Here is a 144,179-nt window from a genome sequence, read left to right as displayed (position 1 = left end):
AGTTTTATGGCAACACTTACAGTTGTCGGGTTCTAAATAACAGGGTAAAAACGGACAGACAACTATAAAAGCTAAAACCAAGTTTATTCACCAAATGGGTCAGACCGCTGAAGACACAAAGACATGTTCCCACCAGCGTGTGCGTACAGTTGAAGTCGGACGTTTACATAGGTTGGAGTCATTAAAACTCGTTTTGCAACCACTCCACAAATTTCTTGTTAACAAACTATAGTTTTGGCAAGTCGGTTAGGACATCTACTTTGTGCATGACACAAGTAATTTTTCAACAATTGTTTACAGACAAATTATTTCACTTATAATTCACTGTATCACAATTCCGGGGAGTCAGAAGTTTACATACATTAAGTTGACTCTGCCTTTAAAAAGCTTGGAAAATTCCAGAAAATGATGTCATGGCTTTAGAAGCTTCTGATAGGCTAATTGACATAATTTGAGTCAATTGGAGGTGTACCTGTGGATGTATTTCAAGGCCTACCTTCAAACTCAGTGTCTCTTTGATTGACATCATGGGAAAATCAAAAGAAATCAGCCAAGACCTCAGAAAAGACATTGGAGACCTCCACAAGTATGGTTCATCCTTAGGAGCAATTTCCAAATGCCTGAAGGTACCACATTCATCTGTAAAAACAATAGTACGCAAGTATAAACACCATGGGACCACGCAGCTGTCATATCACTCAGGAAGGAGACGCGTTCTGTATCCTAGAGATGAATGTACTTTGGTGCAAAAAGTGCAAATCAATCCCAGAACAACAGCAAAGGACCTTGTGAAGATGCTGGAGGAAACGGGTACAAAAGTATCTATATCCACAGTAAAACGAGTCCTATATCGACATAGCCTGAAAGGCCACTCAGCAAGGAAGAAGCCACTGCTCCAAAACCTCCATAAAAAAGCCAGACTACGGTTTGCAACTGCACATGGGGACAAAAGATTGTACTTTTTGGAGAAATGTCCTCTGGTCTGATGAAACAAAAATAGAACTGTTTGGCCATAATGACCATTGTAATGTTAGGAGGAAAAAGGGGGAGGCTTGCAAGCCGAAGAACACCATCCCAACCGTGAAGCACGAGGGTGGCAGCATCATGTTGTGGGGGTGCTTTGCTGCAGGAGGGACTGGTGCATTTCACAAAATCGATGGCGTCATGAGGCAGGAAAATTGTGGATATATTGAAGCAACATCTCAAGACATCAGTAAGGAAGTTAAAGCTTCGACGCAAATGGGTCTTCCAAATGGACAATGACCCCAAGCATACTTCCAAAGTTGTGGCAAAATGGCTTAAGGACAACAAAGTCAAGGTATTGGAGTGGCCATCACAAAGCCCTGACCTCAATCCCATAGACAATTTGTGGGCAGAACTGAAAAAGCGTGTGTGAGCAAGGAGGCCTAGCAACCTGACTCAGTTCCACCAGCTCTGTCAGGAGGAATGGGCCAAAATTCACCCAACTTATTGTGTGAAGCTTGTGGGAAGCTACCTGAAACATTTGACCCAAGTTAAACAATTTAAAGGCCAAATACTAATTGAGAGTGTGTAAACTTCTGACCCACTGGGAATGTGAAAGAAATAAAAGCTGAAATAAATCATTTTCTCTACTATTATTCTGACATTTCACATTCTTAAAATAAAGTGGTGATCCTAACTGACCTAAGACAGGGAATTTTTAGTAGGATTAAATGTCAGGAATTGTGAAAAACTGAGTTTAAATACATTTGGCTATGGTGTATAATCTTCCACCCACCCCAATTTGGGTTAAGTCTCCTCCTTCCCTTTAAACATTAACTTCCTGCCTAGCAATAAAGATGTAAGTGATGCGGGTAATAAACTGTTCCTTCTCCTTTAATGTGACCTGACCTCGGCCCCCATTCCACACTAATCCACAGCTCTCCACCCTTATCAGTGACCACAACCATATACATTCCTCCTACAGATAATCATTAACTTCTGGTGTAGAAACCAGACTGTTGCCCTTCTCCTTTCCATAGGATACCTGATGATTAACAATATTTCAAGTTTAGAAGTCAGAACCTATCACAGTCCCTTCGAAGTATTCACACTCCTTGACTTTTTCTACATTTTCTCATGTTACAGCCTGAAATTTAAAATTGATTAAATTGAGATTTTTGTCGCTGGCCTACATACTACCCCATAATGTAAAAGTGGAATTATATTTTCATAAATTATTACAAATTAATTAAAAATGAAAAGCTAAAATGAGTCATTACGTATTCAAACCCTTTGTTATGACAAGCCTAATTAAGTTCAGGAGTACAACTTTGCTTAACAAGTCAGATAAATAGCAAGGACTCAATAATAGTGTTTGTCATTACATTTTTTTTAATGTTAATGTCGGCAGACTTTGAACATCCCTTTGAGTATGGTGAAGTTATTAATTACACTTTGGATGGTATATCAATACACCCAGTCACTACAAAGATACAGGCGTCCTTTCTAACTCAATTGCCGGAGAGGAAGGAAACCACTCTGGGATTTCACCATGATGCCAATGGTGACTTTAAAACAGTTAAGAGTTTAATGGCTGTGTTAGGACAAAACTGAGGATAGATCAAGAATATTGTAGTTAAACTACAAAACTAACCTAATTGACAGAGTGAAAAGAAGGAAGCCTTTACAGAATAAACATATTCCAAAACATGCATCCTATTTGCAACAAGGTGTGAAACTATTGCTGCAAAAAATGTGTCCAAGCAAATAACTTTTTGTTCTGAATACAAAGTGTTATGTTTGGGGCAAATCCAATACAACACATTACTGAGTACCACTCTCTATTTTCAAGCATAGTGGTGGCTGCATCATGTTATGGCTATGCTTGTAATTGTTACGGACTGGGGAGTCCGGATAAAAAGTAAACTGATTGGAGCTAAGCACAGGCAAAATCCTAGAGGAAAACCTGGTTCAGTTTGCTTTCCACCAGACACTGGGAGATGAATCTTTCAGCAGGACAATAACCTAAAACACAAGGCCTAATCTACACTGGAGTTGATTACCAAGAACACGGTGAATGTTCCTGTGTGGCTTAGTTCGATTTTCAAGGGGATTTAAGTTAAAACTATGGCAATACCTGAAAATACCAATTTGACAGAGCTTGAAGAATTTTGAAAAGAATAATGGGCAAATGTTGCACAATCCAGGTGTGGAAAGCTTATAAAGACTCACAACTGTAATCGCTGCCAAAGGTGATTCTAACTTGTATTGACCCTGGTGTGAGATTTCATTTTCAATACATTTGCAAACATTTCTAAAAACATGTCTTTACTTTGGCATTATGTGGTATTGTGTGTAGTAGGTTGAGGAAAAATAAAACAATTTTTGAATTCAGGCTGTAACACAACAAAATGTGGAATAAGTCGAGGGCTATGAATACTTTCATACCCCTTAAGATTAGTTTGCTAAAGCACATACAGCTCTGGCCATCCGAATGCATTTTACTTTACATAATCATTCTATTGTAATGTATTTTCCCTAACCATCTTAGGTAATCCACTTTTTCAGTTGCTCTATCCCTCCTTTTATGAGGAATTCTACAGTCATATACTCCAAGTAATGTTTTCTTAAGTCTTAGGTGCAGAATGGCATTGCCCTGTATACCACATGGACAACCATCGCCACTCTGATCAACTTCACCCTGGTGTTGGACCTCTCTGGAGTGGCAAAGAGCACTGCAGCCACCGTGTCTCTCTGTATCCTACTGGTGCTGGTGATCGGATGGTAAGCACAGTTTAACAAAGTCTGTCTTATGAGAATCAGGCTCATCGTCTTTTGATTACATTTTTGGGCATTTGATCCAATCTCACTCGATGCATATATTTTATTTGTTAATTATATAGAAGTTACCAATGTAAATTAGACTCTCAGCGCATTTGGGCACACAGCCACACACTTTCAATGTAATCGTAATGTGTTTATTGTAGGTTTGGAATTGAGAACTTCCTGCTGGATCAGCATGTGAGGTATATCCTGACTATTTACCCTGTGGTAATAATTGCTCTGGTTGGGAATGTGTTCAAGCACTATGACCCTGCAGCACCAAGCGCAAACGCTATCTTCATGGGTGAGTAGGCCTCATCTCTCAGACTAGAGATCTATTACCAAGTGCAACATCAACCCTTACCTCCTAAACCTGAAAACATATTGTAGATCTGAAGGGTTTGGATGGGGGTTAGCAATAGCTCCACGAGATGTGATAGGCTAAATGGAGTTCCCACCATATTGCTTAGACCCAACAGATTCTTTCAGATCTACAAGAAATGTCTAGCTGCATTTTGGACTGGGCTCAAATCTCTTCATGTGAAACACTTAAACGTTTTAGAACCTCCCTCTCTATTCTCTGTAAATCATATTAGAAACTAATATACATGTTAGAGTAAAATTATCCTATTTATCTTTGTCTTCTATCACTTCCAGTTGTACTCTTGGTGGTTTCCTGTGTGCTCCTGGTGGTGCGAGTCGCCTTGGTGTTCAGGAGAAATCGGAACCAGCCCCTGTACGCTGGCATGAGCCTGGAAGCTCTGATCTCGCCCAGCAGCCTGAACAAGAAGCAGAATAAGATATTCATGTAGAAGACTGGTGCACACCACAATAACATATTTTCACGAAGTGTCAAACCTTAATAACCTATAACATAACACATCTGCCTATATTCAACTATACACATTCATTATTCAGTTTGGACAAGAAGCAGATGAAGATATTCATGTAGAAGACTGGTAGTCTTCTACATAGTACGATCTGTATACGATACGAAGTGTCAAAGCCTATGCTGCCTATAAAACATATAATCCTGTATTACGCACACTCAGTATTCAAGTATCAAAATACCTGTATTCATCCAATCATAACACTACACTGTAATGCATAACACTTTCGATGTTTATAATACATGTAATAAGAAATGATTGTACACAAATCAATGCACTGAATAATCATACAATTCCAGTGTAAATAACACTTTTTTTACTTGGTTCTTATTGTTTTGTATCGATCTGATACATAAAAACATATTTTGCCTATCCTGTATTGATAATGATATTTTCAGTTGAAACTATTAGTCGACACACTGAGTATGAGTAGAAATATGGAATGCTAAAATAACATGGGATGTTAGTGTTTTATTATATGGTTTATGTGGGGCTAGGACATTTTTTCCTATGATTACATACAGTTGATGTCGGAAGTTTACATACACCTTAGCCAAATACATTTTAAACTCAGTTTTTCACAATTCCTGACATTTAATCCTAGTAAAAATTCCCTGTTTTAGGTCAGTTAGGATCACCACTTTATTTTAAAAATGTGAAATGTCAGAATAATAGTAGAGAGAATGATTTCAGCTTTTATTTCTGTCATCACATTCCCAGTGGGACAGAAGTTTACATACACTCAATTAGTATTTGGTAGCATTGCCTTTAAATTGTTTAACTTGGGTCAAACGTGTCGGGTAGCCTTCCACAAGCTTCCCACAAGTTGGGTGAATTTTGGCCCATTCCTCGTGACAGAGCTGGTGTAACTGAGTCAGGTTTGTAGGCCTCCTTGCTCGCACACGCTTTTTCAGTTCTGCCCACAAATAGTCTATGGGATTGAGGTCAGGGCTTTGTGATGGCCACTCCAATACCTTGACTTTGTTGTCCTTAAGCCATTTTGCCACAACTTTGGAAGTATGCTTGGGGTCATTGTCCATTTGGAAGACCCATTTGCGACCAAGCTTTAACTTCCTGACTGATGTCTTGAGATTTTGCTTCAGTATATCCACAATTTTCCATCCTCATGAAGCCATCTATTTTGTGAAGTGCACCAGTCCCTCCTGCAGCAAAGCACCCCCACAACATGATGCTGCCACCCCCGTGCTTCACGGTTGGGATAGTGTTCTTCGGCTTGCAAGCCTCCCCCTTTTTCCTCCAAACATAACAATGGTCATTATGGCCAAATAGTTATATTTTTGTTTCATCAGACCAGAGGACATTTCTCCAAAAAGTACGATCATTGTCCCCATGTGCAATTGCAAACCGTAGTCTGGCTTTTTTATGGCGGTTTTGGAGCAGTGGCTTCTTCCTTGCTGAGCGGCCTTTCAGGTTATGTCGATATAGGAGTTTTTTTGCTGTGGATATAGATACTTTTGTACCTGTAAACTCCAGCATCTTCACAAGGTCCTTTGCTGTTCTGGGATTGATTTGCACTTTTTGCACCAAAGTACGTTCATCTCTAGGAGACAGAACGCGTCTCCTTCCTGAGCGGTATGACGGCTGCGTGGTCCCATGGTGTTTATACTTGCGTACTATTGTTTGTACAGATGAAGCGTTTGGAAATTGCTCCCAAGGATGAACCAGACTTGTGGAGGTCTACAATATTTTTTTTCTGAGTGTTTGGCTGATTTCTTTTGATTTTCCCATGATGTCAAGCAGAGGCACTGAGTTTGAAGGTAGGCCTTGAAATACATCCACAGGTACACCTCCAATTGACTCAAATTATGTCAATTAGCCTATCAGAAGCTTCTAAATCCATGACATTATTTTGCATTTTCCAAGCTGTTTAAAGGCACAGTCAGTGGACTTCTGGTCCACTGGAATTGTGATACAGTGAATAATAAGTGAAATATTCTGTCCGTAAAAAATAGTTGGAAAATTACTTGTCATGCACAAGGTAGATGTCCTAACCGACTTGCCAAAACTATAGTTTAACAAGACATTTGTGGAGTGGTTGAAAACCTAGTTTTTTAATGACTCCAACCTAAGTGTATGTAAACTTACGACTTCAACTGTACATCTTTATCAGATAATGACACAGGGCTCGTTTGAGTGGTGAGGCTGAAACAACCGACTGGAGACAAAAGTCGAGGAGAGAAGTCAGTGGGAGGTGCATCTGCGACAGGCGAAAGTCAGACACTGATGTGGTTTTCCAACAGCAAGGCTCAGTGCAACATGGCAGTGTTGCAGTTGTTTATTCAAGTTTTTCTTTGTAATGTCGAAAAACTCTTCAACCCCCATATCACACACTGACATACTAAAATATGTGTTCAATGTACAGTCAATGAGACAGCCTCAAATAACATTAATTTGTATGTATCCACTATACATGAATCTCTGCAAAGTTTGTTTCAGTCATATCTTTGGTTACGTTTTGGTGTCAAACAAAAACACCCTAATGATTGGTTGACAATAGAGCCTCCCACAATTCAGTCAATGGCTGCAGGATGACGTTGATGCAGTTGACATGTAGGTGGAAGTCGGGACAATTTCTATTCCCATAATGCAACACATTTTGAAAGGAGGTGACTGCCTTGACAAAAGTGATCCGTTCCAATGTGCCCACAGATATGAGTCAAATTGGAAATTCTCTTGTAGTGTGAAATGAGCTGCAGAAAATAATACATATATACCACATGATTAAATAGAAAACAGTAATGTTAGAGCGGATCACTTTTGTCAATTTGGTGACAATCAGTGGTCAAAGAATGTTATGTGGATAAAAATTGTCCGACTTGCGCTTACATGAAGACTGCATGAAATTGACAAAAACCATGCGATCAAATGTCATTCAGTTTTGACTGTAGTGGACTGCACATTTCTGCAGTTGCTCTTCACCAACTTCATCCTGCAGCCATCACCTGCATTGTGGGAAGCTGGATTGTCAACTAATCAGTAGGGTGTTTTTGTTTGACCCATGCGAACGTTACCAAAGACGTTACCGAAGATTCAATCAGGAATCAAGGGGATATGTACAATTGAACGTAATATTTGAGGCTCTCTCTCACTAATTGATACTACAGTATACACCGGTGGAGGCTGCTGAGGGGAGGACGGCTCATAATAATGGCCGGAATGGAGTATCATGGAGTGAATGTAATGGTATCAAACATGGTTTTCATGTGTTTGATACCATTACATTAACTCCATTATACTCCATTCCAGCCATTATTATGAGCTGTCCTGCCCTCAGCAGTCTCCGTTGATACACACACATATATTTTCAGTTTGTGAGTGTGTGATATGGGGGTTGGAGACTTGTTTATTTCGACATTATAAAGAATATTTTTTAGAAACAATGGCAACACTGCCATGTTGGAAAACTATCTCCCCGACTTCACACCTTGGATTTCGTCTACAGTCACATCTTCTCGGACTGCTTTCCACCTTACTACTCCATCGAGAACGGTCTTTATAGCGCCTGAACTCTATTGAGTTCTGCAGTGCAGTCATGTATCCTACATGTTACCTAACACACGTCCTCTTCATGTAGAAGCAGCGCAATCCTGTTCGCGATTTTATCTTGTATCATTTCTTATTTAATGAATTATATTGCAACATTTGGTGTTTCAGTCGAATGGTGCTCTGTAATAAGACCACATAATGTTGCCAAACAGGTAAGATTTGTATTGCACCTGTCTACAAGAAAGTATGATAATAGAGGTTTCTTATATTCGTAAATGTACGGTAGTCGGTTTAAAGGTTGATGCAAAATTGATACGCCCCCCTGCTCAGATGCCAAGCCTATTCTTCAATACAGGAAAAATACCGATACTTTGTATTTTTGCAAATTACATGAAAGCAACTTTTCACGATGCGTTGAGTATTTAAAGTTGGGTGTAACAGGTGCATAACTTTTTATTTTTGATAGTTTGTAAGCTACGCATAATGCTTCAACATATTTTTGTGTACAGTTTTCGCATCTTGCGGATTCAAGCTTTGTGGTTGTCTGCTTGGTCCTTATACTTTAGTGAGTGGCCGACTGAGACTGGACACGGTAGATCGAGTATTTAATAGCCTGGTTGGCCTTTTAAGCGACTGAATTCTGGACCTTATCCAGAATGAGTTATGATTTAAATATGGATACTCATGCGCTGCACAATTTCAAGTGGGCGTTTGTTGACAGTGCGTGTTGGTGATGCGCGCATTGTGGACGCGAGAAGCCGTGGGATACATGCAGTGAACAACTGAAAAGGATTCAAAATTAGGTCTGCCGAATTTAGTTGATAATGGACCGAATTTAAACTGGGCCATTGGCTAGCTACATGGTTTCCAATTCTGAATAAAAGGCTGCCTGCCAATTGCGTCAAGTGACAGATCCACTTATAAGAACTTCACCTTTGTAGTGACTATTATCACATTCCAAATGCATTGATCTTTAAGAACTGGATCCAGTTGTCCAATTTCAACTACACCATTCAGCTGTCACAACGTGTCAACAATATTATGTTAGAAACTGCAATAGGCTGCTAAAATGTAACTATTTTTAGACAGCTGAAATATGTTGTTGATGGCTGGTGACATATTACATTTTTTTTCAACAGGAGGTTCTCGGAAAAAGAAAATCCATATCATCATCCCCTGTACAGTAAAGGACGACTTATATAGGCAAAGTCAAAATGTCCCTCCAGGCAAAACAAGTCAGAGTCCTGGTCCTCAACGATATGGAACAGCTGGGAAGGACACTCTTCCGCCTGGACCAAGGTACCTGGACATGACTTCCCTTTTTATGCATGCCTTAGGCTACCATGGTATTGATTCATTGAGAATAAGAATAAGGTGACAGTTAAGGTGGTATTTAAACATGAGACCTGTAGAAATATTTGCTAGTGTGCTGTTTCTATAGATAGCCCATTGGGACTGGGGAGTGTGGTTGCAGGCAGACACAGGCATGTCCCTCCCTGTATTGTTGTTTTTGAACATTTTGTTCTTTTGTAGTTTTTTTTGTTGTTGTTCTTGTGAGGTGAGAGTGTTGCCTTTTTAGTTTAATATAGACCAAATTATTGCATGAACTCAGACATCTGTTGGTCATCCAAGATTTCCAGTATACAAATGCATCAACGTTTTCTAGATAACACTCACGTTATACATGATCAGTAATAGCCATTATTAATTTTAATTCAATGATATCTGGTAACATGATACTATTATGAGACAAAGCCAACATAGGTTGCTTCCTTAAGAAGAGATTCTGGTTTAGATGAATCGAATAATCTTGTTCATTGTCTAAATTATATTCATAAACCACAACTACAGTTGCACAGCAACAACAGGAAATAGTGGAGATCCAGTATACTTCTCCAGTTGAGCAACTGCAGCGTTGCAGTCTCAACCATACTTGATAAGGCAGCTGCTGCTGAGCTTATCAGCAGAATCTATTTTCAGAGATCAGACAACTCATTGTTATTCCTATATCTATCAATAACTTATAGTCTAGGGCAGGGATGGGCAACTTTAAAGGGGTGGGGACCACAAAAAATCTGAACTCATCGCGGGAGGGGGCCACAGTGGCTCTCGGGTGTGCGTACCTACCCACATTCATACCCACACATGCAGTCAGAGCCGGCCCTAGCCTTTTGGGGGCCCTAAGTGAAGTATTTTGTTGCCCCCCCCCCCCCCCCTTGACAGTGGAGAGAACTACTTTAAGTTTTAGAGTTCATTTCTGCGATGTACATAGTTTGCCATGGGACAGAGCGATTTTGAAATGTTCTAACTAATATCATGGAATTCTACTCGTTTTGCCATGGTGGCGGAGAGAAGAATATGCCGCCCATCCCTGGTCTATGGCAACTAGACTTTAAGGGGTGGTTTCGCAGATTAATGACAACAAAGTCAAGGTATTGGAGTGGCCATCACAAAGCCCTGACCTCAATCCCATAGAAAATTTGTGAGCAGAACTGAAAAAGCGTGTGCGAGCAAGAAGGCCTACAAACCTGACTCAGTTACACCAGCTCTGTCAGGAGGAATGGGCCAAAATTCACCCAATTTATTGTGGAAAGCCTGTGGAAGGCTATCCGAAACGTTTGACCCAAGTTAATCAATTTAGAGGCAATGCTACCAAATACTAATTGAGTGCACGTAAACTTCTGACCCACTGGGACTTCCAATCATTGCGCTAATATTAGTTAGCAACTTCCTTCAAACTGCACAGGGACAGTTCATCTGACTCTGGGGAAGTACTGTAGATAAATCTTGCAGTATACCTTTAACCCTAACCTTAACCACACTGCTGACCTTATGCCTAATCCTAACCTTAAATTAAGACCAAAAAGCAAATATTTGTTTTCATGAATTTTTACAATATAATCCAATTTGACTTTATGGCTATAGAATTTACTGGAAACCGGTCCACTCCAGTCAAAACCTGTCCACGTGGGAATACAGCGATTCTGCTTCAAGGGACAATCTGCAAATGAAACAATAACAAAAGCGTACTCCCCGCCACTGTTTCGATAAAAGGCTGAGGGATTTTTTTTTTACACTCGGTGTACATCATTCATTTATTTATAAGTACAAATATTGATGTAGCAACTGCAGATTGCCCCTTTAAGCTGACCGATAAGCAGACTGCCTGCCTTTCCTGCCTTTGGAACAACGTCTTCCATTTTTAGGCAGAGACAAAAACCCTATCGTCATTATATACAATGGGCTCATTTGAGTAGTAAGGTGTAAGCAACAGACTGTAGACGAAAGTCGAGGAGTGAAGTCGGCGAAGGTGCATCTGCGACATCCAAATGTCGGACACTGTAGTGGTTTTCCAACAGCATGGCCAAAATCAACATAATAGTGTCAACATATTTTTATTTTCATTTTATTTAAGGGGTGGTTTCCACAGATTAAGCCAAGTACTAGACTGAAAAGCAAGCTCAATGGAGAGTTGAAGATTATTTTTTAGTCCGGGACTAGACAAAATATGTGTCTGGGAAACTGGTCCCAAATTTGTAGCTGGTTCATTAATAGCGATGTGCAAAATCTCCTTTCTCACGTTTTTGGAGAATGAGTAGCAAATATTAGTTGAAACGGGTTGTAATCAGTTAGTGGTGCGTTCAAAAGCATGGCGAAAGGGGGGACGTAACTTGATCCATGTGCCTTGCAGCATACAATCATAGAAATGTATTGTAAGCTCAGGCCTGTTTGTACTATATGTTTCATCTAAGGCTTTGAGCTCCAGTTCCGTCTGGGCCCTACTCTCCAGGGGAAACATGTGCATGTGCACACTAACTACCCTGCCCCGGGCAAACACTTTGACCGTCACACCTTCCAGGCCCTGGACTGGCACAACCCCATGGGAAGAGAGGACGACTCTGACAAGTTTTGCACCCTAGACCTACAGATCGCTGGATCATACCAATACTACTTTGGTCACGGGTGAGAGTTAAGCACTATTGTAATAGAGACCAGTATTCATATTGCATTTCTACATGAGCCACAACATCACTGAGCAACTATAGCTTCATGTTGTATGTTCAAGTTGGAATATTGTCCCGATTGTCTTCATATAATAATTTATTGTCCTTATATAATGCTTGATATCACCACTATAAGTAAATATTCTACATGTTTTCACCCCCCAGCCATGAGGAGAAGTCAGGCGGTGGCTACATAGTGGTGGACCCAGTGCTGCGTGCCGGGGCTGACAACCACCACGTCCATCTGGACTGTATCACCATCCAGACCTACCTGTCCAAATGCCTGGGACACCTGGATGACTGGCCAGCCAGACTGAGGGTGGCCAAGGAGTCTGGTGAGAGAGAATGGTGACGTCTTTATGCCAGCCTGCCTGGCTGTCTAGTCTGTGTAGGGCTTTAATTGTTCCAACCCAGGACTAGAATACCTGATTCAAATGATCAACTAGTCATCAACTAAATTAGATGTACAGTGTTAGGTGTGTTATGCCTGCAGTTTTCCTGGATCAAGAGCAAAGAATTGTCTTGTAAGTCCATCATCTCACCAGGAAGTTTGGATCCCATTTAACAGGTTTGACAGAATTTGTTTTAGGTCACCTACGGACACCAGTTTAGTTCATGGTCCCAAGTCAATGTTTACACTACATTTTCACCTTGTCATTTTGCAATATCCCAGGCTTGTCCTCACTTGACAATAGAAAGAGGGTTAGTTTAATCATTAACAAGCTGGCTCCAAAACGCATACTGTATGTAGTACTAATAAACGTACATGCATTAAAGTGAAATGGAAAGCATAGATATCATGCCATGCGAGGATGCCATTCCCTGAGTTTTTCGTATGAAACTTAATCAACTAAGTAAACTGAGAACATTTAGCTCCAATGCTTGGATATTAACAAATGCATTTTGTTTGTTTCACAGGCTACAACATGATCCACTTCACCCCACTCCAGACGCTAGGGATATCCAGGTCCTGCTACTCCCTAGCTGACCAACTAAGCCTGAACCCAGAGTTTTCACCACCGGGAAAGAACTACACCTGGACAGAAGTGGGAGAGTTGGTGCAGAAGCTGAAGAAAGAGTGGAATATGATCTGTATCACTGACGTGGTCTACAATCACACAGGTGTGCGTGTGTAGGTGGGACGTGGGGTGAACGTGTGCCTATGCGAGTGTGTGTCTCCCTCTGTTTGGTTGAAGGATCATTTCAACAGCTGTGTATTAGGTTAGAGATGTTGCGTCGCAGTCAGTAACTGTGAGGCCATACCTAAGCAGTTCCTCTCAAAGTCCAGAGAAAAAGTACCAGCATTGTCAAAGAGCCAGGCAGGTCTCACAATTCATAGTTTAGCAGTCTTATATCCTTAAATAACTTCTACAACATTTTTAAAGTCCCACTCTAGCCAATGTTTGCATACTGCATGTCTCTTACTGAATGTAGACTAGGGAAAGGTCACTAGGAAAAGGCCACACTCTCTAAAATAATGCCGAGTCATGGTCCTCGAGTCTAGAGCGAGCTTTAAAGATGAGTGGCGTGTTAAAAATACCCTCCCTAGATAATTCTGCACCACTTGGTCATGGCTGCTGGTGAACCCAGTCTGTGTGTGTGCAGCCCTGCAGCCAAGCTGTTGCAAAGCAGAATCTATGTGACTAGCATGCTAAGCTAAAAGAGAGAATGCTTTCGCTGACTCAAGCTCCTATTGATTAGATGTGTTTTGAATAGAACCTGCGTCAAAGTGTCTCCTTGCCATTGGTTCAGCTGTGGTTTCTTTTGTCTTCAGTGTTTGAGTGTGGTGTTTGCATGGAGGTAGTTGAGTTGTTTTTCTATTGTCTACTAGTTTCTATTCAGGGCAGTTGTATCCTTTATGGTTTGCAAGTGTCTGTAATAAGGTTCAGTGTATTGTAGGTAGCCTGCTTCAGAAACCTAGGTAAGGCTTGGAGAGGAGGAGGTCTTGAGAGCAGCACTCTATGGCCAAGACCCAGTATTGTGAAAGGTCAGATGGTCAGAGAAACCTTATCTCCATGGCAGCTTAAAGGCCATGTGCTGACTGAGGTCCAGAAACCTGCTGAACTCTATGGTCTGTGGTCAGTGCGGCTTACAATGATGTACCAATGGGTCTGCGCTGCTGTGATATGATGTAACACTCTGAAATGGTTACCAATGTTAGAGTTCCCCTTTTCTGTCATATGTGCTCATATTATAAACAGGCGCACACTATGGTTAGAATGTGTATTATCTGAGAAATAACCTAGATCAAAAGTGAACATTTTCAGTGTTTACATAAAAACAAAATATCTTTCATGCAAAAAAACAAAATGTCTCTAGGGTTTATTTGAGTGAAGAGATACCGCTGCCATTTTGGTCATGTGCCCAACGATTATCCTACCACTGATAGTTCTCAGGGAGTGTCTGCATAGAATCAATGAACCTCTATTCCCCTCTGTAATATTCCTTGACAAAGGCCTCAATGTCCTCCATTACATTTACATTTACATTTTAGTCATTTAGCAGACGCTCTTATCCAGAGCGACTTACAGTAGTGAATGCATACATTTTATACATTTAATTTCAATTCTTGCATTTTTTTTGTACTGGCCCCCTGTGGGAATCGAACCCACAACCCTGGCGTTGCACACACCACGCTGGCGTTGCACACACCATGCTCTACCAACTGATCCACAGGGAAGACATAACTGAGGATTTCAGTGTGGTAACTGTTGCTTTGTGCCCTTCCCCTGCCTGTGCAGCCGCCAACAGCCCGTGGATCAAGGAGCATCCTGAGTGTGGCTACAACCTGGTCAACTCCCCCCACCTGAGGTCAGCCTGGGTCCTGGACCGGGCCATATGGCACATGACCTGCAACATGGCTGACGCTAAGTACGCTGCTATGGGCCTCCCCGCCCAGGTCCAAAACGAGGGGCACCTCAATGTGAGTGTCTGAGGTTTACTTTCTCAGCTAGGATTGTGAAATTCCAACCTTCCCAAAATTCCCATGTTTTTTTTTTTATCCCAGTTGGAGGATTCTTGGAATCAGGAGGGAATAAGCAGGAGGGAATCCTCAAACCGGGAACTTAAAGGCCCAGTGCAGTCAAAAATGAGATATTTCTGTGTTTTATATACATTTCCACACTGAGGTTGGAATAAAATTGTGAAAAAGATGATAATCCCCTTTTAGTGTAAGAGCTGTTTGAAGAGACTGCCTGGAATTTCAGCCTGTTTTGGTCACCAGGCAATAAAATTGTCAATAGACCAATAAGAAAGAGTTACAAATCTCTCTACCAATAACATATCGTTTTCAGTTTTCCCCTCTCCACTCAGACCACTCCCAGACAGTCCTAGCAAAATTCTTACTTGAGAAATTGATATTTTCTAACAAGGTATTCTTTTATTTTTTTACCATTTTAATGAAAACAACCACAGTAAGGTGCTTAATTGTAATCCAGAAATGATTTGATATTGAGATAAACATGGCTGCATTGGGACCTTTAAGGAAAGCTTACTTAATTGTTTTACCCTGGCAACTGCACTATAATGGTGGTCTAGAGGTTTTCCTGGTCATGTCGGATGTGGTCAGGAAAAACCACAGGGCCTTATACATAACACCTCGTTCGGTTTGTCTTAATGAAATTGTGAAGACCTAAACCTTTATTTTTGTGTTTTACCTCTCTAAGGCGATCCGCAATGTTTTGTGGGAGCAGGTGTTCCCCAAGGTCAAGCTGTGGGAATTCTTCCAGGTCAAAATCGAGAGCACTGTGGAGGAGTTCAGGACCCTGCTCACAGAAGGTGAGAGCATTCAACTGAGCACTGTACAGCACTGTTTTTATCTTTCTGTTCATGACATCTGCTGTGTCATTATAATAACTGGTGTGTATTCACAAGGAACCAAAAAGGAAGCAAGCAGGCCAAAACGTGGAGAGACCTTCCTAATTACCTGAACTTGTCCAATAAGAAACTCTCGTTTTCGTTGCGAAATGTTTAATACGGTTTGCTATGGTGTCCACTGAGTACACCTTTTATTTATAAACACCTTATGTCAGAGGGTTGTTCAAAAGAGTAACCATCTCCTCTTCTCATGAGCTCCACCTGTCCAGACAGTGACCGTGTATGGATTCGCATGAGAAGTAGAGCCAAGTCAGTCAAACAGGCACCTACCTCCACCGCAGTGGGAGTTTGTCCATGTCTGATGTGAAACAAATGACTCCATGGAAACAGAAACATCATATAAAGGAGGATAAATTGCAAAAGTGTTGTTGATTTAGTGTTGTTGATTTATCATTATCCAATGTTCCTTTTTTGGCAGCTATAATTTCTCAGTCAGAGAAATTGTGTTTTGGTATTGAGGATATGCTTGAATGTGTTGGTATTGATGAAGTCATTTATATGTTGTGGTATTATGTGATTGGACTCAGGAGCGAAACCAGACCAGAAGAAGACTGGGGGTAAACAGGGACTTAAGATCATCCAGGACCCCAAGTTCAGACGGTTCGGAAATAAAGTGGACATGGACTCCGCTCTGGAGACCTTTGTGCCTCACAGGTGTGTGTGTGTGTGTGTGTGTGTGTGTGTGTGTGTGTGTGTGTGTGTGTGTGTGTGTGTGTGTGTGTGTGTGTGTGTGTGTGTGATCATGATGAACCGATGATCATGACTTAACATCAGTTCATTGGGTAGATTCTCTTGAATGAATCGATCCCCAAATCTAAAGCCAAGTCTCATCCTGCACATTGTCGATTCTTTGTCCCTGTCCAGCCGCAGTCCTCAAGCCATTCTGGAGGCCTGTAACTGGCTGTGGGGGAGATTGGAGGAGATCAATAAAGAGCAGTACCAGCAGATGTTACACCACCAGGAGCAGGTAGGGCACACTCCCGCCACCCCCAGCAGTAGCTCTGGTATGTTCCATACGTGTTTCTGGGTAATGTAGTCCATCCATTTTACAATTCTTTGTTCTGCTTTTTTTTTTGCCACACAGGCTGCTAACTGCATCGTGGGAAATGTAGTTTATGAGCGCCTGGCTGACCACGGGCCCAAGCTGGGCCCCGTCACCAGGAAAGACCCTATTGTTACCAGGTATGCTGTGTGTGCAGACTGTATGTAGATTTTAAAAGGCTTGATTAATTAGTTTACTTCACTCACATTAATATAAAAACAGATTTAGAAACAAGGTCTACAGTATTATGACTGTAACGTCAAAAAAGGAGATTCACTTTATTTCCTGGCATTGAAAAAACGGGGAGTTCCATCCGTGACATCAGCGATTATATCATGCTAAGCTTATTTAAAAAGGACTGCCTTCCTTAGAGCTGAAGCAATCATGCCCATCTAAATACAATTTGGATCATTTGTTTACACATGTCATTCTGGATCCAAATAAATAAATGCGTTTGTATGTTGACAGATACTTCACCTTCCCGTTCGAGGAGAAAAGCCTGGAGGATGACCTGCCAATGATGGACCAGCCAGACAAGGCCCGTCACTTCCTGGCTCACAACGGCTGGGTGATGGGAGACGACCCTCTTAGGAACTTTGCTGAGCCAGGTCCACACTTTTTATTTTACATTAATTTATTCCTGCCCATTGTGCCGGCTGGCGCTTAGGCAGCAACAAAATAATCTTCACTTCTGATGATCTTCGGCTCTTTCTCCACTGTGCCCCAGCTCTGGGGATGTTGGAGCTTCGTCAGTTGTTTTAAAATATAATAGTTCAAACGTGTGCTTTTATCTAGAACAACTTACAATAAGCGCATTCAGCTAAGGAAGATAAAACTTTACGCTCACTTTTTTCTTCAGGGGAAAGACCAGTGTCTCTCTATGGGTCAATGACACGCAAACAGTGTAGAGATGTGTGATCAAGTCACTCTGATTAAGAACAACTGCTATCTTACCAAAAACATTTAGCATAAGTGATATAGATGAATGTAAAGATGAATTTTTAGTTCAGACTTTAGAAACAAAAAGCTGGTAATAGTGATGCTGGTGCTGTGGTAATCTGATCATTCCACAAGGGGGAGCCAGTGAGATGTAAATATAATTCCCAGTGTTACTAAAGGCCAAGTCTGAGAATTTAAAGAAAACAAATGCCTCTCCATCTTTCCAGGCTCCAATGTGTACATCAGGAGAGAGCTGATCTGCTGGGGCGACAGTGTCAAACTTCGCTACGGCAACAAGCCCGAGGACTGTCCCTATCTGTGGGCCCACATGCAGAAGTACACAGAGATCACGGCCAAGCACTTCGCTGGGGTCCGCCTGGACAACTGTCACTCCACCCCTCTACATGTGGCTGAGGTACTGTACACAATTCCATTCAGTCTGAGCCATTGATTTTGTTATTACACTCCATATAGGCCATACTATCTATGAAACCCATAACGTTACTGTATGGCCAATTAATACGATTCAGGTATCTTCCAAGATAATTGATACAGTTGATGTATGAGTAAAGTTAGTGATAATTCGCTGTAAAGTGACAAAACAATGTCATTAATGAAACCACTCTCCTTCCGTAGCACATGCTGTCTGCAGCCAGGGCGATCAGGCCCAACCTGTATGTAATCGCTGAGCTCTTTACGGGCAGCGAGCTGATTGACAATGTGTTTGTTAACCGCCTGGGGATAACCAGTCTTGTCAGAGGTACCGGACGTTGACATGTAGTAGATACAGTGCTGGAGTGGTGGGGGTTAAATCCCAGGTTACACTTTATTTCACGTATCTGGTGTTTACTAGACATTCAATTGAAAATGTTTATTTAAATGACGTAATAATTGCGTTTTGGTGTCTTTGAGATGAATTGAAAAACAGATATATTTGTAGCATCTGGTACCAGTTTCTTCAAAGCATGTACCAGAAAGTATCATTGGTTACAACATCATTTTTGAGTAAACACCAAATACCATCTTAGGACTGTAAAATAAAGTGTTACCAAAAACCTTTTGTTTTGGCATGACACTAAATCTAGTCTCTGTTTTTGTCTCTTTCTGTGTGTCTCTCTCGTCTCTCTAATGTCTCCCATTTACAACCCTCATTTCATCATTCCTATACCTCACTTTACATACTATCTTGCTCTCTGCTAAACATTTTTGCATTAAACATATCACCTTTCGTTTACTTCCTGGTCTGAATACCTCATTGACCTTTATCATTGGCGTCCTCCTCACCCCTTTATCGGTTCCCTTGTCATATTTCTGTCTCTTTGTTTGGTTTGTGTTTGGTGTTTGGCATGTTTTCTTTTGAATCTTGAAACCCCCATGACCCCTCTTCCATACTAACTTGCTTTCCTGCTTAGCTTTGCCGTATCTCCCTACATTTGGACTTCTTCTCCCTCTCCTTCCTCTACCCTCTACCCCCTCCTTCCCCTCCCTCCACCCTCTCTCTGTGCTTTAACCCACCGTTGACTGACCTGTGGATGTGGACATGTAGTACATGTTGGACGTGGCTCGTGTGTTGAGGCCCAGTCTGTACGTGGTGGCTGAGCTGTTCACGGGCAGCGAGGACCTGGACAATGTCTTTGTGACTAAGCTAGGCATTACCTCGCTCATCAGAGGTAGGATTGCACACCACTAGCTTGGTCCCAGAATGGTTTGTGCCGTCTTGCCAACTCCTATGGTTCTTGTCATTAATGACCATAGGAGTTGGTAAGACACCACAAACAGATCTGAGACCAGGTTAACGCATCACTGCATCTGTGAATGAAACATTGTACCAACGGGCGTTCTCAACTCCTGCATGTTGACACCATTGTGCATGTTGACACCATTGTGCATGTTGACACCATTGTGCATGTTGACACCATTGTATGTGATTGAAAAGCCTACAAGCTAATACGGTGGTGTAACTGTGAACCTCTCCCTCCCTTCTTGCCCCCTCCAGAGGCAATGAGTGCAGGGGACAGTCACGAGGAGGGCAGGCTGGTGTACAGGTACGGAGGGGAGCCCGTCGGGGCCTTCGTCCAGCCCAGCCTCCGCCCCCTGGTGCCCAGCATTGCCCACGCCATGTTCCTGGATGTCACCCACGACAACGAGTGCCCCATCCAGGTACTTTATTCTTAGCCTATCCTTGAGTTCTGCTATTCAGGTACATCACAGTGTTATAGTGGCCATTGCTATTTCATTGCAGTAAATAAAATATCTAGGCACTATTTCAATATGCACAATAGCTGGGATACTACCGCTTAGAGTGAAGCAATTATATTGGGCATGCATTCTAAATGGTATGCTATTGTGTGCATTGCAGGAAAGTTCTCCTGCAACAAGGTGATCTGTAGGGGCTTCACACTGTTGAGAGCCTGGTTGATTTCAGTATGAACTTTAGGTTTAATTCCGGTACTATATGAAACTCCAGTGAGGCGTGTGTGCTGTCTCCATGTTCACTCTCTGGAAACATTTTCCCCTTGTTCCAGCTCCGCTCTGCGTATGACTCGCTCCCCAGTTCTGCCATCGTCTCAATGGCCTGCTGTTGCTCTGGCAGCACCAGGGGATATGATGAGATGGTTCCTCACCAGGTAACTCTCACACCTTTTCATGGTCATAACAGTATAATGACTTTTAGACAGATATACAAATATCTTAAATGCATATATACACTATAGCGTCACAATATCTTCAATCACTTTAAGTATAAAGCCAAGGAGTTTAGAATGATGGTAGCTAGTTACCCCTGGTATCATATGTAGAATTTCAGGAAAGGAGATTTATAACTGCAACATTTCTCTCCGGCCCATAGCAACATTTATAGAATTGCAGGAAATTATGTTTAAAACTGCAAAATGTTCTCTATGCCAATAAGAGGAGTGTGAATAGTTGTATTTAAAAAATGTATTTATTTAACTAGGCAAGTCAGTTAAGAACAAATTCTTATTTACAATGACGACCTAGGAACAGTGGGTTAACTGCCTTGTTCAGGGGCAGAACGACAGATTTTTACCTTGTCAGCTCGGGGATTCGATCTTACACCTTTCGGTTACTAGTCCAACGCTCTAACCACTAGGCTACCTGCCGTGGGGGTTTGTTACTATGCCGATAAATGACAATATCCATCCGGACCTTTGCCATCTAGGAAATTTGTGTGACTGGACCTTCTAAAATAGTTCTTGAGTACCGCTGCCTGGACTAGACTCTTTAGTGACCACCTCTCCTGCCTGGACTAGACTCTTTAGTGACCATCTCTCCTGCCTGGACTAGACTCTTTAGTGACCATCTCTCCTACCTGGACTAGACTCTTTAGTGACCATCTCTCCTACCTGGACTAGACTCTTTAGTGACCATCTCTCCTGCCTGGACTAGACTCTTTAGTGACCATCTCTCCTACCTGGACTAGACTCTTTAGTGACCATCTCTCCTGCCTGGACTAGACTCTTTAGTGACCATCTCTCCTACCTGGACTAGACTCTTTAGTGACCATCTCTCCTGCCTGGACTAGACTCTTTAGTGACCATCTCTCCTGCCTGGACTAGACTCTTTAGTGACCATCTCTCCTGCCTGGACTAGACTCTTTAGTGACCATCTCTCCTGCCTGGACTAGACTCTTTAGTGACCATCTCTCCTGCCTGGACTAGACTCTTTAGTGACCATCTCTCCTGCCTGGACTAGACTCTTTAGTGACCATCTCTCCTGCCTGGACTAGACTCTTTAGTGACCATCTCTCCTGCCTGGACTAGACTCTTTAGTGACCATCTCTCCTGCCTGGACTAGACTCTTTAGTGACCATCTCTCCTGCCTGGACTAGACTCTTTAGTGACCATCTCTCCTGCCTGGACTAGACTCTTTAGTGACCATCTCTCCTACCTGGACTAGACTCTTTAGTGACCATCTCTCCTACCTGGACTAGACTCTTTAGTGACCATCTCTCCTACCTGGACTAGACTCTTTAGTGACCATCTCTCCTGCCTGGACTAGACTCTTTAGTGACCATCTCTCCTGCCTGGACTAGACTCTTTAGTGACCATCTCTCCTGCCTGGACTAGACTCTTTAGTGACCATCTCTCCTGCCTGGACTAGACTCTTTAGTGACCATCTCTCCTGCCTGGACTAGACTCTTTAGTGACCATCTCTCCTACCTGGACTAGACTCTTTAGTGACCATCTCTCCTACCTGGACTAGACTCTTTAGTGACCATCTCTCCTGCCTGGACTAGACTCTTTAGTGACCATCTCTCCTGCCTGGACTAGACTCTTTAGTGACCATCTCTCCTGCCTGGACTAGACTCTTTAGTGACCATCTCTCCTGCCTGGACTAGACTCTTTAGTGACCATCTCTCCTACCTGGACTAGACTCTTTAGTGACCATCTCTCCTGCCTGTCTGCCTGTAGATCTCAGTGGTCAAGGAGGAGCGTTTCTACCCCAAGTGGAACCCTGAAGCCAAGGCCTCGTCACCCGGGGAGGTCAACCTGAAGACGGGTATTATCGCTGGCAAGCTGGCCCTCAACAAAATGCACCAGGAACTGGCTTCCAAGGGCTTCAACCAGGTGGGTGTGTGGGGGAATGGGTGTTCGTTTGACTCAATCCAAACCAATTCCTTGCCCAGATCCATAGGCCTTTGAATGGGTTTTGGCAATATGGTGAATGGTAATTGTAGACTATTAGTAGGCTGGATTAAATAGATATGACATAGCAGTTACTCCTATTTAGTCCTTTGAGATGTGAAGAAGAGTCGATAATAACCAAAGGATCATTTTGGCATTGGCCCTACAGTATTCATGTCAGTATGTGTGTGAATGTGGAAATATATTTGCCTGATAAAAGTTGTTTGTAACACTGCTTGTCCCCTGGCCCTCTCCTAGGTGTACGTTGACCAGGTGGACGAGGACATTGTGGCGGTGACGCGTCACTGTCCCAGCACCCACCAGTCTGTGGTGGCCGTGTGTCGCACTGCCTTCCACAACCCCAAACACCACCAGTACAGGACGGAGGTTCCACCCATGTTTATCCCTGGTGTGATGCTTCACTTTTACCATAAACAGAATGGACCATCTATACAATTATACTTGAGTGGCCTATGTCATTAATCTTCAGAACTCTAGAATGTGCTGATAATGGCAGCCATCTTAGTCAGGGATCATTTAAAACCTGTATAATTGGAGAAGAAAGGAGAACACTACTGACCTGGATGCACCTACTATTTTAACACAATCCCCTTCATCTCTCTCCATCTCCAGGGAAAATTGAGGAGGTCATTCTGGAGGCGCGTATCATCGACCGGCAAGCCGGCACCTACAAGAAATGCGAGAAGTACATCAACGGCATGCCGGAGTACACCGTGGAGATTAAGGAGCACATCCAGGTAATGTGACGCTGGGAACGTGGGTAATAATTAGTTGTTTAGGCCTGTCACAATGGGCTTGAGCAGTAAAGATCGCCTTGTGACAAATATTTCCTCTCAAACCAAACAAATCCATTTTCAGACTGGGTCTTGAAAAACAAGAAGCTTCAGTGGCATGTGGTTACATTTCACAAGCTGGTATTGTGTCTGTATTCTGTCTGGAATGTTTGTCAGTTTCTATTGAATGCCATTTAGTTTACAGTGCACTTTGGAAAATATTCAGCCCCCTTGACTTTTTCCACATTTTGTTACGTTACAGCCTTATTCTAAAATGTATGAAAAATAAAATCCTCCTCAATCTACACACAACATTTAGTTATGGTGTGTGTATAGACCAGCAAAAGCCGATTCTCAATCGCCCATTGTGGCCCTTCATACTGTTTTATGTGGTAGTGAAACATTATTCACACCTGGTCTTCTGTGTCCCCTGTCACCCCAGCTGAAAGATAGTGGCGTTGTAAAGCACGCAGGCGTGACGTCTAAGGGCAGCAGTGAGTTTGTCCAGGAGATCATCTTCGAGCGCCTCACCCCTGGCAGCGTCATCGCCTTCAGGTCAGAGGTCATGATGAGCAGACCAATATATACACCCATTAAATAGAATTTCACTGTATAGTCTACTGTAACACACACACCAATGTGAGTGAGGGATATTCTCTGGCCAGTTTGGCCCCCTATTGTACACTGTTGTTTAGCCCCTATTGTCCACTCACAACTCACAGATAATACTGTTGACTGCACCCCTTCGATAGCTCAGTTAGTGGAGCGGAGGACTGTAGGTTAAATAACAGTGGTCCTTAGGTCGCTGGTTCAAATCCGGCTCGAAGGAGGAAACCTTTCCCTCTAGCTTTTGGCTGACTTTTCATGGCAGAAATCCAGGAATCTCTCCTGCCCTGAAGAGCCTGTACAGTATGTCTCCTAGCCTGGTCCCAAATCGGTTAGGTTGGGGGATTGTGGACGCCAGGTCATCTGATGCAGCACTCATCACTCTCCTTGGTAAAATAGCCATTACACAGTTTGGAGGTATGTTGGGTCATTGTCCTGTGGAAAAACAAATGATAGTCCCACTAAGCCCAAACCAGATGGGATGGCATATCACTGCAGAATGCTATGGTAGCCATGCTGGTTAAGTGTGCCTTGAATTCTAAATAAATCACAGACCGTGTCACCAGCAAAGCACCCCACACCATAACACATCGTCCACCATGCTCCACAGTGGGAAATACACATTCAGAGATCATCCATTCACCCACACAGCATCTCACAAAGACATTGCGGTTGAAACCAAAAATCTCCAATTTGGACTCTAGACCAAAGGACAAATTTCCACCGGTCTAATGTCCATTTCTTGTGTTTGTTGGCCCAAGCAATTCTCTTCTTATTATTGGTGTCCTTTAGTAGTAGTTTCAATGCAGCAATTCGACCATGAAGGCCTGATCACCGCAGTTTCCTCTGAACAGTTGATGTTGAGATGTGTCTGTTACTTCAACTCTGTGAAGCATTTATTTGGTACTGCAATTTCTGTGCCTGGTAACTCTAATGAACTAATCCTCTGCAGCAGAGGTAACTCTGGGTCTTCCATTCCTGTGGCAGTCCTCATGAGAGCCAGTATCATCATAGCGCTTGATGGTTTTTGCGACTGCACCTGAAGAAACTTTCAAAGTTCTTTGTGTACCGTATTGACTGGCTTTCATGTCTTAAAGTAATGATGGACTGCCATTTCTCTTCGCTTATTTGAGCTGTTCTTGCCATAGTATGAACTTGGTCTTTTACCAATTAGGGATATCTTATGTATACCCCCCCTACCTTGTCACAACACAACTTATTGGCTCAAACACATTAAGAAGGAAAGAAATTCCAAAATTAACTTTTAAGAAGGCACACCTGTTAATTGAAATGCATTCCAGGTGATTACCTCATGAAGCTGGTTGAGAGAATGCCAAGAGTGTGCAAAGTTGTCATCAAGGCAAAGGGTGGCTATTTGGAGAATCTCAAATATAAAATATTTTTTGATTTGTGTAACACTTTTTTGGTTACTACATGATTCCATATGTGTTATTTCATAGATTTGATGTCTTCACTATTAAAGAAAAACCCTTGAATGAGTAGGTGTTCTAAAACTTTTGACTGGTAGTGTATATGTGTTTCCCTCACCAGGGTGAGTCTGGACCCTAAGGCCCAGGAGCTGGTGGGAGTCATCAGACATCACCTGATCCAATTCAGCCCCAAGTACAAGCCTGGCAGTCTGCCTGACCAGCACACACCAACCATACTGGAGACACCACTGGCACAGTGAGTATACATCACACAAAAACACGCAACTGTACCGTTATACACACACACACTGCATTGCAAACACATACAGTGCATTCGGGAAAGTTATCAGGGTCCTTCACATTTTCCACATTTTGTTACATTACAGCCTTATTCTAAAATGGATTAAACCATTTTTTTTCTACATCAATCTACACACTACCCCATAATGACAGCGAAAACAGAGTAAATATGACATTTACATAAGTATTCAGACCCTTTGCTATGAGACTCGAAATTGAGCTCAGGTGCATCGTGTGTCTGTTGATCATCCTTGATGTTTCTAGAACTTGATTGGCGTCCACCTGTGGTACATTCAATTGATTGGACATGATTTGGAAAGGCACACACCTGTCTATGTAAGGTCCCACAGTTGACAGCGCATGTCAAAGCAGAAACCAAGCCATGAGGTCGAAGAATTTGTCCGTGGAGATCCAAGACAGGATTATGTAGAATCACAGATCTGGGGAAAGGTACCAAAAAAGTTCTGCAGCATTGAAGGTCCCCAAGAACACTGTGGCCTCCATCATTCTTAAATGGAAGAAGTTTGGAGACTCTTCCTAGAGCTGGCTGCCTGGCCAAACTGAGCAATCTGGGGAGAAGGGCCTTGGTTAGGGAGGTGACCAAGAACCTGATGGTGACTCTGACAGAGTTCCTCATGTGGAGATGAAAGAAACTTCCAGAAGGACAATCATCTCTGTAGCACTCCACCAATCAGGCCTTTATGGTCAGACAGAAGCCACTCCTCAGTAAAAGGCACATGACAGCCCACTTGGAGTTTGCCAAATGAAACCTAAATGACTCTCAGACCATCAGAAACAAGATTCTCTGGTTTGATGAAACCAAGATTTGAAACCTTTGGCCTGAATGCCAAGCGTCCCATCTGGAGGAAACCTGGCACCGCTGTTTTTCAGCGGCAGTGACTGGGAGACTAGTCAGGATCAAGGGAAAGATGAAGGGAGCAAAGTACAGAGAGATGAAAACCTGCTCCAGAGCACTCAGGACCTCAGACTGGGGGCGAAGGTTCACCTTCCAATAGGACAACAAAAATGGCTGTGCAGCGACTCTCCCCATCCAACCTTACAGAGCTTGAGAGGATCTGCAGAGAAGAATGGGAGAAACTTCTCAAATACAGATGTGCCGAGCTTGTAGTGTAATACCCAAGAAGACTCGAGGTTGTAATCGCTGCCAAAGGTGCTTCAACAAAGTATTTTTTTTTATACATTTTTTATTTCACCTTTTATTTAACCAGGTAGGCCGGTTGAGAACAAGTTCTCATTTACAACTGCAACCTGGCATGGGTATAGGGTCTGAATACTTATGTAAATGTGATATTTCAGGTATTCAAAATCTGTTTTTGCTTTGTTATTATGGTATTGTGTGTAGATCGATGAGGGGGAAAAACAATTCAATTTTAGAATAAGGCTTTAACATAACAAAATGTGGAAAAACTGAAGGTCTGAATACTTTCCAAATTCACTCACCAAGTGTATTGGAAAAGCATTACGCTTACAATGGCTCGAAAGGTATAGTATGTTTAGTTTTTCCTGGTGGCTATATATTTGTATAGTAATGAATTGTGTCCATTCAGTATGTGTTGAAGTACTGATCAGCAGGGCTCTGTAGTCTCCAGTTGTGCTCTCAGGTGGTGTGTTCTAATGTTATGTGACTCCATCTTCTATCCCCATTCAGGATCATGTCTAAGCTGACTCTGGGAGACATGAACATGCTGCTGTTCCGCTGTGACTCTGAGGAACAGGAGGACGGAGGAGGCTGCTACAACATCCCTTCCTGGACCAGCTTCAAGTACGGTGGCCTGCAAGGTACAGTAAAAAGAAAAATGTATTTAACCTTTATTTAACTAGGCAAGTCAGTTAAGAACAAATTCTTATTTACAATGATGTCCTACTGTACACCGGCCAAACCCGGACGATGCTGGGCCAAATGTGCCCCGCCCTATGGGACTCCCAATCACGGCTGGTTGTGATACAGCCTGGATTCGAACCAGGGTGTCTGTAGTGACGCCTCAAACACTGAGATGCAGTGCCTTAGACTGCTGCGCCACTCGGGAGCCCAATTTTGCCCCAGTGCACAGTGAGGTGGTCCAGTCAGCACCAGGATTGGGGTCAATTTCAATTCGGTCAATTCATAGTAAATTGAAATTGGAATTTTACAGTTTACTTCCTGAATTGACTGAATTGATCCTAACCCTGGTCAGCACACATTGTGGAAGTTGCCCCTAACCACTGATACAGGGTCAGATATTTTTCCATCCCCCACAATGGTTAAGGTTAGGATTTGAGTTGGTTAGCTCATCGTTGAGCTGTGTCTATAAACAGCTGTACTGTACACATATTGTTGAATGAAACTGGACTTAGACATTGAAAACGGGTTTCATTGTTTTCATACAGGTCTTCTGTCAGTGATGGCGGACATTCGTCCCAAGAACGACCTGGGCCACCCGGTGTGTGACAACCTGAGACAGGGGGACTGGATGATCGACTACGTCAGTAACAGGCTGGTGTGCCACAGTGGCGCTCTAGGAGAGGTGAGCGATTTGAGTGACAGTAATTCAAACTGAATGAATGAATCCCTTTTAGATTTTTTTATAGGCCTTATGATGGTAAGAAGTAGACAAACAAGACGGTCTGAACTTGACAATGATTATTGTAAATAGAAGTTAATCCTACAACTCAGCCCAGCTAAGGTCTAAGACCTGAGTTTTAAATCAACCACTGTGGTAGCAGTATGGTAATAGGAAGATGATTATCATCGTCACCATTTTCCGTTGTCATAATTTTAGAGTTTGGCGTTATCCAGATAACATGTGTTGTTTCCAGGTGGGGAAGTGGCTCAAGGCGATGTTCCATTATCTGAAGCACATCCCTCGCTATCTCATCCCCTGCTACTTTGATGCTATTTTAGTGGGAGCCTACACCACGGCTCTTGACACCACCTTCAACAAGATGTCCAGGTACAAATTTAGGATCTTAATTTGATCACCCTGTTGCAGGAAATGTCCTGCACAGCAGGAAATGCAAACATCTAGTGTATTCGAGGTTTAAAAAGACTTCTAAAGTTTGTAATTTACACTTAAACATTTCATACTTGATTTGCTCCAATTATGTAACAACCCCTACAAAAATCTCAATTAATTATAAGCCACACAATAATTCAGATTTCCTGAAGCTGCAGGATTATTTTCCTCCTGTGAGAAACTGGTCAAATTAAAATCTTACACCTGGATGTCTCACATAAACAACCCTATAACGTTTCTCTCATACCCAACATGCATTGAGGAAATTATGCAATAGAAGAATGGAATATTATTAAATGATTAGATTTAGTGAGAATATTTGTATTAAAAAAGGCCCTGCACCTTTAAGGGTATTTGTGCCGAAACCCAGAACCATACCATTAAATGTTTTTGACAACATCTTTTAACCTCTATCCATTTTTACAACATATTTGTTTTCTTGTGGTGTCTTCAGTTTTGTCCAGTAATGGTGCACAATATTTATGTAAAACCATGTTTTTCTTCTGGTTTCTGTCTCTTTCAGTTTCGTCCAGAACGGCTCGACCTTTGTCAAACTGCTTGCACTGGGCTCGGTCCAGATGGGTGGTGTGGGCAGTTTCCCGGCTCTGCCCCCCTTATCCCCGGAACTACCCGATGTCCCCTACCGCCTCAACAAGGACACTGGCAAGAAGGAGCAGTGCTGCGTCTCCCTGGCCGCAGGTCTGCCTAGCAACAACCAATTTCTATTATGTATTCTATTCTACTTCTGTAAACAGAAATCGGATGCCAACCTAATGACCATGTCTTCTCTGTTGATATTCACAAAACCAATAAGTGGTGTTTAAGTCTATTGTTGATCAGCAAAATTGTCTATTCTAGTCAGTCGCTTGGTATTTTTAAGCTGATACAATTCTACAACCTTCAGTTCATGACCAATCCAGTTGCTGTCAGCTGACAGTCCTATTTGTATCTCCTTACCATTTTGAGAATTGGTGTTAGAATTTCAGGTGCATTTGAATGTCTTCTTCCTTTATTCATCTCTACCTTCCTGATTCACAGGTCTGCCTCACTTCTCCTCTGGAATCTTCCGCAGCTGGGGCCGAGACACCTTCATTGCTCTGCGTGGACTCATGCTGGTCACTGGTCGTCACCTGGAGGCTAGGTGTGTATTCTCTCTGTACTGTAGTAGTATCCAAATGGAACTTCTTAGCTATTAGAAAAGATATAACCAGTGGTGTAAAGCATTTAAGTGAAAATACTTTAGAGTACTACTTAAGTAGTTTTGAGGGTATCTGTACTTTACTATCTATGTTTTTGACAACTTTTACTTTTATTTCACTACATTCTTCAAGAAAAGAATGTACTTTTTCCTCCATATATTTTCTCTGACACCCAAAAATACTCATTCCATTTTGAATGCTTAGGACAGGAAAATTGTGAAATTCACACACTTATCAAGAGAATATCCCTTGTCATCCCTACTGCATCTGATCTGACGGACTCACTAAACACACATGCTTTGTTTGTAAATTGTGTCTGTGCCCATGGCTATCAGTAAATAAAATAACAAATAAAAAATAAAATGATGGCGTCTGGTTTGCTTAAATATAACGAATTTAAAATGATTTATACTTTTAATTTTAAAACTTAAGTATATTTTAGCAATTACATTTACTTTTAATACTTAAGTATATTTAAAACCAAATACTTAGACTTTTACTAAAGTAGTATTTTACTGGGTGATTTTCACGAGTCAATTTCTATTAAGGTGTCTTTACTTTTTTTTAGGACAATTGGGTCCTTTTTCTACCACTGGATATAACACTGGACTACAGTTGATATATTAATTGAATGTCTCTTTTTCCTACAGAAACATCATCCTGGCATTTGCTGGCACCCTGAGACACGGTCTTATCCCCAACCTGTTGGGCGAGGGCATCTGTGCCCGCTTCAACTGCCGTGATGCCGTGTGGTGGTGGCTGCAGTGCATCCAGGACTACTGTACATTGGTGCCCGAGGGCATTGCCATCCTCCGCTGCCCTGTGGTCAGGATGTACCCCCATGACGACTCTGAGCCCCACGCCCCTGGCACTCCGGTAGGTCATATCCATACACACACATTATGCATACTCACACACTTTCGTTTCATCCCTCTCTCTCACACACACACACCCACATGTACACATATAGACACGAACACACATGCATACACACACACACTCTCCATCTCCATCTCTCTCTCACACCCACACTCTCACATTCACAAATATACACACATATCCATAAACACATACATACACACACTCTCCATCTCTCTTTCCCACCCACACACTCTCACATGCACAAATATAGACACACATACAGGTCCACACACACACATACAGTGCCATCAGAAAGTAGTCTTACCCCTTGACTTATTCCACATTTTCTTGTTACTGCCTGAATTCAAAATTGATTAAAATATTTTTTTTTTCTCTCAGCCATCTGCACATATTACCTCATAATGACAAAGTGAAAACATGTTTTTAGAAATTGTAGCTAATTTATTGAAAATGAAATATAGAAATATCTAATTTACATAAGTATTCACACCCCTGAGTCAATACATTTTTTTGGGGGGGGTAGACCAGCTTTAATATTGCAAATAGATTGATAGAAGTCACAATGTAATTATCTGCATCATTTTTTGTTAAATATGTATTTTCCTTTTTTTATTATTTTCCCCTAACCCTACCATCCCTCCCCTAATTGGAGTAAATTAATGGACAATACTAAGGCTTCTACTTCCAGCTTATACATACTATATGCATGTTACACACACAGTATATTTTACATTCCTTTTTTTTTCAGCTCCCCTCAACCCCTCCCATCTATCTCTTTAACATCATACAGTTTTATTTGCTATATACAGTATTTTTCAACTGTGCTATGATGTTTCGCAAAGGTTCTGAACCTTTCTATTCTCATAGATTCTACAGATTGCAAATTAAAGATCAAATGTTTTGCTTAGAGTATTATTATATTATTGATCGATTGACTAGGAGTTTTCATATCACCCAGTAGTGCTATTTGCAGAATTGGCTCCAGATAAATGTTGTAATTCTTCAGCCATTCCTGAACCTGTGACTGAAAACAAGCTATATATGGGCAGTACCAAAACAAGTGATCTAATGATTCTGTCTCTTCGCACCAAAATCTAATGGAAAAACTCTACGTTTTTTTGTGTATCAGTTCATAAACCATGTGCCATGGAATCGGTACATTGAAAATCTCTTTCCAACTGTTTTGCAAACTGTATGGCACAGCTGTAATTTTTTGGGTCCTTCAATTAAACTTGTATACTTCTTTATTTATCACAATTTTCTTTAACCAGTTTTTTGTTTTTTAATGTAGGGCCGACAGACAAGTTCCTTACCTTCTCCCCTTTCCACTTGCCTCTTCCATTTTTGCGGAAATGCTGCAATTATATACTGAACAAAAATATAAACGCAACATGGTCCGATGCTGAAATAAAAGGTCCCTGAAATGTTCAATATGCACAAGGAGCTTATTTCTCTCAAATTTTGTGCACAAATTTCTTTACATCCCTGTCAGTGAACAAGTAAATGTATTTCTTTCGGGATATGAATACCTATTATGTCCACTTCACCGTCAGACCATTTTATTGGTAAACTACATGGTAGTAAAATGTATTTTTTTTGTTGTGATCCAATACGTAATATAGTACACTTAATTAGGTTGTAATCCAGAGGTTAGGAAAATGATTTAGATCCTCTGAGGCTGTGGACTGATCCAAATTGTGTATTTAAAAGAAAATAACATGAATCATCAGTGTACAATGACACATTTTGTATAAGCACCTTTGGCAGCGATTACGGCTTTGGGTCTTTCTGGGTAAGTCTCTAAGCGCTTTCCGGCCTCCCGAGTGTCGCAGTGGTCTAAGACACTGCATCACAGTGCTAGCTGTGCCACTAGAGATTCTGGGTTCGAGTCCAGGCTCTGTCGCAGCCGGCTGCGACCGGGAGACCCATGGGGCGGCACACAATTGGCCCAGGTTAGGGCAGGGTTTGGTCGGCAGGGATGTCCTTGTCCCATCGCGCACTAGCGACTCCTGTGGCGGGCCGGGCGCAGTGCACACTGACACTGTGGCCAGGTGCACGGTGTTTCCTCCGACACATTGGTGCGGCTGGCTTCCTGGTTAAGTGGGCATTGTGTCAAGAAGCAGTGCGGCTTGGTTGGGTTGTGTTTCGGAGGATGCATGGCTCTCGACATTCGCCTCTCCCGAGTCCGTACGGGAGTTGCATCGATGAGACAAGACTAACTTCCAATTGGATACCATGAAATTGTGGAGAAAAAGGGGTAAAAATAAATAAATAAAAAGTCTCGAGCTTTCCTCACCTAGATTGTGCAACATTTGCCCATTATTCTTTTCAAAATTCTTCAAGCTCTGTCAAATTGGTTGTTGATCATTGCTAGACAACCATTTTCAGGTCTTGCCATAGTTTTCATGTAGATTTAAGTCAAAACTGTAACTCGGACATTCAGGAATATTCAACTTCTTCTTGGTAAGCATCTCTAGTGTAGATTTTGCCTTGTGTTTTATGTTATTGTCCTGCTGAAAGGTGAATTCATCTCCCAGTGTCTGTGGGAAAGCCAGGTTTTCCTGGTGAACCAGGTTTTCCTCTAGGATTTTGCCTGTGCTTAGCTCCATTCCGTTTCTTTCTTATCCTGAAAAACTCCCCAGTCCTTAACGATTACAAACATACATATAACATGATGCATCCACCACTGTGCTTGAAAATATGGAGAGTGGTACTCAGTCATGTGTTGTGTTGGATTTGCCGTAGATATAACACTTTGTATTCAGGACAAAAAGTTAATTGCTTTGCCACATTTTTTGCAGTATTACTTGCCTTGTTGCAAATAGGATGCATGTTTTGGAATATGTTTATTCTGTAAAGGCTTCCTTCTTTTCACTCGGTTGATTAGGTTAGTATTGTGGAGTAACTACAATGTTGAACCATACTCAGTTTTCTCCTAACACAGCCATTAAACTCTGTAACTGTTTTAAAGTCACCATTGGCATGGTGAAATCCCTGAGCGGTTTCCTTCCTCTCCGGCAACTGAGTTGGGAAGGAAGCTTGTATCATGTGAATGGGTGTATTAATACACCATCCAAAGTGTAATTAAAGGTTCGATAAAAATAAACAATGAATTAATAACTACACCATGCTCAACGGGATATATTTTTAATGTATGCTTTTTTATTTTTACTCATCTACCAATAGGTGCCGTTGTTTTCAAGGCACTGGAAAACCTCCCTGGTCTTTGTGGTTGACTCTGTTTTGAAATTCGACTGAGGGACCAGTGGGGTACAGGGATGAGGTAGTCATTCAAACATGTCCATGCAACTTATGTGATTTGTTAAGCAAATGTTTACTCTTCAACTTATTTAGGCTTGCCATAACAAAGGGGTTGAATACTTATTGACAAAATTTGTATTAATTTGCAAACATTTCCACATTGACACTATGGGGTATTGTGTGTAGGCCAGTGTCACAAAATTTCAATTTAATCAATTTCAAATTCAGGCTGTAACACAACAAAATGTGGAAAAGTCAATGGGTGTGAATAATTACGCACAGGTACAGTCTAACGTGATCCTTGTGTGTTTCAGTCCCTGCTCACACAACCCTTGTGTGATGTCATCCACGAGGCCATGACACGTCACATGCAGGGTATCGACTTCAGAGAGCGCAACGCAGGACCGAAGATCGACATGCACATGAAGGACGAGGGTGAGTTTTCCAGTCTGGTCACCTCTCGTTTCGGTCACACTTTGAGTTAATAAGGAGTACCAGGAGTTTTTACTGACCAAGTTACCTGACGAGGAAAAACTCTGGGCCACCTGTTATTCCCTACAAGTGGCTCTTGTTGGTTTTTAAGGTTTTTGTTATGAGGTGCACATTGTCTTGTCTTGCTTCAGCAAATATGGTATATTGTTATTATTCTCCTTGCTACCAGGCTTCAACATTGTGGCCAAAGTGCACCGTGATACTGGCTTTGTTTACGGTGGCAACCGCTTCAACTGCGGAACATGGATGGACAAAATGGGAGAGAGCGACAAAGCTCGCAACAAGGGCATGCCTGCAACACCCAGGTAAGACCCTATCCACTTTACCCCTCTTTCTTAAAGGTCCAATTCAGCCGTTTTAATCTCAATATCAAATCATTTCTGGGTAACCTTTAATCACCATAATGTGATTGTTTTCAATTAAAATGGTCAAAATTAAACTAAAAATAGCTTCTTAGCAAAGAGTAATTTCTCAAACAAGAATTTTGCTAGGACTGTCTGGGAGTTGTCTGAGTAGGGAGGGGACAACTGAAAACGTCACCAGGCAGGCCAAAATTCCATCCCACCAAAACAGGCTGAAATTTCAGCCGATCTTTTCAAACAGTTCTTACACTAAAAGGGCATTACCATAATTTTCACAATTTCACAGTATTAGTCCAACCTCATTGTGTGGAAATGTAGTATATAAAATACAGGAAAATCAAGCTTTTGACTGCTCTGGGCCTTTAAACCTACAAAACAATACAATTAAACCAAACTAGTGAAAAGGGAAAAGCCAATTTATGTTTAGTTGGGTGTCTTTCCTGCTTCTCCTGAAGTTTGTAAAGATGTAATAATACATATTAAATTGATTTGATGTGACTTGTCTCCCTGGTTGTGTGTCTCCAGAGATGGGTCAGCGGTGGAGATTGTGGGCCTCAGTAAGTCTGCGGTGCGCTGGCTGGTGGAGCTCCATAAGAAGGGCCTGTTCCCCCACAGCTCCATGAAAATACACCGGGACGGTGAGTGCTGCCTGGACACACACACACACACACACACACACGCATGCACCAGCAGTGCTGGCATACACACACATTGACATGTATGCAAACATACATGCGCAATGTCCCTCGGAAACAATTGTTTCACTAATAAGACATAATGAAACATTTTTAATTATGTTATTGTTTTCCCTTGCAGGTAAGGAGGTGAAGGTTTCCTATGAGGAGTGGAACCATAAGATCCTGGCCAACTTTGAGAAGAACTTCTATGTGTCCCACGACGAGAAGGACCCCAATGAGAAGCACCCCGACCTGGTCCACAAGAGAGGCATCTACAAGGACAGCCATGGAGCTTCCAGCCCATGGTGTGACTACCAGCTCAGGCCCAACTTTTGCATTGCCATGGTGGTGGTGAGTTGCCATCAGAGTGGCATCAGCCCATGCCCCGTTCCTTCAATCCTTTGCATGTTTTTTCTCATAGAGAAGCATTGGAATTTCAGTTTACTTCCAGCATTGACTGAATTGAAATGGAATTGACACCAACCCTGGTCCTTAGCCCATTTTCTTGGCTACTCCTTGGATGTAAATTTGAGCTAAAGCTCTGGGTCAGTGGAAGATGTATAGCACAACACAATGGGGTTAGAGTTTGAGGTATTAAAACCACCTAATGTCAATGTCCGCGCCCCTGCGGAATTCGAATTAGCATAATAAAAAAATCCCCATATAAATCTGTCAGTTTAAGCTAGAGATACCAGTTGTTTTGCATCTGGGGTGAAAGCTGACAGAGCTAGAGCGGTGTTTGTCAGACCTTGAGACATCCCGAAAATCGTCTGTACCAAACGGTTTGGCCTACAAACTATAGTCCCTCTATGGAATGATGAGTCTCTCTTTGTTTTTTCGCTCTATGAGCCCCACAAGCGTCTTGGGACTCGTCTGAAGTTGGTACAGCCGATCTGCCAACTTCTGTCTTTAGAGTCTGGACAGTTAGGCTAGACACTATGACCCCTCTGTGGAAAGGTGGCTCTCACAAACATGTCAGTTGTTTTGATCTAGGATGCCCACAGGCCTCAAAAAACTCATCTGAAGGTCCCCTGGTACCAGTTTAAAAAAATGATGGGAGTATATATGGAGACTGGTTAGTGAAATACATGTAAATAAATATATATTCAAAAGTTTTGGGTCACTTAGAAATGTCCTTGTTTTTGAAAGAAAACATTTTTCAGTGTAGACATTGTTAATGTTGTAAATGACTATTGTAGCTGTAAACGGCAGATTTGTTATGGAATATCTACATAGGCGTACAGAGGCCCATTTATCAGCAACCATCACTGCTAGGCAGAGTTGCAAAGAAAAAGCCATAGCTCAGACTGGCCAATAAAAAGAAAAGATTAAAATGGGCAAAAAAACACAGACACTGGACAGAGGAACTCTGCCTAGAAGGCCAGCATCCTGGAGTCGCCTCTTCACTGTTGACATTGAGACAGGTGTTTTGTGGGTACTATTTAATGAAGCTGCTAATTGAGAAGGCGTCTGTTTCTTAAACTAGACACTCTCTAATGTACTTGTCCCCTTGCTCAGTTGTGCATTGGGGCCTCCCACTCCTCTTTCTATTCTGGTTAGAGCCAGTTTGTGCTGTTCTGTGAAGGGAGTAGTACACAACGTTGTACGAGATCTTCAGTTTCTTGGTAATTTCTCTCATGGAATAGCCTTCATTTCACAGAACAAGAATAGACTGATGAGTTTCAGAAGAAAGGTCTTTGTTTCTGGCCATTTTGAGCCTGTAATCGAACCCACAAATGCTGATGCTCCAGATACTCAACTTTTCTAAAGAAGGCCAGCTTTATTGCTTCTTTAATCAGTACAATAGTTTTCAGCTGTGTTAACATAAATGCAAACGGGTAATGGGCTGATAATGGGCCTCTGTACGCCTATGTAGATATTCCATTAAAAATCTGCCGTTTCCAGCTACAATAGTCATTTACAACATGAACAATGTCTACACTGTATTTATGATCAATTTGGAATTGATCCCCCCTTTGCTGCTATAATAGCCTCCACTCTTCTGGGAAGGCTTTTCACTAGATGTTGGAACATTGCTGCGAGGACTTACTTCCATTCAGCCACAAGAGCATTAATGAGATTGGGCATTCCAATTCATTCCAAAGGTGTTCGATGGGGTTCAGATCAGGGCTCTGTGCAGGCCAGTCAAGTTCTTCCACACTGATCTCGACAAATCATTTCCGTATGGACCTCCCTTTGTGCACGGTGCCATTGTCATGCTGAAACAGGAAAGAGCCTTACACAAAGTTGGAAGCACAGAATCGTCTAGAATGTCATTGGTAGTCTGTCGGACTGCCAGATGGTGAAGCTTGATTCATCACTCCAGAGAACGCGTTTCCACTGCTCCAGAGTCCAATGGCGGCAAAGCTTGTGTGCAGCTACTCGGCCATGGAAACCCATTTCATGAAGCTCTCGATGAACAGTTCTTGTGCTTACGTTGCTTCCAGAGGCAGTTTGGAACTTAGTAGTGAGTGTTGCAACTGAGGACAGATGATTTTCACGCGCTATCTGCTTCAGCACTCGGCGGTCTTGTTTCTGTGAACTTCTGTGGCCTACCACTTCCCGGCTGAGCTGTTGTTGCTTCTAGACGTTTCCACTTCACAATAACTCTTATGGGTTAATGAGTTGACCTGAATGGTGTTCTCTATTCTGTCCCTGAGGCTCCGGAGTTGTTCACTGTGGAGAGAGCCTGGAAGGCCCTGGGAATGGCTGAGAAGAAGCTGCTAGGACCTCTGGGAATGAAGACGTTGGACCCAGAGTAAGAGACCTCATTATCACTCATCACCATATGACCTGACCAGGAGAACCTAGGGCCCTGAGTTTTTCTTATTCAGGTCATATGTTCAGGAAAAACTCCTGGCCCCACTCATACTTGTTCATTAACTGATTAATTTTCAATACTTATTTTCTTGGCACATATACTGACATCAAGTTAATTTCTCCCCTAGTGATATGGTGTACTGTGGTGTCTATGACAACGCCCTGGACAACGATAACTACAACGTGGCCAGAGGCTTCAACTACCACCAAGGACCGGTGAGTGTGCCTTACTGAGGAATTGAGTTGTACTACACCTTGAATTAGGAGTTATTGTTAACTTTATTATGTCAATGCTCCCGAGGGTATAAATAAAGTTGTATTAAATTGATCTGATTGGTTTAATTACTTTTTGTTTGTTTTTAGGAGTGGCTATGGCCAATTGGGTACTTCCTGCGAGCAAAGCTCTATTTTGCCAAGAAGCTTGGGAAGGAGACCTATGAACAGACAGTGTACCTGGTGAAGAGCATTCTCTCTCAGCATTATGTCCACCTGGAGAGGTAAATACACACACTAACACACACATTTGCACATGCACACACACACACTCTTTGAACTTTCATCCATGTCTCTTCAAACACTCTAAGGTCTAGCTGGAAGGGTCTACCAGAGCTGACGAATGAGAATGGCCAGTACTGCCCCTTCAGCTGCGAATCACAGGCCTGGTCCATCTCCACGGTGCTGGAAGTCCTCCACGACATATAGCACCTCACTTCCTGTGGGCGGAGACTCACCCCATGATCTAATGTCCTCTTGTAGTCCGGCACTGTTTTAATTCACCTTCATAGTGTGGTGTTTGTTGTCTTGTTTTGGACCACGTGTACACCCTATGCACTAAACCTACTGGGCTCGCAAGTATACAGTAATGCCTTGTGAACACCAGCAATTATCGTGGTTGTGGACGGCATTGGGAAATTTTAGCTCACGGCCTCATTTGACGGCTGACTTAGTGTTGTCAAGGTATGATCCCTATGTTACAGTAGATACATGAGCTAATGTTAAAGCACTTAATGATAAAGTATAGGAAGTGTTTGGAAGACCGACTCTTTTAAACCAGCTAACCTCATAGGCAGTTGAACTTTAACCGTGTGTCGCCTGCGCTGCTACCCGGTCCATGGAGATCCTTTTAAAGATGGTATGAAAATGTACTGTACTATGAAATGAGTCAAGTGACAACCCATTGCTGTGTGCTTCCATGCCTTTTTATTAGTTTAGATCCATAAAAATAATAAACCTCTGTGGAAAGCATCACTGTGACAGAAGAACTTGTTGAGTAAATGTTCTATCCATAACCCAGCCATAACCCACCCTAAATGTGACGCATCTCTCCTTGTGAATCTGGTGCCACTTTTTATTGGTCAGCATGCTCACAGTTTATAGTGTGATTGATTAGTGTGTCTGTCTACATAGTGTTGTCACAACACGTAGTGGTATATAAACAGTCTGCAACATGAGACATTCTGTGTCTTTGACTTGATGTTTGTGTTGAGGTGAAGAAAACCATAATAGGGTTAGCCTGTTCACCATCTTCCAGTTTGCTCTCTGGATTGTTAGACACAGCACAAAATAAATGGTTTTTATACAGTACCAGTCAAAATGTTGGACACACCTACTCGATCAGCTCCTTTGTCTCACAACAACCTCTCCCTCAATATGAGCAAGACAAAGGAGCTGATTGTGTACTATAGGAAAAGGAGGGCCGAACAGTCCCCAATTAACATTGACAGGGCTGGAGTGGATCGAGAGTTTCAAGTTCCTTGGTGTCCACATCACCAACGAACCATTATGGTCCAAACACACCAAGACTGTTATGAAGAGGGCACGACAAAAACCTTTCCCCCCTCAGGAGACTGAAAAGATTTGGCATGGGTCCTCAGATCCTCAAAGTTCTACAGCTGCACCATCGAGAGCATCCTGACCGGTTGCATCACCGCCTGGTATGGCAACTGCTCGGCATCTGACCGTAAGCCGCTACAGAGGGTAGTACATCACTGGGGCCAAGCTTCCTGACATCCAGGACCTATATACTAGGCAGTGTCAGAGGAAAGCCCCAAAAATTGTTAGACTCCAGTCACCCAAGTCATAGACTTTCTCTGCTACCGCACGGCAAGCAGTACCGGATCACCAAGCCTAGGATCAAAATGCTCCTTAACAGCTTCTACCCCCAAGCCCCAAGACTGCTGAACAATTAATCAAAAGCCCACCCGGACGATTTAAATTGCCACCCCCACACACTCGCTGTTTATTTGTAAATTGACTCGGTACCCTCTGTACATAGCCTCGTTATTGTTATGTAACTTTGTTGTGTTACTTTTTTATTATTATTCATTTTATTTAGTAAATATTTTCTTAAACCAACAATGCAGTTAAGGGCTTGTAAGTAAGCATTTCACAGTAAAGTTTTGACCTCTTGTATTCGGCGCATGTGACAAATAACATTAAATTTGAACAGTTTGGGGAAGGCCCTTTCCTGTTTCAACATGACAATGCCCCCGAGTGCAAAGCGAGGTCCATACAGAAATGGTTTGTCAAGATCAGTGTGGAAGAATTTGATTGGCCTGAACAGAGCCCAGAGATCAACCCCCATCGAACACCTTTGGGATGAATTGGAACGCCAGCTGCGAGCCAGGCCTAATTACCCAACGTCAGTGCCCAACCTCACTAATGCTCTTGTGGCTGAATGGAAGCAAGTCCCCGCAGCAATGTTCCAACATCTAGTGGAAAGGATTCCCAGAAGAGGCTGTTATAGCAGCAAAGGGGGGACCAACTCCATATTAATGTCCCAGGATTTTGGAATGAGATGTTTGACAACCAGGTGTCCACATACTTTTGGTCATGTAGTGTACATGAACCATGACTGCATTGGTTTGATCTCTACAATATGCTGTGTCATGTCTGACCTACCTTGGACCTGAGGACCTTCGCATGCACAGAGCATTCCCACATTAACATACCTTGACACTGTTGCAGTCCAGCGCTCGGGACACGTTGGGATTTTTGGAAGTGAAGCGCCCCCACTGCAACTTGTCCTCCCCTGTAACAGGAAACCCTTGAATTCTGAGGAATTCCCGACAGTCTCCAGAGTCACTGTGGGGAAGAGGTGAGGAGCGGAGGTGATGTGGGCCGTTTCAAACAGGGGTCATGCTTAATCCTAAACAATTGACCTTTGACCTTGTTACACAAGACAGGCATTGACATTATGTACTAACTATAAGACAGATCTTCCATGATCAAAAACACAATAGTAATTATTACTATCAACTGCATTACCTTAACTCCCATGTGTGGTTTAGCGCAACTTCATATAAACTCATAGAGATAGATAGAGGACTGTATCTGTCTCTGAGTTTTTAGCATGGACATTGACATTGAGGGATTACACCATTTTAAAGTAGTCAACTTGTTAGGGATTCCAATGGGAAAAATCATGGATACAAAGATGAGTCCTCTACGTACCTCTATGATCTTAACTATCCTTTAAAACTGATGCTTGGCTGCATATCCTTCTCCCCTATCCATTGACAGTAAAATGTTATCCCTGTTTTCCCATCCCCTCTGACCTGAGATTGTAGCCCCTGGGCTGTAGGTGTAGTTACTGGCTGAGAAGCTGTACGGGACCACAGTGGCCATGGGGCCGAAGGTAGTGCAGTGGCCACGCTCCCACAGGAGGGGACCACAGAGCCATTGGGGAATGACAGAGATCTCTCCATAGAGAAGGCAGACATCAGGCTGAGGGTTAGAAAGCATCTGAAAAGCAGCCACCAAAAGGAAACTATCACTGTCATACAACAGACAATAGGCAGTATTTCTCCTGTACAAAATGCTGTGAAAAATGTTGATTTACCATACACACTGTAAACAAGGTGTCACCAAACCGTTTGTTTACAGTACAACATGCAAAACAAGACTACTGCAATGACACATGCCTGTGACGTACACTAAGAATGATTTAGAAAGTATTGTTATGTAATTGGCCCTACTTTATCATTATGTCAATCATTCTTATGATTTTTTTTTTCTATCTACCTAGGTAATTCAAAACAAATTGTTCAATTTAAATACAGTCTAATTGAACAGAAAATGTACAGACAGAAACGTACAGTTAACACTGAAATAACCCACAGGTGTCATAGGTCAGCGGTGATGTATTCAAGTGCTATACCAAAACTGAGTTTCAGTGATGATCGAGGGAGGGATCTCTTTTTAAACCAAATGACTGAATTTCAGGTGGGGGTGTAATAAGGAAGAGAATGGGTTAACCTCACACTGAACTCTTGCTCCTCACTTACTAACATTGTCCTCAAAGTGGAGTTAAACTGGATTAAACTGGAGCTCAGATTACTTATGACATGATAAAACAAGTGATGACCAGTTATGGCAAGTACACAGGACTGGTGTTTCATGGTTTTCCCAGCATCTCAAACTCAACACAAAAGTTTAAAAAAAGGAAATGGTTGTCTATTATAATAAGGGCTCTATTCAATCTGTAGTGCTGAAGATTTGCTTTATAGCGCGATTGACAATTAAAGGCAATGTTCCCGCGGTCACGGAGACTGTATTCACAGTAAATACTGCATATATTGCCCCAATCGGGAATTAACTTTACATTTTTACACGGATCATCCACGATACGGATTTAATCCAGCCCTAATTTATTGTGACATCTAAAAAAACATTGTAATTTCAGTCTGTGCTTAAAAGACTAAACAATGCATCATTTGAAGTCACTTTTTCTTGAAGGTCTTCCAGGTTCTGTAGTTCCTTCTGTGGCACCTACATTTATTGTATTATCTGTAACCATGCTCTATAACTGTTGTTGAAAAGTCCAAGGAAATTACTATAGTAGCCTGGTAAAGCAGGCTCAAAAACAACAACAGTGGGCAGTGGAACTTCCAAACCAGCTTGGCTTTTATGTTGGACTTCCTACAACAGCTACAGACATACAGTACACATTTAGAACATCAACTTTGTACAAGTATAAAAAAAGAGCTAATCGAGAGAGCAGGGCTTCTACAGCTGAGGAGGTGGAGAAACTGGGAACTGAGGGGTCGAGCCATGGCCGGACTGTCGGACCCTGAGTCGCTGCGGTTGGTCTCCTGACCGTGGATCCAGCTCGATCTGTAGTCACATAACAGGAGCTGCCTTTGGAGGGCTGAAATGTTACTGAGTGGATTGCGCCCGACACCCAGGGTATTATAGCACATTTGGTGGGAGTTGGTCTGGCTCACAGGGTTGTGCTTTAGGGAACCCCTCTCTGCAAAGTTTTGTTTCTTGTAGCTATGGCATGAAAACAGGTCACAGTCACAAGAGTTTGCTTCAGCCCACTTCTGGAACCAGGCTATAGGACAAGTCTACAATCTAAAGGAAAAGAGTCTGGGGCAAAGTGCAGTGTGTCCTGTATGGGGATTGTCTTCACATTCTGTCGGGGGGCCATTGTGAGTGCAGGCCCCTGGTCTGTGTGGCCCGTGGGCCTTGCTCTTACAGGACTGGCAGCAGGCCTTCCTGTAGTACCAGTGTGTACACAGCCTCACCTTCAGTACCAGGGCACAGATGGCCGTCACCTTGTCCTGACATACCTCTTCAACTTGGGGAGAAGAAGGGGGACACTATTACAGTGGCCATTTTGACAGAGGGGCAGGCAGACAAACAGGCTGGCAAACAGACAGACAGACAGCTCTCCTCGGGTTTGAGGGTGGAGTCACACGTCTGCTCTGGGAACTCTTTGAACATGCAGTCCTCCAGGCCTGAACACACAACCTGCTGCGTTTTCACCCCTCGCCCACAGGTGGCGTTACACTGTTGGTACACAGGGAGAGAGGAGAGGAAGACTATTACCGCAGAGGTTTCAAACCCAGAGGAACAACATCGCGATACTTCCGGGGACGCGTCGCAAAACAGACTCGACAGACCAGACCGGGGTTTGGCAAGTCAATGAGAGAAGGGAAAAATGTGTCCCTAGTTGTTAATTTTCTCGAATTCTAAAGGCAAAACCTAGATTTGAGACAATGTCCTAAGTAGCTCAACCTGTCATTACTCCAGCCTTGTGAAAGTGACAAACTGCCACGTTTTCATTTATGTCAAAAACAACATATCGAAGCAATGCCATTCATTTGAAGGCCTGCACATGTGCGAGACCTGTTGACATGCTTCTGTGCATGAGGCTAGCAAGCCAACGTCGCCACGACATCGCCTACAAGTGTGATCAGGGATTTCTATTGGAGAAGTGGTTTTTGCATATCTTCATACTGCACTGTCTTTGCTGTTACACCTACAGCCAGAGAGTTCTCCATCATCTTAAAAGTAGTTCCTTGGTGAATCCTTCATTTCACACAATGGTACATGTAGGGAAGAGAGGAAGACTTACTGCCAAAGCCAGTCATCAGTTGTCCCTCGCAATTTTCTTTTTACATGAAATAAAAATAAAATGTATGAAATGTTGTCCTTGCTGGGTCTGGACTTGTTTGTTGCGTTATCACTATGACAATGTTTGTTCACGCTACTATGACAATGTTTGACAATGTATGTTAAGTGTATTGAATTAAGTTGAATGAAATAGAATAGCTAACATTGACTGAGAGGCTGTTGTGAATACCCTGCTAAGCACTCTTTCTTCTCCATAAAGCTACAGTACACACCTGTTCCACCCAGTGCACAGGGCAGTTATTGTCCCCACAGGGCTACACAGCCAGGGGCTTGAGGTCCAGATCACACTGGCCGTCTGAGATGACGTTGCTGCGCGTCATCCTGCCCTCGCCACAGGCTCAGAGAGAGAGAGAGAGAGAGAGACGGAGAGAGAGAGAGTATTGACTGACCATGTCTGAAAGTAGTGATGGACTGTCTGGCTCGCATGAGGACCGCCACAGGAAAGGAAGTGTTAGGTGTGCCTAGGCTGAACTTAATGTGGTTCTTACTGTTACTCAGAGCACATATTTCTATCTTAAAGATTTCTGGTCAGATACACAATAAAAACAAATACACACAACGTACCTTGGACCAGTCAGAGACCTCCCACTGCGGCCTGCAGCCTTTGCAGCCACACACAGCTCGTCATACAATTAGCTGTGAAGCCTGGAGCCATCATCTTCCAGCAGCGCACTGTACGGAACTGGTAGCCCTCGCCGCACGTCCTCGAACACTTACCTCCACCGACTGGTCTCCCACCTACAACACATGGAGAACAAGCCCGCCCAAGTGTAATGGCTAGCTTATTAAGGCCTTACCTCAGCGGGCTTACGCAGTCTTATGGCATGCAGGATAACTAGGTTAAAACTCATGTGGGTCACAATAGTACAAGAGAAAAGTTATTCTTTGTGGGAAGATAATGGCAGACACTATCAAGGAGTCAAAGGAGCTACAAACCCAGTATTATTGATTCACACTAGGGCTGTGGCAGTCATGAAAATATGTCAGCCGATGATTGCAAATAACTGCCGGTCACATGGTAATTGACCGTTAATTAACATAAACACATTTGGCATCTCCTGGCTTCCACGCATAGCCTACAAGTCACTGATGCAGACCTTTGGAACATATACATTTTAATAAATCCATGTAATATAGCCTACACCATCACAATAAAATCATTATTTGTTTTCTATTACAGCATTATTGGATGACTCATTCATATTCCATTTACCCAGTTCAAAGTCACAGCGATAGGTCAAGGCTACTACATGATACTCAAATTTTGTCCTATACCCATCATGAGGTTGCGACAACCTAGCCTATGAATGAAAGTTTTCAACGTAAGTGCACACAGGTCGAGAGACAAATTTGAGGTGACAGATAGTGACATTCAATACCGCCTTGCACACTGTTGCCTGCATCTAGCTGATATAGGGTGTAATCATTATCCCAACAGTTTCTATTAGACAAATTCGGGTATGTTTTTCCCCATTTTGTTCCGTCTGCTTTCTGTTTTTCATCAGAATCGGCGGAATGAATACGACTAGGTAAACGCTTGAGAAAGAACGGAAGAGGGAGAAATAGAGGCTGCGTCCCAATGGCAGATTAGCTGACAACGTTACGAAAACAATGTGCACTCTTCAATGACTGTCACATCTATGCTAATATAGCTCAAATTCGCTAGCTAGCTAACCAACAACTGCAAATATGTATTTGAGAGAACCAATTCTCATTGTGCAAATGTCTTTAAGTTTTCAATAAATATTAGAGACGAAATATAGTTTACATACTGTCAACAATCTAAGCCTAACCCATCTGTTTTGCCCCAAAGTGTAACTTTTGTTGCTAAACAAATCTCCTTTCTCCTGAAGTGTACACTCGTTCACTACTTCCCACAAATATAAAAACATTGGATTGGTGGAGGCAAGGCCTAGCGGGAGTTTCCAATATATTTCTTATACCAGTAATTTCCTTTCAAATCAGTGAAAAGAAGTGAACAAGTGCACACTGTGGGAGAAAGGAGAGATAATTGGGAAATAGTCAGAGACAAAAAATAAACATGACAATGCCATGACTAATTCATTGCTTACCAGAATAGAAAGGCACCCACTCATAGTGTCTCCTACCAAAGGCTTTGGCATTAAACTGGGAGCACTGCTGCTGCTTGAAGCTGACACTGGTACTAAGGCAGGGCTGGGGAGAAAGAGGAGAACAGCATTGACTCTGTTGATACACATGACCAAAAGTTTGTGGCCACCTGCTAATCGAACATCTCATTCCAAAATCATGGGCAATAATATGGAGTTGGTCCCCCCTTTGCTGCTTTAACAGCCTCCACTCTTCTGGGAAGGCTTTACACTAGATGTTGGAACATTGCTGCAGGGACTTGCTTCCATTCAGCCACAAGCGTATCAGTGAGGTCGGGCACTGATGTTGGGTGATTAGGCCTGGCTCGCAGTTGGTGTTCCAATTCATCCCAAAGGTGTTCGATGGGGTTGAGGTCAGGGCTCTGTGCAGGCCAGTTCTTCCACACCGATCTCGACAAACCATTTCTGTATGGACCTCGCTTTGTGCACGGGGGCATTGTCATGCTGAAACAGGAAAGGGTCTTCCTCAAACTGTTGCCACAAAGTTGGAAGCACAGAATCGTCTAGAATGTCATTGTATGCTGTAGCCTTAAGATTTCCCTTCACTGGAACTAAGGGGCCTGAACCTTGAAAAACAGCCCCAGACCATTATTCCTCCTCCACCAAACTTTACAGTTGGCACTATGCATTGGAGAAGGTAGCATTCTCCTGGCATCCACCAAACCCAGATTCGTCCGTCGGACTCCCAGATGGTGGAGTGTGATTCATCACTCCAGAAAATGCATTTCCACTGCTCCGGAGTCCAATGGCGGCGAGCTTTACATCACTCCAGCCGACGCTTGGCATTGCTTAGGCTTGTGTGCGGCTGCTCGGCCATGGAAACCCATTTCATGAAGGTGCCGACGAACCAGAGGCAGTTTGGAACTCGGTAGTGAGTGTTGCAACCGAGAACAGATGATTTTTACACACTACATGCTTCAGCACTCGTTCTGTGAGCACTCGTTCTTCAGCACCTGTTCTGTGAGCTTGTGTGGCCTACCACTTTGAGGCTGAGCTGTTGTTGCTCCTAGACGTTTCCACTTCACAATAACAGCACTTACAGTTAACCTGGGGCTGCTCTAACAGGGCAGAAATTTGACAAACTGACTTGTGGAAAGGTGGCATCCCATGACGGTGCCACGTTGAAAGTCACTGAGCTCTTCAGTAAGACCATTCTACTGCCACTGTGGAGATTTCATGGCTGTGTGCTCAATTTTATACATGGCTGAAATAGCCAAATCTACTAATTTGAAGGGGTGTCCACATACTTATGTATATATAGTGTACTTCTGAAATGAGAGGACAAAATTCATTTCATGGTGTTAGTCTAAATGCATACCTGAAATGAACACAGCTGATACTGAGATCACACACAGAATGAGCTGTTGATGTTTTGTGTGGCGGTGAATCTGGAGAGAAAGGGTTAAACATATGAGCTTATCTTGCATGAGTAGATGAAATGTGATTACACTAAATGTGACATTACAGTATACCTCAGTTTAAACACTGTTATTGGTCTCACTGTATACTCCTTAACATTTGTAAGGTTGATATGAACTCAAAAGTTCTCTCACAGTTCACGATAAGTTCAGGTTATATGGTCACCTCTAGTTGCTCCACTGTGAAGGAGTCAGACCTTTATGTTTAGCCTGCCTTCCACAGGACTAACACGAGATAGAGTCCGACAGCTTGATGTGTCTAAACCCCAATTCCCACCTAGACTCCAGATGCTGAACTTTCCCAGGCTTTTTCCCAGCTTTTCCCAACACCTCTTCCACTCCTCCCCTGCAGATGTGTCTCCTCTTCTCTCTCTCTCTCTTTCTCTCTTTCTTTCTCTTGTTCTCTCTTTTCCCCTCTCCCTATCTCTCTCTCTCCTTTCCCCTCACTCTCTCTTCACCCACATCTCTCTTTTTACCTTTTTCACCCAACCCCACAGGGGGAGTGCCAATGGGCATCAGCTGGTGCTTATCTGTTGGGTGAATCTCCCCCTAAATGGCCCACCGCCTGGCTAAAAGCCTTTTATGAATATGGCTGACACTCCGGCCAGACCGGCTCGCGTCATGTGGAACCTCTGACCACAGGGATTGGGAAACGTCTCTTTTTCATGCTCTCTCTCCTCTCTCTCTCTCTCTCTGTCTTTTACTCTCTTGTTTACTTTCTTTCTTTCTGTCTCTTTCTATTTCTTTCTTTCGTTCTCTCTCTATTTTTCTACCTCCTATTCTCTCCAAGGAAAACTTCTGGGGTCAGAACCTGTACTTTCATCTAAACCATTGAAATGTGAGGTTCTGTATTGTCTCCAGAAATTGTTAATACACATAACTGTCAACTTAATGAAACCGCCTATCCACCTTCCGAAACACAAACAAATACCTCAGAATTATTACTTGATTATCCAAAAACAAAACATATATGTTACAATATGTTATACACTGAATCTACAAAACATTAAGGACACCTTCCTATTATTGAGTTGCTCTTTTGCCCTCAGAACAGCCTCAATTTGTCGGGCCATGGACTCTACAAGGTGTCGGAAGCATTCCACAGGGATGCTGTCCCATGTTGACTCCAATGCTTCCCACAGTTGTGTGAAGTTGTCTGGATGTCCTTTGGGTGGTGGACCATTCTTGATACACACGGGAAACTGTTGAATGTGAAAAACCCAGCAGCGTTGCAGTTCTTGACACAAACCGGTGTGCCTGCCACCTACTACCATAACTCGTTCAAAGGCACTTCAATCTTTTGTCTTGCCCATTCACCTTTTGAATGGCACACACAATCCATGTCTCAATTGTCTAAAGGCTTAAAAATCCTACTTTAACCTGTCTCCTCCCCTTCATCTACACTGACTGAGGTGGATTTAACAAGTGATCATAGCTTTCACCTGGATTCTCCTGGTCAGTTGATGTCACGGAAAGATAATAATGTTTTGTACACTCAGTGTATGTTACACACACACGCAGGGGCCGTCAGGCAGAGTTGAACAAGGACACTTCACACCAGAAGTCATTGAGCCCCCAATTCCAGCCGCTTAAATGAACTCTGGAGTCGAACTCGCTGATGAGGACTGACACCCCCCAGTATGAGGAGTGGGTTCAGTTCAGGGTCAAACTGTACGTGTGGTGTGTGTGCGTGTGGTGTGTGTGCGTGTGTGCTAACAGCACTGCAGCCTGTCAGGCCTCATCAGCCATAGGCTAGGAGACATTTCCGTAAAACTTGGAAGTGTGTGTTGTAACAACTACATCAGGCTGTCATAAGTGTAATGGTAACAGGTGGTGACAGCGAGCAACTGGAAGCGTTTTATAAGTCTTGATTGGTTGAGTGTGTGATGGTTCAACCTCTATTTCCAGGCTTCCTGAATATGACTTGGGAGTATGGTAGGATCGAATTGGAGTTCATTATAGTAGCTGTTATCATAGCTGGCATGTTGTGGGAAATATTGTCACTCTTACAGAAACCTCATACTGTGTGTTCTAACCTTAATACAAAATCTAAATGTTGAGTCTAATTTTCCAATTTCACAAACAGCATTAATGAGTTGGCAATCTAACTTTTGACACATTTCTGTAACCAATTTGCGTAGCCATAATGATTAACAGCCTCACTCCTTGGTCCCACTGGCCTAGTTAATTCTAGCATTGGGTTGGCTTTCTACCTGCCTATAGGCAATAGCAGACAGTGGCAGGCTGAGCAGTGGCAGCTTTAGAGAGGTGATGGTTAGTTAAGGTCCTGAGTTTATCCTGTATGTTCTGACCAGGAAAAACTCCTGGCCAATGATGGTGTAGAAATAATGTATGGCCTGCACACACGATTTCTCCACTGCATATCTTTTCGTTAGGCAACATTTCAATCCAAGAGTGTATCTTCATCAGGTCAGTGATGGTGTATTTGTACCTCTGCTGCAGACAGTGTCGTTCCTGAGACCGCACCCCTCCACCACAGGTCCTGGAGCAGGTGGACCAGCTGCTCCACTCCCCCCACCACTGGGCCACCTCGTCGGGCTGCTGCACTCCTGGTGCTTCTGGCTGTGCTGGCTCTGCCGATCGACCTCCTCACTCCCATCACTACTGTCCTGGCAGAGCTAGAGTATTTTACATGTGTATTACACTGTATGTACAGTATGCATATGTGTGTCTTTTTCTTATTCTCTCTCTGCCATTAGGATGGCATAAGGGAGAGTTGTGTTGGGAAAAGCCATGTAGCCCTAACAGTAGGGTTGCTGTGCAGACTGCAACTGGCAGCAGCAGCTGGCTGGACTGTTCCATTAAACCCGAGGGGGTACGGAAAACTAAAAGACCGAAAATCACTTTAGGTGGCATTTGCACAAGATTTCCCACTGTAAGTATTCTGTCTGTGTGTGTGTAAGAGGCAGCAGCAAGCAACCCAGTGACATGATTGACTTTGCTATGTTGCCTCTATTCCTGAAGTGTTTCCTCCCTACATGAACAAGCACACAGTGGGGAGTGTTTCCCTAAACACATTATCACCACTAATGGTGCTGAGGCTCACTTTCCACCCGACGAATCTGTTAACACGTGTTTATCACTGACTGAAACAGAGTCCAAAAATGGCTGCTGCTACCTCCTGGGGTGTACCTTAAAACCTATAGACTTTCAGGGTTTACGCCAATTAATGAACAATGGACAATATATGGAGGTGTCATACGTACTGGCAATGTTTACTTGTGTGGCTACAGCACAATGAATCCATTTGGGCTAAATATGGCAATGTAAGTTGGTAGCTATCCCCCTACTAATTGTTGTTTCATTTTGTGTTTCTTTTCTGCTACTGGCAAGGAGAGATGGCCAGTCCCATATGGGCTACCACTACACAATGTCTTCCTGTTGATTCCTGTTCTCCTCTGTTTAGGCTACTCCCAGGGAGGACTTGCCCTACAGGCAATGATGAGTTATTATATAAGATTAGGCTTGCATATCTTCTTTTTGATTTCATTTTCTTTCTTTTTTCCTCATTACCCTTACTCATCAAGTCTGATAACTTCATTGTAAAGGTCTGGATTGGTTACTTATTTTGTTTTACTTTATTAGTATAATTTTGTTAATATATTTTTTAAATATTTTAAATATTTACCCATTTTGAATGTTCTATAGTTTTTTTTCAGACCAGGTAGCAACTTCTCTCTCCATGGTAATCGACCCAGTCGTCAACTGGCTAACAAGCTTCGCAGTAATGATCAATTGGTGGATATCGCAACTATTGAATCTGAATCAGGTGAATTACTATCAGAACCCAAATTAATCAGCCAAAGATTCTCCCGTTTCTATGAAGAATTGTACACCTCGGATTGTAAATCCACACCAAGGCTGATTGAGTCCTTTTAAAAAGATAGAAGAACTCAACTTCCTTTAACTGAGGAAGTCGCCTTGCTGGTAGCCCACATCTCTCTCTCTCTCAATTAACTCAAACGGACATTGGATCACAGGAATAAAGGCAAATCACCTGGTCGGGACAGTATTCCTCCTGAGGTCTATTTAAAATTTTGGAACCAATGTTACTGATACTTGAAATGATTAACACATACGCTCACAAAGGTTCATTTGGAAGGGATGTAAATACAGCACAAATGTAGGTTTTATTTAAAAAAAATTAAGGACGCCACCCCAGTGTACTCACTATCACCCCCTATCTTTGATAAACATCGATTTTAAACTATTTTATAAAATTCTGTCGTTCTGTCTAGAAACTTACCCAAACAGGTACATCTGGACCAAAGCGGGTTTGTTAAAAAACAATTATCCTCAGATAACGTCCGTCGTCTGTTACATATCTTACATGCTTCATCAGAAACCAAAGCTCCCTGGGCAGCTACATCTCCTTGGCCAGCATCCCGGAGTCGCCTCTTCACTGTTGACATTGAGACTGGTGTTTTGCGGCTACTATTTAATGAAGCTGCCAGTTGAGGACTTGTGAGTCATCTGTTTCTCAAACTAGACACTCTAATCTACTTGTCATCTTGCTCAGTTGTGCACCGGGGCCTCCCACTCCTCTTTCTATTCTGGTTAGAGACAGTTTGCGCTGTTCTATGAAGGGAGCAGATCTTCAGTTTCTTGGCAATTTCTCGCATGAAATAACCTTCATTTCTCAGAACAAGAATAGACTGACGAGTTTCAGAAGACAGTGCTTTGTTTCTGGCCATTTTGAGCCTGTAATCGAACCCACAAATGCTGATGCTCCAGATACTCAACTAGTCTAAAGAAGGACAGTTTTATTGTTTCTTTAATCAGAACAACAGTTTTCAGCTGTGCTAACATAATTGAAAAAGGGTTTTCTAATGATCAATTAGCCTTTTAAAATGATAAACTTGGATTAGCTAACAGAACGTGCCATTGGAACACAGGAGTGATGGTTGCTGATAATGGACCTCTGTACGCCTATGTAGATATTACATTAAAAATCAGCCGTTTCCAGCTTCAATAGTCATTTACAAAGTTAACAATGTCTACAATGTATTTCTGATCAATTTGATGTTATTTTAATGGACAAAAACATTTGCTTTTCTTTCAAAAACAAGGACATTTCTAAGTTACCCCAAACTTTTGAACGGTAGTGTATATGGCAAGGTAAGTGATCACAGATAAAATTAACAAACTTACAAAGAGGGAAAGACGTAGGAGGACTATCTGTACCAAACTTTAAATTGTATTTCCAGGCACTAGCATTTCATCCCATTCTAAATTGGTTTAGACATGATTATTCTGCCCCCTGGCTGAGTATAGAGAGAAATATGGTGAATCCTATTGCCCTGGAAAAGGTGGTCTTCACTGATATATCCCTTAAACAGTGTAAGCTACGCTTTGGTCCTATTATTGCTCCCACAATCTCTATTATGCACAAAATGTAAGATTTTTTTTTTTAACTGGGAATCAAAATAGCATGCCCATACTCCAATATTTCACAATAATGCCTTGTGATCTGGAGGGCGGCCTTTTGCATCCCGCCAATTGTCTATATGTGGAATCCATACCCTTACCGATATCATGGACAGTAATGGTTTGAGATCACATACACATGGAAGACACATACACATTACCAGGCAACTCCTTTTTTCTATATTTACAATGTAGGTCAGCTTGGGAAACCCAACTAACAAACCATCCTATGATGGGATTCATAAATAAATTATCTAGGCTCCCGAAAGGACTGATCTCTATAATACATATAAACAACTTTTGGAAACCTTTAACTGGAACAGAAAATAAAATGTTTTGGCCTTGGTCATCCCATAACCCGAACCATCAACGTTTACATTTTAAGATGGTTCATAGATAGTAGTTAAGATGAAGGAAATGTGTTACGATTAAATTGACCCCAACTCCTAAATCAGGTAAGTACATTCCTTCATATGATGTGTGAGTGTACAGCAGTTAAATGCTTCTGGGACAAAGATAAAAAATAAATTTTGAAGTGCATGAATGTAAATATTCACTGCTTTGCATCTACTATGTTACTTAACGATGATAGCTCCTTGAATCTCTCAGTAAATCAGAGACGATAACTGCTGGCACTACTGAAAAAAATAGGTTTCTCTTAGATGGCAATCACCTCACTCGCTCCCAATTCGCCAGTGTATGAAGTTACTATTAGAAGTAATAACAGTAGAATTATCGGGAAACAATTGAGGCCTGGTCAAATACACCTGACTCTGTAAAGAATAATCTCAGCTAAAGCCCAACACATACAAATAAACAATCTATAAAGCCTAAACATACAAACAATATACAGTACCAGTCAAAAGTTTGGATACAACTACTCATTCAAGGGTTTTTCTTTATTTTTACTATTTTCTACATTGTAGAATAATAGTGAAAACATCAAAACTATGAAATAACATATATGGAATCATGTAGTAACCAAAAAAGTGTTAAACAAATCAAAATTATTTTATATTTGAGATTCTTCAAAGTAGCCACCCTTTGCCTTGATGACAGCTTTGCACACTCTTGGCATTTTATCAACCAACTTAATGAGTAGTCACCTGGAATGCATTTCAATTAACAGGTTTGCCTTGTTGAAAGTTAATTTGTGGAATTTCTTTCCTTCTTAATGTGTTCTTAATTACTTTAAGAGATGAAGGTCATTCAACGCAGAAAATGTCAAGAACTTTGAACGTTTCTTCAAGTACAGTCGCAAAAACCATCAAGCGCTATGATGAAACTGGCTCTCATGAGGACCGCCACAGAAAAGGAAGACCCAGAGTTACCTCTACCTGCTGCAGAGGATAAGTTCATTAGAGTTACCAGCCTCAGAAATTGCAGCCCAAATAAATGCTTCACAGACACATCTCAACATCATCTGTTCAGAGGAGACAGCGTGTATCAGGCCTTCATGGTCGATTTGCTGCACTGAAATCACTACTAAAGGACACCAATAAGAAGAAGAGACTTGCTTGGGCCAAGAAACACAAGCAATGGACATTAGACTGGTGGAAATCTGTCCTTTAGCTTGATGAGTCCAAATTTTTGATTTTTGGTTCCAAACACCGTGTTTTTGTGAGATGCAAAGTAGGTGAACGGATGATCTCCGCATATGTATTTTCCCACCTTGAAGTATGGAGGAGGAGGAGTGATGGTGTGGGGGTGCTTTGCTGGTGACACTGTCAGTGTTTGATTTAGAATTCAAGGCACACTTAACCACCATGGCTTCCACAGCATTCTGCTATGATACGCCATCCCATCTGGTTTGCGCTTAGTGGGACTATCATTTGTTTTTCAACAGGACAATGACCCAATACACCTCCAGGCTGTGTAAGGGCTATTTGACCAAGAAGGAGAGTGATGGAGTGCTGCATCAGATGACCTGGCTTCCACAATCACCTGACCTCAACCCAATTGAGATGGTTTGGGATTAGTTGGACCGCAGAATGAAGGAAAGGCATACAAGTGCTCTGCATATGTGGGAACTCCTTCAAGACTCCTTCAAGAAAAGCATTCCAGGTGAAGCTGGTTGAGAGAATGCCAAGCGTGTGCAAAGCTGTCATCAAGGCAAATGGTGGCTACTTGGAAGAATGTCAAATATAAAATATATTATGATTTGTTTAAAACTTTTTTTGCTTACTACATGATTGCATATGTGTTATTTTATTGTTTGATGTCTGCACTATTATTCTACAATGGAAAAATGGAAAAAAATTACGAAAAACCCTTGAATGAGTAGGTGTGTCCAAACTTTTGACTGCATATATATAAACTGTACGTACCTATTTAAAAATATATATTTATTTTCAGGCCCACTGGGAAGGAGTGAAAGTTCTTTTTTTTGGGGGGGGGTTGATGTGGGATGAGGGGGACTGACACGCAACCCTAGTTCCAACCCTAGTTGCTAGGTGGGGTGGGAAACACGGAGGGAAACACGTACCTTTTTAAAATGTTTGTTCTTCTTTTTGAGTGGCAGCCCACGGGTGGATGCGAGCAAACTATTCAATTATATGAATTTGTGTCTTGTGCATGTAGCACCCCCCCAACAAGAAAATATACATTAAAAGTTGGTCTAAAATGATCTTTAGAGTTTCAGGGTTTATTCTAAGCGGTGAAAGATGCAGGGGTAAAACTGTCTACTTCTGGGACTTAAAGGAAGCAGAGACCTAACCAAAACCTGTAACACATTTAGAAGAGAGAGAGAGAGAGATTAAAATTCAAAACAGAGTTGGTGGTTGGCTATGAATCTCTTTTCTTAACAGAGAGGTAAGAGGTAGACTTAAGATCATTACTGTGCTTTTTCTGAGTTAGAGGGGTGATGAGGGACTGGCAGGAGTAGGAGGGAGGGATGGAAGGAAGGACGGAGGAATGGAGACAAAACGAGGATTGAGGGGCTCTAAAACGAGTGCTAAATGAAAGGGCCAGTGACTGTCTGTGAGTAACTGAAGCTGACTCCTGTGGTCTAGACATCAGGTTAATCGTAGCCCATTAAACCTGACCATTACAGTGCATTAACAGCACACAGACACTGCCATGGCTGGACACGCTGTTGCAGAGCCTATGATTTCCCCCCAATGATTTAGGTTTCACTCTCAATAGTTCTCAAGAGTAAAAACTGTGATTACAGATGCTGTATTTATCTGAAAATGTTGAATGATTTGCAGCTATTTGTTTGAGGTATTTTAGGTTGGCTAATGCCAATAATTTTGGGAAGACTTGTGTTTGCATGTTTTTCTGTCGGAAGTTTACATACACTTAGGTTGGAGTCAATAAAACTCATTTTTCAACCACTCCACAAATTTCTTGTTAACAAACTATAGTTTTGGCAAGTCGGTTAGGAAATCTACTGTAACAACTGTCGTAGAGAGGGGATCAAGATGCAGTGTGGCACGTGTTCATGATCCTTTATTTGAATCAAACAAACCCTCGAACAAAAATAGCAAAGGGAAAATGAAAGCGCACAGTTCTGTCAGGTACAGAAAACTAAACAGAAAACAACTACCCACAAACACAGGAGGGAAAAGGCTGCCTAAGTATGATTCCTAATCAGAGACAACGATAGACAGCTGCCTCTGATTAGGAACCATACTCGGCCCAAAACAAAGAAATACAAAACATAGAATGCCCACCCCACACCCTGACCTAACAAAATAGAGAAATAAACCGTCTCTCTCAGGTCAGGGCGTGACAGTACCCCCCCCAAAGGTGCGGACTCCCAGCCGCAAACCTGAACCTATAGTCGAGGGTCCTGGTGGGTATCTATTCTTTGGTTCGGGGGGTAGCCCCCACTCCGCCCGCTGATCCCCCCCGGTTCTATGTCGCCGGAGGAACCAGACCGTGGATCATCACCGGAGGCTCTGAACTGCCAACCGCCGCTGAAGACTCTGGGCTGCAGGCCGTCTCAGGAGGTTCCGGGCTGCAGGCCGTCTCAGGAGGTTCCGGGCTGCAGGCCGTCTCAGGAGGTTCCGGACTGCAGGCCGTCTCAGGAGGTTCCGGACTGCAGGCCGTCGCTGTAGGTTCCGGACTGGGGACCGTCGCTGTAGGTTCCGGACTGGGGACCGTCGCTGTAGGTTCCAGACTGGGGACCGTCGCTGCAGGCTCCGTGCCATGGATCGTCACTACAGGCTCCGCGCCATGGATCATCACTGGAGGCTTTGTGCCATGGATCATCACTGGAGGCTCCCGGCCATGGATTATAACTGGAGGCTTCGTTCCATGAATCATCTCTACAGGCTCCGAGCCATGGATCATCCCTACAGGCTTCTTGCCATGGATTATCCCTACAGGCTCCGGGCCATGGATTATCACTGGAGGCTTTGTGCCATGTATTATCCCTACAGGCTCCGGGCCATGGATCATCACTGGAGGCTTCGGACCATAGATCATCACTGGAGGCTTCTTTCGTGGATCTGGAACAGGTCTCACCGGACTGGGGAGACGCACTGGAGACCGGTTGCGCAGAGCTGGCACAGGGTATACTGGGCCGTGGAGGCGCACTGGAGGGAAAGTGCGAGGAGCAGGCACATGCTCACCACGATAAGCACGGGGAGTTGGCTCAGGTCTCAACCCTGATTCTGCCAATCTACCTGTATGCCCCCGCCCAAAAAAATTCTGTATCTCTCCAATACTTGCCCCCAAGTCCAGTCTATCCTCTCTCACAACTCCTCCAGAGACCAGGAATCCATCTCCTCCCGGGCACGCTGCTTGATCCAGTTGTGGTGGGTAGTTCTGTAACGACTGTCGTGGAGAGGGGACCAAGATGCAGCATGGCACGTGTTCATGATCTTTTATTTGAATCAAACAAACACTTGAACAAAAATAACAAAGGGAAAACGAAAGTGCACAGTTCTGTCAGGTACAGAAAACTAAACAGAAAACAACTACCCACAAACACAGGTGGGAAAAGGTTGCCTAAGTATGATTCCTAATCAGAGACAACGATAGACAACTGCCTCTGATTAGGAACCATACTCGGCCCAAAACAAAGAAATACAAAACATAGAATGCCCACCCCACACCCTGACCTAACAAGGGCGTGACATCTACTTTGTGTAAGGCCTACCTTCAAACTCAGTGCCTCTTTGCTTGACGTCATGGGACGTCATGGGAAAATCAAAAGAAATCAGCCAAGACCTCAGAAAAAAATTGTAGACCTCCACAAGTCTGGTTCATCCTTGGGAGCAAATTCCAAACGTCTGAAGGTACCACGTTCATCTGTAAAAACAATAGTACGCAAGTATAAACAACATAGGACCACACAGCCGTCATACCGCTCTGGAAATAGATGCGTTCTGTCTCCTAGAGATGAACGTACTATGGTGCGAAAAGTGCAAATCAATCCCAGAACAACAGATGCTGGAGGAAACAGGTACAAAAGTATTTATATCTATATCCACAGTAAAACGAGTCCTATATCGACATAACCTGAAAGGCCACTCAGCAAGGAAGAAACCACTGCTCCAAAACTGCCATAAAATAGACAGACTGCGGTTTGCAACTACACATGGGGACAAAGATCGTACTTTTTGGAGAAATGTCCTCTGGTCTGATGAAACAAAAATACAACTGTTTGGCCATAATGACCATCGTTATGTTTGGAGGAAAAAGGGGGAGGCTTGCAAGCCGAAGAACACCATCCCAACTGGGAAGCATGGGGGTGGCAGCATCATGTTGTGGGGGTGCATTGCTGCAGGAGGGACTGGTGGACTTCAAAAAATAGATGGCATCATGAGGGAGAAAAATTATGTGGATATTTTGAAACAACATCTCAAGACATCAGCCAGGAAGTTAAAGCTTGGTCGCAAATGGGTCTTCCAAATGGGCAATGACCCCAAGCATACTTCCAAAGTTGTGGCAAAATGGTTTAAGGACAACAAAGTAAAGGTATGGGAGTGGCCATCACAAAGCCCTGACCTCAATACTATAGAAAATGTGTGGGCAGAACTGAAAAATCGTGTGCGAGCAAGGAGGCCTGCAAACCTGACTCAGTTACACCAGCTCAGTCAGGAGGAATGGGCCAAAATTCACCCAACTTATTGTGGGAAGCTTATGGAAGGCTACCTGAAATATTTGACCCAAGTTAAACAATTTAAAGGCAATGCTACCAAATACTAATTGAATGTATGTAAACTTCTGACCCACCGTTAGTTCACCTAACCACCAACGTAAATTCTCCCCATAATTAGGGGTTCAAGTAGCGAAGCTGTATAAAACCCTTTTATATTTGTTGCAGTTCATTATTATTCTCGTGCCGATGATTTGGTGATAAAATACAAATTCCCGTGAGATGGTAAGGCTTAGGAGGGTGCAAACTTGCATGTTGGTAAAGCACCAAGGGCCACACCCTCTCATGCAATGCCATGCCAAAGGCCACGTGGTGGCGCTATAACACGTGATTGAAAATGCAAACTTTGAAAGGTCAGGCCCCTTACCCCGTGTGACCTAGTCATTAAATTCAGTACATATGACCCTCTCCTCACAAGGAACAAATTTGCCTCAAGGATCCATAAGGTCCACCATGATGGATTTTCCGCGATTTAGAATTTTGTGAAAAACACATAAAACGCTATTCCTCTAGCACCAAATAATCGGTCTGCACGAAACTTGATACATGGCATCAATGGACCAAGGTCTCTCAACGCATGTTTTTACAGACTAGTATGTCGAAAGATATGTCCGATACTGGCCAATAAAGACTCAAGTGGACGTGACCTGGCACATAAATGCATATAATCCAGACAGAGACATTTGTATTGTAATAAAACTTGATAAACATGTTCCAAACACTGTCAAGACTCAACATATGGAAGCACATTCAGATCGACCACACGGTGGCACTGTTACGGGCACGTATTCATATCCCTTGATCTGTTTGACTCAGAGTGGTTACATTTTACACACATGCTCGGGGATGTGATTCTAACTAACCTGTAGAGAACGGTTGAGTTTCGCCGCATGTTAGTGCTGTTGGACAAGAAAAAACATGAATGCAGCTCATTGGCTTATAGGGGCCGTGTTGTTTTAGCTAGACTCTTGGAAAATGTTGAGTTTAAAGATGGGCGTCCATAGATGCTATTGCCGCCTGTCCCTTTTAAGAGCCAAGCATCAGCACACAATTCACCAAATAAACGGCTGTTTCAAATAAACGATGGGTCTAAATGAATTGTTAATGAGTGAACTACAGTGACTACCAAAATAATATTGGGCAAAAGAAGATAAAGGAGAGCAACATCATTGCCATGGATGAGATAGCACTGTGGTTTGACATGGTCATGGTAAGGTATTCAGAAGTAGCTCATCCTAGGGCGATGTGTCCTGATGGTGGTGCTGTGGGACCATAGCTTGACCCCCGGCTATATTTCTTCTTTGTTGTTAGGATGTACCAAGCAACCTGGTCTCAGATAAAGATGTATAGTACTATACGTACTCCAAGATGTATTATAAATTACATCATCTGTAGCGACGTGCTTGGACAGTTTTGTGTGCTTGTGTTCTGACGTTCTGTTGTTGTGTGGTTATCAGGGAGAGTTTACCAGTTACTCAGAGTTTTGTGGGGTACAGCATGCCAGTCCCCCTGCTGTCTGCTAGGCATCCTTGTGGTTGCTGGAACAGCGGGGGGCTGGGCACCACAGGTTGTGTTATATTGTCATGCTTGATTATTCTCTCTCTAACGTCCTGGATCAGTGAGATAGCTATCAGAGTTAGTGATTTATGTATAACGATTTATTGGCGTAGGCTACGGACATACAGTAGCGTGTTCGAGTTGTATAATAAACTGTTTGATTCGAGAAAGCGATCCACTGTCCTGGATATTATTTTACTAATGATCTATCAAGGTCATTACAATATGACAATATACGTCCTCTAATTCGTATGATATTGCACGACCGCTATTCCATTCATAATGTAACCTAACTTAATGTAACATATGATACTAAAGGGAGAGTCACAGATTTACATACAGAATAATACGAATTCCCTGAGACCATGTTGCCAATTGGACATTGTCCAGTTTCACTTCAAAGTCACTGGAGTTGAGCAGGTCTGGTGCCGGTCAGGTGGAGGCCATGTAGATGATTCAAGAGGCTTGAGTACTCAATAATAGAAATGAACCCTTGGAATTGGAAAACCATATGTCACAAAACAGCTGTTTTGACGCATCTAAAAGGCTTGAAGTATGTCTGTAAAAAAAAGTTGGGGAAAAGGTTCAAATAACTCTTTTTTTCAGAAGCTGTTTTATAACGGTTCCCCTGACGTTGGTTAGATGTAGACTAGCCTAGACTGTTTTGTTAACGCATTAGTGCATCTTCCCATGTCAGACGTCTACAGACTACCTTCCTTCAATTAGACCTAAAGTAGAACCCTGTACCGTATCCATGTCTCCCGCCCAGCCTCATTAATTTTGGTCCAGTGGACCACAAAGTTCTCTAATAATATGCAGCCACTTCAACTGCTTAGGAAATACCAGGCAGAAATGAAGACTCCAGCTGGGGCTTTGATATTGAAGCATAGAGTCCAGAAAAAGTGGGGGGGCAAAACCTAAACTTGGCTAATACAGTCCCTAATGGATTGAAACTGTTGCGGGCAAGCATGAGTTAGTAGTCTAGAAACAGAGTATCCTCTTGCCATTTGAAGGCTTTAGTTTCAGACAAGCACCGGGATACATGCACGCGCAGACATTTGAGTTGAGAACAAGGATGTTTGAAGTGCACAGCTTTCTGTACAAGACGGATTAAGATTTTAAATAACTTTTATGAATGAAAAGTATGCGATTTACCCTAATGTTGCTGGTGGATGCTCTCTCAAAGGTTCCGATTAGCAAGACAGCGCTGTGAATAAGAATAATACCGAATCTTGCGCTCCAAACACAGTACATGGTTCATTTAGGAACAAGGAGACCTCGCCCCCCCCAACCTTAACCACAGCTTGAAAGGAAGGGTTGCACTAACAGGCCTATTGGTAAGAAAATCCTAGATGCTTTAATGGCTTTACAACCTGCAGGCCTGGAGGAAAAGGAGGGTTGGTCAAGCCAGCTTTGATTGACATTGTAGACTTGCAGAACCTTGTACTCTAAAACCCACGTCTGGCTCTTTCAATAGTGACTGCCTGCAGGGGTAGAAGGGTAGTTCTCCTCTCCTGTGTGTGTGTGCGTGCGTGCATGTGTGGTGTGTGACAGAGAGACGCAAATAGACAGACATTCAGACAGAACATGTGTGTGTGTGTGTGTGTGTGTGTGTGTGTGTGTGTGTGTGTGTGTGGGTGTGTGTGTGTGTGTGTGTGTGTGTGTGTGTGTGTGTGTGGGGGGGGAGGGAGGGAGGGAGGGAGGGAGGGAGTGAGTGAGTGAGTGAGTGAGTGAGTGAGTGAGTGAGTGAGTGAGTGAGTGAGTGAGTGAGTGAGTGAGTGAGTGAGTGAGTGAGTGAGTGAGTGAGTGAGTGAGTGAGTGAGTGAGTGAGTGAGTGAGAGAGAGATAGTAAAAAAAATCGCATCGATTGCCTATATTTATATGGTGTAAGAGAAACAATTATTTCTTGTATTAAAAGGGGAAAAAACAAGACCTATGGTATTATGATGTAACAAGACCAATGGTATTATGATGTAACAGAAGGGGAGGTGGGGTAGTTTCACTAAAATCTCATGTCCTGCTTATGCATAACAGTGACTGACTTTCCATGAGAGCATATCCTCTTTGTCCTGGTCTTCAAGAAAGGAATATCTCACAAATCCTATGAACACAGACACAATGGTCCTGGCTGTGAGTGAACAATGCATAGGCTATACTGTACAAAACCAACATTTCTAATATGGGCCCCAGTCTATCAAGTGGTTAGAGTTCCACAGCTAAGGCAAAATATCCAGCCAGGTCGTTCAAGATTGATGTTGAAATTGGACGTCTATCCGTGCCCTGACGTCCTCGAGTAATGCCTTCCAAACCGGCCACTAGGGGCAACAGTGAGCGATATTGCCATCAAGTGGGCATGAGATTTGCTAGGGCATTGTGGATGGGGGTGGTGGTGGATCAGAAGGTTGTGTGTTCAATCCCAGTCGTGCACACTGGTTTTTATTGGAGAAATATGGAATGATACAGAGCAGGAGCAACTTCAAAATTTGACGTTTGGAGAACGTGGCTGAACGTCTAATTCTGCAGTAAGACTGTGAAAGCTTGTTGAAATATCATTCTTCCCATGCTGCTAGAAAGCAAGTTGGAATAAATACGCCGGCGTAAAGTTTATTTTGTTTCATACCGGTCATACTGTTAACATTATTTTATTGACTACACAAACCCAAGCTTGCATTCATTCTCTCAGTGCTGGAAGAATGTTGCTTTTCTATACCCCAGGAAACATGGTTACAGACTTTACAGACACCAACAACTGTTCCACTTAAAGCCGAAAATCTATGAAACCTGTATATTCTATTAAATAGGCTTATGGAAGTCAAACCCAGCCCCAACCACAGGAATAATGCCTGTAGCTGTTTCACTTGGTTTTCTGGCCAAATGTCTCCATATTTCCATCAATGTGTAAGCTGTTCCATATGGAACGATGTAAAAAGAGGGAGTAAAAAAGGCCAAAGCCCAGGGGGAGGTGTATGTTTTGTAGCAGTTCTTGTTACTACAAAACATTTCCAGCTCCCCCACAGAAGATCTTACATAGAGGCCAATGAATGTAATATTTATGGAGGACTTTGATGGGGTCTCTTTAATGAACAGATTGCAGGAGATTTCCCAGTTATGTAATCTGCTGAATATATTTCCTGTGGTCGGTTGCACCAACTCATGTGAACTCCAACCAGACAATAGTATATCACCTTGGATAATGCAAGCTTGTTCTTGTGTTACTGTGAATATAGAGGTTTGACTGAAGAGGCATGTTCAGACGTTTCACCCAAAATAACTTTGCTGTCAGAGTCCCTCTTTTAGGAATTCACTATCTTTGTGGTTCACTGAACACATCATATGGAATACTTAAAAAGTAATCTATAACCTTCAAAGTTCTTTGGGGAGGAAAGGAAACTGTATCAAATGTAAAACAGTCCTAAACCAACCAAGTGTTTGACCATGCTGACCATAACATTACTTTTTTATTACTTCTAAAAAGAAAGAGGTAAATCAATGAGACATTATACCCAACAAACAACTCTGACCTCCTACGCTGACAAATACACAAAGGATCTGTGATTTCACTCACACATTGTACCCATTAAAGAGGACCTCTAGTGGCTGTGGCATAGTTGTAGGTTTCTGTCAAAGCAACAACTTCAACCTCCCGAGCTGCCACACACTGCTACTGCTGGAGGGCTCTGTACCTACACAATAGACTGTAGGTCTAACAGCTTTGAATGAGGGATGCCAAGCTAAACGGATCTGCACCTCTCACCCTTACTGGCATATACACATTCCATAGCACAGGGAATTATTAATCAAGTATTACTCAACCAGGAGAACTATCCTTCAGAGGGTGAGGAGGTTATTGTAACTGGTTTGAGTGACTTGTGAGAGATGTTAATAAGAGCACAGGCTGTTGAACCTTTCTATTCTCTTTTTAAGAGAACCTTTCAGAACTACCTACCGAACACAGAATAAAGTGTCTAAGTTGGAGCAAAGGTGAGATTAAATTATTTGAAAATACACATTTGACTGTTTCTGGCCCCCGATGTTATATTTGGGAAACAAGTTCATTAGCCCCAAACAAGATAATCAAAAGTAAGTTGCAAGTAAAACATACAATATGGGCATTTGTGTTCATACTTTAGGGATTTGAGTTCAATATTCTGCATTAGAAAAATTCACTTATAGGCCACCTACTGATCTAAGGAACAATTGCAAGACCTGTGGCTTGTGTATCAAGACCAGTATACCAGTAAAAAACTGCTGAACAGTTATGACAGGATCCACTCTGTGAGGGAAATGCACATTATTATGAAATACACTATGTATCATGGCTGTTCACTCTAAATAATATATAACGGATAATACTCACTTATCTTGATTCCCACATTGCTGGAATGGTGGAAGAACAATGTCCATCACATAAACAGACGATGGCAGAAATAAACCCCTAGATGGCGCTATCGGGTAGGTTTGGGTCTCACATTTTCTCTTAATTTCAACCACAAATAGCCTATTCTAAAATTGTGTCAGATTTATGAGCTTCATTCTGCAGTCCATCAAATAATATCACCTATAATAATACCCTACTAGCCAGGAAATTTATAGCAAACATTTCCCAATGGCCAGAAGAGGCATTTATACAACTATACAGTTAAGAAGAAAGAACATTAATTATCAAATATTATGTTTGAAAACTATTGTTTAATCTCTTGTAACATTGTTTCACATCCAATCTGTGAGACAGACTGCACCCTGTATCCAATAATGATAAAGTCCGTCCCACCTATCCATAACCAACCATTAGAACGTTCACTTGCCTGTTCATTCACCTCCAACCATCAACAGGGGTCATACCTTACAGCGAGGGTTTACCCGAGGACTCTAAATACATCTCGGATTAACTTCCATTGCGAGATCACTTTATTTTTTATTTTTATCATGAACATCTTCTTATTATAACGTTTGAATATTTCTTATTATAACATTTGAATATTTCAAACTACTTTATTCTTTTTTAAATTCGCTGCAGAGTTTCAAAGACATCATTTTTTTATTAGCAATTTATCAATTGTGCACCTGGTAATTTAGGAGATGATGTCTAGGTTGCAGATATTGCTCTTGTTGTGGGGTGCGGTCTCAATCACTTGGGCACGAGTTGCACTCAGCGACGTAATGGATAATGGAATTAAAGAGGAACTAGAACAGACCGACGAACCACTGCTGGATGATGAGATGGACAACCAGGAGAACGTTTTAACTCAGGTATTTACGACCTTCCTCGGGATTTGTAACAGGATTGATTAGATAGGTATAGGCTGTGCGTAAAATTAGGCTATCTAAAGCCAAGTGCGACAGTTAATGAGAATAACTAAGAGGAAGAATAATGAGGAAGAATAATGAGAGGAAGAATAATGTAATTTTCCCAAGCATTATAATTCCGTTTAGTTTAGGATATTAATAATTGATACTTCATGGTCTATGAATACTAGCCTTGGAAAAGTTGTCCTATTACCTTGAGAACTTATCATGCTTACTTACGCATGCACAATGAGCGTTGTCATTTTAGTATACAGTTACTTTCGTTTTAAAATGTTCTCCTAAATGTGAAATATGTTCGTAAGACCAAAATATTTTTCATACCCATATAAAGGGTTAAAAATCTGTATTTTTTTTTCTACATTAGTCGATTCTTAGTCGTTAAACCATTTTCAATGTGCAATGTGCATAGAATATTTGGTATCAGAGAGATGAGATGATAGTTTTTCCTATGTAGTGATAAATGTATACATTCTCATTAATATGTTATGTTGATCCATCCTATAAGTAACTGCACCAGAGGAGGCTGGTGGGAAGAGTTATATGAGGACGGGCTCATTGTAGTGGCTGGAATGGAACTGGAACAAAGAGAATTTATCAAACACATCAAAACAACTCTGTTCCATTTATTCCATCCCAGCCATTACAAGGAAAGGGGGATACCTAGTCAGTACCTGAATGCCTTCAACTGAAATGTGTCTTCCGCTTTAACCTCTGAATCAGAGAGGTGCAGGGGCTGCCTTAATCAACATCCACGGCGCCCAGGAAACAGTGGGTTAACTGCCTTGCTCAGGGGCAGAAGGACAGATTTTTACATTGTCAGCTCGGGGATTCGATCCAGCAACTGGCCCAACGCTCTAACCACTAGGCTGTCCTCCTACATCTCCTTCCACCAGCCTCCACTGAACTGCACCAATGCATGTGTCATTGCCTTGTGTCTGTGTGAATTGTGAAATGCTGTGCTCCTCATTGGTGGACTACCCATTCTCAACCCATCTCTTCTCAATTATAGCTGCTGGGAGATTATGACAAAGTGAAAACGCTGTCGGAAGGCTCTGACTGTCGCTGTAAATGTGTTGTCAGACCGCTGAGCAGAAGTGCCTGCCGGCGGATAGAGGAGGGCGCCGCCAGGGCCGAAGACTTTTACACAGTGGAGACTGTGACATCGGGGCCCAATTGTAAAAAGTGTGTGTGTATAGCCCCACCCTCTGCTCTGAATCCCTGCGAGGGAGATTACAGGTTCAAGAAGCTGCAGGAGGCAGGGAAAGATGACATCAAGGTAAAACACAAGCGCCTACCTCTAAGGACAAAAAACACTACACTGGTCCATCATAAAATAACCCATAGTCTTTGTAAAACAAGGAGTTAGCCTGGTCCCTTTGCAATGGAATATTTCCTCAAACGTTATTTGATCTGAATGAAATGTCCACATCATCTGTGATTGAATACAGCGTGAGACAGGACTACACCATGTACATGTATGTTATCTAAAATGTACTGCAATGATTCTGATCTCTTACAGCTCTCAACAGTAATGGAGTTACTGGAGGGAGCGTTTTACGGGATGGATCTATTAAAGTTGCACTCAGTTACAACCAAACTCCTCAACCGGGTTGACAATATAGAAAAGGTTTGTATACTGACACTCATAGGCATTTCAGAATGGGCAGTCATAGCTTGCATAGCTTACAGCAGGGTTCCCTAACTGCCGGCCCGCGGAAGATTTTATTTTGGGGGGGGGGCATAAAAGACTGTAAAAACACCAGCAAATCAGCACCAAGTGATTTTCATTTTGGAAATCTGTTCCAAAGCATTCACACACATGATAGCGAGATATATTTGATCGTATACAAATGTAAGCAAGGTTTGAAATGATTATGTTTTAGTCAAATATTATAGCTGTTGCTGCTCCTTGTGATCAATTTGCAGTCTACAAGTGATTTGTAATGATGTTCCAGCCCCCTGACAATCCGCTCAAGAATATAATCTGCCCCGGTTGGGTCTAGTCGATGATCCCTGCCTTAAAGTCTATGGTTATGGTACTGGCTTCTCACCATTTTGCTTTGTCTCTGTGGGAGTCCAGACCTTTTCTTGTAACCACACGGAGAAGGATAAAGTGAGTGTGAGGAGCCCCTCTAGTGAGGAAAAGGAGAGAAGAGCCCAGCAGAGGATGGAAAAGAGAAAACGTCTGACTGAGCTGGAGCCGTCCCTGCAGAAGGATACAGCTGCAGCTTATGCTAACACAGAGGTAAGACACACACACATACACACACAAAGTCTATGCTAACCAAGGCAGTCAGTCTCTTTGGACATGTAGTGGAAACGTTGGCAAGACATTAAGGTAGCCAGTAGCCTGGCACCGTCTTTAATACAGTGTGGCGGGATCAAAACTAGTCTGCTTTCTGGACTACAACAGTTTCCAGATGTCTCAGAAAACAATACATTTTCTTCAGACTTCAGAGTATTTGACAATAAATTACTTTCTTACTTTGAACCTCGACTGCATACGTTTTCAGAAAAACAATATGTTCAAAACCATAGCGTTTGTTTCTGTAGCCTAGTATTACAATTTAAAATCAGAAACAGAAAACTTTACTGCCATGCGACAAATGGTTGCTAAGAACTTATTGTAACTAAAAATCAACAGGTACAGTATGTAGTACAGTTGTCTCACTAAAAGCTTTACGATAACACAATGGTAACATTTGGTCCTTTGTGATTGGATCCTCCTATAGAAGAAGTATGAGGAGCGCTACATTGGGGCCAAGGGCCAGGGGTCCACCAGGCCCATGCTGAAGAGGAGCCAGCCGCAAAACAGGGAGGAGCTCCAGGGGCCCCTGAAAGGCAAGGTGGGACTCAACGGCATGGTCATCAGAGGAGTGACTTTCTACAAGGCCAACACGGTGGACGATAGAGCCGCTGGGGAGCTCAGTAAGTCCATTAAAATACAGGACATATACTAACATAGCAGTAGTCTATCCAGTTCAGAACATACAGCACATCATCCCAGAGATTTTAGTGTTGTCGATGGCTTCTTTTTGGGGGTCTCTATATTGGGGCTGTGCCTATAGACAGGTTTTGTTCTGGGGTTTAATATGAGATTGGATTGGCTTCTTGAGTATATTGGTGTACTGTAGATGATGCTTGTGCTGCTCATTCACCAGCAGCAGACGAAGCCCTGAGCGGTGATGGTTCCATGGACTTGCTCATCGATGACCAGCTCCTGAGACCCACCCAGCCCAGACCTGTAGCAGGCACCCCGACACCAACATCGCAAGACAGGAAGTGGAACCCAGACAACCAGGCCACTCGTGCCTCCAAAACAGCCCCTAGTCCCCAAGGGAATCCCACCACATCTGCCCTTAGAGCTACCGAGACACCATCAACCACTCTGTTCATCCCGACCACAACCATTCCAACCACAACTACGACCCCAGCAACCACCACTACAATGGTTGCGACAAGCGCAAGCACCACTCAACCAGCGGCCACTAGGAAACCTGAAACCTTGTCTGTTTTGACGTCTCCAAACGCTGCAGTGCGACAGGTCAACAGCACCACAGCCCCACCCAGCAAGGTGATGGGTGCGCCCAAACCCAAGCATCGCATCAGCTGGACAGAGGGCCCCTCGGCGACCCCTAAAGTCCCTGGTAAAAAATATCTTTGGTTGATCAGATTTTTGATTTTCCAAAGTGAAATTCAAATTTGATGCTGAAAAAGGCATGATTTGTATTATACACCACATTGATCTTTTTGGGAGGGAAATAGTGTTATTTGTTTGCTCTTTAAATACTAGAGGGGAGTATAGATTATCTTTATCTCTGTATGTTTACTTACAGGCATGTGCAAAGACACTCTGGCCTCCATCTCGGACCCAGTGACCCATAACACCTACGGCCGGAAGGAAGGAGCCTGGATGAAGGACCCAAAGGGCAACGGAAATGTCATATATGTCACCAACTACAACTATGGTAACCACCTACTGGAATTCCACGACATGGACAACTTCAAACAAGGTATTTTCACAATAGAATAGTCTCAAAACCAAGTAACTGCTTTGGTTCTGGATGCCATGATTACGAGACAGACATGGCAATAGATTCATGTAATGGTGCTATTTGATTTGTGCAATGTGTGCTGCTCAGTATTGAGTACTCTATTATTTCTCTGGTCTGTTTCCTGTCAGGACACGTCACCCATTCCTACAAGCTACCGTACAACTGGATTGGCACAGGCCACGTGGTGTACAACGGAGCTTTCTATTACAACCGCGCCTTCTCCCGTGACATCATCAAGTTCGACCTGCATCTGCTCTACGTGGCGGCCTGGACGACGCTGCACGATGCCGTGTTAGAGGAGGACGCCTCCTGGAGGTGGCGAGGACACTTGGATATCGACTTTGCGGTGGATGAGAGCGGCCTGTGGTTAGTGTACCCTGCTCTGGATGAGGAGGGCTTCCATCAGGAAGTAATCATCCTAAGCCGTGTGAACCCGACCGACCTCAGCCTCCAGAGTACGTTCAGAACGGGCCTGAGGAGACACTTCTACGGAAACTCCTTTGTCATTTGTGGTGTCCTGTATGCGGTGGACAACTACGAACACACCCATGCCAATATATCCTACGCCTTCGATACGCACACACACACCCAGATGATCCCCAGAATACCGTTCACAAACAACTACACATACACGACGCAAATCGACTACAACCCCAAGGACAAAAAGCTGTACGCATGGGACAACGGTCACCAGGTGACCTACAATGTTATATTTGCATATTAAAAGCAAACGAGTAGTGATATATATATAATAAAGGGACGAGCACTTTTTTGTATAAAAGATCCTAAATATATACACTACCGATCAAAAGTTTAAGAACACCTACCCTTTCAAGGGTTTTTCTTCATTTTTATTATTTTCAACATTGTAGAATAATAAGCGAAGACATCAAAACTATGAAATAACACAAAAAAGTGTTACACAAATCAAAATTTGAAGAGTGTGCAAAGCTGTCATCAAGGCCAAAGGGTGGCTATTTGAAGAATCTCAAATATAAAATATATTTTGATTTGTTTAACACTTTTTTTTGGTTACTACATGTCTTATTTCATAGTTTTGATGGCTTCACTATTATTCTACAATGTAGAAAATATAAAAAATAAAGCAAAACCCTTGAATGAGTAGGTGTTCTCAAACTGTTGACCGGTAGTGTACATTTAATGTCTTAGTGGATTGTAGATCAGTCTACAGGGCCATTGTGTTTTGCACTTTATAATCTCTGTTGCTCGGTTTGTGTTTTATTTCTCAAAATGTCTCCCATTTTGTCCCAACGCATATAGTTGTATTTTTATATTTAATGGTCACCGTTTTTAACTGCCCAAATGGCAGCAGGCAAGATCATTCAGCAAAGCAAGAGAGTTATTTCTTACTGCTTGTTAGAAGTTTAAAGTGTATGTTGTGTATATACTGTAATTTAAAATGAAGCTTTTAATAAAATAAATGCCTTCAAACATGAATGCTGACACACACTAGTCATCAATATTAGAACATGTTACTGTCCATGGTTTTATTTCTGAAAACCATTAAGCAACTCAAACAAAACAAATTCTTTATTACACCCCTAATGGCCACATCATAACTTCGATCATGTTTGTGTGATACTGCACATACTAAGGAGTAAAAAAATGAAATAAATTAAACTGAACCACACTTGCACTTGACCACCCACCCCTTGCTAGCTCTGACTTTCCTGATAACTACTTTGAGGAAAGCATACTTACTATGCCTCTGATAGGTGGTTGTCCCACCTAGCTATCTTAAGATGAATGCACAAACTGTACGTTGCTCTGGATAAGATCATCTGCTAAATGACAAAAATGTAAATGTATTGCTTACATTGTTTGTTCACTCAACATGGCTTTATAAAAAGTAAGAATCATAACTCCACCAGATATGTCTATTAACAACTTTAATATATGTGAAAATGATCTTGTTAACATGGCTTGGTTCCATCAATAGGGTCCAGAATCAATTACTGTTTTGTATAAAGGTATTAGGTTACATTTGGTAAAATTATGGCTCAATTAAATAGCTGTAGGGTCAAGACAGTGAAGGAATTTTTTGAAGGGGTTCCACAGGGTTCAACATTAAGTCCCATATTTATCCTAACAAATGACCTAGATGCCTGCATTGGCAGCCTGTCAATTTAACATAAACCAGACGCTCTAAACCAAGCAATATGGAGGCAAACAGTTGCTGGACAACTTCTTTATAAGTCTTGATAGATTTGTAACATCAGAGGTATAAGGACTTGTGAAATAAGACAGAGGATGTACGAAATTGATGCAGAACATTTCCAGAGAGGATACAACAAGGCAAAAATTGTTGTCACAGTTTATCAATATATCAAAATGTTGCCTAAATTATAGGCTTTCAGATTGCCAGGTATTCTGGTTGAAGTGAAGTTCAGGCAGAGTCTGATAGAACACCAACCGATGCTGCAGCCTGGAAGTCAGTGGTGTTGGCACGTAGGAACTCTGGGATGCTGGAGGTTTTGATGTGGAGGATCTTGGTGTCCATGACCTCACAGTCAATCTGCATCATCACCTCAAATGTGTCATCCTTGATGACAGAGTCTGTAATGAAATACAATGAGTAAAAAAATATGGTTATAATCAAAATCTAAACAATATTCAGTCATCTTGGGTCATGATATCCAATGAGGATCTCTTGAGGGGATCCCCTCAGTGTCTCTCTGTGAGGATCCAATCCCAAAGTCCGTCCTCTTAGCACTAGAGCCCAAATGCAATAGTCATTATTTGGTTCACTGCCTTCTCCTGTCTGGTGTCAGGTGGCTGAGGAGCCTGCAGGACGGCTGGAGGCTGAACACCAGCTCCTGGAAGAACACTGGCTGAAGCCATCAGCCACAACACCACCAGACTGGCCAGAAAGGCCAGGTCCATGTGGCTTAGCCAGCGGGAGGAATTTACTGGCACATGTAGGAATCAGGCTCTGGATCTAAAGGTGATTAATGCATATGGAAATTAAATTGAAAGGGTTATGCAACCGATCACATTTTGTGAACACATGGATGTTCAAAGTATGTGTGTTTCTACTGTATGTTTGATGAAAACTAATATGATAAGCGCATAGTACCTGAATACACTACTGTAGATATACTATACAAAAATATTACCCACTAAAGATAAAAGGAATTTAACACTTTTGTTACTGTTCTTTTTTATTAGAGCTGAATCCGCCAGTATATATGTGCAAGGAATCTGAGTTTTAGCTGCCAGTTGTACACCTGCATTGTCTCGAGATTGCAGTTTTAAGGCTTGGAACTTGAAGGTGTTGAGTTGTTTGGAAGACAGACACACAGCTTATTTCATAGCTAATTCCAAATGGAACACTTGTGTATTTATACAGACCATACCTTATTCCAAATGGCACAGACTTTACCTGAGCATAGCTAATTCCAAATGGCACAGACCTTACCTGAGCATAACTAATTCCAAATGGTGGAAGTCTTTGCGTCAGACCAACCATAAACTAAACTATGTGAACATGAGAAAATATGTTGACCTGTCAATACAACACAGTGAAATGGCTTATTTCAAATCATGAGAACCAAAATACTCAATTGCCCTTGATTATCCTCCACATACCATGCAGCCTTCAACTGAGGCCAATTGGTTATGATAAAGTTACCCAAAAGGCCACTTGGCATTCTTGTACCGTATGTTGTAGCCCAGAAGAGTGATTCTGTGGACAAAACTATGGTAAATCTTCTATTCAAGTAGTGAGGAATATCAAACTGATTTCTACAGATGGAAGCTATTTATGGCAAGAATAGGTCTTTCTAAACAACCACACTCTGTGGCTGGGGAAAATTACAACCTACCGTTACAATCACCTGGCAATTATATGCAGCCACCACTGTGCCTCTCCAAGGATATTATCTAATGATATGCAATAATCATAGCATATCCTTTCAACAAAGCCATAAGCATATCAAACAAATTCCTCCCTGGCATCCACTTCTGCACCTCAAAAAAACTGAAAGCAAGAGAAACAGAGACTGTGGGAACAAAATAAACAGAGACTGTGGTAACAAAAGAAACAGACTTTGGGAGCAAGAGAAACAGACTGTGGGAGCAAGAGAAACCGAGATAAAGAAATAAACCAAAGCATTCTCATGACAGGAATGCATTGTATTCCACCAACGCCTCTTTCCCAGTTTCTCTCTTTCTTCTCGTAATCACTCTAAAGCTGTAATCTAGATATTGTCACCCATCTATGAGATTGCATAATGGCAGATCCAAAACATTTTGGCTAATGTTGTGGGAGCTAATGGCCTAAACCTTTAACAAAGAAATGAATGATGAATCTTTCCCTACAAAAACATGCCAAACTTCAGATTTATATGTCTGGATTCATCGAAAGCAAAACTGCTGTCAACAAGCAGTTAGCATAAAGTTCTGTTTTGTAGGATGATGCATGTTTGCATAACAAACTTGATCCACAAGACTCAGGAAACAGGTCTTGGAATGTTTCAGGACCATTAACAGTGTGATGCGGGTAAGAGCGGCCTCCGCAATGTTTTGTACTGGGGGGCCTCTGGGACCCACTAAAGTATGTTTACAGGGGCCTGGCTCAAGGCCATAATGGCGAGGCTCCTACACTGAGGGCAGCCGATCCCCAGAGGTGTCTAGGGAGGGAGGTTTTCCTTTGGCCGGAGGCCCTTGTCTGTAAGGGCTGAGCTCTGAAAGACAGTATTGGTGTGGAATGAACGAACCATGATAATAACTCCAAAGCATGGTGGTCTCACAGCATTTAGAGCTGAGCATAGAGCTTTTATGAGAAACGGTACCTCTGAAACATCAGACGCTATGAGAATCAAGTGCAGTGGTTGCTTTGTAATCTGGAATTTTCCCACTTTATCCATCTTTTTTTTAAACAGTTAAATGCTAAATCATAGTAAGTATTTCTATACTATGTACTAACTTAAAATACATACAGTTGAAGTCAGAAGTTTACATACACTTAGGTTGGAGTTATTAAAACTAGTTTTTCAACCACTCCACAAATTTCTTGTTAACAAGCTATAATTTTGGCAAGTCGGTTAGGACATCTACTTCGTGCATGACAAGTAATTGTTCCAACAATTGTTTACAGGCACATTATTTCACTGTATCACAATTCCAGTGGGTCAGAATTTCACATACACTAAGTTGACTGTGCATTTAAAAGCAGTTTGGAAAATTCCAGAAAATGATGTCATGGCTTTAGAAGCTTCTGATAGGCTAATTGACATCATTTGAGTCAATTGGAGGTTTATCTGTGGATGTATTTCAAGGCCTACCTTCAAACTCAGTGCCTGTTTGCTTGACATCATGAGAAAATCAATAGAAATCAGCCAAGTCCTCAGAAAAAATTATTATAGACCTCCACAAGTCTGGTTCATCCTTGGGAGCAATTTCCAAATGCCTGAAGGTACCACGTTGATCTGTACAAACAATAGTATGCAAGTAAAATGTCCAAGATGGCGTAGCAGTCAGACGTCTTTGTCCTGTCGTGTCCCTTGTATATATCCTTTTATATATTTTTCTTCGCATATCTTTTTTAAATATTTTCCTAAACCTCAACTTCTAAATACTCTCCTGCAACCCACCTCACCCAATGTGGCGTGGATCAGTTTTTTTTCCTGAAGTATTTCTATTTACTTTGGATCTGGATTCCCTCAACTGTAGCTAGCCAGCTAACTAGCTACCAGCTATCAGTCAGCAAACCACTGCTAGCGGTCATCAGCTAACCTAGCTCGGAAAGCTCTTGCCAGTTCGTACAACTTGACTCAAACCAGAGCATAACTGACCTATTTTTTTCTCTCCATATCCACGGATTCCTACGGCAAACTCTGAACATTTTCATCTGGATCTTCACAACTAGCTAACCGCAATCCCGGGTGACTACTCCTGGCTAGCGTTTCCATCCCAGAGCAAGCACCAATTAGCTTGAAGCTAGCCCGGCCAGGGCTCCTGGGCTACTACCGAAGCCCACTCCTGGGCTACAATATCCGGACCCCTTCTACTGCCGGTACCGGGCACGGAACCCCGCCGATCCTCTACGACTGGAATACCGACGTAATCGCCCGAGGATTCCAACAGGCCCCTCAGGCGCAACGTCCGCTGAAGGCCCATGGGTTTGCTTCCGGGTTTGGAGCGAGTAGTCGCACTTCGCTTCGCTCCGCAGGTAATATTACATTTCATTACATTACCACGGTTTGATTTGTTTGATCTGAGCAATTTTTCTTAGCTAGCTACATAGCCGTCTTTGTATCAAAGATAATTGTGTAGTTTAGAGTAATTAGAGTAATTATCGAGGTTAGCTAGCCAGCTGTTTTCGTCCTCCTAACTTAGTCAACACTGCTAGCTAGCCAACTAGCCAACTTCTACCGACTAGCAGCACTGTAGAAACTATTACATTACAACGGAACGACTTCATTAGTGTAGTGTTAGCTAGCTACATAGTTGTCTTTGCTGTCTTTGTATCTAAGATAATTGTGTAGTTTAGAGTAATTATCGAGGTTAGCTAGCCAGCCGCGACGCGACGCCGTTGTCCAGACTCCAGACTTAGTCAACACACCTAGTCATCGTCAAACCCACTGCTAGCTAGCCGACCTTTACTGACTAGCAGCACAGTAGAAACTAATACATTACAACGGAACGATTTGACTACTGCAGTGTTAGCTAGCTACATAGTTGTCTTTGTCATAGTTTGATAATTGTGTAGTTTAGAGTAATTATCGAGGTTAGCTAGCCAGCCGCGCCGCGACGCCGTTGTCCAGACTTAGTCAACACACCTAGTCATCGTCAAACCCACTGCTAGCTAGCCGACCTTTACTGACTAGCAGCACTGTAGAAACTAATACATTACAACGGAACGATTTGACTAGTGCAGTGTTAGCTAGCTACATAGTTGTCTTTGTCATAGTTTGATAATTGTGTAGTTTAGAGTAATTATCGAGGTTAGCTAGCCAGCTATTTTCGTCCCCCGCGACGCCATTTTTCCAAACCTAGCCAACTATTACCGACGAGCAGCATTGTAGAAACTAAATACATTACAAAGGAACGTCTTGATTAGTGCTATGTTAGCTAGCTACATAGTTGCTTTTGTATCATGATAAGGTGTAGTACTGAAACTATCGAGGTTACCTAGCCAGCTACACGTTCAAACAAAGTCAACAACGCAGCCACTGCTAGCTAGCCTACTTCACCAGCCAGCAGTACTCATTTGTCATTTTAGTCAATAAGATTTTTGCAACGTAAGCTTAACTTTCTGAACATTCGAGACGTGTAGTCCACTTGTCATTCCAACCTCCTAGCCTCATTCGTAGCCTCTTCTGTAGCCTGTCAACTATGTGTCTGTCTATCCCTGTTCTCTCCCCTCTGCACAGGCCACACAAACGCTTCACACCGCGTGGCCGCTGCCACTCTAACCTGGTGGTCCCAGCGCGCACAACCCACGTGGAGTTCCAGGTCTCCGGCAGCCTCTGGAACTGCCGGTCTGCGGCCAACAAGGCAGAGTTCATCTCAGCCTATGCTGCCCTCCAGTCCCTCGACTTCTTGGCGCTGACGGAAACATGGATTACCACAGATAACACTGCTACTCCTACTGCTCTGTCCTCGTCTGCCCACGTGTTCTCGCATACCCCGAGAGCATCTGGCCAGCGGGGTGGTGGCACTGGAATCCTCATCTCTCCCAAGTGGACATTCTCTGTTTCTCCCCTTACCCATCTGTCTATCTCCTCATTTGAATTCCATGCTGTCACAGTTACCAGCCCTTTCAAGCTTAACATCCTTATCATTTATCGCCCTCCAGGTTCCCTTGGAGAGTTCATCAATGAGCTTGACGTCTTGATAAGTTCCTTTCCTGAGGATGGCTCACCTCTCACAGTTCTGGGTGACTTTGACCTCCCCACGTCTACCTTTGACTCATTCCTCTCTGCCTCCTTCTTTCCACTCCTCTCCTCTTTTGACCTCACCCTCTCACCTTACCCCCCTACTCACAAGGCAGGCAATAGGCTTGACCTCATCTTTACTAGATGCTGTTCTTCCACTAATCTCATTGCAACTCCCCTCCAAGTCTCCGACAACTACCTTGTATCCTTTTCCCTTTCGCTCTCATCCAACACTTCTCACTCTGCCCCTACTCGGATGGTATTGCGCCGTCCCAACCTTCGCTCTCTCTCTCCCGCTACTCTCTCCTCTTCCATCCTATCATCTCTTCCCTCTACTCAAACCTTCTCCAACCTATCCCCTGATTCTGCCTCCTCAACCCTCCTCTCCTCCCTTTCTGCATCCTTTGATTCTCTATGTCCCCTATCCTCCAGGCCGGCTTGGTCCTCCCCTCCTGCTCCGTGGCTCGACGACTCATTGCGAGCTCACAGAACAGGGCTCCGGGCAGCCGAGCGGAAATGGAGGAAAACTCGCCTCCCTGCGGACCTGGCATCATTTCACTCCCTCCTCTCTACATTTTCCTCTTCTGTCTCTGCTGCTAAAGCCACTTTCTACCACTCTAAATTCCAAGCATCTGCCTCTAACCCTAGGAAGCTCTTTGCCACCTACTCCTCCCTCCTGAATCCTCCTCCCCCCCCCCCCTCCTCCCTCTCTGTGGATGACTTCGTCAACCATTTTGAAAAGAAGGTCAACGACATCCGATCCTCGTTTGCTAAGTCAAACGACACCGCTGGTCCTGCTCACACTGCCCTACCCTGTGCTTTGACCTCTTTCTCCCCTCTCTCTCCAGATGAAATCTCGTGTCTTGTGACGGCCGGCCGCCCAACAACCTGCCCGCTTGACCCTATCCCCTCCTCTCTTCTCCAGACCATTTCCGGAGACCTTCTCCCTTACCTCACCTCGCTCATCAACTCATCCTTGACCGCTGACTACGTTCCTTCCGTCTTCAAGAGAGCGAGAATTGCAACCCCTTCTGAAAAAACCTACACTCGATCCCTCCGATGTCAACAACTACAGACCAGTATCCCTTCTTTCTTTTCTCTCCAAAACTCTTGAACGTGCCATCCTTGGCCAGCTCTCCTGCTATCTCTCTCAGAATGACCTTCTTGATCCAAATCAGTCAGGTTTCAAGACTGGTCATTCAACTGAGACTGCTCTTCTCTGTGTCACGGAGGCTCTCCGCACTGCTAAAGCTAACTCTCTCTCCTCTGCTCTCATCCTCCTAGACCTATCTGCTGCCTTTGATACTGTGAACCATCAGATCCTCCTCTCCACCCTCTCCGAGTTGGGCATCTCCGGCGCGGCCCACGCTTGGATTGCGTCCTACCTGACAGGTCGCTCCTACCAGGTGGCGTGGCGAGAATCTGTCTCCGCACCACGTGCTCTCACCACTGGTGTCCCCCAGGGCTCTGTTCTAGGCCCTCTCCTATTCTCGGTATACACCAAGTCACTTGGCTCTGTCATATCCTCACATGGTCTCTCCTATCATTGCTATGCAGACGACACACAATTAATCTTCTCCTTTCCCCCTTCTGATAACCAGGTGGCGAATCGCATCTCTGCATGTCTGGCAGACATATCAGTGTGGATGACGGATCACCACCTCAAGCTGAACCTCGGCAAGACGGAGCTGCTCTTCCTCCCGGGGAAGGACTGCCCGTTCCATGATCTCGCCATCACGGTTGACAACTCCCTTGTGTCCTCCTCCCAAAGTGCTAAGAACCTTGGCATGACCCTGGACAACACCCTGTCGTTCTCCACTAACATCAAGGCGGTGACCCGATCCTGTAGGTTCATGCTCTACAACATCCGCAGAGTACGACCCTGCCTCACACAGGAAGCGGCGCAGGTCCTAATCCAGGCACTTGTCATCTCCCGTCTGGATTACTGCAACTCGCTGTTGGCTGGGCTCCCTGCCTGTGCCATTAAACCCCTACAACTCATCCAGAACGCCGCAGCCCGTCTGGTGTTCAACCTTCCCAAGTTCTCTCACGTCACCCCGCTCCTCCGCTCTCTCCACTGGCTTCCAGTTGAAGCTCGCATCCGCTACAAGACCATGGTGCTTGCCTACGGAGCTGTGAGGGGAACGGCACCTCCGTACCTTCAGGCTCTGATCAGGCCCTACACCCAAACAAGGGCACTGCGTTCATCCACCTCTGGCCTGCTCGCCTCCCTACCTCTGAGGAAGCACAGTTCCGCTCAGCCCAGTCAAAACTGTTCGCTGCTCTGGCACCCCAATGGTGGAACAAGCTCCCTCACGACGCCAGGACAGCGGAGTCAATCACCACCTTTCGGAGACACCTGAAACCCCACCTCTTTAAGGAATACCTAGGATAGGATAAAGTAATCCTTCTAACCCCCCAGTGGTTGTTCCACTGGATATCATAAGGTGAATGCACCAATTTGTAAGTCGCTCTGGATAAGAGCGTCTGCTAAATGACTTAGAGCTACTTGGATCCCTACTAATCCATGACTGGTCTATCGACGTCACCGCACGAAGAGGCAAAAACAGACTTACCTCCATCGCGACGTCCCTCAAAGACCCTTCTGCTAACTTGCTAGCCCCGGTCTGCTAACTGCTAACTTGCTAGCCCCGGTCTGCTAACTGCTAGCTTGCTAGCCCCGGTCTGCTAACTGCTAGCTTGCTAGCCCCGGTCTGCTAACTGCTAGCTTGCTAGCCCCGGTCTGCTAACTGCTAGCTTGCTAGCCCCGCTCTGCTAACTGCTAGCTTGCTAGCCCCGCTCTGCTAACTGCTAGCTTGCTAGCCCCGGCCTGCTAGCTTGCTAGCCCCGGCCTGCTAGCTTGTTAGCCCCGGCCTGCTAACTGCTAGCTTGTTAGCCCCGGCCTGCTAACTGTTAGCTTGTTAGCACCGCCCTGCTAACTGCCTGAATCGCCGTGTCCCCAGCCAGCTCAACCACTCACCGGACCCATATGTTCACTTGGCTACGTATGCCTCTCTCTAATATCAATATGCCTCGTCCATTACTGTCCTGGTTAGTGATTACTGTCTTATTTCACTGTAGAGCCTCTAGCCCTACTCAATATGCCTTAACCAACCATGTTGTTCCACCTCCTACATATGCGATGATATCACCTGGTTTAAATATCTCTAGAGACTCTCTCTCATCATTACTCAATGCCTAGGTTTACCTCCAACGTACTCACATCCTACCTTACCTTTGTCTGTACACGGCCAGTTTGTATAGCCTTTAGCCGTACCCTTATCCTACTTCTCCTCTGTTCCTCTGGTGATGTAGAGGTTAATCCAGGTCCTGCAGTGCCTAGCTCCACTCCCACTCCCAAGGTTCTCTCATTTGTTGACTTCTGTAACCGTAAAAGCCTTGGTTTCATGCATGTTAACAATAGAAGCCTACTCCCTAAGTTTGTTTTACTTACTGCTTTAGCACACTCTGCCAACCCGGATGTCTTAGCCGTGTCTGAATCCTGGCTTAGGAAAACCACCAAAACCCCTGAAATCTCCATTCCTAACTATAACATTTTCCGCCAAGATAGAACTGCCAAAGGGGGTGGTGTTGCAATCTACTGCAAAGATAGCCTGCAGAGCTCTGTATTACTATCCAGGTCTGTACCCAAACAATTCGAGCTTCTATTTCTAAAAATGCACCTTTCCAGAAACAAGTCTCTCACTGTTGCCGCATGCTATAGACCACCCTCTGCCCCCAGCTGTGCTCTCGACACCATATGTGAATTGATTGCCCCCCATCTATCTTCTGGGCTCGTGCTACTAGGTGACCTAAACTGGGACATGCTTAACACCCCGGCCATCCTACAATCTAAGCTTGATGCCCTCAATCTCACACAAATTATCAATGAACCTACCAGGTACAACCCCAAATCCGTAAACACGGGCACCCTCATAGATTACATCCTAACTAACTCGCCCTCCAAATACACCTCTGCTGTTTTCAATCAAGATCTCAGCGATCACTGCCTGCATCCGTAATGGGTCTGCGACCAAACGACCACCCCTCATCACTGTCAAACGCTCCCTAAAACACTTATGCGAGCAGGCCTTTCTAATCGACCTGGCCGGGGTATCCTGGAATGACATTGACCTCATCCCGTCAGTAGAGGATGCCTGGTTGTTCTTTAAAAGTGCCTTCTTCACCATCTTAAATAAGCATGCCCCATTCAAAGAATGTGTACCACCGATAAATCCACTATAATTGAGAATTTCAATAAGCATTTCTCTACGGCTGGCCATGCTTTCCACCTGGCTACCCCTACCCCGGTCAACTGCCCGGCACCCTCCACAGCAACCCGTCCAAGCCCCCACCATTTCTCCTTCACCCAAATCCAGATAGCTGATGTTCTGAAAGAGCTGCAAAATCTGGACCCCTACAAATCAGCCGGGCTAGACAATCTGGACCCTCTCTCTCTAAAATGATCTGCCGAAATTGTTGCAACCCCTATTACTAGCCTGTTCAACCTCTCTTTCGTATCATCTGAGATTCCCAAAGATTGGAAAGCTGCTGCAGTCATCCCCATCTTCAAAGGGGGTGACACTCTAGACCTAAACTGCTACAGACCTATATCTATTCTACACTGTCTTTCTAAGGTCTTCGAAAGCCAAGTTAACAAACAGATTACCGACCATTTCGAATCCCACCGCACCTTCTCCGCTATGCAATCTGGTTTCAGAGCTGGTCATGGGTGCACCTCAGCCACGCTCAAGGTCCAAAACGCCATCATAACCGCCATCAATAAGAGACATTACTGTGCAGCAGTATTCATCGACCTGGCCAAGGCTTTCGACTCTGTCAATCACCACATTCTTATTGGCAGACTCGACAGCCTTGGTTTCTCAAATGATTGCCTCGCCTGGTTTACCAACTACTTCTCTGATAAGAGTTCAGTGTGTCAAATCGGAGGGCCTGTTGTCCGGACCTCTGGCAGTCTCTATGCGGGTGCCACAGGGTTCAATTCTCGGGCTGACTCTCTTCTCTGTATACATCAATGATGTCGCTCTTGTTGCTGGTGATTCTCTGATCCACCTCTATGCAGACGACACCATTCTGTATACTTCTGGCCCCTCTTTGGACACTGTGTTAACTAACCTCCAGACGAGCTTCACTGCCATTCAACTCTCCTTCCATGGCCTCCAACTGCTCTTAAATGCAAGTAAAACTAAATGCATGCTATTCAATCGATCACTGCCCGCACCTGTCCGCCCGTCCAGCATCACTACTCTGGACGGCTCTGACTTAGAATACGTGGACAACTACAAATACCTAGGTGTCTGGTTAGACTGTAAACTCTCCTTCCAGACTCACATTAAGCATCTCCAATCCAAAATTAAATCTAGAATCGGCTTCCTATATCACAACAAAGCATCCTTCACTCATGCTGCCAAACATACCCTCGTAAAACTGACCATCCTACCGATCCTCGACTTCGGTGATATCATCTATAAAATAGCCTCCAACACTACTCAACAAATTGGATGCAGTCTATCACAGTGTCATCCGTTTTGTCACCAAAGCCCCATACACTACCCACCACTGCGACCTGTACGCTCTCGTTGGCTGGCCCTCGCTTCATACTCGTCGCCAAACCCACTGGCTACAGGTTATCTACAAGTCTCTACTAGGTAAAGCCCTACCGTATCTCAGCTCACTGGTCACCATAGCAACACCCACTCGTAGCACGTGCTCCAGCAGGTATATCTCACTGGTCACCCCCAAAGCCAATTCCTCCTTTGGTCGCCTTTCCTTCCAGTTCTCTGCTGCCAATGACTGGAACGAACTGCAAAAATCACTGAAGCTGGAGACTCATATCTCCCTCACTAGCTTTAAGCACCAGTTGTCAGAGCAGCTCACAGATCACTGCACCTGTACATAGCCCATCTGTAAACACCCCATCTATCTAGCTCATCCCCATACTGTATTTTTTTATCTTGCTCCTTTGCACCCCAGTATCTCTACTTGCACATTCATCTTCTGCACATCTACCATTCCAGTGTTTAATTGCTATATTGTAATTACTTCGTCACCATGGCCTATTTATTGCCTTAACTCCCTTATCTTACCTCATTTGCACTCACTGTATATAAACTTTTTGTTTTCTTTTTTCAACTGTATTATTGACTGTATGTTTTGTTTATTCCATGTGTAACTCTGTGTTGTTATATGTGTCGAATTGCTATGCTTTATCTTGGTCAGGTCACAGTTGCAAATGAGAACTTGTTCTCAACTAGCCTACCTGGTTAAATAAAGGTGAAATAAAATAAAACAAAAAAATAAAATAAACACCATGTGACCACGCAGCCGTCATACGGCTCAAGAGGGAGACACGTTCTGTCTCCTAGAGATGAACATACTTTGGTGCGAAAAGGGCAAATCAATCCCAGAACAGCAGCAAAGGACCTTGTGAAGATGCTGGAGGAAACAGGTACAAAAGTATCTATATCCATAGTAAAACGAGTCCTATATCGACACAACCTTAAAGGCCGCTCAGCAAGGAAGAAGCCACTGCTCCAAAACCGCCATAAAAAATCCAGACTACAGTTTGCAACTGCACATGGGGACAAAGATCGTACTTTTTGGAGAAATGTCCTCTGGTCTGATGAAACAAAAATAGAACTGTTTTGCCATAATGACCATCGTTATGTTTGGAGGAAAAAGGGGGATGCTTGCAAGCCGAAGAACACCATTCCAACCGTGAAGCACGGGGGTGGCAGCATCATGTTGTGGGGGTGCATTGCTGCAGGAGGGCACCACTTCACAAAATAGATGGCATCATGAGGATGGAAAATTATGTGGATATATTGAAGCAACATCTCAAGACATCAGTCAGGAAGTTAAAGCTTGGTCGCAAATGGGTCTTCCAAATGGACAATGGCCTCAAGCATACTTCCAAAGTTGTGGCAAAATGGATTAAGGACAACAAAGTCAAGGGATTGGAGTGGCCATCACAAAGCCATGACCTCAATCCTATAGATTGAGCAGAACTGAAAAAGCGTGTGCGAGCAAGGAGGCCTACAAACCGGACTTAGTTACACCAGCTCTGTCAGGAGGAATGGGCCAAAATTCACCCAACTTATTGTGGGAAGCTTGTGGAAGGCTACCTGAAACATTTGACCCAAGTTAAACAATTTAAAGGCAATGCTACCAAATACTAATTGAGTGTATTTAAACTTCTGACCCACTGGGAATGTGATGAAAGAAAGAAAAGCTGAAATAAATCATTCTCTCTACTATTATTCTGACATTTCACATTCTTAAAATAAAGTGGTGATCCTAATTGACCTAAAACAGGGAGTGTTAACTAGGATTAAATGTCAGGAATTGTGAAAAACTGAGTTTAAATGTACTAAGGCTAAGGTGTATGTAAATTCCGACTTCAACTGTACCTATTAAATGCATTAATAATTTATCATACCCCACACAACAACGAAGTCTGAAGATTGAGGGGGACAGAACCCAGACAAGAGGATGAGTTCAATGGTGAGCCCCATGTCCTACAGATGTAGGATCTTAATTTGATTACGCTGTTGCATGAAACTTCCTGCATAGCAGGAAATGCAAACTTATAGCGCATTCATGGTTTAAAAGGGCTTCTAAAATTTGTAATTTCCACTTTCACATTTCTGATTTGATTTGCCCTAACAATAAATCTATCAACCCTACAACAATTTTCATGAATTAGAATCCACAGAATAATTCACATTTCCTGCTGCTGCAGACTAATTATTCTGCCGTGAGAAACTGGTAAAATGAAGATCCTACATATGTAGTATAAGCCAACTCGTATTTTCAAACTGTTTATCTGGCTCCCCCAGACAAGCTCTTCTCTAAACGTAACCCTCCCCTGCTACTGGAGAGACAGTAAATCACCTAAGATTAGAAAAGCAAATGTACCGTACAGTACTGTTGTCTCTGAACTTCAGAAAGTGTGCATTCTATCCTTAAAAGGGCATGGAAAATCTGTATTCTACTTATTTTCTTCAGGGTAGAAGGGACACCAACAGACCAATACGATTGCCCTTAGCAAAATTGCCTAATTCATTGCACATAACAGAAGTGCAAATAGCTTTGTTCACACCTGAAAGCTATTTCTGTCACTAAAACAATAGGAAGTAAATACAGAGGAAAGCTTTCAATACGAGAAGAAAAAGTGAGCATTCATCCATCACAATAACATTCATTTGTTCAAGCTGGTTCAAGCTATAACTAAACTGATGACTATAGTGTATAGGGAGCGTAGGTTGTCTGTTTATACACAGTAGGAAGGTGGAGATGTAAATTGGCTGTGGCTTCTGATTACGTGAAAGCTCTTCTCCAAAACGTACATCAATAAACTTCCTTCGAGTTTAGAGTCAAATGGTTATCTTTAGCTTGCTATTGCTCAGTTCCCACTGGTTAGTAGTCCTTACCATTCACATTAATAGCTGGTAACACCAAGGACATCTTTGGCCTTCTCCCTTTGCTGTGGTTGGTCGCAGGGAGCAGAAGGTGATCCTACAAGGAAAGAAAGAGTTGGCGTTAAATAACTAATGACTAACTGCATGAACTAAGTTGAACTGGTCCTTAACCCATTATAGTCTAAGCCGGGGGGGGGGGGTTCTATAAAGCTATATGGAATTGTTTTAAGAAGGTCATATCAATGGTCATTTTGCTATTTCATTTAGAATTTTAACACCCATTGAAGTATAAAAAATATATAAAAATGTTATTTGGCCTAACTGCTTTTAGCCCATAAAACACATTGAATAACAAATTCACTACATGGAAAAAAAAGATAGTCCCCCCCCAAAAAAATCTAAAAGAAGTTTTATGAAGTGTCAGTTCTATATCTGAGAGATAGAAGAAAGATCAGGATTTAATTTATTTAATGTATTTTGTGGCACTAAACAGTTTCCATATACAATGCATTCGGAAAGTATTCAGACCGCCTAGATTTTCTACATTTTGTTTCGTTACAGCCTTATGCTAAAATTGATTAAATGTTTTGGGTAAAAAAAATGCCTCTAAGCTACACACAATAACCCATGACGAAGCAAAACAGGTTTTTAGAAATCTTTCCAAATGTATTAAAATACAAAACTGAAATATCACAATTATATAAGTATTCAGACCCTTTACTTAGTACTTTGTTGAAGCGATTACATCCTCAAGTATTCTTGGGTATGACGCTACAAGCTTGGCACACTTGTATTTGGGGAGTTTCTCCCATTCTTCTCTGCAGATCTTCTCAAGCTCTGTCAGGTTGAATGGGGAGCGTTGCTGCACAGCTATTTTGAGGTATCTCCAGAGATGTTCAAAATCTGGTTCAAGTCCGGGCTCTGGCTGGGCAACTCAAAGACATTCAGAGACTTGTCCCGAAGCCACTCCTGCTTTGTCTTGGCTGTGTGCTTAGGGTCGTTGTCCTGTTGGAAGGTGAATCGTCGCCCCAGTCTGAGGTCCTGAGAGCTCTGGAGCAGGTTTTCATCAAGAATCTCTCTGTACTTTGCTATGTTCATCTTTCCCTCGACCCTAACTATTTTCCCAGTCCCTGCAGCTGAAAACTATCCCCACAGCATGATGCTGCCACCACCATGCTTCACCCCCAGGATGGTTCCAGGTTTCCTCCAGACGTGAAGCTTGGCATCCAGGCCAAAGAGTTCAATCTTAGTTTCATCAGACCAGAGAATCTTGTTTCTCATGGTCTGAGAGTCTTTTAGGTGCCTTTTGGCAACTCCAAGCAGGGCTATCATGTGCCTTTTACTGAGGAGTGGCTTCCGTCTGGCCAACCTACCATAAAGGCCTGATTGGTGGAATGATGCAGAGATGGTTCTCCCATCTCCACAGAGGAAGTCTGGAGCTCTGTCAGCTTGGCCATCAAGTTCTTGGTCACCTCCCTGATCAAGGCTCTTCTCCCCCAATTGCTCAGTTTGGCTGGGTGGCCAGCTCTAGGAAGAGTCTTGGTGGTTCCAAACATCCTCCATTTAAGAATGATGGAGGCCACTGTGTTCTTGGAGACCTTCGATGTTGCATACATTTTTTGGTACCCTTCCCCAGATCTGTGCCTTGACACAATCCTGTCTCGGAGCTCTACGGACAATTCCTTTGACCTCATGGCTTGGTTTTTGCTCTGACATGCACTGTCAACTGTGGGACCTTTTATAGACAGGTGTGTGCCTTTCCAAATCATGTCCAATCAATTGAATTTACCACAGGTGGACTTCAATGAAGTTGTAGAAACATCTCAAGGATAATCAATGGAAACAGGTTGCACCTGAGCTCAATAGTCTCATAGCAAAAGTTCTGAATACTTATGTAAATAAGGTATGTCTTTTTATTTTTATTACATTTAAAAACAATTCTAAAACCTGTTTTCACTTTGTCTTTATGGGGTATTGTGTGTAGATTGAGTAAATACATTAAATAGTACCCGCAAAACACCAGTCTCAATGTCAACAGTGAAGAGGCGACTCTGGGACGCTGGTCTTCTAGGCAGAGTTCCTCTGTCCAGTGTCTGTTCTTTTGCCCATCTCAGTCTTTTCTTTTTATTGGCCAATCTGAGATATGGCTTTTTCTTTGCGACTCTGCCTAGACGGCCAGCATCCTGGAGTCGCCTCTTCACTGTTGACGTTGAGACTGGTGTTTTGCGGTTACTATTTAATGAAACTGCCAGTTGAGGACTTATGAGACGTCTGTTTCTCAAACTAGACACTAATGTACTTGTCCTCTGGCTCAGTTGTGCATCGGGGCCTCCCACTCCTCTTTCTATTCTGGTAGAGCCAGTTTGCGCTGTTCTGTAAAGGGAGTAGTGCACAGCGTTGTATGAGATCTTAAGTTTCTTGGCAATTTCTCATATGGAATAGCCTTCATTTCTCAGAACAAGAATAGACTGATGAGTTTCAGAAGAAAGCTATTTGTTTCTGGCCATTTTAAGCCAGTAATCGAACCCACAAATGCTGATGCTCCAGATAATCAACTAGTCTAAAGAAGGCCAGTTTTATTGATTCTTTAATTAGGACAACAGTTTTCAACTCTGCTAACATAAATGCAAAAGGCTTTTCTAATGATCAATTAGCCTTTTCGAATGATAAACTTGGATTAGCTAGCACAATGTGCCATTGGAACACAGGAGTGATGGTTGCTGATAATGGGCCTCTGTACGCCTATATAGATATTCCATAAAGAATCTGCCGTTTCCAGTTACAATAGTAATTTACAACATTAACAATGTCTACACTGTATTTATGATCAATTTGATGTTATTTTAATGGACAAAAAAATGAGCTTTTCTTTAAAAAACAAGGACATTTCTAAGTGACCCCAAATTTTTGAACGGTAGTGTAGGTGTTCCTTTTGTCCAGGTGGGAAAGGGCAGTGTGGAGTGTGATTGAGAATTCATCATCTGTGGATCTGTTGGGGCGTTATGCGAATTGGAGTGGGTCTAGGGTTTCCGGGATGATGGTGTTGATGTGAGCCATGACCAGCCTTTCAAAGCACTACATGGCTACCGACGTGAGTGCTACTGGGCGGTAGCGATTTAGGCAGGTTACCTTTGCTTTCTTGGGCACAGGGACAATGGTGGTCTGCTTGAAACATGTAGGTATTACAGACTCGGTCAGGGGGAGGTTGAAAATGTCCGTGAAGACACTTGCCAGTTGGTCCGCACATGCTCTGAGTACACGTCCTGGTAATCTGGCTGGCCCAGAGGCCTTGTGAATGTTGACCTGTTTAAAGGTCTTGCTCACATCGGCTACGGAGAGCGTGATCACTCAGTCGGCCGGAACAGCTGGTGCTCTCATGCATGCTTCAGTGTTGCTTGCCTTGAAGCGAGCATAAAATACATTTAGCCTGTCTGGTCGGTTCGCGTCACTGGGCAGCTCGTGGCTGGGTTTCTCTTTGTAGTCTAACAGTTTGCAAGCCCTGCCACATTCGACGAGCGTCAGAGCCGGTGTAGTAGGATTTAATCTTAGTCATGTATTGGCACTTTGCCGTCACTGGTTAGTCTGGGGGCATAGCGGGATTTCTTATAAGCGTCCGGCTTAGTGTCCCGCTCCTTGAAAGCGGCAGCTCTAGCTTTTAGCTCGGTGCGGATGTTGCCTGTAATCCATGACTTCTGGTTGGGATATGTAAGTATGGTCACAGTGGGGACGACGTTGTCGATGCACTTATTGATGAAGCCGGTAACTTAGGTGGTATACTCCTCAATGCCATTGGATGAATACCGGAAAACATATTCCAGTCTGCGCTAGCAAATTAGTCTTGTAGCGTAGCAGACGCGTCATCGGACCACTTCGGCTGTACCAACTTCAGACGAGTTCTAAGACCGGAGAATAGCATCGTGTTCATGCGAGTCTCTCATGAACAGGGAAAACAGTTTTGATGCTACAGACGATTTTGTGAGAAGACCAATTTTCGGGATGTCTCATGGTCTGAAACACTGCTCTAGATCTGTCACATTTCACCGCAGATGTGGAAGTGCGACATAGGCGGATGCGGTGGATTGAGCTAGTCGTCTAGGCCCCTTCCAAGGAGCCCTAGCCTTTATTAGAGGCATAAACACAGTAACTAAAAGTCTTGCTAAATATTGGTGGTCTGGGAGAGGAGATCCATGCATGGTTGCGAGACCGCTGTCACCAGCTTGACCAGACCAGATGGTTCCTCTCCCAGTTGGAATAGAGCAGCAGTAAAAATACTTTCCATGTTTGTTTTCACCTGCCTGGGTGGTGGGTTTTTCAGTTGTGACTATTCTATTGGTTCCAAAGCGCCAGGCAAGCTCAATCAAGCCCAGCTAAAGTATTTGAAAATACTTCAAGGAGTATTTGAACCCAGGTCTGGTTAAAACGGAGCTGTCCCTGGGAAAAGAGAAGAAGTCATGGAAAAACTAGGAACTTCATCCTGAAGCTCACTGATGTAGCACAGATATACTATAAAGTAGGCCTATACTGTAGGCTTTGAAGGGCTATGAGGTCCCTTAGGATTCCTAAACGCACCATTGAATTTAGGGCTCTCAAGGACTAGTTTTCATACCAAAAGACTCAAAAAGTCAGACGTTTACAGTGTAGAGTGACGGCACAGATGTAAATATTTAGTTTTGAAGCCAGCTGCCACTATTGGGAGTACATGTGACTGTGCCTCAGATCGACATAACTGGCTAAGGTAAACATTATTATGTGCTAAAGGTAGCTAGCAACATGATTAGTCTGCATCTGACTGAAATATCTGAGCCAGTACGGAACGGTTTGGATCAGCGCAATACAGTGTGTAAATAACAGTGTAAATAGGTGGAGATTAACATTGAGGAGACTTCTGGCTTAAGACAGTCCTTGATAACCCCTAACAACACACATTTTGTTGTAGCACCAGACAAGCACACCTGATTCAACTAACCATCAAGCCCTCAAGGAGTTGAATCAGGTGCGTTTGTCTGGGGCTACAACAAACATGTGTGATGTTGTGGGGTACTCAAGGAATGGAGTTGGGAAACACTGCTTTAAGACATGGAAGCCAGGGACAACTGCACTTGAAATAGACAGAGAGACTCTGGTTCTGATCCAGCCCTTCAAATAACACCAGTTCTAAACATCTGACAAAACTATGGAGCTTTGATACAGTGTTAAACACACAGAAATAGATTGAATAGAATGGGCGTCCCCATTCAAATCAATGATTGCATAATGGGTGGACTGGTGGCTATTGCGAGTATAGCCATAGGAGCAAAGCAGGAAGTAAAAACTTCAAGGGATAGTGCTAGCAGTCTTCAAAATGGCCCATGCTAGCTGTCTATGTCAGTGTCGGTCAGTGCCATTTCAGATGAGGGAGGACAATTTTTTTTAATGAGCATGGCCTTATTTCTATTAAAGCATATTGGATGAGTGTCATTCATATTCCATTCACACAGCTGTGACATTGATAGGTTTAGGCTACTACATGATACTCAATTTTTCCCTATACCCATCATGAGGTTGCTACAACCTAGCCTATGAATGAAAATTTACAACGTAGGTGTAACGGCTGTTGAATGGAGTAGACCAAGGCGCAGTGTGGTTAGTGCTCATCTTTGTAATTTAATGGGAAAAGAGAACACTTTACAAAATAAACAAAAGACAACAGCCAAACAGTTCTGTCAGGTAACAAATGACTAAAACAGAAAATAACTACCCACAAACCCCAAAGGAAAACAGGCTGCCTAAGTATGACTCCCAATCAGCGACAACGATGTACAGCTGTCCCTGATTGAGAGCCATACCAGGCCAAAACAAAGAAATACAAAGCATAGAAAAAGGACATAGAATGCCCACCCAAATCACACCCTGACCAAACCTAAATAGAAACATAAAAAAGGCTCTCTCAGGTCAGTAGATGCACACAGGTCGAGAGACAAAATTAATGTGACCGACAGTGACACTTGGACAGACAGTGACATTCGATACCGACTTGCCTGCATCTAGCTGATAGTGGGTGTAATTAGTCCAACAGTTACAAACAAGAGTTTCTATTGGGACAAATTCAGGTATGTTTATCCCCGTTTTGTTCCGTTTACTTCTGTTTAAGAAACGTTTTTCAACAGACTCTGCAGAGTGAATACACCGCTGATCACGCGTAAACACAGTTCACAGTTTCATAGCAACCACGTTGTATTCCTTCTCGCATCTACGTTACACTGGAGGGCCCCAGTGGCAATACATTTGTAAAACTAAAAGCTTACCTTGACTTGGAAGAATTCCTGTGTTGTGCTGGATAGACATAGCCAGCTAGCTAACATAGCATCCCTCTGTTTGAGTAGGGTGTTTCAAGAGGCTAAACTAGCTAGCTGCATTTGCTAGCTAAGTAAGTGAAACTGTAAGTGAAAAAAAGGCTAAATGAATTTTTTCAAAATTGTTTTCTCTCCCTTTGAATCAACTACTCACCACATTTTATGCACAGCAGTGCTAGCTAGCTGTAACTTATGCTTTCAGTACTAGATTAATTCTCTGATCCTTTGATTGGGTGGACAACCATGTCAGTTCATGCTGCAAGAACTCTGATAGGTTGGAGGACGTCCTCCGGAAGTTGTCATAATTACTGTGTAAGTCCATGGAAGGGTGTGAGAACCATGAACCTCCTAGGTTTTGTATTGAAGTCAATGTACTCAGTGGAGGACGGAAGCTAGCTGTTGAAATAAAAATCGATCTACTAGTACAGGGACTCCAATCCAATGGCTGGCTGAATGACCCATTTGAGGGCTAGAAGTACAGATCGTACAGAAGCAGGCAGCCATTTCCAATGTCATCACAACTCTTGTTTGCAGTTAAACCAGGTGCAATTCATGCAATTACTGTACGTGTGTGACACTCAGCTTAAGATCGTCAGAGTGTGGGGTTGACACATTGACAACAACTCTCAATGTACGGCTTATGTACAGTACCTTCTGGAAAGAAGCATACTTGGTTTGCCAGCAAAGGGTTTCTATTGAGGTCATGATACAAAACAATGGCGATTGTACAAGAGCTTCTTAACCGGACTGAATGATGCAGGCAGGTGGTGGGTGGGTTGATGCCTCCATCGGGGCTCAGTTAATGGGCCTTCAGGAAACAGATATCTGATCCTGGATAAAGGGTCCTCAGAGAGCAGAGCTGATGGGCACACAAAAGAGCTGAAGAGGGGCCCCTTGGAGTTGATGCTCTGAATTAATTGAGTTGAAAGATTGCAATCAGAGCTCACTTTCCTTCTCTCCGTCTGTCTCTCTCTCTCTCTCTTTCTCTCTCAGGTTCACACAAAACAGACGTTGGCATGCCATCAGAGAGAATGGTCCCTGCTGACTTTCCTGACCAGTCATCAGGTTAGAATAACATTGAAAATCAGACCGAAGACTTCAGAGGGGCTGTGATAGATGGCTAAATGAATAGGGGTGTTAGAGGTGCAATGGAATAAGACAGTCAGTCATTCTCTTGCTGGTTGAGAATGAGAATAAACTAAGAAGGGATTCAGAACTAAGAAGGGATTCAGCTGATTAGCATCATGAGAATGCTTTCACAAAGCCTCAGAAGTGTATAAAACGCTCCATCAAATGTATAAAGGAATGTCTGGAGACATATCAGAGAAGGAATAACAGATATAAGGATCTCATAGTTTAGTTGGTGGGTCTTTTATGAAAATGGAGGTATGCATTTTCATAATCGAAAAGACTTTCCTGACAGAGGTTGCCGATAAACAGTTGTGAATATTATTTTAATTTTCACTTTAATGTAAATGTATTGGAGATGTTTAACTACATCATTCCACTTCACCAGAGAAAAGATTTCAAGATGTGTGGGACGGAAGGAAAATGTGCTCAATCAATACATCAAAACATTCTCAGTGGTTAGGCTACATCAAATCAAAATTGCAGTGAAATTCCAATCTGGTAGCTTAACAAGAAACGGACACCATTGGTTACCGTAAATGGTAATTTCTGCCAAAACACCACACAGAATGAAAGGAATATAAGAACAGCATCAAGGATCATCTTCTTTATTGTTCTAGATAATTGAATTTGGACACCGATTTCATAAGGTCTTAGGTCTCTGAAAGCCATAACCTTCCTTCCGAATGTGCTCGCTCAGAATCCAAAAGGCCTACATCAAACACACAAATTCAATTTGTGTCAAGGTCAATTAGTGAATCATTAACTGTACACCGATAAAGTTACAAATCACATATAAATGCATTACATACGCTCATGTGTGATGATTGAAACGCTAATGTACATATTTAATCAGCACCACCAGCCATTTTTCAAACCTCATTCATTCATGCATTTGGGAGGTAAAAGAGGAAGGAAAGAAATACAAATATTTCCTTTAGCTTCAAAAGACCATCTGCTCTTGAATTTGGGGCTTTCCGTCTTCAATTAAGACTCAAAATTGGTGCCCTGGATTAGTGCTCAGTATGCTCTTCAAAATTGTTTCACAACCACTTCATGATTCAATTTCTTCCCTACTTATCAGTTTCATCCGCTGAAGACTTGCTGAAGGCAAAACTGTGTCATGAAACAGACCAGATTTTAATTTGGCCTTGAGATCAGCACATTGTCACAACCAGAAGGACATATGGTTGCCTGCTTCTACGGAATATGCTATGGAATATGCACGGAGGGACTCACCCTGCGAAAGGACACCATATAGAAAGTGTCGCCTCGTCGATTTAACTCATCAAAGAAGTCGCTGTAGCTTTGATGGTGTGAGTAGTACACCAGAACCTCACTTCCTGGTCTGCTGAAAGAGAGAGAGAGGTGGCAGTGAAATAGACTATATGACATATCAAAACTAAATCTAACATAATATAAATCTGATATGTAATTAAGGTTAGTTGACATCTTAAAGAAAGTTTCACAATATTTATGACTGCAGCCTGCTGTGTCAGCAGTGAATTGAAAAGAAAGAGACCTAGAAGATCTTGATTAAATGTAACTACATTTACTGTAACTAAATGTACTGTATCTAAAATCCCCATCTCCTTCACATGAAACATTATTACATTACATTATTACCATGCTATTACTATGTTTAAGGGAATAAGTAATCTAGTAATAGTACTCTAAGTTCCCCTGTTGAATCTAGAGGAACATCTTCCCACTTCTAGCTCACAGTGTAACACACGTATGAGTGTGGGGCATCGATGTATCATAGGTCTACCATTGACTTGGTAGCAAAGGCTACTGTTGTAGTTGGGCTGGTAAATAGCAACACAACTGTTTTGGCCTCTCATTCTCCACAGTAGTGGAGCCAAAAGGGAAAACATGACCATAAAATAATTTTGAAGAGTTTGAAGAAGTAAGACTGAAAATACTGTAGGGTCCATTTAAAATGTATTTGCACAAAAACACATTGTTTCTGCCATTTTTGATGAATACTTACTCAGAGTAGCTGACTGTTACAACCGAGTTACTGGACTGGGTCGTCTGAGGCCTCTCAGGTGACTTCTGTGAAAAAAGTTATAGAATGGTGGTCAGTGAGTCACTGCTATTAAACCAGACTGCTCCATTCTGAAACTTGAATCCTTGATTGAAGAACACTATATAATTGTGTATTTTGTCTTGGCTGATTGATGACAAAAAATCAAGTGGAACATAAAGAGACATTTTGTTTATTTATGTGACAATTTATTTCTTGTATTTGACCATTTCCTTAGCCAGTATGCCAGTATGGCTTTACCCATGCTCTCTGACAGCATTGCCCACAGTATTATGTGTTTGACCTGAAAAAGCATTGATCCTCATCCTGTCTCTGCTCTACACATATCCTGTGACATACATGTGAAACAGAAGCAGGTATATAACCTTCAAAATAAATGTAAGCTGAAATGTTTTCCTTAAAAATATTTGGAAGGAAAAATAGAAATAAAGATTAAAAATGTATACAACCGTTATCGTTGGATGACACATGCAATATTACCGTAAAAACCAACATGGATGGGATGAAAGCAAGGGCGAAAATCTGATATCAACTTTGGAGGGGACAATTACATGACATTTTCTCAAGAGCAATTCCTGAGGGGGACACCAAAAGTAGTGCTGTAACACATAGCCTACATTGTAATATGGTAAATGTATATTGAGGAACCAAAGAAATAAGGTGTTTGCCGTACTCCTAACTACCGGTACCCAAAACTACACAACTAGTCACAACAGCAATACCATTGCCTTTAACAAATCTTAGTTCAGTCACCAGTTTAAGTTGAGAGTGGGGGTATCCATGGCATTTTCCAATTATGTTCCTATTTTATAAGTAAAAAAAATTGAGAACCTTTCATAATGTTGCCAAACAAAGACTCAACAAACTTACCTGAGACTCCCTGTCTCTGCCAGTCTGTCCCTGCATATCTGTCCCCAACTCTGCTGTCTGTGTGCCATCTGTTGCCTGCTCTGCCTTATGACATCATTGTGAAACATTTCCATTAGAATTTCATTTCTTTCTTATGAACATTTTATCAACTAGTCTTTGAGATATTAGGCTACTAGGGTTCTTACTATGTGTTTTGGTGTATTGAAAAATACTCTGATGTCCATCTTTTATTTTTCTGCCATTTTTCTACCTGGCTGGCTACACACACACACAGTGTGTAGGTTATTTACAGTAGGAGATGGGCTTCTATCATCTTCTATCATTCTATTTGGGCTTCGATCTAAAAGGTAGCTAGCAAATGTGAAACGGATTAAAATGACAAGAGTTGACAGCTGTATGAGTTCACCATTTACACAACATATGCTGCAACCTTTTGTAATTTTAATAGTTTGTTTCATATTGGCTGGCTTCCAACAATAGCTGAATTTGCAAAGCTAGCGAGCACCAATTCAGTTTCAGTGGTGTTTGCTATAATCTTTGCTACCCGGGTTAAATAAAATAAATAAATAAAAGTTCCCTTGCGACAATTTAGCTTTTGCAACGAGACCATTAAATATATTTAAGACAATGGTAGAAGAGAGTGTAGTTCTGTTCAGTTTGGACTTATCACCTTATCACAGGGACCTTATCACAGGGACTTTGAAGCACTAACTTACATCATCTGCATGCTGATCTTGGAATAAATTGACGATAGCAAAGATTCCATCTTTGACGACGCCACATAAATGGAATAGGTACTAGCTAGCTTAATAGTTAATATTTGCGCGCTAGCTCTGCATATTCAGCTAGTGTGTATGCGCGATTGACTGGATTAACCTTACGTCAGTTACGTTCATTGAGTGCCTTTCAGACAGTAGACACGACCCCTCTGTTACCTTGCCAACTAAGGAACTGGCAGTGGATCAAACCATTTTGAGGCAAAGGGTGGGGGGGTCGCAATCTTTTGAAACTTAAAAACGCGCTATTAAGTGTCTATAATCAGCACAATTGCTTTCATTACATATTATTAATATTATTTCAATTACATAGTTATGTTTGAGTGATATATTGGGGGGGACAAATCATATTTTTCCCAGGATGGGGGGGTCGTGTCCCCCCCGGGATTTCCGCCCCTGGATGAAAGTAACACTTTAAAAACAACTGACTAAAGCCTATCAAAGGCAATGACAGAATCCAGGCATGCCAGTTCAACGGGTCACTGCATGAGTGGCCCACGGCTGAGAAAACGTTTCACTGTGGATGAAGATCAGTGTGTACATTTTCGGATACCATCAGCCTCAAAACTCACCCCTCAATGAGTCAATCAACAACCCTCCTTGAGTTAATCGTCATGCTGCACGCTTCAAGGAGAGTTGACTATTGACTTAATTAAAGAGGGGTGAGGCATGAGGCTGAGGGCGTCCTAAAATGTACACCACACCCCAGTATAAGGATTCCATTGAGACAGTAAAATTCGAGTCCGCACTAAATCTCCATATACAGTATTCAGACCCCTTGACATTTTCCACATTTTGTTACGTTATAGCCTTTTTCTAAAATGTATTTTTTTTTAAATGCATCTCCTCAGTCTACACACAATACCCCATAATGACAAAGCAAAAACAGGTTTTTAGAAACTTTTACAAATGTGTTTAAAAAACGAAACATATTTACATAGGTATTCAGACCCTTTGCTATGAGACTCAAAATTGAGCTCAGGTGCATTCTGTTTCAGTTGATCATCCTTGAGATTGGACATAATTTGGTAAGGCACACACCTGACTATATAAGATTCCACAGTTGACAGAGCATGTCAGAGCAAAAACCAAGCCATGAGGTCGAAGGAATTGTCCGTAGACCTCCGAGGCAGGATTGTGTCGAGGCACAGATCTGGGGAAGGGTACCCAAAAATGTATGCAACATTGAAGGTCCCCAAGAACACAGCCTCCATCATTCTTAAATGGAAGACGTTTGGAACCACCACAACTCTTTCTAGAGCTGGCTGCCCTGCTAAACTGAGCGATCGGGGGAGAAGGGCCTTGGTCATGGAGGTGACCGAGAACCCGATGGTCACTCTGACAGAGCTACAGAGTTCCTCTGTGGAGATTGGAGAACCTTCCAGAATGACAACCATCTCTGCAGCACTCCACCAATCAGGCCTTTTTGGTAGAATGGCCAGACAGAAGCCACTCCTCAGTAGAAGGCAAATGACAGCCTGCTTGGAGTTTGCCAAAAGACACCTAAAGGACTCTCAGACCATGAGAAACAAGATTCTCTGGTCTGATGAAACCAAGATTGAACTCTTTGGCTAGAATGCGAAGCGTCACGTCTGGAGGAAACCTGGTACCATCCCGGTGGTGGCAGCATCATGCTGTGGGGATGTTTTTCAGAAGCAGGGACTGGGAGACTAGCCAGGAAGTGGGGTCTCTGCTCTGAGCAAAAGGAGATAGAGAGGCAAGGGATTGCAAATCTAGAAGATGCTCGTCCAACTCTCCATAATTCAGCCAGTTAGATGCTATTGAAAACAGTCTCACACACAGATGTGCTATACAGAGACCGATAAAAACAGATAACTTTTTCTGTGCCAAGTTTCTCAATTTAGGACACACTCCTCTTCACAGAGAGGTAAGAAATCAAGATAAACCAAACGCAGACATATATCGACATGCACACCAGAGAAAACCAAAAATGTTACAAAAGAAATCAGCTTCTACTGCAGAATCTGAGACAGTGGCACCACTCAGCTTGAGTTTGGACTTTTGCCTGACTGTATGAGGTACAGTCTGTACTGTAAATTTCATTCCCTTTTCACCTGAAATATCCATCCTCCTAAAACTATGCGTGCTAGCCTTATTCCTGTGCGACTAGACGAGTGGAGCGAAGCGATTTTCAAGAAGAGCTCTGCAACGAATCTGGCCTGACCTGGTAGGACACGGCAGTATAATATTTCAAGTATATCACAGGAAATATGACAAAAACAAACCCTATCTCCTCTTTGTCCCGTCTTTTCTTTCTGCACAACAGGTTGGTGAGGATGGAGATCGATTGAGGTGGAGAGAGAGATTTACAGACAAGCGTGTTTCATCCAATGCAACGAGAGCTCTCCAAGTCTGTGCTTTACCGTGCATTTCATTGGGATCAGTGGGGGGTTTTCCCCGTAAACTCCAAGTCTGGGGTTGAATCACACAGGGCTAAAATAGATCTATCTCACTGCTTTTCATCAGATGGCAAACAAAACTGATTGATAAGTGTACTTCAAAGTTGAAACTCAGAAAAAAGCAGAGCATGATGTCAAAGTGTGAGGATATGCCAACATTGTGCAAAGCTACATAGACAACATCTCCTGGTCTGACAAATCATGAATCTCTATTGTGCCTCTTCAGTTGGTAGAGCAAATGCAGAGGGGTTTTCCCAAAGTCTGGAAGAGGTTTAAACACATCCAAAGAGGGACAGTATGCAAACTGTAAATCTCACTTATAAAAGTACTCCCTTGAGAAGAGTTTATCACTAATATTATATGCCAGGATTCCCCAACTGGTAGCCCGCAGGTGATTTTATTTGGCCCCCCACGTTTTCGAAGCAAAACAAATATATACAGTATATTTTTATTGTTGGACATAAAATACTGTAAAAACACCAGCAAATCAGCTCCAAGTGATTTTAATTTTGGAATCTGTTTCAACGTATTCCCACGCATAATAGAGAGATATACAGTATGTGATTATATACAAATGTCAGCAAGGTTTGAAATGATTCTGCTTTAGACAAATATTATATCTGTTTGGGCTTCTTGACGTCAATTTGCAGTCTACAAATGATTTGTAATTATGTTCTGGCCCCTGATCATCCATAGTAGTGCACTACACAGACAATATGGTATCATTTGAGATGGAGTTAATGAAAAGAAAGGCTGAGTCCAGGACCAGATCTAGCCCTGAGGGTTACGTGTGTAGGAGAGCCTTGAGCATGAAACGCTGCACAACTCTAACATTATTAAACATTCATTTATATCCTCTTCCTCCTCTTACTTACCACGATCATCACAGATAATTCCCTAACTTCCTGAAACTCCCTGAGGGTGTCATACACAGTGGAAACCCCCCGCTTACAATTAGGCAACCCCTAAAAATGTCTTACACAGGAAGCTAGAGATGCACGTGGAATCCTCCCAAAGAGAAGAAACACCATTGGTTATCATTTGCTTCCCATGTCAACTAATGTTAGTGGCACCATTTCTTTGTGTGTTTTCACTAGTGTTTTCACTAACTCTCTGAATCGAAGTTAAACAGCAAAACACAAAAATTCAAAGGACTTTGTCTCCAAGTGAGGCCAAAATTTTAGGCCTGTAAAACTGATTTAATGATTTGGGCTCCTCACATTCTGACTGCAGCACAGCAGACTACAGACTTGACTCACTGGGTCTGAGTTCAAATGGAAGCCAGTCTGAAACTGTAATACTTCACCTATAGCCCCCAGTATTCTACCTCTCTATTTAAGCTGTCAAAGACAACACAAAACAGATGTCAAAAACAAAATAAAAAGTGCTATATCAAAAACAAATCAAATGTCATCAACTAATATCAGAATCTAACCTAAGGAAGGATTTATAACCGGAGGTTAAATTTGAGTGTTAGTTTTAACAACAAAAACATAACTATTTAGCTATTTGTCACGTGTGCTCCCTCTCCGGCCTCTAGGTCACCAGGCTGCTCATTAGGGCGCACACCTGTCACCAGCGTTAGGTGCAGGTGACAGGCGAATGACACTCACCTGGACTCCATCACCTCCTTGATTACCTGCCCTATATATGTCACTCCCTTTGGTTTCTTCCCCAGTCGTCATTGTTTCTGTTCTATGTCGGTGCGCTGTTCGTGTTTCTTGTTTTGTTCTTTTATTTTGAAATGTTTTCACTCCCTGAACTTGCTTCCCGACTTTCAGCGTACATCGTTACAATATTAGCCAAATGGTGTCAGATGTCAGCAGCTGTGACCTCGTGACAAGAAAGACACACATATTCTCACTAAACTGTTTATGTTGCTGTGGCAGCTCTACTTAATAGGCCATCACGGAGAGACGTGTTGACACGGGCCTGAAACCTCTACTGGAGTACACATTGGCCTACGTACTGACAGTTTAAATAGCCTCTGAGGTACTGCTTAACCTGTCCAAAAATCAGCAATGATCATTACTGACGTTTGATCAGACTTTAAAATGTCTTCATTATTAGGGCCATGTAACCTGCCTGACCTGGGAAGAAGAGTGTCTGACCTACCAGGACAGTTTTGGTTGTGTGCTGATCAGTTGTTGTATGTCTGGATTGATCGGTGGTAGAATGCGTGGACTTGGTCCTCTCCTCTTCGTGTCGATGAACCCAGCCTCTCAGGTTCTGAGCCAGACTAGAGTGGAGGGGAAGAACCAATATTCAGTTAGAAATCATACTTTATTAATTATATTGATTGCCTGAAAGAAAATTTGCTTTCTATTCATGTTGGGAGTGAACTTGGTAGCCATATTGTATTTTATGATGACGGAATTATAAAACGTTTGATTTTCAGGGATTTTTTTATTTAAAGGCTGTTGAAGGCTGCTGCTGGCTTTCATACAGTATGAACCTCATCCCTCTCAAATGGTGTGACGGTTTGAAAATTGTGTGGAGCTAAAGTGTGGGCAATCAGTTTTTATACTGAGCACCATCCATCTTTTCAGTCACATCTTTTCAATGTGACGCCGTCAAAACGACTGGTGAACACTTTGGTTTGATGAGTGGTCCACATGGATCACATTAGAGTCTACTTAACAATGAGGAGGACAAAGTCTAGCTCTTCAGAGAGTACTGAGTGGACTCATTGATACTCAATTGAGGTAGCTATCACCGTGACTTCAATATGGAATTCAAATTCTGAAATCAATGTACCCAAGTCTTACCTAACTGGATGTTCTAATCTTGCTTTCATACTGGCGATATAGACAAGAAGGCTGGAAGATTGAGGCTAAGTACAGATGTAAGATCTTAAATTGACCATTATTGTCACAGCAAAATATTCCTGCAGCAACTGGATTTGAAAGTTTAGTCCATAATGTTGCTTGAACGGTGGTGAGGCTATTAGCTGGCCAAAAGTAGGCTACATGAAAAGTACAATACTGATAATATAACCGTGTGTTAGTGTGGGTTTTCATGAATATATGTCAATCGCGAAGCTCACACTAAGATACAGGAAAGTTCTCAGCAAAAAAAGAGTGATCAAATTAAGATCCTACAGTTGTAGAACCGAATGATGTGCTGGTAAAAGGCTACTGATCAGATTGACTTGGTTAGTACTGACCGGAGGGACTTGGTCCTGGAGACAGAAGAGTGGGAAGTCATGTCCTCTGGAGCATAGTCCTCCCACCTAGAGCACAGAGATGGGGAGGGAGGGGGGGAAGGAAGAAAGGAAGTAAGGAAGGGGGAGAGGTAGGGAGGGAGGGAGGGAGGGGTGAGGAGAGGTAGGGAGGGAGGGAGGGGTGAGGAAAGGGAGCGAGGGAGTGAGGGAGGGATGAGGAGAGGTGGGAGAGAAAGAGAGATAACAGAAACAAAGGGGTAGATTAAGAGAGAGCCGGGAAGCGAGGGAAACAATCATCAACAACACATTCCCCTCCCCTCTGTGATCTCGTTGTGATTCAGCTGCTGATATGCTACAGGACCATGCTGCGGTACGTTGTGGGTTTTCTTTGTGGTCTATGGACCTTAATGCATTAACCGGAATACCAGTCACTTACTCTGGACGTCCCAGGTGTTCATCAGTTCTAAATGAGCATCTGAAGCAAAAACTGTGCAGATGACTCAATAGACAAAACAAGTTGATGAATGAAGTCATAAATGAAAGAACGGGTTAAGTTGATGAATGATGTTGTCACGCCTCCCTGGCGCTCAAGGGCGCCTGGCTGCCCAGCATTACACACTCCTGCCACCATCATTACGCACACCTGCTTCCCTCGTCACACGCATCAGCAATTCATTGGACTCACCTGGACTCAATCCCCTGCTTTCATTACCTCCCCTATATCAGTCTGTTCCCGAGGTTGTTCTCTGACTTCAGCATATTGTCATGTCATTTGTTCCCCATTCTGACGCTGTTCCTGTTCTGTCACTTGTCCGTTCATTAAATGTGTACTCCCTGTACCTGCTGCTCATCTCCAGCGTCGGTTCTTACAGATGTCATAAATTAAAGGTGTTGAGTTTATGAATTAAGTCATACATTAAAGAAGGAATTGAGTTGATTAACGAAGTCATAAATAAAGATGGCGTAGAGTTGATTATTGATGACATACATTAAAGAAGGGGTTGAGTTGATGAATGATGTCATAAACTAAATAACGGGTTGAGTTGATGAATGATGTCATAAACTAAATAACGGGTTGAGTTGATGAATGATGTCATAAACTAAATAACGGGTTGAGTTGATGAATGATGTCATAAACTAAATAACGGGTTGAGTTGATGAATGATGTCATAAACTAAATAACGGCTTGAGTTGATGAATGATGTCAAACTAAATAACGGGTTGAGTTGATGAATGATGTCATAAACTAAATAACGGGTTGAGTTGATGAATGATGTCAAACTAAATAACGGGTTGAGTTGATGAATGATGTCATAAACTAAATAACGGGTTGAGTTGATGAATGATGTCATAAACTAAATAACGGGTTGAGTTGATGAATGATGTCAAACTAAATAACGGGTTGAGTTGATGAATGATGTCATAAACTAAATAACGGGTTGAGTTGATGAATGATGTCATAAACTAAATAACGGGTTGAGTTGATAAGTTTTACGGAGTTTTGCTCAGTCAGCTGCAACAATAACCAGCAGAGCCAGTGGGATCTTCTTCATACACAAACGCAGGTAGGCACAGACACACACAGCAGGAGCACAGAGGTTGGACTGGATTTCTCCTGGGAATAGTTAGATAAATGGTCTGTTCCCGAAATCTGTGTGGAACATCCACTTGTCCGGATGAGCCCTGGGCTTCAGATCAGAACAGCACAATAGGGTGGAGAACAGGCACATAAGCCAAAAAGGAGGAGTCCACACACATAAACTTTGATGACATTCAGTATTGTGTTCTATAGCCTGGGCCCAGATGACCAAGCTATCGGTTACATAATGCTCCACTCCTTAAGTGGTCTCTCTCAGTGGGAAACTGTGTAACCTTCTCCAAGCCTTCCAGTTAGCCTTCTGCTGTACTACTACAAGGTATTTGTAGTGAAGTTATGTAGTACTTTGTAGCAGGGAGCTGGACACATGGGGACAACCGGTGGTGAGCCAGGAGTATATAAATAGTCTGTCAATCTGGAGATCAATAGATTGTTTGCAGGAGTGATATACAGGAGGGCTTATCCACGGCACAGCGCATGCTGTCTGCAAATATGTCTGTCATCTCTTAAGGCCTCTGTTGTGTGCTTTGTATCACTCGTGCCAAAATAAATACTCAGTCAACTATATGACTTGTACACAGCAAGGTCAAAATCTTTGACTGAGTGAGATACAGATGTAGGATCTTAATTTCATCACTATTTTGTTTATAAGAATTAAATGCAAACTTGTAGTGTATTTCTCATTTCCACGTAGAAATGTTTTTCTTGATTTGCCCCAACAAAAAATGTATTAACCCCTACAAAAATGTCCATAAATTATAATCCACATAATAATTCACATTTCCTGTTGATGCAGGATTGTTTTTCTGCTGTAGCAAACTGGCTCAAATTAAGATCCTACACCTGTATACACAACACAAGTATAACTAGTGCTGAAATTATACACTGATGTTATAGAGGAAACTTGCGAGACAACATTACAGTTTGATTTTGCCAAGTTGGTTCAAATTAAACTGGCCACTAAAAAGAGACGCCACGAGTAATACTATTATATTGTGCTCTGCTTGCAACACTCCAATTCAACACAGTGATTTTTCACCACAGAATGATGAGTCTAATTAAGGTAAATATATGAGTCCTGTATAAGCTTTTGGCTAACCCCGTCACATTTACATGGATGTTGCATTACTGTAATATTGATGTTGATTCATGTGCACTGTCCCCTATAAATAAATAAATACATAAATAAATAAATACATGGATATTATCACCAAGATAAAATGAGCAATCTTTCCATTCCAACAAAGAAAACAGGGCTGGAAATAGATGCTTAGTCAAACTGAAACGACCGGCCAATTCCTCTACAGTTCTGGTACCCTGGACAGTATGAAGTTCTCTTGGATGGATCCGATTCTCCTCCAAAAGCCAACACTTGAGGGTACCCACTTCTCTTTAATTCAGCTTTTTTGTCCTTTTTAAAAAACAAAATATTATTCCTGGTTCGTGAGCATTTTGCAAAAGCAAAGATGTGACTTTAAAGCCTATCAATCCAAGCCTGTGCCTAACTCTTCTAATGCACTCGATGTGTAAATAGACTTGTTAATCAGAAGTCAGTGAAAGACTTAGCAGAAACCATTGGATCTCCTTGTTACATAGCGCTGCACCAAAGCAAGTAGGCCCCCCGCCCTCTCTCTCCCTCTCCCTCCCTCAGTCCGTCCGTCTGTCCGTGTGTGCATACAGTACACAGCATTATATGTAGATTGGGCCAGAAACTCTCGAGGACCCCTCATGTTCTTGTTGTGGTAATTACCTGTCCTGGGATTGGTGGGATTGTGGGTACTGAGCGTCCATCGGCTCCAATGGGGACTGGGGGGCTGGTGTTTCCTCCCCTCTCCTCTGTTGTAGGTCGGGGGAGAAGCTGAGCAGATGACGGCTGCTTTGTGGCATCCCCGTGGACAGACTTGAGCTGCTGGGCTCTGACTCCCACACACTGAGACCAGAGGGACAGGGTCTTCAGTTACACAAGCCATGCCAAACATGGCAAAAACAACATGGACTAACACACACATGTTCAAGAACATTAGAGCATTACAGACCTTAAAGCATTTCCCTTAGAGGACCGAATCATTCTGCAGTGAATCAGTCACACACAAACATAGACAAACACACAGACACACACAGACACGCATTCACATACAATGGTGGCTAAAGCCATTACAAAGATCAAAAAAAGTTTCAATTTGACAATTTCATGGTAGTGTTTAATTTGTTATAAATCCATAAAGGCTATTCAAACATTTTTCTCAAAAAGTTCAAACGTTTTATGAAAAAGGTCAAAATGCACACAAGCTTGAAACAAGCAAGACGGGTGATGAAGACAAGAAGAATAGTGATCACAACAACAGGTCAGGAAGTAGAGGATTGGTCATTGTGGTCAGACTACAGACTTAAAACCACACAGAGACTTCACCTGGCTTAGGAGAGGCGTAACTTAAATCATTGTGTGTGAAAAAAAATCTAAGATTTTAATTTACGCTCTAGGCTAAATTTTAAATACTTTATCTGAATCCACAAATCACATTACATCAAGGAATGATTCAAACATTTCAAAGTTCTTGGATACAAGGGCACTTTAGGATACAAAAAGTACCTTCTCCACCCAGCTAGGCTGCCCATAACTGCTGAAACAGAGCAGTACCTTCTCCACCCAGCTAGGCTGCCCATAACTGCTGAAACAGAGCAGTACCTTCTCCACCCAGCTAGGCTGCCCATAACTGCTGAAACAGAGCAGAACCTTCTCCACCCAGCTAGGCTGCCCATAACTGCTGAAACAGAGCAGTACCTTCTCCACCCAGCTAGGCTGCCCATAACTGCTGAAACAGAGCAGTACCTTCTCCACCCAGCTAGGCTGCCCATAACTGCTGAAACAGAGCAGAACCTTCTCCACCCAGCTAGGCTGCCCATAACTGCTGAAACAGAGCAGAACCTTCTCCACCCAGCTAGGCTGCCCATAACTGCTGAAACAGAGCAGTACCTTGCCAGTTGCTTTGCCTTAGTCTTAGACAGACCTGCAATCTGAAGGCCACGCACCGTAAGCCTATGTATACACACACACAGACACACACACACAAGCATACATACCCATATACACACACACACACATGTAGGCACACTTGCACCCGCACGCACGCACGCACACACACACACACACACACACACATTACACACACACACACACACACACACACACACACACACACACACACACACACACACACACACACACACACACACACACACACACACACACACAGAGAAGAGGATAATAAACTTGTGGCCTCCTACTCGAGCCAAAACAATACGAGACCCAGTAAGATTTGACAGAGGTACTCAACACAATAATGCCAAAGAGTGGTCAAAATCTTGTGCAATAGTATCAAATGAAAACACACCCCATATAAAAAAACACACCCCTAACCAATGCCTTTTTCTAAATGCCTGGAAATGAATCCAAAACGTGTGAGTGACAAAAGATAAACCCAGCAGGACCTTAATAATTGAAAAAACATTTGATATTGACTTGAGCTATGACTGGAAACATTAGCGAAAGTTCGCTGTCCCTGGCCAGGGTTTATTGAGAGGATTCAAAGGAACATGTCCAATCGGAACGGAGTGATAGAATACATTTGGAGTCTATAAATAAGCTGATCTCCAGGTTTCATTTCTGAACCGGCCGGCGTGAAAGGGAAGCAACGCTCCCCTGTTCCTAGTTCTGGGATTCTGGGAAGCCTGAGCGTATGGAAAACTCAAGAGAGCCCTTCTCCTCTCCCGACTCTCAGCCAACTTTCCGAAGCCTTCCTCCGTGAGAAAAAAAAAGATTGGATTTGGCCCTTTTTCTGAGACATTGGGAGAAAACGTGTAATTTATACAGCATGTTTGTGAATTATCGGGCTCTGGACACGGCAAAGAGATGACTGACTGGCTGGCTGACATAAAAGCCCCCCATTGACTGACTGACTGACAGACAGACAGACAGACAGACAGACAGACAGACAGACAGACAGACAGACAGACAGACAGACAGACAGACAGACAGACAGACAGACAGACAGACAGACAGACAGACAGACAGACAGACAGACAGACAGACAGACAGACGAACGAGACAGACAGACAGACAGACAGACAGACAGACAGACAGACAGACAGACGAACAGACAGACAGACAGACAGACAGACAGACAGACAGACGACAGACAGACAGACGAACAGACAGACAGACAGACAGACAGACAGACAGACGAGACAGACAGACAGACAGACAGACGAGACAGACAGACAGACAGACAGACGAACAGACAGACAGACAGACAGACAGACAGACGAGACAGACAGACAGACGAGACAGACAGACAGACAGACAGACAGACAGACAGACAGACAGACAGACAGACAGACAGACAGACAGACAGACAGACAGACAGACAGACAGACAGACAGACAGACAGACAGACAGACAGGACAGACAGACAGACAGACAGACAGACAGACAGACAGACAGACAGACAGACAGACAGACAGACAGACAGACAGACAGACAGACAGACAGACAGACAGACAGACAGACAGACAGACAGACAGACAGACAGACAGACAGACAGACAGACAGACAGACAGACAGACATACCTCAGGGGACCAGTGTTGAGCACGAAGAACACCAGGACGACCATGAGACACACAGCCCGTCTCTTTGGAGCTGTCACCTTTAGCATAGTGTTCTGTGAAGAAAAGTGCAGAAAAATTCCCTGACTGGATCAGTACAAGCTCTGAACTGGCAACTGTATCAAATCATCCCAGATCAGTGATTACTGCACATCAAAGACGCGAGAAATAGAAATGGATGAGTTCTACAGATGTAGGACCTTAATTTGAACCAGTTTGCTCCAGCAGGAAAATAAAGCTGCAGCAACAGAAAATGTGAATTATTATGTTGATTAAGATTAATGGACATTTTTGTAGGGGTTGATACATTTTTTGTAAGGGAAAGTGGAAATTACACACTTCAGAAGCCTTTTTAAACCTCAAATACACTACAAGTTTAAAACGTCCTGCATTGCAGGAAAGTTCTCCTGCAATAGGGTGATCAAATTAAGATCCTACATCTGTATGAGTGGGCGATCTGGTGTCTGAAGTCAGTGCATATGTGAAAGCAGTGGAATGGAACCCTCACTTAAACATATCAATTTGTGTCAGATCAGTGATTGCTTCAGGAAGCGAGGAAGTAAGGATACGTTTGGAAAGTATTCACACAGGGGCCCTGTGTTTCTATCCCGTCTCACCTCAGTGAGCAGTCCGTCCAGCTGGGTTCTGAGGGATCCGTTCTCCTGGAGCAGCCTCTGGTTCTCACACAGCGCCCCCCTGAGACGGGCCTCCAGGGCCTGCAGGGCCTCCTTCCTCCTCAGCCTAGACAGCGTGGCCGACTCACGGTTCTTCACCATCCTTTGCTGCCGCCGCTCCACACACACCTGGCCAGGCGGAGAGGGAGGGATTGATAAAATAATGTGACTGACATGGTCATACAGAGATGCTTTTATGGGAAAGTTCAAAGTAAATCCATATTTCAGCATGGATGTATGAGAAAATCAAACGCATACAATCATGGTGTTGCAAATACCATGCATCAGCTTACTCCTCCTACTCAGAACACATTAACAATTCAAAATGGATGTCCACAACACAGGAGAGTTTGAGGATTATATAATATGAGTACATTGGCCTTGGCTCGGGCATGCAGATGATGTTGGCTGTAGGTTTACAAAACCAATCTGTTGACACCAGTTACACCAGACATAAGCCATACCTGGCAGTAACACCTTTCGGTCGCCATCTTGTCCGCCCAGACAGAGCACCTGCAGTACGCAGCTCTAAGCTACTTGTTTGTCTAACAGCACATATATTCAGTCACACCCAATAGGTACAGCTGCTGCAAAAGATGGAAAAACTGACGCAGAATCATCAATTACAAGCTGATAATGACTCCAGCATGTTTCTGCAGAACAGACTTCACACGCACGCACTGCCTTTTTCCATCTCTGAGTGGACTGAGAGCTGGATTAGTGGTGGGATCATTTAATGACAGCAATATATAGAGAGGGAGGGAGGGAGGGAGGGAGGGAGGGAGGGAGGGAGGGAGGGAGGGAGGGAGGGAGGGAGGGAGGGAGGGCATTTTCAGAGTGAACTAAATTACCAAAAGAAGAATGTTCTTGCGATGTTTTAGGTGATAAAATAAACAACTTTATGAGTAACAATGCACATTTAAAACAGCATCAGTTCCATCTCATTTGTATAAAGCAGACAGCATTTGATTATGTCAATCCAGACCCATATATAGAGATTTATTCTATATGTAGACTAAGTCTCCACCCACTGGGCAAAAACTGGTTGAATCAATGTTATGTCCACGTCCGTTCAACCCAAAAAATGAATGTGATGATGTTGAATCAACGTAAGGGCATTTCGTCTTTTTTTGACCAAACTTTTAACCTAAATTCAATGACATGTTGATTATATATATATAGGGATATACAGTGGGGGGAAAAAGTATTTGATCCCCTGCCGATTTTGTACGTTTGCCCACTGATAAAGAAAGGATCAGTCTATAATTTTAATGGTAGATTTATTTGAACAGTGAGAGACAGAATAACAACAAAAATATCCAGAAAAACGCATGTCAAAAATGTTATAAATTGATTTGCATTTTAATGAGGGGAAATAAGTATTTGACCCCCTCTCAATCAGAAAGATTTCTGGCTCCCAGGTGTCTTTTATAAAGGTAACGAGCTGAGATTAGGAGCACACTCTTAAAGGGAGTGCTCCTAACCGCAGCTTTGTTACCTGTAAAAAAGACACCTGTCCACAGAAGCAATCAATCAGATTCCAAACTCTCCACCATGGCCAAGACCAAAGAGCTCTCCAAGGATGTCAGGGACAAGATTGTAGACCTACACAAGGCTGGAATGGGCTACAAGACCATCGCAAGCAGCTTGGTGAGAAGGTGACAACATTTGGTGCGATTATTCGCAAATGGAAGAAACACAAAAGAACTGTCAATGTCCCTCGGCCTGGGGCTCCATGCAAGATCTCACCTCGTGGGGTTGCAATGATCATGAGAACGGTGAGGAATCAGCCCAGAACTACACGGGAGGTTCTTGTCAATGATCTCAAGGCAGCTGGGACCATAGTCACCAAGAAAACAATTGGTAACACACTACGCCGTGAAGGACTGAAATCCTGCAGCGCACGCAAGGTCCCCCAGTTCAAGAATACATATACATGCCTGTCTGAAGTTTGCCAATGAACATCTGAATGATTCAGAGGACAACTGGTGAAAGTGTTGTGGTCAGATGAGACCAAAATGGAGCTCTTTGGCATCAACTCAACTCGCCGTGTTTGGAGGAGGAGGAATGCTGCCAATGACCCCAAGAACACCATCCCCACCGTCAAACATGGAGGTGGAAACATTATGCTTTGGGGGTATTTTTCTGCTAAGGGGACAGGACAACTTCACCACATTAAAGGGACGATGGACGGGGACATGTACCGTCAAATCTTGGGTGAGAACATCCTTCCCTCAGCCAGGGCATTGAAAATGGGTCGTGGATAGGTATTCCAGCATGACAATGACCCAAAACACACGGCCAAGGCAACAAAGGAGTGGCTCAGGAAGAAGCACATTAAGGTCCTGGAGTGGCCTAGCCAGTCTCCAAACCTTAATCCCATAGAAAATCTGTGGAGGGAGCTGAAGGTTCGAGTTGCCAAACGTCAGCCTCGAAACCTTAATGACTTGGAGAAGATCTGCAAAGAGGATTGGGACAAAATCCCTCCTGAGATGTGTGCAAACCTGGTGGCCAATTACAAGAAACGTCTGACCTCTGTGATTGCCAACAAGGGTTTTGCCACCAAGTACTAAGTCATGTTTTGCAGAGGGGTTAAATACTTATTTCCCTCATTAAAATGCAAATCATTAGATAACATTTTTGACATGCGGTTTTCTGGATTTTTTTGTTGTTATTCTGTCTCTCACTGTTCAAATAAACCTACCATTAAAATTATAGACTGATCATTTCTTTGTAAGTGGGCAAACGTACAAAATCAGAAGGGGATCAAATACTTTTTTCCCCCACTGTATATATACTGCTCAAAAAATAAAGGGAACACTTAAACAACACATCCTAGATCTGAATGAAATAAATCATCTTATTAAATACTTTTTTCTTTACATAGTTGAATGTGCTGACAACAAAATCACACAAAAATAATCAATGGAAATCCAATTTATCAACCAATGGAGGTCTGGATTTGGAGTCAAAATTAAAGTGGAAAACCACACTACAGGCTGATCTAACTTTGATGTAATGTCCTTAAAACAAGTCAAAATGAGGCTCAGTAGTGTGTGTGGCCTCCACGTGCCTGTATGACCTCCCTACAACGCCTGGGCATGCTCCTGATGAGGTGGCGGATGGTCTCCTGAGGGATCTCCTCCCAGACCTGGACTAAAGCATCCGCCAACTCCTGGACAGTCTGGTGCAACGTGGCGTTGGTGGATGGAGCGAGACATGATGTCCCAGATGTGCTCAATTGGATTCAGGTCTGGGGAACGGGCGGGCCAGTCCATAGCATCAATGCCTTCCTCTTGCAGGAACTGCTGACACACTCCAGCCACACAAGGTCTAGCATTGTCTTGCATTAGGAGGAACCCAGGGCCAACCGCACCAGCATATGGTCTCACAAGGGGTCTGAGGATCTCATCTCGGTACCTAATGGCAGTCAGGCTACCTCTGGCGAGCACATGGAGGGCTGTGCGGCCCCCCAAAGAAATGCCACCCCACACCATGACTGACCCACCGCCAAACTGGTCATGCTGGAGGATGTTGCAGGCAGCAGAAAGTTCTCCACAGCATCTCCAGACTCTGTCACGTCTGTCACGTGCTCAGTGTGAACCTGCTTTCATCTGTGAAGAGCACAGGGCGCCAGTGGCGAATTTGCCAATCTTGGTGTTCTCTGGCAAATGCCAAACGTCCTGCACGGTGTTGGGCTGTAAGCACAACCCCCACCTGTGGACGTCGGGCCTTCATACCACCCTCATGGAGTCTGTTTCTGACTGTTTGAGCAGACACATGCACATTTGTGGCCTGCTGGAGGTTATTTTGCAGGGCTCTGGCAGTGCTCCTCCTTGCACAAAGGCGGAGGTAGCAGTCCTGCTGCTGGGTTGTTGCCCTCCTACGGACTCCTCCACATCTCCTGATGTACTGGCCTGTCTCCTGGTAGCGCCTCCATGCTCTGGACACTACGCTGACAGACACAGCAAACCTTCATGCCACAGCTCGCATTAATGTGCCATCCTGGATGAGCTGCACTACCTGAGCCACTTGTGTGGGTTGTAGACTCCGTCTCATGCTACCACTAGAGTGAAAGCACCGCCAGCATTCAAAAGTGACCAAAACATCAGCCAGGAAGCATAGGAACTGAGAAGTGGTCTGTGGTCCCCACCTGCAGAACCACTCCTTTATTGGGGGTGTCTTGCTAATTGCCTATAATTTCTACCTGTTGTCTATTCCATTTGCACAACAGCATGTGAAATGTATTGTCAATCAGTGTTGCTTCCTAAGTGGACAGTTTGATTTCACAGAAGTGTGATTGACTTGGAGTTACATTGTGTTGATTAAGTGTTCCCTTTATTTTTTTGAGCAGTGTATATATTTTTTTATATTCACGTTAGTTCACAACTCAACCAAATGTATATCAAAACTAAACATTGAACATTCATAACACTGCCTAGCAGTTGACTAACATACATTCTGTTGTCCTCCAATGCCCTCTCTGAGACTAGTATTTCTACCACTGAGCCATAGACCACAGGAGAACCCCGCTAAAGTCTACTGCTCCAGCTCTTTCACTGCTTTCTCCTCTGCACCCCATCTCTGAGGCCATGCTTCGTAACATATCTGATAGCGCGGCTTTTGGAGCTATGCAAATTCAGACTACACTGTTTTATTTGGTCTCCATAGAAACATATTCGTTTCGGTGGGGGGGACCTGCCAGGTCCTGAGAAATCAAAAAGAGCATGTCTGGTTACCCAATGCTGGGGGAGTGGGGGATACAAGTCCTGCAAGGGGAAAGTCAAACCCTGCCATTAAGCAACCACTGTATAGGCAACAGAACAAACCACCCCTCCTCCACAATGGTAGACAGAGTCAGCAATCTGGCGCTTCACTGGCTCTAGTGTAAACTGGGGAGCTTGAATAAGAGGCTGAAAATGAGTTTGATATGAAGCTATATGAATCGGCATATGAGTCTCTACTCTCTAGAGATGTAGATTTCAGCTGTTGACTGCAGGTTTGTTGATGTTGCACTCTGATTGGGCGGTGGGGGGAAAAGTCAGCAGTTTTTGTGCAGTGAGATAACATAAGGCTTGCAGAACCATCAAATTATTGTTTTATGGTGGTATTCTGCCGTTGCAATGTTTATACAGTGCCTTTGTTTACAAACGCATGCACGCACACTTCTTAATCTGAGTATTGGCATCTACGGTACCTGAGAGGGATGTCTACCTGGTAGTCCTAAAGAATATGTTTTTAACAGTACCCAAAACCATTCAGGGGTTTTATTTGCTCACAGGAAAAGGGCTACTACATACAGTAAATACCGAGATGTGAGTTTGATTGAATTGAGCGACCAAGTCATCATACTGTACCCTGACTTCCTGTGCATACAGTACATTCGGAAAGTATTCAGACCCCTTGACTTTTTCCACATTTTGTTCAGTTACAGCCTTGTTTTTTTCTCATCAATCTACACACAATACCCCATAATGACAAAGTAAAACAGGTTTTTTGAAATTTTTGTAAATGTATTACAAATAAAAAAACATAAATACCTTATTTACATAAGTTTTCAGACCCTTTGCTATGAGACTCAAAATGAAGGTCAGGTGAATCCTGTTTCCATTGATCATCCTCGAGATGTTTCTACAACTTGATTAGAGTCCACCTGTGGTAAATTCAACTGATTGGACATGATTTCGAAAGGCACACACCTGTCTATACAAGGTCCTACAGTTGACAGTGCATGTCCATTCAAAAACCAAGCCACGAGGTCAAAGGAATTGTCCATAGAGCTCAGAGACAGGATTGTGTCAAGGCACAGATCTGGGGAAGGGTACCAAAACATTTCTGCAGCATTGAAGGTCCCCAAGAACACAGTGTCCTGCATAATTCTTAAATGGAAGAAGTTTGGAACCACTAAGACTCTTCCTAGAGCTGGCTGCCCGTCCAAACTGAGCAATCGGGGGAGAAAGGCCTTGGTCAGTGAGATGACAAAGAACCCGATGGTCACTCTGACAGAGCTCCAGAGTTCCTTTGTGGAGATGGGAGAACCTTCCAGAAGGACAACCATCTCTGCAGCACTCTACCATTCAGGCCTTTATAGTAGAGTGGCCAGATGGAAGCCACTCCTCAGCAAAAGGCACATGACAGCCCTGCTTGGAGCTTGCCAAAGGACTCTCAGACTAAAGGACTCTTTGCCAAAGGACTCTCAGAACATGAAAAACGTGATTCTCTGGTCTGATGAAACCAAGATTGAACTCTTTGGCCTGTATGCCAAGCGTCACGTCTGGAGGAAATCTGGTACCATCCCTACGGTGAAACATGGTGGTGGCAGCATCATGCTATGGGGATGTTTTTCAGCGGCATGGACTGGGAGACTAGTCAGAATCGAGGGAAAGATGAACCGAGCATCGCTGCAGAAAGATCCTTGATGAAAACCTGCTCCACAGCACTCAGGACCTCAGACTGGGGCGAAGGTTCACCTTCCAACAAGACAACGACCCTAAGCACACAGCCAAGACAACGCAGGAGTAGCTTCGGGACAAGTCTCTGAATGTCCTTGAGTGGCCCAGCCAGAGCCCGGACTTGAACCCGATCGAACATCTCTGGAGAGACCTCAAAATAGCTGTGCAGCTTCCCATCCAACATGACAGAGCTTGAGAGGAACTACATAGAAGAATGGGAGAAACTCCCCAAATACAGGTGTGCCAAGCTTGTAGCTTCATACCCAAGAAGCCTCAAGGCTGTATTTCTACCTACTGTCTATTCCATTTGCACAACAGCATGTGAAATGTATTGTCAATCAGTGTTGCTTCCTAAATGGACAGTTTGATTTCACAGAAGTGTGATTGACTTGGAGTTACATTGTGTTGATTAAGTGTTCCCTTTATTTTTTTGAGCAGTGTATATATTTTTTTACATTCATGTTTGTTCACAACTCAACCAAATGTATATCAAAACTAAACATTGAACATTCATAACACTGCCTAGCAGTTGACTAACATACATTCTGTTGTCCTCCAATGCCCTCTCTGAGATTAGTATTTCTACCACTGAGCCATAGACCACAGGAGAACCCCGCTAAAGTCTACTGCTCCAGCTCTTTCACTGCTTTCTCCTCTGCACCCCATCTCTGAGGCCATGCTTCGTAACATATCTGATAGCGCGGCTTTTGGAGCTATGCAAATTCAAGGCTGTATTTGCTGCCAAAGTTGCTTCAACAAAGTACTGAGTAAAGGACATATAAATGTGATATTTCAGTGTTTTACTTTTAATAAACTTGCAAAAAAAATCTAAAACCTGTTTTTGCTTTGTCATTATGGGGTATTGTGTGTAGATTGATGAGGGAGATTTAATCCATTTTAGAATAATGCTGTAACGTAACAAAATGTAGAAAAAGTCAAGGGGTGTGAATACTTTCCGAATGCACTGTAAACTGTATTTCTTCAAGACAGTGAATTATATTCCAAATCCAACAAAGGTTCTCAAGCCTTCTCCACCACCATGAGCCATACAAATGATCTATCTATTCCTACTGTACTTGTCTGTTTGTTTTTCGGTGCAGCTAAGCCAGTGATACTACTACAGTACATCACAACAGGGAACATGGATTCTGTCAGTGAGAGGTGATGTCACAGGTTTGATGTGTAAGATCTGCTGAGGTAAAGGGTTTCATGGAAAACATCCAATAGACACTAGACAATTACATTTACATTTTGGTAAGTTAGCAGACGCTCATATCCAGAGGTTAGCATTTTTCATAATGAATCTTGTTCTGGAGGCAGGTCTGTAAAGTGGTCACTAGCTAGCATAGCCACAAAATCATAACATCTGATTTTAACCCTAACCTTAACCACACTGCTAAATCTAATGCCTAACCGTAATCTTAAATGAAATATTTTTACAAGATAGACAATTTTGACATTGTAGCTGGTATATACAGTTGAAGTTGGAAGTTTACATACCCCTAGCCAAATACATTTAAACTCAGTTTTTCACAATTCCTGACATTTAATCCTAGTAAATATTCCCTGTCTTAGGTCAGTTAGGATCACCACTTTATTTTAAGAATGTCAGAATAATAGTAGAGATAATGATTTATTTCAGTTTTTCTTTCTTTCATCACATTCCCAGTGGGTCAGAAGTTTACATACACTCAATTAGTATTTGGTAGCATTGCCTTTAAATTGTTTAACTTGGGTCAAATGTTTTGGGTAGCCTTCCACAAGCTTCCCACAATAAGTTTGGGGGAATTTTGGCCCATTCCTTCTGACAAAGCTGGTGTAACTGAGTCAGGTTTGTAGGTCTCCTTGCTCGCACACACTTTTTCAGTTCTGCCCACAGATTTTCTATAGGATTGATGTCAGGGCTTTGTGATGGCCACTCCAAATACCTTGACTTTGTTGTCCTTAACCCATCTTGCCACAACTTTGGAAGTTTGCTTGGGGTCATTGTCCATTTGGAAGACCCATTTGTGACCAAGCTTTAACTTCCTGACTGATGTCTTGAGATGTTGCTTCAATATATCCACATAATTTTCCATCCTCATGATGCCATCTATTTTGTGAAGTGCACCAGTTCCTCCTTCAACAAAGCACCCCCACAACATGATGCTGCCACCCCCGTGCTTCACAGTTGGGATGGTGTTCTTCGGCTTGCAAGCCTTCCCCCTTTTTTCTCCAAACATAACGATGGTCATTATGGCCAAACAGTTATTTTTTTGTTTCATCAGACCAGAGGAAAGTACGATCTTTGTCCCCATGTGCAGTTGCAAACCGTAGTCTGGCTTTTTAATGGCGGTTTTGGAGCAGTGGCTTCTTCCTTGCTCAGCGGCCTTTCAGGTTATGTTGATATAGGACTCGTTTTACTGTGGATATAGATACTTTTGTACCTGTTTCCTCCAGCATCTTCACGAAGTCCTTTGCTGTTGTTCTGGGATTGATTTGCACTTCTCGCACCAAAGAACGCGTCTCCTTCCTGAGTAGTATGACGGCTGCGTGGTCCCATGGTGTTTATACTTGCGTACTATTGTTTGTACAGATGAACGTGGTTCCTTCAGGCATTTGAAATTGCTCCCAAGGATTAACCAGACTTGTGGAGGTTTCCCATTTTTTTCTGAGGTCTTTGCTGATTTCTTTTGATTTTCCCATGATGTTTAGCAAAGAGGCACTAAGTTTGAAGGTAGGCCTTGAAATACATCCACAGGTACACCTCCAATTGACTCAGATGATGTCAATTAGCCTATCAGAAGCTTCTAAAGCCGTGACATAATTTTCAGGAATTTTCCAAGCTGTTTAAAGGCACAGTCAATTTAGTGTATGTAAACTTCTGACCCACTGGAATTGTGAAACAGTGAATTATAAGTGAAATAATCTGTCTGTAAACAATTGTTGGAAAAATTACTTGTGTCATGCACAAAGTAGATATCCTAACCGACTTGCCAAAACTATAGTTTGTTAACAAGAAATGTGTGGAGTGGTTGAAAAACGAGTTTTAATGACTCCAACCTAAGTGTTTGTAAACTTCCGACTTCAACTGTATCTATAGGGAAATCGCTCAATTCTTCCTCCAGGACAAGACTCATGACACTAAACGTCAACCTGCTCGACATACAGTCAGACTGCATAATGGAGTTCTTTAAAATAATCACCGTTCAGTAGCTGTTACCAGTAAGAAACAAATGATTGGTACGAGTCCACCGGAATTGAGAGTAGTAAAACTACATTGGTCCTACATATATTTAGCATCGCAAGCTGCCTGATCTGGCAATCAGGGGTAATCAGTGGTATTTATCTTCATCAGGCTACGATGACAGCCAAGCTGTCTTCATCAGGTTATAATGACAGCCAAGCTGTCTTCATCAGGCTTTAATGACAGCCAAGCTGTCTTCATCAGGCTATAATGACAGCCAAGCTGTCTTCATCAGGTTATAATGACAGCCAAGCTGTCTTCATCAGGCTTTAATGACAGCCAAGCTGTCTTCATCAGGCTTTAATGACAGCCAAGCTGTCTTCATCAGGCTATAATGACAGCCAAGCTGTCTTCATCAGGTTATAATGACAGCCAAGCTGTCTTCATCAGGCTTTAATGACAGCCAAGCTGTCTTCATTAAGCAATAATGACAGCCAAGCTGTCTTCATTAAGCAATAATGACAGCCAAACTGTCTTCATCAAGCTATAATGACAGACAAGCTGTCTTCATCAGGCTATAACAACCGCCAAGCTGTCTTCATTAGGCTATAATGACAGCCAAGCTGTCTTCATCAGGTTATAATGACAGCCAAGCTGTCTTCATCAGGTTATAATGACAGCCAAGCTGTCTTCATCAGGCTTTAATGACAGCCAAGCTGTCTTCATCAGGCTTTAATGACAGCCAAGCTGTCTTCATCAGGCTATAATGACAGCCAAGCTGTCTTCATCAGGTTATAATGACAGCCAAGCTGTCTTCATCAGGCTTTAATGACAGCCAAGCTGTCTTCATTAAGCTATAATGACAGACAAGCTGTCTTCATCAGGCTATAACAACCGCCAAGCTGTCTTCATTAGGTAAAAATGACAGCCAAGCTGTCTTCATCAGGTTACAATGACAACCAAGCTGTCTTCATCAGGCTTTAATGACAGCCAAGCTGTCTTCATCAGGCTATAATGACAGCCAAGCTGTCTTCATCAGGTTATAATGACAGCCAAGCTGTCTTCATCAGGCTTTAATGACAGCCAAGCTGTCTTCATTAAGCAATAATGACAGCCAAACTGTCTTCATCAAGCTATAATGACAGACAAGCTGTCTTCATCAGGCTATAACAACCGCCAAGCTGTCTTCATTAGGTAAAAATGACAGCCAAGCTGTCTTCATCAGGTTACAATGACAACCAAGCTGTCTTCATCAGGCTACAATGACAGCCAAGCTGTCTTCATCAGGCTACGATGACAGCCAAGCTGTCTTCATCAGGTTATAATGACAGCCAAGCTGTCTTCATCAGGCTTTAATGACAGCCAAGCTGTCTTCATCAGGCTATAATGACAGCCAAGCTGTCTTCATCAGGTTATAATGACAGCCAAGCTGTCTTCATCAGGCTTTAATGACAGCCAAGCTGTCTTCATCAGGCTTTAATGACAGCCAAGCTGTCTTCATCAGGCTATAATGACAGCCAAGCTGTCTTCATCAGGTTATAATGACAGCCAAGCTGTCTTCATCAGGCTTTAATGACAGCCAAGCTGTCTTCATTAAGCAATAATGACAGCCAAGCTGTCTTCATTAAGCAATAATGACAGCCAAACTGTCTTCATCAAGCTATAATGACAGACAAGCTGTCTTCATCAGGCTATAACAACCGCCAAGCTGTCTTCATTAGGTAAAAATGACAGCCAAGCTGTCTTCATCAGGTTACAATGACAACCAAGCTGTCTTCATCAGGCTACAATGACAGCCAAGCTGTCTTCATCAGGCTACGATGACAGCCAAGCTGTCTTCATCAGGCTACGATGACAGCCAAGCTGTCTTCATCAGGTTATAATGACAGCCAAGCTGTCTTCATCAGGCTATAATGACAGCCAAGCTGTCTTCATCAGGCTATAATGATAGCCAAGCTGTCTTCATCCAGCTATAATGATAGCCAAGCTGTCTTCATCAGGTTATAATGACAGCCAAGCTGTCTTCATCAGGTTAAAATGACAGCCAAGCTGTCTTCATCAGGTTATAATGACAGCCAAGCTGTCTTCATCAGGTTATAATGACAGCCAAGCTGTCTTCATCAGGCTTTAATGACAGCCAAGCTGTCTTCATCAGGCTATAATGATAGCCAAGCTGTCTTCATCCAGCTTTAATGATAGCCAAGCTGTCTTCATCAGGTTAAAATGACAAGCAAGCTGTCTTCATCAGGCTACAATGACAGCCAAGCTGTCTTCATCAGGCTACGATGACAGCCAAGCCGTCATCATCAGGCTATAATGACAGCCAAGCCGTCTTCATCAGGCTATAATGACAGCCAAGCCGTCTTGATCAGGCTATAATGACAGCCAAGCCGTCTTGATCAGGCTTTAATGACAGCCAAGCCGTCTTCATCAGGTAAAAATGACAGCCAAGCTGTCTTCATCAGGCTTTAATGACAGCCAAGCTGTCTTCATCAGGCTTTAATGACAGCCAAGCTGTCTTCATCAGGCTATAATGACAGCCAAGCTGTCTTCATCAGGCTATAACAACCGCCAAGCTGTCTTCATTAGGTAAAAATGACAGCCAAGCTGTCTTCATCAGGTTACAATGACAACCAAGCTGTCTTCATCAGGCTACAATGACAGCCAAGCTGTCTTCATCAGGCTACGATGACAGCCAAGCTGTCTTCATCAGGTTATAATGACAGCCAAGCTGTCTTCATCAGGCTTTAATGACAGCCAAGCTGTCTTCATCAGGCTATAATGACAGCCAAGCTGTCTTCATCAGGTTATAATGACAGCCAAGCTGTCTTCATCAGGCTTTAATGACAGCCAAGCTGTCTTCATCAGGCTTTAATGACAGCCAAGCTGTCTTCATCAGGCTATAATGACAGCCAAGCTGTCTTCATCAGGTTATAATGACAGCCAAGCTGTCTTCATCAGGCTTTAATGACAGCCAAGCTGTCTTCATTAAGCAATCATGACAGCCAAACTGTCTTCATCAAGCTATAATGACAGACAAGCTGTCTTCATCAGGCTATAACAACCGCCAAGCTGTCTTCATTAGGTAAAAATGACAGCCAAGCTGTCTTCATCAGGTTACAATGACAACCAAGCTGTCTTCATCAGGCTACAATGACAGCCAAGCTGTCTTCATCAGGCTACGATGACAGCCAAGCTGTCTTCATCAGGTTATAATGACAGCCAAGCTGTCTTCATCAGGCTATAATGACAGCCAAGCTGTCTTCATCAGGCTATAATGATAGCCAAGCTGTCTTCATCCAGCTATAATGATAGCCAAGCTGTCTTCATCAGGTTATAATGACAGCCAAGCTGTCTTCATCAGGTTAAAATGACAGCCAAGCTGTCTTCATCAGGTTATAATGACAGCCAAGCTGTCTTCATCAGGTTATAATGACAGCCAAGCTGTCTTCATCAGGCTTTAATGACAGCCAAGCTGTCTTCATCAGGCTATAATGATAGCCAAGCTGTCTTCATCCAGCTTTAATGATAGCCAAGCTGTCTTCATCAGGTTAAAATGACAAGCAAGCTGTCTTCATCAGGCTACGATGACAGCCAAGCTGTCTTCATCAGGCTACAATGACAGCCAAGCCGTCATCATCAGGCTATAATGACAGCCAAGCCGTCTTCATCAGGCTATAATGACAGCCAAGCCGTCTTGATCAGGCTATAATGACAGCCAAGCCGTCTTGATCAGGCTATAATGACAGCCAAGCTGTCTTCATCAGGTTTTAATGACAGCCAAGCTGTCTTCATCAGGCTTTAATGACAGCCAAGCTGTCTTCATCAGGCTTTAATGACAGCCAAGCTGTCTTCATCAGGCTTTAATGACAGCCAAGCTGTCTTCATCAGGCTTTAATGACAGCCAAGCTGTCTTCATCAGGTAAAAATGACAGCCAAGCTGTCTTCATCAGGCTTTAATGACAGCCAAGCTGTCTTCATCAGGTTAAAATGACAACCAAGCTGTCTTCATCAGGTTAAAATGACAGCCAAGCTGTCTTCATCAGGTTATAATGACAGCCAAGCTGTCTTCATCAGGTTATAATGACAGCCAAGCTGTCTTCATCAGGCTTTAATGACAGCCAAGCTGTCTTCATCAGGTAAAAATGACAGCCAAGCTGTCTTCATCAGGTTATAATGACAGACAAGCTGTCTTCATCAGGCTATAACAACCGCCAAGCTGTCTTCATTAGGTAAAAATGACAGCCAAGCTGTCTTCATCAGGTTATAATGACAGCCAAGCTGTCTTCATCCGGCTTTAATGACAGCCAAGCTGTCTTCATCCGGCTTTAATGACAGCCAAGCTGTCTTCATCAGGCTTTAATGACAGCCAAGCTGTCTTCATCAGGCTTTAATGACAGCCAAGCTGTCTTCATCAGGCTTTAATGACAGCCAAGCTGTCTTCATCAGGCTTTAATGACAGCCAAGCTGTCTTCATCAGGCTTTAATGACAGCCAAGCTGTCTTCATCAGGCTATAATGACAGCCAAGCTGTCTTCATCAGGTTATAATGACAGCCAAGCTGTCTTCATCAGGCTTTAATGACAGCCAAGCTGTCTTCATTAAGCAATAATGACAGCCAAACTGTCTTCATCAAGCTATAATGACAGACAAGCTGTCTTCATCAGGCTATAACAACCGCCAAGCTGTCTTCATTAGGTAAAAATGACAGCCAAGCTGTCTTCATCAGGTTACAATGACAACCAAGCTGTCTTCATCAGGCTACAATGACAGCCAAGCTGTCTTCATCAGGCTACGATGACAGCCAAGCTGTCTTCATCAGGTTATAATGACAGCCAAGCTGTCTTCATCAGGCTATAATGACAGCCAAGCTGTCTTCATCAGGCTATAATGATAGCCAAGCTGTCTTCATCCAGCTTTAATGATAGCCAAGCTGTCTTCATCAGGTTATAATGACAGCCAAGCTGTCTTCATCAGGTTAAAATGACAGCCAAGCTGTCTTCATCAGGTTATAATGACAGCCAAGCTGTCTTCATCAGGTTATAATGACAGCCAAGCTGTCTTCATCAGGCTTTAATGACAGCCAAGCTGTCTTCATCAGGCTATAATGATAGCCAAGCTGTCTTCATCCAGCTTTAATGATAGCCAAGCTGTCTTCATCAGGTTAAAATGACAACCAAGCTGTCTTCATCAGGCTACAATGACAGCCAAGCTGTCTTCATCAGGCTACGATGACAGCCAAGCCGTCATCATCAGGCTATAATGACAGCCAAGCCGTCTTCATCAGGCTATAATGACAGCCAAGCCGTCTTCATCAGGCTATAATGACAGCCAAGCTGTCTTCATCAGGCTATAATGATAGCCAAGCTGTCTTCATCCAGCTTTAATGATAGCCAAGCTGTCTTCATCAGGTTATAATGACAGCCAAGCTGTCTTCATCAGGTTAAAATGACAGCCAAGCTGTCTTCATCAGGTTATAATGACAGCCAAGCTGTCTTCATCAGGTTATAATGACAGCCAAGCTGTCTTCATCAGGCTTTAATGACAGCCAAGCTGTCTTCATCAGGCTATAATGATAGCCAAGCTGTCTTCATCCAGCTTTAATGATAGCCAAGCTGTCTTCATCAGGTTAAAATGACAACCAAGCTGTCTTCATCAGGCTACAATGACAGCCAAGCTGTCTTCATCAGGCTACGATGACAGCCAAGCCGTCATCATCAGGCTATAATGACAGCCAAGCCGTCTTCATCAGGCTATAATGACAGCCAAGCCGTCTTGATCAGGCTATAATGACAGCCAAGCCGTCTTGATCAGGCTATAATGACAGCCAAGCTGTCTTCATCAGGTTTTAATGACAGCCAAGCTGTCTTCATCAGGCTTTAATGACAGCCAAGCTGTCTTCATCAGGCTTTAATGACAGCCAAGCTGTCTTCATCAGGCTTTAATGACAGCCAAGCTGTCTTCATCAGGTAAAAATGACAGCCAAGCTGTCTTCATCAGGCTTTAATGACAGCCAAGCTGTCTTCATCAGGTTAAAATGACAACCAAGCTGTCTTCATCAGGTTAAAATGACAGCCAAGCTGTCTTCATCAGGTTATAATGACAGCCAAGCTGTCTTCATCAGGTTATAATGACAGCCAAGCTGTCTTCATCAGGCTTTAATGACAGCCAAGCTGTCTACATCAGGTAAAAATGACAGCCAAGCTGTCTTCATCAGGTTATAATGACAGACAAGCTGTCTTCATCAGGCTATAACAACCGCCAAGCTGTCTTCATTAGGTAAAAATGACAGCCAAGCTGTCTTCATCAGGTTATAATGACAGCCAAGCTGTCTTCATCCGGCTTTAATGACAGCCAAGCTGTCTTCATCAGGCTTTAATGACAGCCAAGCTGTCTTCATCAGGCTTTAATGACAGCCAAGCTGTCTTCATCAGGCTTTAATGACAGCCAAGCTGTCTTCATCAGGCTTTAATGACAGCCAAGCTGTCTTCATCAGGCTTTAATGACAGCCAAGCTGTCTTCATCAGGCTTTAATGACAGCCAAGCTGTCTTCATCAGATTATAATGACAGCCAAGCTGTCTTCATCAGGCTATAATGACAGCCAAGCTGTCTTCATCAGGCTTTAATGACAGCCAAGCTGTCTTCATCAGGTTATAATGACAGCCAAGCTGTCTTCATCCGGCTTTAATGACAGCCAAGCTGTCTTCATCCGGCTATAACAACCGCCAAGCTGTCTTCATCAGGCTATAATGACAGCCAAGCTGTCTTCATCAGGTTATAATGACAGCCAAGCTGTCTTCATCAGGCCATAATGACAGCCAAGCTGTCTTCATCAGGCCATAATGACAGCCAAGCTGTCTTCATCAGGCTATAATGACAGCCAAGCTGTCTTCATCCGGCTTTAATGACAGCCAAGCTGTCTTCATCCGGCTTTAATGACAGCCAAGCTGTCTACATCAGGCTATAACGACAGCCAAGCTGTCTACATCAGGCTATAACGACAGCCAAGCTGTCTTCATCAGGCTATAATGACAGCCAAGCTGTCTACATCAGGCTATAATGATAGCCAAGCTGTCTTCATCAGGCTATAATGACAGCCAAGCTGTCTTCATCAGGCTATAATGACAGCCAAGCTGTCTTCATCAGGCTATAATGACAGCCAAGCTGTCTTCATCAGGCTATAATGACAGCCAAGCTGTCTTCATCAGGCTATAATGACAGCCAAGCTGTCTTCATCTGGCTATAATGACAGCCAAGCTGTCTTCATCAGGCTATAATGACAGCCAAGCTGTCTTCATCAGGCTATAATGACTAACAACGCGGGTCACTAGTTTATATAGTTTGGAAGGACACACAGGTGTATGCAGTCATGGCCGGGTGTGGCTTGATGTCATTGGATGATTTACAGATATAAATAGAACATGTAAAAAGCACGAATGGATAACATACGATCATAAATACAATTTGGCTACATAGGCCTACAAACATACACAATGAATAGCAAAATCACGATAATCACAAGAATGGCTTCAGATCAAGTCTACGGTGGCTTGCGAAAGTATTCACCCCTCTTGGCATTTTTCCTATTTTGTTGCCTTACAACCTGGAATTAAAAATGATTTTAGGGGGTTTGTATCACTTAATTTTCACAACATGCCTACCACTTTGAAGATGCAAAATATGTTTTATTGTGAAACAAACAAGAAATAAGACAAAAACTAAAGACCTGAGCATGCATAACTATTCACCCCCCACCTTTATTTAACTTGGCAAGTCAGTTAAGAACAAATTCTTATTTTCAATGACGGCCTAGGAACTGTGGGTTAACTGCCTTGTTCAGGGGCAGAATGACAGATTTTTACCTTGTCAGCTCAGGGATTCAATCTTGCAACCTTTCGGTTACTAGTCCAATGCTTTAACCACTAGGCTACCTGCTGTTCTCGGGGTGATGAGAGGTGTTGTGTTTGCACCAGACATAGCGTTTTCATTGATGGCCAAAAAGCTCAATTTCAGTCTCATCTGACCAGTACCTTCTTCCATATGTTTGGGGAGTCTCCCACATGCCTTTTGGCGAACACCAAACACGTTTGCTCATTTTTTTCTGGCCATTCTTCCGTAAAGCCCAGCTCTGTGGAGTGTTCAGCTTAAAGTGGTCCTATGGACAGATACTCCAATCTCCGCTGTGGAGCTATGCAGCTCCTTCAGGGTTATCTGTGGTCTCTTTGCTGCCTCTCTGATTAATGCCCTCTTTGCCTGGTCTGTGAGTTTTGGTGGGCGGCCCTCTCTTGGCAGGTTTGTTGTGGTGCCATATTCTTTCCATTTTTTAATAATGGATTTAATGGTGCTCCGTGGGTTGTTCAAAGTTTCTGATATTTTTTTATAACCCAACCCTGATCTGTACTTCTCCACAACTTTGTCCCTGACCTGTTTGGAGAGCTCCTTGGTCTTCATGGTGCTGCTTGCTTGGTGGTGCCCCTTGCTTAGTGGTGTTGCAGACTCTGGGGCCTTTCAGAACAGGTGTATATATACTGAGATCATGTGACAGATCATGTGACACTTAGATTGCACACAGGTGGACTTTATTTTAACTAATTATGTGACTTCTGAAGGTAATTGTTTGCACCAGATCTTATTTAGGGGCTTCATAGCAAATGGGGTGAATACATATGCACGCACCATTTTTCCGTATTTCTTTTTTGTTGAATTTCTTTAAACAAGTAATTTTTTTCATTTCACTTCATCAATTTGGACTATTTTGTGTATGTCCATTACATGAAATCCAAATAAAAATCAGTTTAAATTACAGGTTGTAATGCAACAAAATAGAAACATGTCAAGGAGGTGAATACTTTTGCACTATATTTTAAGACCGAAGGGAACAATGGTCTTTAAATTAAAGATCCAGGCAGCCTTTTGTTATAACAATAACTTCTCTTCTCAACACATATTATAAGCTGCCAAACGTAAATCTTATAAATATTTAACTTAGCACACACATAAGGACCGACCCCACCACTCTACCCCCTAAATGTTCCATCCGTGAGACATACTCCCCAGGAAAGTGTTACCACAGTAAAAAGCCAGGAGCTCAATGTCTGACAACCCTCAGGGCCTATTGGTTTTAAAGCGGCCTTGCCCTCCTAACTACCAACCACCTCCACTCCTCCCACCTCTCTCCAGATGTCTGGATGGACACTGGGCAGACCCCAGCTTGTCCTCTATTTTTGTGAGATTGAGCACCTATGAAGACTGGGGTAAGATGTTACTTTAGGCTAGATGTTTCCGCACTGTGTGCCTTTAATCTGAGGGAATAAATCATGGAATAAGACAGAACACAATGCTGAAGGCTCCTCTCCAAAAAGGTCAAGAGAGAAAGCAGACATGTACAGTGCTGTACGGAGGTCAGATGCATTTCAAACATACCTCAGTATCCACAGCTGTGTTGTGATAGGTCATTGCCATGGGATGGGTGGGGCCAGAAACAGAAGTGGTCCCCATGGTAACATGATGGGGTACAATTGGCATGGTGAACACCTGGTTGGTGACAGCGAGGAGGGGAGGAGCTGGGGAAGCGATCTGGGGTCCAATCAACAGTCTCGGCTGGAGATGCATCGTAGGAACTGCTGCTGACAAATACCAGATACAGTTAAGAAAGAGGTCTGTCTGTTTTAGCCTTGTCCTAAACCTGGATGTTAGCCATCTCTGAATAACTCATAAGGCATAACAGAGTCAGAAGAGTTGGCTAAAGCACATCCAGGTCTGAGATCATCCTACGTCCCTCTGGGGTCTCCTTCACTCAGTGTACATCACTGTAACATAACTAATTGAATACAGTCAGCGTACATCACTGTAACATAACTAATTGAATACAGTCAGCGTACATCACTGTAACATAACTAATTGAATACAGTCAGCGTACATCACTTTTACATAACTAATTGAATACAGTCAGCGTACATCACTTTTACATAACTAATTGAATACAGTCAGCGTACATCACTTTTACATAACTAATTGAATACAGTCAGCGTACATCACTTTTACATAACTAATTGAATACAGTCAGTGTACATCATTTTTACATAACTAATTGAATACAGTCAGCGTACATCACTTTTACATAACTAATTGAATACAGTCAGTGTACATCACTGTAACATAACTGACTGAACAGTCAGAGTAGCCAGCATCCTTCAGCTGAGGAACATGTACAATAACTCTTCACAATGTTCATCTCACTGATCAGTCCTGGGTTCAGATAGAATTCGCTTTCTTTCTAATCCAGACTGTAGTCTTTTTTTTCTCATCCGCGATCACTTAGGATGTCAGGTCACCTGTATGGGATACTGACCCCCTATAAACTCATCAACACAACAGATCCAGAGTCAGACTCTTGTTTAGTGCTGAGAGCCTGTCCCTCCCTCAGACACCTTCAGCAGTCCTCCAAGGATCCATTATCAAACATATAAAGCCCTGTCATAGTCACCTTCAAAGCCCTGCCACAGTCACCTTCAAAGCCCTGCCAGTCACATTCAAAGCCCTGCCAGTCACCTTCAAAGCCCTGGGCCTACTGAAGTATAATGGAGTGTATTAGGGGCCTACAGAGGAAAACACTCCCATGCTAATTACACTGTAATAATACAAGTAGACCTAAGATCCTACTGAGGTTAAAGGCTTTTAGTCTGGATACTAATGGGCCATGACCCTGCTGCCTCAGAGAGAACTCAGAGAGAATTATAGACAAAAGAGCAGATCTGGTTGGTCAAAAGACCAATTAGTTGAAAAAATATCAGAATTGGGTTGCCTGTGTAAATGCAGCCTCAGATGGATGTACTGTATCTGTTTGATCATTGGTATATAAATGAGAGGTTATGACGGGTGTAGTTGATATGAGTGTGCTCTGTGCTGACGTTCATGAAATATACGTTTTAAAACAACAATATTTCTACAGTGGTTTTTAAAGTCTGTCCTCAAGGATCCTGCATGGTATGCACTGGTCATACACTGGACATTGTGTTACATTTGATGTAGTCTCTGCTGAGTCCCCAACAACCGGATGTTCTGAATTCAGAGGAAATGGAAAGAGAGCCTGTGACATAACTTCCGCTTTTGGATGTTAAAAAGGCAAAACTTTACTGGATTGGTTGAACAGTGCAGAAGATAACCTCCACCAACGTTTTTTTTTTTGTTCTTGTATGTAGGGGATCTAGTTTCAGGCGTTTATTTTGCTGCTACGTTAGGTTACATTTGAGGAGAAGCCAGTAGCTTTCTTTGTACAGCAGACACTGTTTTGAGGACACCTTGTGGTCAATAACAACAGGTGCAGTCATAGGAGTTACAAATACACATACTATTTTTCATTTTGTTCACAGAATGTTGTTTCAGCTTTTCATTACCTTACAAATACCATTATGTACTGTAACAAGGCAACAGTAAACCCGTCAACCCCTACAAATGCTGCAAAATCTCATTTGCGGCAGAGTTTATAGGTCCTTATGGGGAACCTTTCTGTCATGAAAATATGCATATATGTGCAAAATTACATGATGGTAGCTCAAACGGGGCAAGAGATATGCTTGTTCAAAGTTAGCAATTCCAGATGATTACTATAGCAAGACGCATCATTCACCCAAGTTTCGTCAAAATCAGGCCAGTGGGGTCTGAGATATTGCATGTGACTAACATAGTACGAACGGAGACAGATCCATAGCCCCCCCCCCCCCCCCAGGAAGCCATAGAACCTGAATTACTTCAGTGATAAGACCCACCAATATAAAGGGGCATTCGTCACAAAAAAGACTGTGCAGAACACTATTCAAACCCCTCCAAATAATAGTAGACATACTAAATACTATTTCATTGTAAGATAACACAAGAGTAAAGTTAAAGTATGAAAGTTCAGAATCTCACCAGTAGAGGGTGCAGTAGCATGCAGTGGATCCTTGATCACTGAGACCACAGTCTGCAGGCTAACGGGCTGGATGACAATGGTCCTGGTTTTGACAGGAGGGGCCAAGGGTTGGGTGAGGAGGACAGAGGGGGGAAGTTTGGGCTGAATGGACACCCTCTGGTTTGGGTGGGCAGGTCGCTTGGCTGGTGGGAAAAGAGTAAGAGAATAAGTAAATAAGGCACTGAGATGCAGTGCCTTAGACCGCTGCGCCACTCGGGAGGCCCCTGGTTAATACAGGGGTGAACTATGATTCAACTAAACAGACACTTTCAATAATTTTTTTCAAGATATCCACCATATTGTGACATGTACATCAAAGAGACGTTTCACCTCTGGGAGATGGGCTGACTCGCTTGTTTATTTTCTTTTCAGGAGACACCATAGTCGGTAAAGGCTGCATAGACACATCATCTTCCTGCTGGTAGGCATAGGCATGCACAAGACAGAAGTTAGTGAGAGTAGTCAGTACTTAGCCTACTATTTACACATAGGGGGAGAGTGTTGAGCGAATTGAAATCTTACTTTCAAGGATAGTGGTGACAGTGAGGAGGTATCACTAACCGCAGATCCAAATGATAGGGAGGACCCAGGCACTCCTACATCTGCCAATGAAACAATTAGAACTCAATTCAATTGACAAGCAGGGGCATGACATTGCCGATCCTCTTTCACTTCCTGTGTGATTGACCTTACAACACAGTTTGGGGGCCTCACAGGTGCAGCCTTCCCACGCCCAAGACAGCCACCTAATCTCTACTGACTAGGGCAGGGATGGGCCCTTTTGTAGGCCCACGGAGTGACGTGTGTGTGTGTATGTGTATGTGTGTGTGTGTGTGTGTGTGTGTGTGTGTGTGTGTGTGTGTGTGTGTGTGTGCGTGTGCGTGTGTGCGTATAATGGGAAATGATTTGATTAATTATTTTCTTGTATATTATTTACTGTTAATATGGATTGATATGTAATAAACTTGATGGTACAGTATGTGCGGGTAGATGCAGACAAACGCATTCCCTTGGGGGAAGGGAAACAGTACATAACTTATGTCTCGTGGGTTTCATAACCACATTTTTATAACAATTCAATAACGATGAGCCGGGAGACCCCCATGATGTTCTGCGGCACACCCCCAATACGCCACATCTCCTCCCCTCCTACTTAAATTGTTCCCATTATGAACAACATTCCTGAGAAGATGACTGTGAGCCCCTAGGCGGCGACCAGTGGATCAGGGTGTCACCGAGTCACAGTTCTGGACCACTCATGACTGACTGGGGGTTCTGTCGGTGTTGCATTACTCAACAGTAACTGATCTGTGTGTCACGTCCTGACCAGTAAAGGGGTTATTTGTTATTATAGTTTGGTCAGGATGTGGCAGGGGGTATTTGTTTAGAGTGTTTCAGGGTTTGTTGGGCTATGTGTTTCGGTAGAGGGGTGTTTGTTTAGAGTGTTCCGGGTTTTTGGTTATGTTCTATGTTAGTATATTTCTATGTTCTGGTCTAGTCTTTTTAGTTCTATGTTTAGGGTTATTGGATGGACCTTCAATTGGAGGCAGCTGTTCCTCGTTGCCTCTGATTGAAGGTCCTATATAGAGAGGTGTTTTTGTAATGGGTTTTGTGGGAAGTTGTTTTTGCACTGTTGTGTTAGCCTGCAATACTGTTCGTTCGTTCGTTCGTTCGTTTTCTTGTTTTGTAAGTGTTCTAATAAAAGTTAATATGAGCACTCAACCCGCTGCGCCTTGGTCCAATTTATACAACGACCGTTACAGAACTTCCCACCACCAACGGACCAAGCAGCGTGGTAAGGAGCTAGAAAGGAGTTATTGTGAGTCGTGGACTTGGGAGGAGATTTTAGCCGGAGAGGGACCATGGAGGAAGGCTGGAGAGGACCGGGACTGTTATATTGGAACACGACTGGCATGGAAGCCTGAGAGGCAGCCCCAATAATTATTTTGGGGGGGGGCACACGGGTAGTTTGGCTGGGCCAGGGTTAAGCCCCAAGTCAACTCCCAGTGCTTACCGGAGGCAGCATGTTACTGGTCAGGCCCTGTGCTATGGGGTGATGCGCACGGCGTCGAGGCCGAGCATTCACAGGCCGGTGTGCGCGGTGCCAGCGTCCCGCATTTGCCAGGGGGAAGCGGGCATCCAGCCAGTAAGGGTGGTGCCAGTACTGCGCTCGAGACCGCCAGTGCGCCTTCACGGCCCAGTGTATCCTGTTCCCGCTCCTCGCAATAGCCCTGAGGTGCGTGTATCCAGTCTGGCGTCTCCAAAGCCAGCACTACGCACCAGGCCTTCAGTGTGTCAGCCTAGTCCAGGATGTCCTGTTCCCGCTCCTCGCACTAGCCTTGGGGTGCGTGTCTCCAATCTGGTACCTCCACTACCAGCACCACGCACCAGGCCTCCAGTGCGTCAGCCCAGTCCAACTCGTCCTGTTCCGGCTCCTCGCACTAGCCCTGAGGTGCGTGTTTCCAGTCTGGCACCTCCAAAGCCAGCATCACGCACCAGGCCTCCAGTGCATCAGCCCAGTTCAGCACGTCCTATTCCTGCTCCTCGCACTAGCCTTGGGGTGTGTGTTTCCAGTCTGGCACTTCCAAAGCCAGCACCACGCACCAGGCTTTCAGTGTGCAATCCTCGTCCAGAGTGTCCGGCGACAGTGCCCCGTCCAGAGTGTCCGGCGACAGTGCCCCATCTAGAGCTTCCGGCAACAGTACCCCGTAGAGAGACGGCCCACAGTCCGGAACCGAGTGAGACGGCCTACAGTCCGGAACCGAGAGAGACGGCCTACAGTCCGGAACCGAGAGAGACGGCCTACAGTCCGGAACCGAGAGAGACGGCCTACAGTCCGGAACCGAGAGAGTCGCCCTACAGTCCAGAATCGGCGCAGCGAGAGTCGCCCTACAGTCCGGAATCGGCGCAGCGAGAGTCGCCCTACAGTCCGGAATCGGCGCAGCGAGAGTCGCCCTACAGTCCGGAATCGGCGCAGCGAGAGTCGCCCTACAGTCCGGAATCGGCGCAGCGAGAGTCGCCCTACAGTCCGGAATCGGCGCAGCGAGAGTCGCCCTACAGTCCGGAATCGGCGCAGCCAGAGACGCGCTTCGGCCCGAGGTCTACAGCGACACGCTTCAGCCCGTATTCAGCGGGGGTGGACAGGTTAGGTGGTGGACTAAGGCCAGAGCCTGAGCCACCTCCACAGTAGGAGGATTGGGGAGGGGGGGGTGGTGTAGCACGGGAACCGTCGGTGACGGTAGTCACCCTCCCTTCCCTCCCTCTAGTTGGGGGTTTATTTTTGTGTTTATTTTTTGTGTGAGGTGCATCCGGGGTCTGTACCTTTGGGGGGGGGGTACTGTCACGTCCTGACCAGTAAAGGGGTTATTTGTTATTATAGTTTGGTCAGGACGTGGCAGGGGGTATTTGTTTAGAGTGTTTCGGGATTTGTTGGGCTATGTATTTAGGTAGAGGGGTGTTTGTTTAGAGTGTTCCGGGGTTTTTGGTTATGTTCTATGTTAGTATATTTCTATGTTCTGGTCTAGTCTTTTTAGTTCTATGTTTAGGGTTATTGGATGGACCTTCAATTGGAGGCAGCTGTTCCTCGTTGCCTCTGATTGAAGGTCCTATATAGAGGGGTGTTTTTGTAATGAGTTTTGTGGGAAGTTGTTTTTTCACTGCTGTGTTAGCCTGCAATACCGTTCGTTCGTTTTTCTTGTTTTGTTTTTGTAAGTGTTCTAATAAAAGTTAATATGAGCACTCAACCCGCTGCGCCTTGGTCCAATATATACAACGACCGTTACACTGTGTGCCTTTTCCAGACGTTCTCTGCCGTTGGACAGTGTAGGCCACAGGACCAGTCTGAGCAATGACTGTAGCAATAATCCACTTTGGTCCGTTGAGGTAGTTCCTAGCTAAGGATGAAATAGTATGTTTTTAATGAAAATATGTCAATCGTTATTTGAATATGTTGGTAACCCGTTGTATAAAAATGATAATGTCCGAGAAGCCAGTGTTTGGAGGATATATTGGCACGATTTGCCGGCCCGAGGCGAACCGTGCCAATATATCCTCCAAACACCGGCTTCTCGGGCATTATCATTTAACTAAGACAGTTCTCCAGGATTGAGGCTCTGTCATTTCCTTTCAGTTCACAATATTTGACTCGACTCTCCTGTCGACGTTTTGAGGCTTGAGGAGGTCAAAGCTCATGAGTAGCGATGCAGGCGAAGACTTGCGTGCAATGTGTTCCTGTAGGATAGCAGGATGCTGTGCAAGCGTTGGTGCAGTGTCCCTTGACCTTGAGACGCTTTAAGGCATGTTTCATGGTCTGTATGAATCTCTCCGCCAGCCCGTTAGTTGATGGATGTTACGGTGTGGACCTGATGAGTTCGCCATTCACCTGTGGGAACGTGGCCATTTCTTGGGACAGGAGCTGCGGTCCGTTGTCGCTAACGAGTTGGAGTGGCGATCCGAACCGTCTAAACACTTCTCCAAGCTTCTCGATTGTCTTCTCTGCCCTAGTAGATCTCATGATGGTGGGCCTCCCGAGTGGTGCAGCGGTATAAGGCACTGCATCGCAGTGCTAGAGGCATCACTACAGACCCGGTTTCGATCCCAGGCTATGTAGCAGCCGGCCGCGACCGGGAGACACAAGAGGCAGCTCACAATTGTTAGGGAGGAGTTTTGCTGGCCAGGATGTCCTTGTCCCATCGCCCTCTAGCGACTCCTTATGGCGGGCCGGGTGCATGCACGCTGACTTTGGTCGCCAGTTGTACTGTGTTTCCTCCGATGCATTGGTGCGGCTGGCTTCCGGGTTAAGCGAGCAATGTGTCAAGAAGCAGTGGAGGATGCATGGCTCTCGAGCTTCGCCTCTCCCGAGTCTGTACGGGAGTTGCAGCGATGGGACAAGACCGTATTTCACGAAATTGGGGAGAAAGTAAAAAATAGAAGAAAAAAAATAAATCTCATGATGGCAACCTCTGGCCACTTGCTATGAGCAGCCACGTCCACGAGAAACAGTCTTCGAATGAACCTGTGAATTCTATGTGTATGCATTGCCACGCCTCCTCCGGCCAATCCCACGGATGAAGAGGTGCAAGTTAAGGTACCTCGCGAACCTTCTGACATGAGGAACATATTTTCGCTTTCACCTCAATGCTTCCATCCAATCCAGGCCACCAGAAGTAGCTTTGTGCGATTTCCTTCATGCAAACCACAATGACCTGAGTGTAGCTGATGCAACACTGGTTTCCACAGCGATGGCGGAATGATAACTCTCCTCCGCCACAGCAGATGTCCACTGTACTGACAGCTCAGTTGTCTTGGAAAGGTAAGGTTTCAGTTCCGTAGCATCTCCTGCAACTTTAACTTTGATGATAATGTCCATCACTTCAGGTAACACCGGGTCATTTCTGGTGTTTCTCGGCACTTGTGTTGAAGTGACTGGTGTGTTTTCCACTTGTCTGAAGTAGAAGATGTCCACTTGGTGTGACTCTGGCTTGACCACAGGTAGTGGTAACCTGGAAAGTTCATCTGCATTGCAGTGCAGTTCTGCAGTGCAGACTTGCGGTACTTGATGTCCTAGGTGTGTTCTGACAACAACAAAGCCCACCTTTGCATTCTGCTTGCAGCAAGTGACGGAATCCCAGTATGCGTTCCTAGAAATCCACTCAAGATCTGATCTATCGTCCTCTGGAACAGTGCTGGTGCACTTTGGATTCCAAACGGTAGACGACAGAACCTGGAGAGCCCACTGTGTGTCACAACGGTCAGCAGCTCCATTGACTTTTCATCCACATGCATCCGCAAATAGGCTTGGCAGAGATCAATTTCCTGAACTTTTGACCCCAGCTAAACCGACGAAAAGGTTGTTGATGTGTGATACCGGAAACTACTCAGTGAACAACACAGGGTTAACTGTGACTTTAAAATGTATGTCTAAGTATCATATACTGCTCAAAAAAATAAAGGGAACACTTAAACAACACATCCTAGATCTGAATGAAAGAAATAATCTTATTAAATACTTTTTCCTTTACATAGTTGAATGTGCTGACAACAAAATCACACAAAAATAATCAATGGAAATCCAATTTATCAACCAATGGAGGTCTGGATTTGGAGATACACTCAAAATTAAAGTGGAAAACCACACTACAGGCTGATCTAACTTTGATGTAATGTCCTTAAAACAAGTCAAAATGAGGCTCAGTAGTGTGTGTGGCCTCCACGTGCCTGTATGACCTCCCTACAACACCTGGGCATGCTCCTGATGAGGTGGCGGCTGGTCTCCTGAGGGATCTCCTCCCAGACCTGGACTAAAGCATCCGCCAACTCCTGGACAGTCTGTGGTGCAACGTGGCGTTGGTGGATGGAGCGAGACATGATGTCCCAGATGTGCTCAATTGGATTCAGGTCTGGGGAACGGGCGGGCCAGTCCATAGCATCAATGCCTTCCTTTTGCAGGAACTGCTGACACACTCCAGCCACATGAGGTCTAGCATTGTCTTGCATTAGGAGGAACCCAGGGCCAACTGCACCAGCATATGGTCTCACAAGGGGTCTGAGGATCTCATCTCGGTACCTAATGGCAGGCAGGCTACCTTTGGCGAGCACATGGAGGGCTGTGCGGCCCCCCAAAGAAATGCCACCCCACACCATGACTGACCCACCGCCAAACCGGTCATGCTGGAGGATGTTGCAGGCAGCAGAACGTTCTCCACGGCGTCTCCAGACTCTGTCACGTCTGTCACGTGCTCAGTGTGAACCTGCTTTCATCTGTGAAGAGCACAGGGCGCCAGTGGAGAATTTGCCAATCTTGGTGTTCTCTGGCAAATGCCAAACGTCCTGCACGGTGTTGGGCTGTAAGCACAACCCCCACCTGTGGAAGTCGGGTCCTCATACCACCCTCATGGAGTCTGTTTCTAACCGTTTGAGCAGACACATGCACATTTGTGGCCTGCTGGAGGTCATTTTGCAGGGCTCTGGCAGTGCTTCTCCTGCTCCACCTTGCACAAAGGCGGAGGTAGCGGTCCTGTTGCTGGGTTGTTGCCCTCCTACGGCCTCCTCCACGTCTCCTGATGTACTGGCCTGTCTCCTAGTAGCGCCTCCATGCTCTGGACACTACGCTGACAGACATAGCAAACCTTCTTGCCACAGCTCGCATTGATGTGCCATCCTGGGTGAGCTGCACTACCTGAGCCACTTGTGTGGGTTGTAGACTCCGTCTCATGCTACCACTAGAGTGAAAGCACCGCCAGCATTCAAAAGTGACCAAAACATCAGCCAGGAAGCATAGGAACTGAGAAGTGGTCTGTGGTCCCCACCTGTAGAACCACTCCTTTATTGCGGGTGTCTTGCTAATTGCCTATAATTTCCACCTGTTGTCTATTCCATTCGCACAACAGCATGTGAAATTTATTGTCAATCAGTGTTGCTTCCTAAGTGGACAGTTTGATTTCACAGAAGTGTGATTGACTTGGAGTTACATTGTGTTGTTTAAGTGTTCCCTTTATTTTTTTGAGCAGTGTATTTATTTAAGTAGTTTTCTATAATTATCTGTTGCAAGTACTGATGTTCCTGTTTAACTGCCAGTATTAAATGTCTGCCAGTATTAAATGTCTGCCAGTGTTGAATGTTATGGTTAAAGTTTGATGCCAGACTGGATTTGAGGACACACTCATAATGTCTTAATTGGGCGTTGGGTCACCACGAGCAACCAGAACAGCTCCAATGCGCCTTCGCCTAGATTCTACAAGTGTCTGGAACTCTACTGGAGGGATGTGACGCCATTCTTTCGTGAGAAATTCCATAATTTGGTATTTTGTTGGTGGTGGAAAATGCTGTCTCAGGTGCCAATCCAGAGTCTCCCATAAGTGTTCAGTTGGGTTGAGATCTGGTGATTGAGCCACACACACACCCTTTAAACCCCCTATGCTCCTTTGAGACGCATCTTAAAAAGTCACTGAGATCTCTACTTCTAGTCTGGTAGCCAAAATAACGGGCAACTGGGCATTTTTATGCATGATGGGATGTTAATTGCCTAATTAACTCAGGAACCACACCTTCCTTCAATATACTTTGTATCGCTCATTTACTCAGGTGTTTCATTTATTTAGGCAGTTACCTGCATCTGTGACACTGTGTGATTCTGTAGCAGCCTATATTGTGACTTCCTACAAGCCTCTCAGGCTGGTGTTTACAGAACATTTGGTGCAGTGTGATTAATATATTTGGGCCTTCTCAGAGACATTTTCTTTGCTTCGGCTCTGGATGTGTTCTCTCTGAAATCTTACTATAAACCGGATATATTGTTTTATTTATATTATCAACAAATGCTCTCCTTTCTGTTCACCGGAAAATCCCCTTTACAGTGTGGGTGTGTGTTTCCTGTATGAGATTTGAATCTATTACCAGGAAGACACAGGGTTCCAGTAGGGGTTCTCATGGTTGGCTACACTCAGCCTACTTTGCCTTGGCTTGGCTATTATAGTTAAACTGAAAGTGATGCAATCCTGGCGATTTTTACCTGTGCAGCAACCGTCAGTATCTCCACTGGCGAAGGATCTCCATTGTAACAGATTAATGTCATTCACCTGAGAAACATGCAGTCTGTTAGCTGTCACTTTCAGTCACTAAGACTAATTGTAGGTTAGGCAACTACTACTACCAATAATTGTAGATGTAGCCTAGTAGGATAATAACACATAGCATTACATGGAGGGGTAATGTGGTGTAATACCTCTTGTTGCAGTGTTGTTTCATCAGGTGGTGTGAACTCAAATTCTTGAAGCAGTTCTTCTGCATCACTTAGGTTTTCAAGTTCTTTAAACAGGTTGATGTCTGTAACAATGTTGCAAGCGGGAACAGATCAGTGAAAGAATCCAACGTATCTATTCTAATACATTACGCCTGTAAAAATGTTGCAAGAGACCAGTGAGTTTCCAAAGTAGCTTCAATACATAAAAAAATACAGTAAGGGGGAAAGTTGCTTATTTCCACTCGGGGGAAAGTTGCTTATTTCCACTCAGTCAAAACAAGTACTGCTGCGCCTGAGCATTAAAACGTATGTTATATTCAATAACGTAAAGTATATTCATTATATCCAGACAGTCAATGAAGTTGCACGTTGTGTTTACAACAAAGCTATTATAATGTAATAAGAATCGCACTTACCCCATTCGCCATCATGATCAATGCAAATATCGGCTAAATCGCTGTCAAATAGCCCATATTGTAGATGACTGTCTAAATCCAACCGTAACTCTGCCATTTCTAATGTTAGAAATTGTCAAAAAGAGTCACAACAGAGTGTTCACATTTCCTAGTTTGCCGTCAACTCTCCACTATAGATACCGTAAATAAATAAATACACTTCCTGCTAATTAGTACGGAACCCGCGATGGGACATTTACAAAACATGACAGTTCCCAGCAGGTCTAGCCTGCTAGTGATAAAGGTTATTTGAACTAGTAGCCGCACACTGAGGCAAACATCTACAGTACATGTCTGGAGATCTGCTTCTTCAAAATGCCAATGCATTATGATATGGGGGGCATAAAATGCTAATAATAATCATTCCATTGAATAATGTGAGCAGTAGAAATACTGGTAAGACAGACAGAAATATAGAGAAAGCTATTCTGAAAGAGAGATACCTATTTCAAATCAAGTGTTATTTGTCACATACGTGCGGTAGCAGAGAGAACAGTCTATGACTAGGGTGGCTGGAGTCTTTGACGGTCGGAGACCGAGTAGTTGCCATACCAGGCAGTGATGCAACCCGTCAGGACGCTCTCGATGATACAGCTGTAAAATCTTTTGAGGATCTGATGACCCATGCCAAATCTTTTCAGTCTCCTGAGGGGGAATAGGTTTTGTTGTGCCCTCTTCACGACTGTCTTGGTGTGCTTGGGCCATGTTAGTTTGTTGTTGATGTGGACGCCAAGGAACTTGAAGCTCTCCAATACAGCCCCGTCGTTGAGAATGGGGGCGTGCTCGGTCCTCTTTTTCCTGTAGTCCACAATCATCTCCTTTGTCTTGATCACGTTGAGGGAGAGGTTTTTGTCCTTGCACCACATGGTCAGGTCTCTGACCTCCTCCCTATAGGCTGTCTCATTGTTGTTGGTGATCAGGCCTACCACTGTTGTGTCATCAGCAAATTTAATGATGGTGTTGGAGTTGTGCCTGGCCGTGCAGTCATGACTGAACAGGGAGTACAGGAGGGGACTGAGCACGCCGCCCTGAGGGGCCCCAGTGATGAGGATTAGCTTGGTGGATGTGTTGCTACCTACCCTTACCACCTGGGGGCGGCCCGTCAGGAAGTCCAGGATCCAGTTGCAGAGGGAAGTGTTTAGTCCCAGGGTCCTTAGCTTAGTGATGAGCTTTGAGGGCACTATGGTGTTGACCTCTGAACTGTAGTCAATGAATAGCATTCTCACATAGGTGTTCCTTTTGTCCAGGTGGGAAACGGCAGTGAGGAGTGCAATAGAGATTGCATCATCTGTGGATCTGTTGGTGCGGTATGCAAATATGAGTGGGTCTAGGGTTTCTGGGAAAATGGTGTTGATGTGAGCCATGACCAGCCTTTCAAAGCATTTCATGGCTACAGACGTGAGTGCTACGTGTCGGTAGTCATTTAGGCAGGTTACCTTAGTGTTCTTGGGCACAGGGACTATGGTGTTCTGCTTGAAACATGTTGGTATTACAGACTCAGACAGGGAAAGGTTGAAAATGTCAGTGAAGACACTTGCCAGTTGGTCAGCGCATGATCGGAGTACACGTCCAGGTAATCCGTCTGGCCCAGCGGCCTTGTGAATGTTGACCTGTTTGAAGGTCTTACATCAGCTGCGGAGAGCCTGATCACACAGTTGTCCAGAACAGCTGATGCTCTCAAGCATGTTTCAGTGTTACTTAACTCGAAGTGAGCATAGAAGTCATTTAGCTCGTCTGGTAGGCTCGTGTCACTGGACAGCTCTCGGCTGTGCTTCCCTTTGTAGTCTGTAATAGTTTGCAAGCCCTGCCACATCCGACGAGCGTTGGCGCCAGTGTAGTACGATTCGATCTTAGTCCTGTATTGACGCTTTGCCTGTTTGATGGTTTGTCAGAGGGCATAGCGGTATTTCTTATAAGCTTCCGGGTTAGAGTCCCGCTCCTTGAAAGCGGCAGCTCTACCCTTTACCTCAGTGCGAATGTTGCCTGTAATCTATGGCTTCTGGTTGGGGTATGTACGTACAGTCACTGTGGGGACGACGTCCTCGATGCACTTATTGATAAAGCCAGTGACTGATATGGTGTACTCCTCAATGCCATCGGAAGAATCCCGGAACATATTCCAGTCTGTGCTAGCAAAACAGTCCTGTAGTTTAGCATATGCTTCATCTGACCACTTTTTTATAGACCGAGTCACTGGTGCCGACATGTAAGAAGTGGTTACCCTTGATGTCCAGCAGTGACTGCTAGTCATCAAGGGTAACCACTTACATGTCGGTTACATGCAACTTCATTTAAGATTTTTGTTGATGTCTAGCTGTCTTCTGGACTGCTTTGAGTTCAGTGACAGAAACACCTGAGAGAACTTGGCAGAGGAACTGTTGAGAGTGGCCAGAGAATGGCAAGTAGATGGAAAAGTGGTCTGTTGTGTTAG

The 144,179-nt window shown here is 43.4% G+C and overlaps 4 protein-coding genes across 17 annotated transcripts in view; 3 read left to right on the top strand and 1 right to left on the bottom strand.

Annotated features, from left to right (window-relative positions):
* LOC106599119 (uncharacterized) overlaps positions 1 to 5,048 on the top strand; it is an 8,760-nt gene extending 3,712 nt beyond the window's left edge. The window contains exons 5-7 of the mRNA XM_014190192.2: positions 3,602 to 3,747; positions 3,951 to 4,090; positions 4,444 to 5,048. Coding sequence (XP_014045667.1) covers positions 3,602 to 3,747; positions 3,951 to 4,090; positions 4,444 to 4,598 — 441 coding nt within the window. The 3' untranslated portion in view covers positions 4,599 to 5,048. The remainder of the gene's footprint in view (positions 1 to 3,601; positions 3,748 to 3,950; positions 4,091 to 4,443) is intronic.
* Positions 5,049 to 8,469: 3,421 nt separating this feature from the next.
* Positions 8,470 to 39,980, top strand: LOC106599117 (glycogen debranching enzyme-like). Of its 3 annotated transcripts, none has more exons than XM_014190191.2 (34): positions 8,470 to 8,624; positions 9,323 to 9,482; positions 11,936 to 12,146; positions 12,353 to 12,522; positions 13,106 to 13,309; positions 14,929 to 15,110; positions 15,853 to 15,964; positions 16,591 to 16,717; positions 16,928 to 17,030; positions 17,148 to 17,245; positions 17,574 to 17,713; positions 18,272 to 18,459; positions 19,591 to 19,714; positions 20,041 to 20,204; positions 20,570 to 20,671; positions 22,478 to 22,633; positions 22,949 to 23,099; positions 23,324 to 23,448; positions 23,927 to 24,039; positions 25,642 to 25,776; positions 27,490 to 27,620; positions 28,209 to 28,345; positions 28,638 to 28,771; positions 29,358 to 29,533; positions 29,873 to 29,975; positions 30,684 to 30,909; positions 34,491 to 34,611; positions 34,838 to 34,973; positions 35,556 to 35,668; positions 35,847 to 36,058; positions 38,368 to 38,465; positions 38,656 to 38,743; positions 38,891 to 39,024; positions 39,112 to 39,980. In XM_014190191.2, the coding sequence occupies exons 2-34, from the start codon at positions 9,398 to 9,400 to the stop codon at positions 39,227 to 39,229; spliced, it is 4,617 nt and encodes a 1,538-aa protein (XP_014045666.1). In that variant the 5' UTR covers positions 8,470 to 8,624; positions 9,323 to 9,397; the 3' UTR covers positions 39,230 to 39,980. The 3 variants fall into 3 exon arrangements, with proteins under 3 accessions (XP_014045666.1, XP_014045663.1, XP_045570533.1); XM_014190188.2 differs by lacking the exon at positions 19,591 to 19,714 and adding an exon at positions 18,681 to 18,804; XM_045714577.1 differs by lacking the exon at positions 8,470 to 8,624 and adding an exon at positions 8,763 to 8,986.
* Positions 39,981 to 66,412: 26,432 nt separating this feature from the next.
* On the top strand, positions 66,413 to 72,428 carry LOC106599115 (olfactomedin-like protein 2B). Of its 2 annotated transcripts, none has more exons than XM_014190187.2 (8): positions 66,413 to 66,858; positions 67,925 to 68,191; positions 68,435 to 68,542; positions 68,996 to 69,160; positions 69,648 to 69,843; positions 70,080 to 70,562; positions 70,752 to 70,928; positions 71,099 to 72,428. In XM_014190187.2, the coding sequence occupies exons 1-8, from the start codon at positions 66,688 to 66,690 to the stop codon at positions 71,692 to 71,694; spliced, it is 2,163 nt and encodes a 720-aa protein (XP_014045662.2). In that variant the 5' UTR covers positions 66,413 to 66,687; the 3' UTR covers positions 71,695 to 72,428. The 2 variants fall into 2 exon arrangements, with proteins under 2 accessions (XP_014045662.2, XP_014045660.2); XM_014190185.2 differs by having other exon boundaries at positions 70,077 to 70,562.
* Positions 72,429 to 72,447: 19 nt separating this feature from the next.
* On the bottom strand, positions 72,448 to 142,199 carry LOC106599111 (cyclic AMP-dependent transcription factor ATF-6 alpha). Of its 11 annotated transcripts, none has more exons than XM_045714569.1 (17): positions 141,710 to 142,198; positions 141,276 to 141,376; positions 141,063 to 141,129; positions 133,076 to 133,155; positions 132,884 to 132,968; positions 132,514 to 132,696; positions 130,027 to 130,229; positions 110,929 to 111,114; positions 110,276 to 110,367; positions 107,399 to 107,578; positions 104,055 to 104,120; positions 103,004 to 103,127; positions 97,693 to 97,776; positions 96,766 to 96,830; positions 96,012 to 96,123; positions 87,325 to 87,409; positions 72,448 to 73,547 (listed from the first exon to the last, which is right to left on the bottom strand). In XM_045714569.1, the coding sequence occupies exons 1-17, from the start codon at positions 141,804 to 141,806 to the stop codon at positions 73,378 to 73,380; spliced, it is 1,980 nt and encodes a 659-aa protein (XP_045570525.1). In that variant the 5' UTR covers positions 141,807 to 142,198; the 3' UTR covers positions 72,448 to 73,377. The 11 variants fall into 11 exon arrangements, with proteins under 11 accessions (XP_045570525.1, XP_045570526.1, XP_045570527.1 ...); XM_045714570.1 differs by having other exon boundaries at positions 132,884 to 132,971; positions 133,115 to 133,155; positions 141,710 to 142,197; XM_045714571.1 differs by having other exon boundaries at positions 133,115 to 133,155; positions 141,710 to 142,197.
* Positions 142,200 to 144,179: the final 1,980 nt, after the last annotated feature.

This window comes from Salmo salar, chromosome ssa03, assembly GCF_905237065.1.
Source record: "Salmo salar chromosome ssa03, Ssal_v3.1, whole genome shotgun sequence".
Lineage (NCBI taxonomy): Eukaryota > Metazoa > Chordata > Actinopteri > Salmoniformes > Salmonidae > Salmo > Salmo salar.
Note: the sequence above shows the minus strand (reverse complement) of the source record. Positions and strands in the feature narration are given on the sequence as shown.

Coding starts and splice junctions, on each gene's coding strand:
- LOC106599111 (XM_045714566.1), bottom strand. CDS start 141,806: ATGGCAGAGTTACGGTTGGATTTAGACAGTCATCTACAATATGGGCTA. Junction 96,831..97,692: donor GCAGAGACAGGGAGTCTCAG/GTAAGTTTGTTG, acceptor CTTTTTTCACAG/AAGTCACCTGAGAGGCCTCA. Junction 96,124..96,765: donor GTAACAGTCAGCTACTCTGA/GTAAGTATTCAT, acceptor TCTCTCTTTCAG/CAGACCAGGAAGTGAGGTTC.
- LOC106599115 (XM_014190185.2), top strand. CDS start 66,688: ATGATGTCTAGGTTGCAGATATTGCTCTTGTTGTGGGGTGCGGTCTCA. Junction 68,192..68,434: donor CAGGGAAAGATGACATCAAG/GTAAAACACAAG, acceptor GATCTCTTACAG/CTCTCAACAGTAATGGAGTT. Junction 69,161..69,647: donor CAGCTTATGCTAACACAGAG/GTAAGACACACA, acceptor ATCCTCCTATAG/AAGAAGTATGAGGAGCGCTA.
- LOC106599117 (XM_014190191.2), top strand. CDS start 9,398: ATGTCCCTCCAGGCAAAACAAGTCAGAGTCCTGGTCCTCAACGATATG. Junction 12,147..12,352: donor CAATACTACTTTGGTCACGG/GTGAGAGTTAAG, acceptor TTCACCCCCCAG/CCATGAGGAGAAGTCAGGCG. Junction 38,466..38,655: donor ATGAAGACGTTGGACCCAGA/GTAAGAGACCTC, acceptor TTTCTCCCCTAG/TGATATGGTGTACTGTGGTG.